The sequence below is a fragment of the Lissotriton vulgaris genome, chromosome 8 (genome assembly GCF_964263255.1).
Source record: "Lissotriton vulgaris chromosome 8, aLisVul1.2, whole genome shotgun sequence".
In the NCBI taxonomy this organism is placed as follows: domain Eukaryota; kingdom Metazoa; phylum Chordata; class Amphibia; order Caudata; family Salamandridae; genus Lissotriton; species Lissotriton vulgaris.
The window spans coordinates 219,997,682-220,141,860 of record NC_141696.1 but is presented as its reverse complement, the minus strand read 5'-3'; the positions used below and the strand labels follow the sequence as shown (position 1 = coordinate 220,141,860).

General features: G+C 46.4%; 1 protein-coding gene across 1 annotated transcript; it reads right to left on the bottom strand.

Moving 5' to 3' along the window:
• Positions 1–58,223: 58,223 nt before the first annotated feature.
• On the bottom strand, positions 58,224–137,776 carry PAXBP1 (PAX3 and PAX7 binding protein 1). The gene is made up of 10 exons (XM_086933990.1): positions 136,539–137,776; positions 136,305–136,420; positions 133,578–133,777; positions 131,933–132,077; positions 129,335–129,456; positions 95,004–95,080; positions 93,995–94,061; positions 81,598–81,744; positions 78,634–78,788; positions 58,224–58,891 (listed from the first exon to the last, which is right to left on the bottom strand). The coding sequence occupies exons 1-10, from the start codon at positions 136,628–136,630 to the stop codon at positions 58,774–58,776; spliced, it is 1,239 nt and encodes a 412-aa protein (XP_086790116.1). The 5' UTR covers positions 136,631–137,776; the 3' UTR covers positions 58,224–58,773.
• Between the last annotated feature and the right edge of the window lie 6,403 nt (positions 137,777–144,179).

Genomic DNA, 144,179 nt, shown 5'->3' with positions numbered 1-144,179 from the left:
TAGTTACTTTATTCTTGCTTATATTAGAGATAAAACGTCTGAATGGCCATCACTCCATCTCTCATGGTGGGGTAGACTGGACTCCATTAAAATGACTATACCTCCTAAAAATTTGTATACCCTTGCTATGCTCCCTACACAGTTTCCGATAAAATTTTACAAAGATGTTGACAGACTTTTATCCAAATTTTTATGGAATAATAAATCATCTCGTATTAGTTATAAAAAATTAAAAGTACCTAAATGTAATGCTGGTTTTGGTTTACCTGACTTACACCTATATCATAAGGCATTTATACTGAAACAAAGCTCTGCATGGCTTCTTCCTACCCCCGTAATTCATCCTCCTATTTGGTATTGTATAGAGAAATCTATTATTAACCCATTTCCATTTCTTACCCTACTTACTATGTCTAATAAATCTACAGTTTTGCGTCATTCAGTTATTATAAAATCTTCTAAACTAATTCTTAATGATTTAGATGCTAATTTTGCATCTCCTATTGGTAATACTGTGGCTTTGTCATTATGGCATAATAATGATGTTAAATTGAATAGAAATACACATTTTTCGAATTCATGGATTAATGCTGGTATTTACTAACATGCAGGTACATGCATCAAACTCGGCATTTGCGATTCCTTAATTGCGATTTTTAAGGAATCGCAATTAAGGAATTGCAAATGCCTATGCATCAAGAAATCGCTAAATAAATTGCGATTTCTTAGAATTCCTTAATTGCGATTAGCATTTTGCGAATCGCAATTAAGGAATCCCTTCCCATTCATTCCTATGGGCCTAGAGGCCCATAGGAATGAATGGGAAGACAATCTCAATTTGCGATTCGCAATTAGCTAATCGCAAATTGAGATTGCGATTTCAAGGTTGCAGGGGTGTCCAAAGGACACCCTGTTGCACCCCTGAAATAAAACAATGCACATATGTTGTGTACACACATGCCCTAAGGGCATGTGTCTGCACAACATGAAAGTTAAAAAAATGCAAAAAATTGCATTTTTCTAACATTTCGCAAAATTACCATGAGGTCCAACCTCATGGTAATTTTTTCTCTCTAATTGCGAATTCGCAATTTTTTTTAGTTTCATGCATTGCTTTTGAGGAATCGCAAATTTGCGATTCCTTAAAAGCAATCGCACTTGAAAAAATCGCTAAAATAGCGATTTATTCACTTTTGAGTTGATGCATCCCAAATAGTGGTTTGGGAATCGCAAACGGCCGAATTTTGCGATTCGCACCGTTTGCGATTCCCAAATCGCTTGATGCATGTGCCTGTTAGAGACTTATATTGTATTAGAACATTAAAATGTTGGGAGCTCCATTGCAGACAATGGGGTGCTCCCTGCTTCTACGGGCCGGTAAAGGCCCGCAGAGCAACATTCCAATGTTCTACAAAGGCTTCTCGAAGCTCGAGGGGATTTATATCGCCTCGAGCTTCGAGAACCCTTTGTTTAATTTGTTAGAACATTCTGCCCTCTAGTGGCAGAATGTTCTAATAGCCTTAAAGCCCTTCGTAGCAGGGCTATACCGGCAATTAAAGTCCCGCTGTCTCGTTAAAGGCATGAGCCGAACCAGCGGGCCTTTAATAGCCGGTATAGCCCGCTACGACTGGCTATAAGGCTATACTAATGCCTTTGTTCCTTTTGATGGTCTGCAATCCAAATTTCAGCTCTCTAATTCTGATGTTGTTACGTATGAATCTTTGTGTAATTCAATGTTAGACTCCTTTCCTCATGGTATTCCTTCTATTGTCTCTAAGAATTTACAAATTTATATTCAAGCTGTGTCTTCATCCTCACATACAGTTTCTATTTTGTATAAGAAAATGGCTGACTCAATAGGCAATAATTTACATGTAATTTCGACATTTTGGAATAGTGAACTTTCTCTTTCTCTATCTAATGACACTTGGAAAATTATTTGGCTTAATAGTATTTCGGGATGGCTTCCTGTATCGCTTTATCAGACCAACTCTTACATCTTATTTAATTGTTTATGGACTCCTCTACGGTTTATTCCGTGCTAAATTGCTACAATCTGATGTGTGTTGGCACTGTAAATTGCATACTGGTTCATTACAACATATGTTACAACATATGTTATTTGATTGCCCTTTCATTTCTAAATTTTGGACTGATGTTTGGGGTATTATAATACAGATTCTACCTATTCAGGATGTCCTTTCTTACAAATTACAAATCTGTAAATCATTTGGTTTTATGCATAATCTCACTGATTTAGAAGGAAATTGCTTACTTTTTTTAATCTTTTTTAATCTCAGCTGCTTTCAGTCCATGCTTGGTGGTCATGGGTTGTTTTTACAAGAAGAGGTGCACAATTATCTCTTTCCGGGATTAATCATAATTCCCATTATTATCATTTGTTTTGGTCACCTATAGATACTTATTTGTAATTATAAATGTATTTCTTAATCTACTCTGCATTATAGTGTTACAATTTTGCATTATTTCTATGTTAACGGTAACTATTATATATTTAAGATGATCTAATCTGTGCTTCCACTCCCTCTTCCCCTTCCCCTCTCTCCTTTTTCTTTTCTCCTTTCATCCTATTGTTGAATATAGAAATTCTTGCTACCTTTGTATAATAAACTGATACTTTTTTAATTTGTATTGCTCTTCTTTTCATAAGGTTTTTTCGATTATGTTCACTATGTTTTTGTGCTGTCTATTTTTGTCATTTATTTTGAAACTCAATAAAATTATTTTGAACGTAAAAAAGAAGTCTGAAATGATTCCAAGAGTCCTCTCCAAGATTAGCGCATGTGCGCTGCACTAGGCGAGACCTAACAAACATTGGTGCAACACCTGCATTTGTGTATGTAGAAATATGTTCTTGAGATAGAAGGATGACAAAAATTCCTTGTGTTGAATTAGTGAAGAATTTGTTATTATTAACCAATTTTTCTTGCGTTGAGTCCCAGGTCTGCCTTTATTTCTTCCCTGTGGTGTAAACTGCTTCCCCTAATTTTCATATTTTAATAAAATATATTTTCCTTTTTTATTCTTCCCCAACTTTTATATCCTCAGCAGATTTTACAACCAACCAGTGTGGCCTCTGTGTGTCCCTTGTGTAAATGTGGCAAGTAACGCGGCTTCTGATGTTAGTCTCTGAGGCGTTGCCCTTCTGATCTTCCCCAGGTGTCACACTGTTCCTGCAGTCACTTAAACCATGTTATGCATTCCTCCACATCGGCCTCTGGTGAGCTCAGGCAGGGAGATCCCATGTGGTGAACACATTGCCCAAAAATCCCTGCAGTGGACTCGTCGTGGGTACTACATACAACGCTTCACGGGCTCCCACGGTTGATCAGGACTCGACCATAGGGGCTGTTAGTGTCGAGGCCAATAATATTGACATACTGACCCACACTGTTAGACCTGTCTGCCCTAGGGTGGTTTCCCCCTACATTTTTTTCCCTTTTTTGCCTCGTTATTACCGCCATTTTTGTTGGACATAGGACTCTGGGCGCCTTACCGCTGCTAAACAGTGCTGAGGTGCAGGTGCTCTCTCCTAAAAGCATGGTTGCCACAGGCCCCTGCTACTGCGGGGAGGCCACTGTCCTGTCTGCGCACTAGTAGTTGGAAAAAGCCCCGATGTGAAGTGAGCAGCGAGCTGACTGGAGGGTGGGGGGGGGGGGGGGGGTGAGGGGGGTATCCTGCGCAGACTGGGCCCGGCGCCACATTGCTGCCTACAATTTCCCCGCAATGATTGGACTGGTGAGTCGTGGGAGCTGAGTTCCACGCTTACAGAAAGACTCACGCACGTCTGCAGTGGGGATAGCCCCAGGAGCTCCTGGAACCGGAGTACATCGTAAGAATAGCCAGGCAGGAGTAGCCACGATGCTTATAATGTCTTCTACTGTAATGGTTGCCATGAAATGGTATTGAACCCCTGCATGAGAACTAATGCTTAGATCAAATTGATGATACAGGAATTGTGTGCCTTACATACAGATTGACCTGTACTGTTTCCAAACATGACCAGAAGTTAGATGAAGATACTTGTTTTCCTACATAAAATTGGAGTGGTGTCCTCTTGATTGTGTGTGCTTTACTGTGTCAGTGTGGATGCGTGGTGCACAACTACTTTACACATTGCCTCGTGCATGCCTACCTGCCTCACGCCAAGCTACCTCGTCGGAATTGGTGGTCCCCACTTGGACTGGGGTGCAGACTCTGGCCAACTGGAGACCCCGGTTCTAACACACACTATCCAGCACAAACCTATTGCAAACACAAACATACATAGGGTAGTATATTTGTACTGTTCTACTCCACATCTCTTCCCTTGATGATAAGTCGGTAGTCGATATTGGGGCGTCGATGTAAGGGCAGGTTCATCTTATAACTGTGATATTGTCAAAGGCTTCAACTGGCATTGATGAAAAATGTGACATATGATTGTTTTGCTGAGCTGTTATTACAATGTTAAGTTGTGTTATGTGTACAAATCTCAGAAACCTTTTTTAAAATGTGTATACTGTCCTTCCCCACCTCCCTTCATGAGGAAGGTTTTGTCGAGAGACTTGGCAAGTACTGGGAGGCAGTGCTGGGGTTCCACCAGGGTGTTTGTGCATTGGAGGTCAGAGGCTTGTGGAAGTCTCCCATGCAGTCCTTCATAACCATGGTACTTGGGAAGGGAGCTGGTTGGAGGAACTGGATCACCCCTTCACTGAATCAACCTCAGTCACTGAACCACGGTATAATGACCTGTGGAGCAAAGATTGGGGTACCTTTACCATAGGAATGCCCAACTCATCCCAACATCTCCAACATTTAGCTGATTTTAGGAAGCTGTCGTGTAGATCGAGTAAAATGCATCTTGTGTTCCACCAGTATTAGTAGGCGATCAGCTTGTTATCATAGTTAATTACTTTCCTGTCATTTCTATAATTGATAGCTTGCAATATTTCTCCTTACATTGAAGTCGGTAATTCCCACGAGGAAAATAAAAATAGATGCATAGAAATGATTGGTTTGCTAACCACTCAGGACTTCATTCCATTCCGTTGTTTTGGCTGATATTGCTTTTAACTACTGGCACAAAATATAGGCAAGGAGGCATTGACACTGGCCTGAGCTGCAGGGCCCTGTCCTTACTGCAGGGAACTCAAGCTTCAGCGCCTCGTCACCTGTATGTACTTTATTAATCTGCTGGTATAATTACATGTTCTAAACATTCATGGACCCCAAGAGGTCCACAGGTAAAGAACCGCTGACCTAAATTGTCAAATTTATTTTAACGTCCACAAGAGAATATCAATTTTGTTATATGCCTGGAATGCTTAAAGTGCTGCAGTAGAGCCCAGGCATTTCTCTGACCTATAAACTATTGGAGTATGAACAGAAGCTACGAGAAATAAAGTTACAACCACCTGTTAGCTTCTTGCCAGTGGCTCACATATATGTCCTGCTAGGGGCTTTCACAGATCCCCGTCTTAACCACAAGAGGGCAGTGTCTGCTTGCAGTGGACGAGCCTTATCAGCAGCCGCATCGCCCTAGATAGCAAGGGGCGAGGAACCCTCTCGTATTCGACAAAAGCTGCAAACATTAGCATGTCTATCCCTACAAGCTTGTCGTGACCTTCTTTAAACATGCAGGGCCGCTCTTAAGACTGTCTTTCCGTGTAAAGGTCAACGGTCGAGGTGTCAACACAAAACTCGATTTCATGGTAAAAACACCACCTGAATGTGAAATGAAAGAAAACTGTGTAGTGAGCGCACTAGTTTATGCACGTCACGTAGACGTGACGTGCGGCGGCCATTTTGGGTGCGGTGCGCGCGCAGCTTCATTAGCGCGCCGCATACCGAAGAGACAGCAGCGCCGGCCGGCGCTCTCCAGTTTATGCTGTATGATTGATAAATAAGTTTGCAGCACCTCCTTGGCACCAGCGTGATTATTACAAGGGGCAACTTTACAGTGGCGACGAGGTCGGGACTCGACCAGCAGGTCCACGCAAAGAAAATAAATCGGACCCACCACGTGGGCAGGAGCAGAGGAGGCAGCTCGCCGCCCACCCGGGGAGGGCAGAGATCCACCCCATTACAGCCCAACTACCCCGAACAGCACAGGGGACATGGCAGGACACCCTGAAGGTACGGCGAACCTGGAGAGCGTGGCAGTGCCACAGCTACCCACACAGGCGGCAAAGAGGTCGGGAAGGGGACATAGACACCCCATATCAGCCAGAGCAAGCGCGCAAATTCCCAAGTAACTGCGTCAGGGAGGAACAGAGCTGGCTACCAAAGAGGAGAAGTTGGGGACTAGCACGGAGAGTCCCCAGGCGCAAACCAGCACAGCTATAAAGGACAGCACCCCAGGTAGCCCCACCAGCAAAGAAGACAAAGCAAGTGTAACCAGGGAAGTGAAAATGAGCACACCGGCAGGGTATGCAATCGCACCAGTACAATTCCTACCAAAACCAGGGGACCCACTGATGAAGTGGGAGGACTGGAAGGAGTATATTGACAACTTCATAGGGGTCCTGGAGGATGAGAACGAGGAGAAGTTCACCCCACAGAGGAAGAAACGCATACTGCTACTAAACTTGGGACCGGAAGGACTCCGGATTTACAAGAGCCTGGTGCCCAAGCAGAGAGACAGTACCGACGATGACGTGTATGCCCACGCAGTTGAAGATCTGGATGAACGTTATCGACCCACAATCTGCGTGTCAGTGGACAGATTCAATTTCCAGCAGAGGAAACAACGAGCTGGAGAGTCCATAGAAGAATACGTAGCGGCCTTGAGGAAGCTCGCGACCATGTGCAGGTATGCACTTTGGGAGGACGAGTTTATCAAGGATCAGATTGTAATGCACACAACCAGCACGAACGTGCAGGACAAGTTATGGGCCAGTGGAGACACCACACTCAAAGACGTAATGGTCATCGTGAAAAGAGCAGAGCTCGCACGGAGGTGCGCCGACGCGATCAAGAAAGACACGGCAAACCCCACCATGGTGAACAGGATACAGGAGGAGTAATATCGCAGAGACCAGAGAGGCAAGAATCCTGTACCCAAGGGAGCCAACAGATGGCAGGGAAACCCCGGACCACAAGGGAAGCAAGCAAGTAACGACAGCAAGAAAACTTGCTATAGGTGCGGAAGTTGGTCCCATGAAGCACACGACAGAAGATGTCCGGCGTTCCGGGCCAAGTGCCTGCACTGTGGCATCATTGGCCACTATGAGAAAGTGTGCCGGAAGAAGTTATCCAAGGGTGTAGTGAAGTGTGTCGACCAAGGCGAAGAAGATCAGGAGGGGGCTGCTGAGGAAGATGTAGTCACTGTCTTATGCATATACAACCAGGTATTATGCGTAGAAGGGAAGAGGACTACCAAACCCATACTGGAAATGTCAATGGGCGGAATAACCATCAGCGTAGTAGCAGACACAGGCTCCCCCTACACCATAGTTCAGCGGGCCGTGTGGGAAGAAATGTTCAGACCGAAGTTAGGCCCAGAGTTGGAGAAACTGGACATTCGACCGGTCACGTACAACGGCGATCGCATCCCAATGGTGGGTTTCCGACGCTTGAAGTTTGAATTCAGAGGCCGTTCAGCGCCGTGCAAACTGTACATAGCAGAGAGGGGGCCCTCCGTTTTGGGTTGGCTAGACCAGGGCGATCTTGGAATCAAATTGGACCCAGGAGGGAAGGAACAAATACTACTCACAGAACCGGAAGTGTGGCCCGATCTGAATAAATGGAAGGAGAACTACCCAAAGGTGTTTGGAGGCACAGTAGGAAGGATGGAGAAATTCCAACACAAGATTGTGCTCAAGGAAGGGGCCACCCCCGTAGCCCACAAGGTGAGGAACGTGCCCATAGCGGTAAGAGAGGCAGTCCAGATAGAACTCCAAGAGTTGGAGAGGAAATGAATAATTGAACCCATCACCTGCGCTGAATGGCTTGCGCCCTTAGTGGTAGTCATGAAACCCAATGGTAAAGTCAGGCTGTGTGTGGACCTGAGAGAACTGAATAAGAACATTGTTGGAGAAAAATTTCCCCTCCCAAGGATTGAAGAAATGCTGGCTAAGACCAGGGGAATAAGGTGGTACTCCACAATCGACTTGACTTCTGCCTACCACCAAATAGCACTACATCCGGACAGCAAACGTCTTACATCCTTCATCACACCGTTTGGGTGCTACCAATTCTGCTGCATGCCGTTCGGGCTGGCCTCGGCGGCTGCAGTTTTTCAGAAAATGATGCACCAGTTGTTCAGAGACATCAAAGGTGTCCAGTATTTCCAGGACGACATTCTGGTGATGGGACGCAACAGACTGGACCACGACCAGAAGCTCGGAAGGGTGTTACAGACATTGGAAAGCAAGGGCCTCACTGCTGAGTGGACCAAGTGCCGATTGGGCCTAGAGTCAGTAACGTATCTGGGCCATGAAATTGGAGTGCGGGGCATCACACCCAAGGCGGAAAACGTAAAGGCAATCGCTGAAGCGCCGCCCCCCAAGAACAAGGAAGAGGTCAGGTCGTTCTTGGGGATGGCGGAGTACTACAGCAAGTTTGTGGTACACTTTGCCTCGAAGACTCATCATATGAGATTGCTGACCAGGGAGAGCACCGTGTTCCAGTGGACACCAGAAATTCAAGCAGAGTTCGAAACAATCAAGAGGGATGTCACAGAAGCTGTACCGCTTAAAGGATATGACCCACAGGGCGCCACGGTGCTCACGACCGACGCCAGCGACAAGGGCCTGGGTGCTGTACTCATGCAGGACCGCGGACGAGGAGAAATGGAGACGATCAGCTTCGCATCCAGGGCACTGACGGATACTGAGAGCAAATACAGTGTGATTGAAAAGGAGATGCTGGCGGTGGTGTGGGCCATGACGCGATTCCGGCAATTCCTATGGGGTACCCGATTCCTACTCAAGACAGACCATAAGCCGTTGGTAAAAGTATTAACGTCGAGCGGACATGTCAGTGCCACTCCCAGGATATCCAAAATGACCTTGAAGCTGCTTGAGTTCAGGTACGACGTGGAGTACATTCCGGGGAATCGGAACCGAGTAGCCGATTACTTGAGTAGAGCGGCTGCCATGGAGCCAGGTGAGGAAGACCCTACAGGAAAGGGGGAACTGGTTGCTCTCGTAGAAGACCAGGAGAAATTGATCAGCCACCAGGAATGGGCAGAGGCATACGAGGAGGACAGCAATATGAAGGAAGTGAAGAGACATCGTACAAGGCTGGCCAGACAAAAGACACGTGAGAGAAAGTATGAAACCATATTACGAAGTAAGGGAAGAACTGTCAATAGGAGACAATGGGGTGTTCACATACAGAGGAGACAAGGTGATCCCCCCAAGGAACCTCATAACCAAGCTATTGGACATGCTACATGAGGGCCACTTAGGCATAGGAAAACTGAAATTGAGGACCAAACAAAACTACTGGTGGCCAGGCATGGACATGAGGGCGGAAAGGCACGTCAGAGAGTGTTCACAGTGCCAGGGCGCGGACAAGACACTCAAACCCCTACGTCCCGCGTTAGGAAGGTTCGATCCCCCTTCGAACCCGTGGGAAGAACTGTCTATTGACATATTGGGACCGGTTCTAGGCGACCAAGGCCCTCAGAAGTATGTGTGCGTCCTCATGGACCGATACTCCAAATGGCCGGAGGTAAGGGTGGATGAAACCATGGACACGGAGAACATTTTAAGGTTTCTGTCGGAGACCTTCACTAGGGAAGGAATCCCTAAGTCCATTCTGAGTGACAATGGCCCCCAGTTCAGGTCGGAAAAATGGAACATATTTATGCAAAGGAACGGCATCACCATCAAACACACAGCGATCTACCATCCTGCCGGTAACGGCTTAGTGGAGCGGTTCAATAGAGTAGTGATGGGAGCCATACAAGCCGCGATTTCCAACAACAAAGATTGGGAGAAAGCACTAGAGAACATGGTATGGGCCCTACAGGATCACACCCACGAGCACAGGGTACAGCCCGTTCCAGATATTGAGAGGGCGTGAACCCGTCACGCATGATAACAGGATTTGGAAGGAGAAAGTCATCACCAGTGAGTGGTCTCCCGCAGTGGTGCGAGCCAACCTGGAAAAAGCACAAGCCATCTACACCCATCATTACAACAAACGAAGGAATGTCAAGGGAACGGATCTGGAGAAGGGAGAGTGGGTAAGAGTAAAATTAGCCACTCTACAGAAGAAAGGAGACAGCAAATATAGCAAACCCATGCAAGTCAGGGAGGTGTACGACCGAGCAGCACTGCTGAGTGATGGTAACGTGTGGTCCCAGGACCGCATGGCTAGATGCAATAAGGTATTGCAATGGGGGCACACCGGAACGGAATGGGAGGACATTGTGAAGTCGAACACGGAGAAAGGACAATGCAAAAGTGAGCAGCAAGGCGGAGTAAGGGAGAAAGCAGGACGAGAGGAGGAAGAAAGTGCAAGCGAGAGTCGAGGGACCGACATGGAATGGCCGGAGAGAAGTATGGAGGAGCACGGGGTTATGGAGGAAAGAATGGAAGGCCCTGAGATGCAGAACCAAGGGACCCTGGAGAATCCCACCAGGATGACGAGGAGCGGAAGGCCGGTGGTAAGGCCCTCCAGATTTCGAGATTTCAAAGTGGACATTGAACTGTAAGTGACTCCTCATTGTTTGGTAAAAAGGGGAGATATGTAGTGAGCGCACTAGTTTATGCACATCACGTAGACGTGACGTTCGGCGGCCATTTTGGGTGCGGTGCGCGCGCAGCTTCATTAGTGCGCCGCATACCGAAGAGACAGCAGCGCCGGCCAGCGCTCTCCAGTTTATGCTGTATGATTGATAAATAAATAAGTTTGCAGCACCTCCTTGGCACCAGCGTGATTATTACAAGGGGCAACTTTACAAACTGTTCATACTATTTGCCTCGTTTCTTTGCTGCGAATGGACATTTTACTTTGGACAGTTTGAGCTCACAAAACTAAAATGAGTAACTTTTGTTGTCAGAAGCCTACGGCAGCGATTTGGGGACTATAAAAGGCCTTTTGGTTGGTCATGAAAGTCTGGTAAATCCCTACTGCGGATACTTGGCCTTAAAGTGGCAGATGTTTCGAACTATATATATTTTTTTTCTGGGTGTGTAAAAAAATTTTTTTTTGTGTGGAGAAATCCTTCCCTCTAAAAATATGGGAGTGTTCGGGCCACAATTTGTTTCGGCGCTTTATTTACCATTAGTGGGTGAAGTTCTTTTAATGAAAAAAAAACATGGCCGCAAAAGTTAAAGCAACTGCGCTAATTACACAAGGAATGTCAGGAATGCAGCTGAAGAAGCTAGGAAAATTAGCCATGTGTAGTGTGTAAGTTGCCCCCAGTAATCACGCTGCAGTCGCTGTAAATTTAAAGCCTTTATTAACATTTATGCTCCCTATAGAGCGCCGAGCCTGTCCTGCTCGTACCGACTCCTTCGCGCCAATGGAGCGCGGGTGCGCGCGCAGCCAAACATGGCCGCCGGCACGTCACGTCTGGGCGTGACGTGCAACCACTAGACTGCGTCTCTACATATCTCCCCTTTTTTTATCAACACAACAATTCTTTACTTACAGTCCACTGTTCATATCATAGTCCCTGAATCTGGCTGGCCTGATCACAGCTCTACCCCTTTGAGTCAGTCTTACCGGGGTCTTGGGGGTGCCTTCTTCACTCCTTCCTTTACTCACTGGCGCGGCGGGGCCTCTTTCCTTCTCGCTCAAACTTCCTCCCGCCGTCTGCTCCTGATCACCCCTTCCATTAGCTTCAGGCTCTGTCTCTGACTGGCCTTGCAGGCCAATTTCCTGTCCTTCGTCTCCTAGGTCCATCTCACCGTGGGCCCAGTTCAAAACCTTGTTGCATCTCGCCATGCGGTCCTGCGACCATACATTTCCATCGCTTAGTAGGGCCGCTCTGCCCATAACTTCCTGTACCTGCATGGGCTCGCTATATTTGCTTTCTCCTTTTTTCTGCAATGTGGGCAACTTTACTCGTACCCATTCTCCCTTTTCTAATCCGGTGTTCTTCACGTTTCTCCTATTGTCATAGTGTTTGGTGTAGATTGCTTGTGCCTTTTCCAGGTTCGCTCTCACCACTGCCGGGGACCACTCGCTTGTTATCGTTTTCTCCTTCCACACTCTGTTGTCTTGAGTGAATGGTTCACGTCCTCTCAGTATCTGGAAGGGACTGTATCCTGTGCTCGTTGGGGTGATTCTGTATGCCCACACCATGTGCCATATTTCCACTTCCCAATCCTTGTTGTCTGATATTGCCGCTTGTACCGCCCCCATCACCACTCTGTTAAAACGCTCTACTAGTCCGTTCCCAGCGGGGTGGTATATGGATGTGTGTCTCGCCAGGATGCCATTCCTTTGCATGAAGTTGTTCCATTTCTCTGATCGGAATTGGGGCCCATTGTCACTGAGAATGGCCTTTGGAATACCTTCCCTTACAAAAGTATCTGCCAGGAACTTTATGACAGTCTCTGCATCCATGGTTTCTTCTATTTTCAGTTCCGGCCACTTCGAGTACCTGTCCACCAAGACACATATGTACTTCTGGACCCCTCGGATGTCCAGAATCGGGCTCAATATGTCCACTGACAGCTCTTCCCATGGGTTTTTTGGGTGATCAAATGTTCCCATTGCAGGGCGCAAAGGTTTGAGAACTTTGTCGGCGCCTTGGCATCGAGTGCAGCTTCTGACGTGCCTCTCAGCTCTCAGATCCATTCCTGGCCACCAGTAGTCTTGCCTGGCCCTCAGTCTCAGTTTGCTTATACCTAGGTGTCCGTCGTGGAGCCGGTCCAAGAGTTTACCAATGATGTTAGCCGGGGGAATCACCTTTTCCCCCCTGTGCACGAATATCCCTCCATCGTCCATCGACAGCTCTTCTCTTATTTCAAAGTAGGGTCTCAGGTCTCCATTGATCCACCTCTTGTCGGGTCATCCTTGGGTGATGTGTGCTTTTACTTCCTTTAGGGACTGATCGTCCTCGTACGCTTGTTTCCACTCTTGGAGGCTGATGGTGGTCTCTTGGTCTGCTGTGAGCGCCACCCATTCTTCTGTTCCTGTCTTGTCCTCCTTACTCGATTCCATGGCTGCCGCCCTGCTCAAATAGTCTGCCACTCTGTTCTTGCTTCCGGGGATGTATTCCACATCATACCTAAATTCCAGGAGTTTCAGTGACATCTTGGAGATCCGGGGCGTTGCCTCTGCGTGTCCACTCGACGTCAGCACCTTCAGTAAGGGCTTGTGGTCTGTTCTTAGTTGGAACCTGGTGCCCCATAGGAACTGCCTGAACCTGGTGGTGGCCCACACCACCGCCAACATCTCCTTTTCTATCACGCTGTACTTCTTTTCCATGTCGCTCAGCGTGCGTGATGCGAAACTAATCGTATCCAACTGTCCTTGTCCTCGGTCCTGCATGAGGACGGCGCCTAGCCCTTTGTCGCTGGCGTCCGTGGTTAGCACTTTCTTCCCTTGCGGGTCGTATCCTTGGAGTGGGATGGCTTCCACTATCTCCTTCTTGACTGCCTCGAACTCTCCTTGTGCCTCTTCCGACCAGTGAAACTCTGTGTTTTCTCGCGTCAGTTGCCTCATATGGTGAGTTTTGGAGGCGAAGTGCTGGACGAATTTGCCGTAGTATTCAGCCATGCCGATGAAAGACCTGACTTCGTCTTTAATGGTCGGTGGGGGCGCTTCACATATCGCTTTCATGTTGTCTGCCTTTGGGGTCACTCCCCGCACTCCGATCTCGTGCCCCAGATATGTCACTGACTCCATCCCTATCCGGTACTTGGACCACTCCGCCGTGAGGCCTTTCCGTTCTAGGATCTGCAGCACCTCCACAAGCTTCACATCGTGGTCGTGTCTGTCCCGCCCCATCTCCAAGATGTCGTCCTGGAAGTATTGGACTCCCGTGGTTTTCTGGAAGAGTTGATGCATCAATTTTTGAAATACTGCTGCCGCGGAGGCCAGCCCAAATGGCATGCGGCGGAATTGATAGCATCCGAATGGGGTGATGAACGACGTGAGGCGGCGGCTTTCCCTGTGCAGTGCAATCTGGTGGTATGCGGAGGTCAGGTCAATGGTGGAGTACCATTTGACGCCCCTGGTGCTAGCTAGCATCTCCTCTATCCTGGGAAGGGGGAATCTTTCTACAACAATGTTCTTGTTTAACTTGCGCAGGTCGACGCACAGCCTGACCTTGCCGCTAGGTTTCTTAACCACTACCAAGGGCGCGAGCCACTCGGCACACGTGATGGGCTCGATGATTCCCTTCTTTTCCAGGTCCTGGAGTTCCTCCCGTACTGCATTGCGCACTGCTAATGGAACGGTTCTTGCTTTATGGGCAACTGGTACTGCGTTTTCCTTCAGAATGATCTTGTGCGCAAATTTTTCCAGTTTTCCCACTGTCCCACCAAATACCTTGGGGAATTCATTCTTCCATTTGTCTGTGTCCGGCCAGGTTTCGGGTTCCGTCAGCAGTATTTGTTCTTTGCCTCCCGGGTCCAGCTTGATCCCGAGGTCTCCTTGGTCTAGCCATCCCAGAACTGAGGGACCTTTCTCCGACACGTAGAGTTTGCAGAAGGCGGATCGGCTGCGGAATTCAAAGTTTAGCGGCCTGAACCCCGCCATGGGGATGCGGTCCCCATTGTAGGTGACAGGGCAGATGTCGAGCTTTTCTAGTTCTGGGCCTAGGTGTGGTGCAAATTTGTCTTCCCATACGGCTCTCTGGACGATGGTGTAAGGTGATCCGGTGTCTGCCACCACGCTGATTGTGATGCCTCCTATCGTCATTTCCAGGACGTGCTTCATTGTTCTCTTGCCGTTTATGCTTAGGACTTGCCCATTTACGCTCATCATTTGATCGTATATACAAAGTACCGTGACAACCTCCTCTTCCTCTGCTGTTTCTTCATGGTCCTCGTGGTTTTGGCCTACGTATTTTACCATGCTCTTGGAGGCCTTTTTTCTGCAAACCTTCTCGAAGTGTCCAATGATGCCACAGTACAAGCATTTGGCGCGAAATGCTGGGCATTTCCTGTCGTGTGCCTCGTGCGACCAGCTTCCGCATCTGTAGCATGACTTCTTGTTGCCTCCTCCTTGCTTCCCTTGGTGACTTGCTTTGCCGTACCCCTTGCCTTGCCCCTTGTCCGTTGTCTTCTTATTCTGGAATTCTCTGCGGGGCTCTTCTGCATCAATCCTATTCACCATGGTGCTAGGCGCGGCCTCTTTCTTCGTCGCATCTGCGCACCTTCTTGCTAACTCTGCCCTTTTGACGATGACCACTACGTCTTTTAGGGTGGTGTCTCCGCTGGCCCATAGTTTGTCTTGCAAGGACGTGCACGTGGTGTGCATAATCACCTGGTCCTTGATGAACTCTTCCTCCCAGTTGTGGTATTTGCACGTGGCCGCGAGGCGTCTCAGTGCCGCCACATACTCCTCTATCGTCTCTCCCTGGCGCTGCTTCCTTTGTTGGAAGTTGAACCTATCCACCGACACGCACACTGCCGGCCTGAAGTGTTTATTGAGGTCATCTATTGCATGTGCGTATACATCGTCGTCTGTGCTTGCCCTTTGCTTTGGTACCAGGCTTTTATATACGCGCAGCCCTTCGGGGCCTAAGTTCAACAGTAGGATGCGTTTCTTTCTCGAGGGTTTAAAAACTTCTTAATTTTCGTCTTCTAAGACTCCAATGAAATTGTCAATGTATTCCCTCCAGTCCTCCCATTTCATCAATGGTTCTCCCGGTCTGGGTAGGAACTGCACCGGCGCTGTCGCGTATCCTGCCTGCGCACTCATCCTCTCGCTCTTGACCTGGGGTTGCGCACTTGTTTGGCCTCTGGGGCTCCCTGGTGTGCGGTCTTGCTCTTCTTTGCTGATGTGGGTCTGGGGACTCCCTGCGTCAGCCCCCTCGCGCTTTGGTGAGGTATCCAGCGCGCTCCTCTAGGCTTCAAGTTTGTGCTTGGTCCTGGCGCGCTTTTCTTGCCACCCCGGGGTCTGTCCCTTCCTGTGGTGGCCTTCCTGTGCCTTAGGGTGTTCTAGTGCTCTGCCGCGCTCTATAGGGTACCTGCTCAGTAAGCGTCGTCTTCCTCGGCCCTCTGGTTCTCTGGGCGCTGTGGTTCTGCTGTGGTTCTGCTGTGGTTCTGCTGTGGTTCTGTTTGGCATGTGCTGCACTTGCCCACCGGTGTCTTGCTGTTTCCCTCGGTGTCCAAAAACTCATTCTCCCCAACCCTAAAAATAGCATTGCCACCCAAAAGCCTATACCCACCCTAAAAATACCCTTGCCACCCAAAAACCCACACCCACCCTAAACCCTAAAAATAACCTTGCCACCCAAAAACCCATGCCCACCCTAAAAATACCCTTCACACATAAAAACCCATAACCACCCTAAACCGACCCTTCCCACCCAAAAACATATACTCACCTTAAACCTAAACTTTCCCTTACCACCCAAAAACCTATACCCATCTTAAACCCTAAAAATGCCCTTCCGGTTCAAAAACTCAAACCCCCTTAAACCAAAAAAAATTCCTTCCCACCCAAAAACTCATACCCCCCAAACCCTAAAAATGCCCTTGCCACCCAAAATTCCATACCCACCATAAAAATACCCTTGCCACCCAAAAACCCATACCCACCCTAAAAATACCCTTGCAATCGAAATACCCATCCCTAAAAATACCCTTGCAATCCAAATAGCCATCCCTAAAAATACCCTTGCCACCCAAATACGTATACCCACACGAAATGCTAAAAAAAATACTGTTCCACCCAAAAGCCCATACCCACCTTAAACCCTAGAAGGAGTAGTTTCTTACCTGTAACTCCAGTTCTGTAGTAGGGGTATCTCTGTTACAGTCATAATCTGTGAATAGTCCCGCACATGCGCTTGGCCCCCGGAGCAATCAAAATAGTCTCTTAAGTTGTCCTCGTCTGCAGTCCTGCATAGACACTAAAGAGAAAATCAAAGACAAATAATGCAGGCTGAAATTAACAAGGCTACACTGGCCAGCACTTCATCTGAAGTGAAAAAGGATAGTCAAATAATATTGAAATTTACACATTTTGCTAAGTTTCACACATAGAGAAACTCCCCTTCACAAAAATCCTTTGTCATGATAGAGAGGAAGGGTTGGACAGACAAGCACCATAGGCTGTCATTATGTGTCTGGAAAAGGGATACCGTGCCTTTAAGGAACCCTCCAGAGACCCTCGGTATCCCATGATGCACAGCCAAAGGCAGGTTACTTTCAGTTCTTTTTGAAGATGTATAATGCCAGGCCTGTAGCATTCAGGATATCATTGTTTCATCCACCGGGGAGGAGAGCGGGTCGCTTATGACTATAACAGAGATACCCCTACTACAGAACTGGAGTTACAGGTAAGAAACTACTCCTTCTGTAGTAGGGTATCACTGTGTATAGTCATAATCTGTGAATAGAATGGCAAGCCCATCCCAAACAAACCAACCCAGCGGTGGAAGAAACAGACAAAACCACTACTATGCAAATACATTTCTCAGCGAAGCCTGCCCAACCTGAGCCTCTGCTCTGGCATCAGAGTCCAGGAAGTAGTGTTTAGCAAATGTATGGACCGACTTCCAAGTGGCAGCCCTGCAGATCTCTGCAATGGGAACATTACGTAGCAAGTAGCAAAGCAGTTGTAGCCGCCTTGCCCCTGGTTGAGCGAGCGAATTAGTTACTTACCTGTAATCCTAGTTATCTTCCAGGGGTATCCTCATCAAAGTCATAAGCATTAGAATATTCCCGCCCATGCGCTGGACCCTGGAAACACTATATTATATGTGCCCCACATATATATATATATATATATATATATATATATATATATATATATATATATATATATCCTTGTTATCGCCTCCAGCACACAGGAATCGTTTCTCCCAAGAGACGAAGCGTACCAAAGGTCGTGCTAAATATTGTTATTTGTATTTTCCGCCCAACACCACCGCCATGACGCGTTTCGGTCCCTCTCGGACCTTGATCACATGACACATCACATGGGCAGATCTACACCTTTTAAAGTGACAGTGCAGCTGCTAGTACAATAAATATGGATGACAGACTACGTTCCTGCTTAAATGCAATTGTAACTGTAAAATACAGTACATTGAAAGTGCAACACTTACAAACTCCTGTGCAATTCTAACTGTGAAATACAGTACATTGAGAGTGCAAAAACCGCAAGTTCATGTGCAAACTACGACCGTAATAAATATTCACAATAAATAAATATTTACAATACCGGGTAAAATGCATCAATAAATATTCATGTTCAATATTTATGATAAAAACCTCCCATTATTAAAATCAACCGGTTAAAAAGGAATTTTCTAAAATATTTACATGATTTAAAAAAATCTATGCATAAAAATTCCTATACGGCTGCATCAATAATGAGTGTTCAAAACCCGGGGTCTTGAGTCACGTCCGTGACTAGTACATGAAAGAATGGCAATAACCCATGCAGGAACGTCAAGAGTCAATACATGTAAATATAGCCCAAGTGGGCATACTCAAAATCATCCACAATCGATAGTGCTACTAAAATTGTGTATCCCCACCCGAAACCTAAAATTTCTAAGTGCAAAACAGTGAAAGTTTAAAATACTTTGAATATATATATATATATATATATATATATATATATATATATATATATATATATATATATATATATATATATATATATATATATAAATAGGCAATTGCAGCCTACTAAACACCAGAGCTGAATCATGCTGTAAAGAATTTCCACCATACATGAAAAAACATGCATTAGAAACATGAGAAACAACAACAGAGATTGTTTTAGAACTGTTTTAATGCTCAGAAAGCAGTAGAAATTCTTATAAAACACTGAAAGCATAGGAAGCTCCCAGGCTACATTGCAAATTCCCAGTCTAAAAAGACTGAAAAGCTAACCTGCAGCTGTATGCAATAAACTGACACGTGCCTTTAAGGCACCCATGACCCCCAGCTTCCCATCATGCGTCAGGGGTGACAGTTAGGTCAGTTGTTCTTTGCGGAGACTGAAAAAAACATGAAACAATTAGGTTAACAATATCTCCAAGTTAAAGTAGTCCTTTGCCCGGGGAGGCGGGAGGGTTGCTTATGACTTTGATGAGGATACCCCTGGAAGAGAACTAGGATTACAGGTAAGTAACTAATCTTTCTCTTCCAGGGGATCCTCATCAATAGCCATAAGCATTAGAATAGAATAGGGAGCCTCACCTCATCTCCCTAGCCTAGACAAAACTAAGCTCGAACAGGCCGCAGGCTACCCAAATAGATTTTCTCAAAGAGGCCTGCCCTACTTGAGTATCGGTCCTGGAATCAGATTCTAGACAGATCTCCAGGTTGCAGCCTTGCAAATCTCTGACATAGGGACATCATGTAGGAAAAGCTACTGTGGCCGCTTTCTCCCTAGTAGAGTGTGCCTTAGGTGTCAACAGTAAGGGCTTGTCTACTAGCTGATAAGCCAATTTGATACAGGAGACGATCCATCTGGAGATGGATTGTTTGGCAGCTGGAAAACCCGTTCTCATGGAACCATAATTGACAAAAAGCTGATCCGTCTTCCTAATACTCTTAGTGTTTTCCAAATAAAACTTAAGCACTCTTTTGAGATCCAAAGAATGCAGCGACCGCTCAGCCGGGGTCGTAAGGTTCGGAAAAGAAAGAGGATGGAAGAGAAATAGACTGATTAATATGAAAACCAGACACAACCTTTGGTAAGAAAGATGGATGTGTTCTTAATACTACTTTGTTGTGGTGGAAAACAGTGTAAGGCTCTTTTGTACACAACGCTTGGATTTCGCTTACTCTGCCCGCTAATGTGATAGCAACTAAGAAAGCAGCCTTCCAAGATAAATGTTGTAACGTTGCTTTGTGGATGGGCTCAAAAGGAGCTCCCAAAAACTTGGATAATACTAGGTTTAACTCCTAGGGAGGAGAAGGATTTCGAACAGGGGGGTAGACTTTCTTTAACCCCTGGAGGAAGTCCTTGACCACTTGTATCTGGAAGAAAGACTTTTGGCTCGCCGATTTCCTATACGCCACAATGGCTGACAAGTGCACTCTAATGGAAGCATACTTCAAACCGGATGTTGCTAAGGAAAGCAGGTATGGAAGAATAACATTCTCCTGCCCTTTAGTAGGGTCAAGATGATGCTCCCTACACCAAATATAAAACCTCTTCCACTTGAACGCATATGACGCTCTTGTGGAGGGCCTCTTAGCTTCCTGTAAAATGCGCATACAATCAGGAGGCAAATTCAGATGTCCATACTGCATGACTTCAGGAGCCATGCCGTCAAGTTCAGAGAGGGGAGGTTGGGATGTAGAATCCTCCCGCCCATCTCGCTCAACAGGTCCGGCCTGCAAGGTAGACGTATGTGTGGACACACAGACAGATGAAGAAGATCCGGGTACCACCACTGCCGTGGCCAGTCCGGAGCTATTAGGATCATCTCCATGTCCGATCTGAGGAGCTTGGAAACCACCTTCGGAATCAGAGACAAGGGAGGAAATGCGTAGGCAAATGTCCCTGACCAATCCATCAAGAGTGCATTCCCCTGCGTCCCTGGGCGGTGGAATCTGGACGCGAAGGCGTGGCATTTTCTGTTTTCGTCGTCTGTAAACAAGTCTATAGTTGGACGACCCCAACAATGAAAAGGTTCTACCACTGCCTCGTTGTTTAGCACCCAGTCTGGTTGATCTTCGAAGTGCCTGCTGAGTGCGCCTGCCTTGATGTTTAGCTCGCCTGGAAGGTGCCCTGCTACCAGCGAGAGGTTCCGATCGAGAAGCCAGTATCAGATCGACTGGAACTCCGGAGAGAGGGCGTGATCGCGTGCCGCCTTGTTTGTTCAGGTAGAACATGGTGGTCGTATTGTCTGTCTGCACCAAGACCGAGTTGGCTTTGATTGCAGGGAGAAAGGCTTTGAGAGCGAGATGCACCGCTCGGCGCTCCAGCATGTTGATGTGGTAGGTCTGTTCTTGAGCCGACCACCGACTTTGTATTTGAAGGCACCCCATGTGTGCCCCCCAGCCTTGAAGAGACGCGTACGTCACTATTGACTGTGTCGGGAGCGGTTGGTGAAAGGTCGAGTCCACCACTTGATGGAAATCTTCGCTGCCTGGGAAAGACTGATCCAGTCTTCCCAGTGTCCTGTTGATTGGTCCCACTGGTCCTCCAGAGACTGTTGCAAAGGATGCATCCTCAGCCTGGCGTGTGGTATGAGCAAGATGCAGGACGTCATGGAACCCAGCAGGGAGGCTACCTGACTGACCATTGGACTTCGGGTCTCGAGCAGAATCCTGCACTTCCGTTGCATTGAAAAAAGTCTCTCCTCCGAAGGAAACGCTCTTCCCAAGCTTGTGTCCAGAATGGGGCCTAGGTAGTGGATGGACTGGGTTGGCTGTTGGACTGACTTTTCCATGTTGACATGGAGGGCAAGATTGCGCAATTGTTGTAGGCAAAGGTGGAAGACGCTCTCTATTTGTAGAGGAAATGGACCTTTTATGAGCCAGTCGTCTAGGTACGGATAGACGAAGTGCCCCTTTTTGCGAAGAAAGGCTGCCACCACTGCCATGCATTTGGTGAAGACTCGCGGTGCTGATTTGAGCCCGAAGGGTAGCACCTTGTACTGGTAGTGTTTGTTGCCGACCACAAACCTCAGGTACTTGCGATGATGTAGTGCAATTGGAATTTGAAAGTATGCATCCTGCAGATCCACCGAACACATCCAATCGCCTTCCTGCAGATGTGGACATATTTGGTGAAGAGCCAACATGCAGAACTTCTCTTTGACTTTGACCTTGTTTAGCAGACGAAGGTCTAGGATGGGATGAAACTTGTTCTCCTGTTCCTTTTTGGGGACAAGAAAATATCTGGAGTAGACTCCCTTTCCTCTTTGCGAGGGAGATACTTCTTCTATAGCTTGGTTTTGAAGAAGAACCTTCACCTCTCTCCGGAGCAGATCTAACTGGTGGGGACGAGATTTCTTTGGAGGAATGTTCTTTGGGGGCGCACGGAAACGAAGTGTGTATCCATTGCGCAGTATATTCAGCACCCAACGATCTTTTGTGATGCTGCACCACTCTGCCAGATGTTGTGAAGCGCTTCCTCCCACTGGAGTGGGTAACGGCGCCAGAGGAAGCCACTGCTCATGACTTCCCCCCTCTCGTTGATGTAGAGGATTGTTGTTGTTGACCTCCTCTACCTCGGTTGGATTTTCCCCCTTAAAATTGGGTCTTGCCTTGATTCTTGTTTTGGGACCACTAAGGGGTTTGAACCCTCTGTTTAGCCCCTTTGCCCTTGTTGGTCTTAAAACGGCGCTTGAACTCCTTTTTCTTTTCCAAACCGACTGCTTTGACTGTTTCTTGCTCGGCTTTCATTCTACTCATCTCTTCGTCAGTGTGTTCACCGAAGAGAGAGGAACCAGAAAAAGGAAGGTTTAAGATGCGTGGTTGTGCATCGGGCTTGAGGCCTGTCAGGCGCAACCAAGACGACCTTCTGGCGCAAATTCCATGGGCATACGAATGCGCCGCAAGGGCTGCGCCATCCGCAGCCGTGCTAATCATCTGGTTCGCCACCAGACAGCCTTCTGTCATTGTCTCTTCAAAGTCCTTCTAGTCTTCTTTCGTCAGTTTGGACTTGAAACGCTCCATGGAGTCCCATAAGGCTCTATCATATCTACCCAACAGTGCGGCTGCACTGGAGACCTTCAGTGTAGAAGCGGCAAAGTTGCAGACCTTACGACCCCACGAGTCCTGTGATCTGCTGTCTTTATCTGGAGGGACTGAGGAGGTAGCAGTGACCGAGTGTGTTTTTCGTGCTGCTGCTACTATCACTGAGTCTGCAGGGGGGTCAGTCTTGACAAAGACCGGGTCAGAGATAGCTGGCTTGTACTTTTTCTGGATGCGAGCCAGCACCGCTTTATGGTCGCTGGAGCCAGGAATATGTCTTTGACAGGGTCCATAATCCCTGGAACCAATGGCAGTAAAGGACGTGAAGCAGACTTCTGGTGAAGTGTCTCAAAAATCACTGTCGTAGTGACTTGTGGAATAGACAGTTCAATGTTGAGCTTCTGAGCTCCTCTTTGCAGGACATAATGGAAAGTGTTGATGTCATCAACCGGTGAGACCCTAGAGATAGGGCTATCCGAAAGTGTGGGAGAATAATCCCTCTTGGAAGATTGGGTAGAGGAAGTAGATTGTGTCCTCCTACTCCTGCGATGAGCACTGTGCCTCCTATCGCATGGTCTTCCTGAACGTTCCTTCCTTCTGGGGGAACGAGATCTAGTAGGCCTCCTCACAGGCGATCTTTCATCTTGAACTCTGCGCCTGGGAGGGCTGCGTCTGTCCACTTCTTCAACTAGTCTCTGAAGAGGAGACCTGTGTGCGGAACTGGCGTATTCTTGCATCAGCCTCGTATCCCCTGAATCTCGCCAATGATCCAATGGCAGATTCCATCTAGGGGACAACCTCACGTCTGCCGACGAAGGGTCTCGCAAAGGTGACTTGCGGGCAGGGCTTCTAGACTTTGAGGCAGCTTGCCCAGATGAATGCGAGGATGAGTGGCGGGAGGCTGATTCCGTCACTAGAATCACTGATTCCCCTCTGGATCTCCCTGAAGCGGAGTTCCTCGACGTCGACCCAGCCCGCTCTTGATGTCTCGACATCAGATGTTCTGACATCGAATGTCTCGACGGCGAGCGGTGCGAGGCTCGGTGATGTGTCGACGTTGAGCGGCGATGTGAAGCCGACGACGGAGCCCTCGACGCCGAACGCAGTTGGGGCGACGGCGGAGCAGTCAATCTCGACGTCTAGTGTCTATGCGACGACGGCGGAGGGGTATTGGTCACCCTCGATGCCGAACGCCTACGAGACATCGACGGAGATCTCCTTCTAGACGCCGATCGATGTCTGGTTGCCGACGGTGGAGGATTCTGGGCTTTCTGCGACAACAGAGGTGAACCTCTCCTCGACGCCAAACGCTGTGACGACGACGGGTCTCTGCTCCTCGACGCCTATCGTCGCTGGGTTGACTACGGCGGAGGGGTCTTGATCCTGGACGCCGATCGTCGCTGGGTTGAAGACGGCGGAGGGGTCTTGGTCCTCGACGCCGATCGCCGGCGAGTTGACGATGGCCTGGAATTCTAGACGTCCACGACGTACCTGAATCTCTTCTTCGCGACGGCGAGGGGGTTTCTGCTCCTCGACGCCGATCGTCGCCAGGTTGACGACGGCGGAGGGGTCACACTTCTCGACGCCAATCGTCGCCAGGTTGACGACGGCGGAGGTGTGACGGTCCTCGACGCCTATCGTCGCCGGGTTGACGACGGCGGAGGGGTCTTGATCCTCGACGCCGATCGTCGCCGGGTTGACGACGGTGGAGGGGTCTTGGTCCCCGATCGTCGCCGAGTTGATGATGGCGGAGGGCCTGGAATTCTAGACGTCGACGACGTATCTGAATCTCTTCTCGACGGCGAGCCCGCCGTCGAAGGTCGTTTTTTAGTTAAATGACCCACCAGTAGTTCTTTCCTCAGCGCCGAGCCCGACGCTGAAGCTGAAGGGTGTGAAGACTTGTCCTTTGAAGGTGTTCTAGCCCTCTTGGAGCCCTTCTTTACCGGAGACCTTCCTCTGGATAACCTTTGGGCTAGGCCATAGATGCGAATCCTCTCCCTGTCCTTCAGAGTTCTTCCTGACAGGGTTTTGCAGTGAGGACAGGTTCTTTGGGTCATGTTCCTCAGGCAGACAAAGAATACAGACTTCATGGCTGTCTGTCTTGGCCTTCTTGTTGCCACAAGAAGGGCAGTTGTCAAAAAGTGAAGGCATTTCAAAGTAGAAAATACCCACCACACTGTCAATAAAAGACAGATTCTTACTTGACAAGGTGTAAAATGTCAAAGTAAGTCAAAAAACTGTGAAAAGTAAATTTCTGTCAGAAAAACAGAAATGAGTGGAGCTGTGTTGCCAGGATCCTTCCTGAAAGAGCCGGAAAGAACAACTGACCTGTCACCCCTGAGGCATAATGGGAAGCTGGGGGTCAAGGGTGCCTTAAAGGCACGGTGTCAGTTTATTGCATACAGCTGCAGGTTAGCTTTTCAGTCTTTTTAGACTGGGGATTTGCAATGCAGCCAGGGAGCTTCCTATGCTTTCAGTGTTTTATAAGAATTTCTACTGCTTTCTGAGCATTAAAACAGTTCTAAAACAATCTTTGTTGTTGTTTCTCATGTTTCAAATGCATGTTTTTTCATGTATGGTGGAAATTCTTTACAGCATGATTCAGCTCTGGTGTTCAGTAGGCTGCAATTGCCTATTTGTATGTATGTATATATATATATATATATATATATGAATATATATGGTTATATATATGTGGGGCACATATAATATAGTGTTTCCGGGGTCCAGCGCATGGGTGGGAATATTCTAATGCTTATGACTATTGATGAGGATCCCCTGGAAGAGAACTTAGGCTTACTGCCTAGAGTCTTGTTAGCCTTCTGGTAACACAGCTGGATTCAGGACACAATCCATCTAGAGATGGACTGTTTAGAGGTGGCAAGACCAGTCCTGACCGATCCGTAATTAACAAATAACTGATCCGATCTACGAATCTTCTTGGTCTTATCTAAGTAGAATTTCAACACCCTTCTCACATCAAGGGAATGAAGGGACTTTTCCGCCGGAGAGGAAGGATGTTGAAAACCGTTGGTAAAGTGATTGTCCGATTCACATAAAAAATCAGAGATCACCTTAGGGAGAAACTTTGGGTGAGTCCTCATGACACCCTTAGATGCATGAAACACAGTATAGGGCTCTTGACAACACAGGGCCTGGATCTCACTCACCCTGCGAGCCGATGTTATAGCCACAAGGCAAGCTGCCTTCCAGGATAGAAGCTGTAGAGACGTCTCATGAATAGGCTCAAAAGGCTCCTTCATCAATCTAGACAGCACACCATTAAGCTCCAACGGGGGCGAAGGACCCCTAATGTGAGGAAACACCTTCTTCAAACCTTCCAGAAAATCTTTGATAACTGGGATTTGGAAAAAGGAAGTTTGTGAAGGGCATTTCCTATATGCAGTTAAAGCTGCGAGGTGAACCTTAATAGAATGAAAATTAAGGCCAGATTGAGCCAAATGCAGCAAGTATGGAAGGAGGTCATTCTCCTTGCAGGATGTGGGATCAGCATCCTTAGAAGCGCACCACACGCAGAACCTCTTCTACTTGTATGCGTAGGAAGTCCTCGTAGACGGTCCCTTTGCCTCCTTTAGTATTTCCATGCAGTTCTGAGGCAGATTTAAATGTCCGTACTTCACTAGCTCAGGAGCCATGCTGCCAAATTCAACGACAAGAGGTTGGGATGCACCATCTGCCCTCCGAAGTTCGTGAGAAGGTCCGACCGACACGGAAGTCAAAGATGCGTCAGGAGAGACCGGTGTAGGAGGTCGGTGAACCACCACTGCCGAGGCTATTCCGGAGCAATGAGGATCATCCTGGGACTAGATTGGGACAGCTTGATCAGCACTGCTGGGCTCAGGGGAATGGGTGAAAAAGCGTAGAGAAAGCTTTTCGACCAGTTGATCCACAGTGCATTCCCCAGTGTTCCCGGCTAGTAAAACCTGGAGGCGAAGTTTCGGCATTTGCTGTTTTCTGCGGTGGCAAACAGATCTATTTCTGGAGTGCCCCATCCTGCAAAGATGTCGCTTAACACCTCATCATTTCAGACCCATTCATGGTTTTCTTGAACGAGCCTGCTGATCGCGTCTGCCTGAGCATTCTGCACACCTGGCAGATGGGTCGCCGTTATCGTCAGTCCCCTGCCAGCAGCCAGTTCCAGATTGCTTGCTCTTCCTGAGACCGTGTGCGCGATCTTGAGCCCCCCCCGGCTTGTTGAGATAATTTATTTATTTATTTATTTATTTTTAAGATTTTTATTGCGCAAACAAATACCCTGGGGTGTCTCGGCGCATGTGTGAGCTAGCAGGACCATAATAATAGAGTTCACTGGTCAAACAGCCATGTCTTTACGAGCCTCCGGAAGCTCATCAGGTTAGGGGCATTTTTGATATTTAATGGAAGAAGGTTCCAGAGTTTTGGTGTGGCCACTAAAAAGCGACGGTCTCCCCAAGTTGCCGTTCTAGTGCGAGGTACAGGAAGAAGGCAAGTGTTGGCAGATCTCAACAGTCTTTTGGGGGTGTACAGCTGGAGTGCCTCAGTCAGGAATTTAGGTCCTGTGCCATGCACTGCCTTGTAGGCAATGCAGAGGGCCTTGAACTTAATACGGCTCTCTACTCTGAGCCAATGAAGCTGGCGGATGGCAAGGGTAGTAGGCTGGCGGCGAGGGATGTTTAAAAGAGTCCTGGCAGCCGCATTCTGTACCGACTGTAACTTCGACAGCACAGATTTCTGGGTGTTGAGGAAGAGGGCATTTCCATAATCCATTTTGGAGAATACCAGAGTGGTAACTAAAGTCTTCCCGGCAGAGGAGGGGAGATAAGGCAGCAATTTCTTTATTTTCTTTAGCGTGAAGAAGGCAGAGGAGACAACCTTGTTAACATGAAGGTTGAAAGTTAGTTTGCTATCGAAGATGACTCCCAAGTTCCTCGCTTTTACCACTGGGACAGGTGGGGAGCCCAGTTGTTTGGGCCACCAGATGGAAGACCATTCTGGGGCGAGGTTGCCAAAGGTCATAACCTCGGTTTTATCCGAGTTGAGCCTTAGGCAGTTGGAGGACATCCACGTACTGACAGCAATCATTGCTTCCTGAAAATTGGCTGCCACTGCTGTGCCGTTCTTGTGGATCGCCAGCACCAGTTGGGTATCGTCTGCGTAGGAAGTTAATCGCACCCCATAGGCCTTTATTACCCTCGCTAAGTCCGCTACGTAGATGTTGAATAACGTGGGACTTAGCGAGGAGCCCTGTGGTACTCCACATGGTAGTGCAGAGACGGGAGAGTAGAAATTACCCAACTTGACTGTCTGGGTGCGGTCGGCGAGAAAAGATGAAATAAGGTCTCTAGCCGAACCGTCAATCCCCAGAGCTGTGACACGGTCGACCAAAATAGCATGGTCGACCGTGTCAAATGCAGCGGATAGATCCAGAAGAATTAAGATGGCCGTTCCTCCCTGATCCATGATGGTTCTGATTTCATCAGAAGCTTTTATTAAAGCGGTCTCCGTCCCGTATCCCTTCCTGAAGCCAAACTGCGTTTCGTCTAAGAGTTGGTATGTTTCGACGAACTCTGAGAGCTGTATATTCATCAGAGCTTCGCAAATTTTGTCCGGGAAGGGAAGACAGGCAATTGGTCTATAGCTGACCGGGGCGGAGGGATCCAGGGAGGGCTTCTTTAGAAGAGGCTTAATCACTGCCTTCTTCCACGGGGCTGGATAACATCCGGTTTGAAAGGCAGTGTTGCAGATTTCCATGAGAGGGTGGGAAATCACCTCACTTAAATTAGCCATCACTGAGGGAGGGCATGGGTCCAGAGGAGATCCAGACTTGGTGATGGAAATGAGTCTGCTAATTTGATCTTCACAGGTGTCAGCAAAAGAAGAAAGATGGTCATGGTTATTATGGGGAAGTTCCTTATTGCTGGCAGTGGATCTAGCCCCTGAATCTCCACCAAAGGATGCATAGATATCTGCCACTTTAGTAGTAAAGAAGGTGGACAGTGTGTTACAGAGCAGTTGGGAGGGTTCTATTCCGAGACCCGATGGAGGTGTAGATAAGGAGTTGACCACTGAGAACAGTTCTCTGGCCGAATTCCTGGCATTGTTTATTTGGGTCGAGAAAAAAGTCATTTTCCGAGTAGTGATGGCCTTTTTATATATGGTTAAGGCATCTTTGTAAGATTGCTTAGCAATAGGGCAATAGGATTTCCTCCAGTGTCTTTCTAAATTCCGACAATGTTGTCGGTGCAGTCTAAGCTCTTCTGTGTACCATGCCGCCGAAGGCGACCTTCTGTTAGGTTGGATGGACTTTTCTGGAGCGACCTGATCAGCAGCATTCCTGATCCAGTCTTGGAAATCAGAGGCTGAGGGGACAGGATTGGACCCTATAGTAGGGGAGGATAATGTCAAGATATTTGCCATTTGAGGGATGTCAGCATTCTTCCAGGCACGAATTGCTGCCCTGGTGGGTGGTCTAGAAGCGGGGAGGTTGACTGGGCGAGTATCAATACCAAATATAATGGCCCTGTGGTCAGTCCAGGTAAGAGGTAAGGTGTCTAGTATTGTAATAAGAGAGTTGTTCGTGAACACGCCGTCTAGAGTATGTCCCGCCTGGTGAGTAGGTCCGTTTACCAATTGTTGGAGTCCTAGAGTAAGGAAGTCAGCAGTGAGTTGGGCCGTGTCATGATTTCCCTGTTCTTCCAAAGGGAAATTAAAATCTCCCAATACTGTGTAATCAGCAGAGCTTATTGTGTAGTCGTTTAGCTCAGAGAGGGACCCAAGAAAGGGGTTCCGAGGTCCAGGAGGTCGGTAGAGCAAAATGCCTTTAAAAGTTTGTTTGCAGTTAATGTTGATTGCAAAAGTTGCAGCTTCACAGTAGGTGGATGAGATGGGGTCAAGCGTGGTATAATACTGATTCTTATGAATTATAGCGAGTCCTCCACCTCTTCCTATTTGTCTGTCATGTCTCACAACGCTATAACCATCCGGGGTAGCCTGACAAAAGTCAGGTCCCGAGCCCGCATCTCCCCAAGTTTCGGTGGCAAAAAGAAAGTCAAGGTCGTGATTAATTATAAACTCACTAATATCTAGACTATGACAGGGGAGAGAGCGTGTGTTAATTAATGCCGCTCGACATCCCTGAAAAGGGGCGAAGGGCGGACAAGAGAGGGCATCAGGAACTAATGAATTGGGTAAAAGTGGGGATGTTAATTGAAAATTACACCCCGGACACGGGGCGGGATTAATACTCACATCGGTTGGGGGAGGTAAGGGGATACAGTGGTGACTAAGGAGGGCCGGATTGAGCGATCTAAGTTGGTCCGCGGAGTAGCGCACAGAAAGGCCAGGGGTCATGTTGTTGTTGTGTTGTCCGTCTGTACAAGCAGGGAACTGGTCCGAAAGGACAACTGGAAGGCTTTCAGCACCTGATGAACCGCTCTGAGTTCCCAAAAATTGATGTGATACGTGGATTCGGTCTGAGACCACATGCCTTGTATCTGAAGGTGGTCCTAATGCGCTCCCCAGCCCTGGAGGGACGCATCTGTCACAATGGTCTGAGTCGGTATCCCCGTGTTAGCCTTTTGTCCTGTGTTGCCTTTTGCCTTCTGCCTCCTGTGCTGCCCTTCCTTTGTGTTGCCGTTTTTCCTTTTTTTCCTTTAGCTTCTGCACTAGCCTTGCCTCCACTGCCCCCTGCGCCCCCCCCTGCTCACCGCCCCCTTCCTTGTGTTCCGCTCCCTGCCGCCGAGCCGCCCCAGTCCCCCATCCCGCCACAGACCTCCGTCGACCCCGCCCCCCTCCTGCCCATTGGCCGCCCCGCTCCCGCCACCCAGCTGACCCTCCCTCCCGGCTCCTTCTTATGACGCCCCCAGAGCGACCGCGCAGCAGACGCGCGCAGCGGGAGCACCGATTGAGCACCGAAGGTGCGCCAAAGGTAAGCCCGTCTGCGCCCGTCCGTGCCTGGACCGCGCCCAGTGCCAGGACCCCTGGTCCCCGCAATCACCAGCCCACCCGCCAGACCTACCACGCCACCGAACTCAACGCCGGCCAAACCCCGGGTCGCTACCAAGCCACCCAGAGACGCACCCACGGACCCTTCTGCTGCCACTCCTGCAAGTTCACCTGCATCCGGACCTGCACTACACCAGCACAGAGTACCAAGACGAGCAACAGCAGCAGCCACCTGAAGTGCATCCTGCTCAACACCCGCTCCGTCCACAGACACGCCGTCGAGCTCTGGAACCTGCTCGACACCACAGCCCCAGACGTCGCCTTCCTCACGGAAACCTGGATGAACGCCTCCTCAGCGGCCGACATCGCCATCGCCATCCCAGACGGCTACAAGATCATCCGGAGGGACCGCATCAACCAGACTGGAGGAGGCCTCGCCATCATCCACAGGAACACCATCCGCATCACGACCAACACCGACGACACCCTCGCACTCGCCGAGCACCTGCACTTCCAGATCCACACCAACCCCAAGACCACCCTCAGAGGCACCCTCATCTACAGACCCCCGGGACCACGCACACAATTCAGCGAGGACATCGCCGACTTAGTCAGCCCGCACGCCCTCCCCTCCGCGGACTACATCCTCCTCGGGGACCTCAACTTCCACCTGGAGAACAACAACGACCGCAACACCACCACCCTGCTGGACAACCTCGCTAACCTCGGACTCAAGCAACTGGTGACCACCCCCACCCACTACGCCGGACACACACTCGACCCCGTCTTCTCCTCCAGCAAGGACATTGCCTTCAGCCACGCCACCGGACTCCACTGGACCGACCACAGCTGTGTCCACTTCAGCTTCAGAAGGACCACGATCCACCACCACCAGCAACAGGTCGCACGCAGAAGTTGGAACAAGATCACAGCCGACCAGCTCGCGACTTCCCTGAGCAAGAACCCACCCACCAGCACAACGAACCCCAGCCAAGCGGCCACCAACCTCACGAAGTGGATCAGCAACTGCGCAGACGACCTCGCCCCTCTGAAGACCCCGCCGAGCAGACCCGGCAGGAAGAAAGCCCCATGGTTTAACGACGAACTCAAGAGCTCCAAGAAGAACTGCAGAGCACTCAAGAGAGCCTGGCGCAGAGACCCAACACCGGACAACAGGACTGCCCTCAAGCTCGCCACCCGAAAACACCACTAACTGATCCACGCCATCAAGAAAACTGCATTCAAGGAACGACTGGACAACAACGCACACAACAGCAAGGAACTCTTCAACATCGTTAAAGAGCTCTCCAACCCCAACGCCGGAAACAATGACATCACCCCTTCGCAAGACCTCTGCAACTCCCTCACCTCCTACTTCCACAACAAGATCGCGGACATACACAACAGCTTCAGCACTCAACCGACGCACGCCACGACCGAACCACCGCCCCCCACCACCACCACCCTCCATTCCTGGACCCCGGTCAGCACCGAAGACACCGTCCGCACGATGAACTCCATCCACTCCAGATCTCCGACCGACCCCTGCTCTCACCACGTCTTCAACAAGGCCGACGCTGTCATCGCACCCCACCTGCGGGACATCATCAACACCTCCTTCGACACCGCCACCTTCCCGGAGAGCTGGAAGCACGCCGAACTCAGCGCTCTACTAAAGAAGCCATCAGCTGACCCCACTGACTACCGCCCCATCTCGCTGCTCCCGTTTCCTGCAAAAGTCATCGAGAAGACCATCAACAAGCAGCTGGCCGCCTTCCTCGAGACGAACGGATCCATCGACCTCTCGCAGTCTGGCTTCCGGGCCAACCACAGCACCGAGACCGCCCTGATCGCAGCAACCGATGACATCCGAGCCCTGCTCGACAACGGAGAAACAGCGGCCCTCATCCTCCTAGACCTCTCCGCGGCCTTCGACACTGTCTGCCACCGTACCCTAGTACAGCGCCTCAGCAACGTCGGAATCCAGGAGAAGGTACTGGAATGGATCATCTCCTTCCTCACCAGAAGGACACAGAGAGTCCGCCTCCCCCCGTTCAGATCAGAAGCCACCGAAGTCATCTGCGGCGTTCCTCAAGGCTCCTCGCTCAGCCCAACCCTCTACAACGTTTACATGAGCCCCCTCGCAGCCATCGCACGCCAGCACAACCTCAACATCATCTCCTACGCCGACGACACCCAGCTGATCCTCTCCCTCACCAACGACCCCGCCACCGCCAGAGCCAACCTTCACGAAGGGATGAAAGACGGAGCCGAATGGATGAAGAACAGCCGCCTGAAACTGAACTCGGACAAGACGGAAGTCCTCATCCTGGGATCTTCACCCTCCGCTTGGGACGACTCCTGGTGGCCCTCCGCCCTAGGCAGCGCACCCAAACCAACATACCACGCACGCAACCTGGGCTTCATCCTGGACTCCTCCCTCTCCATGACCAGACAAGTCAACGCCGTCTCCTCGTCGTGCTTCAACATCCTGCGCATGCTACGTAAGATCTTCCGGTGGATCCCCACCGAGACAAGGAAGACGGTCACCCAGGCCCTCGTCACCAGCCGCTTGGACTACGGCAACTCCCTCTACGCCGGAACCACCGCCAAACTCCAGAAGAGGCTCCAGCGGATCCAGAACGCCTAAGCACGACTCATCCTGGACATCCCCCGTCGCAACCACATCTCCAGACACCTGAGAGACCTGCACTGGCTCCCGGTCAACAAGAGAATCACCTTCCGTCTCCTCACCCACGCACACAAAGCCCTACACAACCAAGGCCCAGGATACCTCAACAACCGCCTCAACTTCTACGCTCCCAAACGACAGCTTCGATCGACCGGCCACGCCCTCGCCGCCGTCCCCCGCATCCGTAGAGCCACCACAGGGGGAAGGTCCTTCTCCTACCTCGCCGCCAAGACTTGGAACTCCCTCCCGACCCACCTCCGCCTGACCCAGGACCACCTCGCCTTCAGGAAGCAGCTCAAGACCTGGCTGTTCGAGCAGTAGCGGACCCCCCACCCTAGCGCCTTGAGACCCTCCGGGTGAGTAGTGCGCTATATAAATACTTTGATTGATTGATTGATTGATTTGAGGAACGGAATCCCTTTGAGGGGATTCACTGGTGAACAAACTAAGAACATAACAGGATGTCCCCACAATTAAGCAAAAAGTGGGCAGTAGCTCCAAAGATAAATAGAAATCACCCACAGATCAGTTCATATACCATTTATTTGTCATCATTATGTTTTTTAACAAGAGAAATAGAAAAATTCATTTTTACAAAATATAACAAAATGAAAACATTCATATACAGACTACAATACACAACAATAGGCAATAAAACAACAGTATGTACAAATCACAAATATAACATGAAAAATACCACCACTTCAGGGATTGTAGAGCATGTTGAGACAGTCGGATCCGGTCCTCACAGCTCCCTCGTTTCTGGTCCCACAGACACTCCAGACATTCCTGCAGCGGCCTCATGTGGAGGCGTGCATGTGGAGTGAGAAAGATACAAAAGGCCATCGACCCCAGGAGAGAGGACACCGTCCTCACCGTCGCAGATGGAACGGACATGAGAGTCTGAGCCTTCCGAAGGATCGATAAGCGTCGCTCCTCCAAAGGATACACGCTTGCCTTGAGAGTATCAATGGAGGCTCCCAAGTACTGCACACTGAACAGGAGTCGGAACCGATTTGGATATGTTGATGTGCAGACCCAGTTGGTTCAACAGAACAGCCGTCCTGTTGAAATGTAGTTGCGCTTCCTGGAACGTGGATGCTTTGATCAGCCAGTCGTCCAGGAACGGATAAACAAACACCTTGTTCTTCCTCAGGTGCGCTGCAACCACCGCCATGCACTTTGAAAACGTCCTGGGCGTAGACTTCAGACCGAACTGAAGTACTGTATCCTGACAGTGGTTAGTGCTGACTAAGAACCGCAGGAACTTCCGATGCTTCTTAGCAATAGGGACATAGAAGTATGTGTCCTGCAGATCTACGGCGTAAAGCCAGTCTCCTAGATGTAGCCGAGGATAAATCTGGTGCAGGGATAGCATGCAGAACTTTTCTCCGCAAATCCATTTGTTTTCTTGCCGCAATTCCAGAATGGGCCTGAACTAGCTTTTGTCCTTTTTTCGCACAAGAAAGAACCTGGAGTATAGACCCTTTCCCGTTTGAGATGGAGGAACAGGCTCTACCGCCCTTTTTGTTAACAAGGTATCGGCCTCCCCTTGGAGTTTGCGTAGCAGGTATTGTGAGCGAACTGGTGGAATAGCTCGAGGAGGGTTGACAAAACGTAGACTGTATCCATTGCAAACAATATTCAGCACCCACTTGTCCAGAGTTATTTTTCTCCACTCTGCCAGGAAGGTCTGAATGCTTCCCCCCCACCGGAGTGGGTAACAGAAGATGGGGAAGTAATCCCTCTGGGCTTAGATCCAGCCAGGACTTGTTCCCTGATGTGGACTGTTGGTTGCCTCTGCCCCTTTGACGTCTATGAAAGGGCTGCCGCTGAAACTGCTGTTGCTGCTGCTGGCCAGCCAGACGACCCTCCCCGCGTTGGAACCGCTGGGAAGAATAGCGTTTTTGGTAGGGGCGGAAAGCCTTACGTTGCTCTTTAGGCTTCTCAAAGCCCACAGCCTTGAGCGTCTCAACCTCCGCCTTCATGCGAGCCATTTCCTCGTCTGCATGGGCACCAAAGAGTGTGGAACCCGAAAAGGGCAGGTTAGCAATCCGTTGCTGTGCCTCCGGTTTCAGGGAGGTAAGCTGCAACCAGGAGTGTCACCGCAGATTCACACCGTGACAGTATCCATGGGCTGCCAGGAGAGAGGTGTCCGCAGCACACTGATGATCTGATTTGACACCATGTCCTAATTAAGAACCTCCTCAAAGTCTTCGTGCTGGTCCCTAGGGAGGAGTTCAACAAACTGTTGGAGAGACTCCCATAAGGAGTGGTCATATAGGTCCAGAGAGCAGTCTAGCTTGCTGCTTTCATGGAATTGGCTGCTGTGCTGCAGACCTTCCTCCCTGCGGAATCCAGCCTGCAGCTTTCTTTGTCTGGTGGAAGAGTGGACGACGGAGCCATAGAGTGCTGCTTCTTAGCCGCCACCACTATGACCGAAACCGGAGGAGGAGGATTCGTTCAAAGGAATGCGGGATCCGAGTCAGGGGGCCTGTACTTCTTTTGAAGTCTCGATGGAGCAGACTTCACAGAGGCAGGCGTCCGGAACAATTCCCTAGCCGGTTCCTCCAAACCGGGCAATAAAGGGAGCAGCAGACGAGAGAGGTGCCTCCATTGTAGCGTCTCGAAGATTACCGAGGCAGGTACAGCCAGTGTGATCCCCAGTTTCGCCGCTCCCCTTAACAGCACGTCTTGAAAGGTGGCAATGTCATCGACTGGTTAATGTTAATGTTAACAGAAATTTATAAAGCGCAGGATCACCAAAGGTTTCATGGCGCTAATCATGCATAATGTTGCTACGCAAAGACCTGTTTAGAAGGCTAGCCCAAACAACCCTTTTTTTAGGGCCTTTCTAAATCCCAGTAGAGTATCATAGCTCCTGATTGTCAATGGGAGGGAGTTCCAAAATGTAGGAGCAAGATAAGCAAACCTACAACCTCCCTGACGATTGAGTTTGATAACCGGGACGTCAGAAGATGTAGGTGGGCTGATTAACAGGTGAAACCCTCGTAGGTGGAGAGTCTGACAAGGTCGGCGAGTACCTTCCACCACTAGAGGAATCCGTGACCCTAGTGTACCTGGACCGTGACCTCTCGCAGCGGTGACTATGTCACGATCTAGTAGAAGATCTATGGTGGCTGCAAGGGTGATGCCTCGTCCGGGAGCGAGATCTCGGCCTTCTGGCCACTGCCGGAATCACCGGCACAGGCGGCAGAGGTTGAGGAGTAGGATGTGGTAGCAGAGGCGGAGGCGGTGGAGGAGGAGGAGGAGGCGAGGCGTGGAGTCCGTGGAGGCGACAGACAAGGAACCACAGGCTGGGCTAATTCCGGAGACCTAGATGGTGAATAGGTCCTGAAGTATTCAGAGTCTGAGGTACGAATTACTTGCCTCTTCTTAAGAGCAGGCCTCGAAGAGGGTGCACTGGAGGCAGTATCCCCTGATGGAGAACGCCGGTGCCGCCGTGACCTAGGGCTGTCCGAAGTGGAAATACTGATCACAGAGGGCAACAGGCTTCTCGACGACTACCTCCTTCTAGACATTGACTTCCTAGACGTCTACTTCCTTCTCGACGTCGACTTGCTCCTTGACGGCGCCGATCTCCTTCTCGACGTCGACCTGCGCATCGACGTTAACTGCGAGCAGCGGTATTGCCTCAACGGCGTGCGTCTGTGAAGTCCTCGACGTCTACCTCGTACGAGGTCTCGACGTCCTTCCCCAACGCTGGTCGTCGATGTCGTTTAGACACAGAGCCCTGGGTCGAAGGGGAGCATATTGTCGTCATACCTTTCGACGTCGTAATCATAGACGTCGATGGGGACCGGTGACGTTTCTGGGCCTTCTTGTGACTGGGGAGCCCCCCAGAGGCCGATGCATGGGCAGAGGAAGAGGAAAGATTCCCTCCATGCCCAGAAGTCCCACCTGCATCCTGATGTCTTCTCTGCTCCAGGCCTTGAAGACGGCTCTTCTCCCTGTCACGAAGGGTCCTCTTGGAGAATGACTTACAGATGACCAGGAGTCAGGAACATGAGAAGATGGAAGACAGAGTATGCAGACTCTGTGAGAGTCTGACTTGGCCTTCTTCCTGCCACACTCAGGGCACTTGTCAAATAAAGATGGCATTTTGACAAAAAATAAGTGGCTTAGCTGCCCAAAAAAGACAGCAATTGGAAGATAAAGGCCCCAGATGTCTGGTGAAACACTAAAACCTAACAAAAAACTCGAAAAATTGAAGAAATACCATTAAAGGTAGAGCTCAATGCTCCAGGGTCCTGCTAGCAGGAGCCGGAAAAAAGAATTGAATGTAACTAGCCTTTGGCTGTGAATCATGGGATACCGAGGGTCTCTGGAGGGTTCCTTAAATGCACTGTATCCCTTTTCCAGACACATAATGACAGCCTATGGGGCTTGTCTGTCCAACCCTTCCTCTCTATCATGACAAAGGATTTTTGTGAAGGGGAGTTTCTCTATGTGTGAAACTTAGCAAAATGTGTAAATTTCAATATTATTTGGCTATCCTTTTTCACTTCAGGATGTAAATGTAAATGTGGGTGTACTTGTAAAGCGCACTGCGACTCCATGGAGTATCCTGGCGCTGAAGACCGCTGGCAAACCCGTCCTGGTTTTCCCTGTGAGATGAAGTGCTTGCCAGTGTAGCCTTGTTAATTTCAGGCTGCATTATTTGTCTTTTAAGTGCCCATGCAGGACTGCAGAAGAGGACAACTTAAGAGACTATTTCGATTGCTTCAGGGTCCACGCACATGGGCGGGACTATACAGATTATGACTATACACAGAGATCCTCTGCTACAGAAATACCTTTGCCACCCAAAAACACACACCCACCTTACACCCTAAAAATACCCTTGCCACCTAAAAACCCATAACCACCCTAAAAATAACCTTGCCACACAAAAACCCACACCCACCCTAAACCTTAAAAATACCATTCAGTTGTTTCAGGTCTGGGTGTCTGATTTCTCCATGGTTCTGTGTTAACAGGGAGAGTGTGAGCTGTGACTTTTGATGTGGAACCAGAGAGAGAGATCCAGCAGTGTGGTGAACCACGGTTGGCGTGCCCATGTGGGAGCTACCAGGAAGAGTTTGAGAGACTGTGGTCTGAGCTTGCGCACTACTAATGGAATCAGTGGGAGAGGCGGAAAAGCATATGCAAATCTGCCCGACCAGTTCATCCATATCGCATTGCCCTTGGACAATGGGTGTGGAAACCTGTTGGCGAAGGTTGGGCATTTTGTATTTTCGTGGGTGGCAAACAGATCTATGTGTGGATGACCCCACCTCTGGAAGAATGGCTGAAGAACTTGTGGATGTAGTTCCCATTCGTGAATCTGTTGTGACTGCCGACTGAACAGATCTGCTATCTGATTGTGAACTCCTGGAAGGTGTTCTGCCAGCAGATGTATATTTTGAGGAATGGCCCACCTCCAAATGTTCTGTGCGAGCTGGGACAGTTGTAGAGAGTTTTCTACAGAGAGGGAGTGGTCCACAGGAGAATCCAAGTCCATATCAGTTTTCACATAGTTTTAGTGATGGCAACACACTCAAAAAAACTCTGGACCTCTTGAGTTTTTGAACAATAAAGTTTTGAAGGGGGTAATGAGTGTGTTTGGTGTCAAGTCTTAGTGTCCTTAGGCTCAATCCTTGCTTGTATAATCAGAGTCAGAAGTCCTTATTTTGTAGAAAAGTTGCTCTTTATCTGCAGACTGTCGACGTAGCACTCCAGGGATTTTACCCTTACAAATTGAAAAACCGGATTCTATTTTGGAAATTTTTCACAAACGATGAAGAACTGTAAAGAACAAAAAATATTGTAAATAGCCTTGAAAAAGCCCTGGCGCAAATCGCCAAAGGGGCGAAACACGTGTCGGCTGTTCATGTTTTTATCTAAACAAATAAAGAGCAACTTTTCTACAAAATAAGGACTTCTGACTCTGATTATACAAGCAAGGATTGAGCCTAAGGACACTAAGACTTGACACCAAACACACTCATTACCCCCTTCAAAACTGTTGTAGAGAGTGTCCCCCCCCCCCCCCCCCTGTTTTTGTATATAGTACATGGCTGTCATATTGTCCATCCGGATTAAGACAGCTTTGTTTTGTACTTGTAGTTGAAAAGTCTTGAGTGCTAAGAATATGGCTAGCAGCTCTAGATGGTTGATATGGAACAGTTTTTGTTGATTGTTCCATTGACCATGAGTTGTATGATGTAAGAGATGGGCTCCCCATCCTCTGAGAGATGCGTCTATTGTGAGCACTAACTGTGGAACAGGTTCGAGGAACGGCCGCCCCTTTGTCAAGTTTTAGGTGTTCCACCACTGCAGAGAGCGATGCATGCGGCTGTCCACCAACACCAGGTCTGTTAGTTGACCTTGAGCCTGGGTCCACTGTTGTGCCAGGCACTCTTGTAACAGGCGCATTTGCAATCTTGCGTGTGGTACTATGAAGATGCAAGATGCCATCATGACTATTAGTCTCATGAACACTCTGGCTTGCAGAGATTGTTGTTGTTGGAAGACTGTGACTAAGGCTTGAATGCTCTGTATCTTTGCTGGACTGGGATACGCTAGAGCTGTAGATGTGTTTATTGTAGCCCCTAGATACTGGTGTACATGAGAAGGCTGCAGGTGCGACTTGGTGTAGTTGATCGTGAACCCCAAGTTGTGCAACGTTTGAATTGTTTGATGTGTGTGTTGGACACATTGATTGAATGACTTGGCTTTTATGAGCCAGTCGTTTAGATAAGGGAAGACATGTATTTGCTGCCTTCTGAGATGTGCTGCTACTACTGCTAAGCACTTTGTGAACACGCGTGGTGCTGTTGTTAACCCAAATTGAAGGACTTCGAACTGAAAGTGTTGTCCTTGTATTACAAACCTTAGGTACTTCCTGTGAACAGGGTGTATAGGAATGTGAAAGTAGGCATCCTTTAGGTCTAGTGTTGAAGAAGGAGTAGTTTCTGTCCTGTAACTCCAGTTCTGTAGTAGGGGTATCTCTGTTATAGTCATAATCTAGTGAATAGTCCCGCCCATGTGCGTGGACCCCGGCAATCAAAAATAATCTCTTAAGTTGTCAAAATAATGCAGAAACTGCAAAGACACTTAAGAGAGAATTTAAAGACAAGTAATGCAGCCTATATCCACAGGCTACACTGTCCAGTACTTCAACTAGAAATTCCACCAAAAATCACCACACACAGCCCAGCCTGCTAGTTTCTACCATAGAGAAACCTGCCTCCCCCAGTCAAAGACTCAGGAATGATAGAGAGGAAGGTAGGGACAGACAAGCCCCATAGGCTGCCATTATGTGGCTTAAATAGGATACTGTGCCTTTAAGAGAACCTTCCAGACTTCTCCCAGTATCCCAGAATGCATAGCAGGTCCAACTTACTTTCAGTTCTTTTTGAAGGCGTATAAAACGCCAGACCTGCAGCATTGTTTACATGAAGAATTCTCCACCGGGGAGGAGGGAGGGCGCTTATGACTATAACAGAGATACCCCTACTACAGAACTGGAGTTACAGGACAGAAACTACTCCTTCTGTAGTAGGGGATCTCTGTGTATAGTCATAATCTAGTGAATAGAATGGCAAGCCCATCCCCACAATTAAGCGGCGGTGGAGAGTACATACATAATGCCACTAAAGTGCGAACAAATTCCGCAGCGAAGCCTGTCCAACCTGAGCGTCTGCCCTGGCGTCAGTGTCCAGGCAGTAATGCTTAGCAAAGGTATGAACCGACTTCCAAGTGGCTGCCTTGCAGATTTCAGCAATCGGCACGTTACGGAGCAGAGCCGTCGTGGCAGCTTTGCCCCTGGTGGAATGAGCCTTAGGCTTACCTCCTAAGGTCTTATTAGCCTTCTGATAACACAACTGTATGCAGGACACAATCCACCTAGAGATGGACTGCTTAGAGGTCGCAAGACCCGTCCTGACCGATCCATAATTGATAAACAACTGGTCAGACCTACGAATATCTTTGGTTTTATCCAGATAAAATTTCAACACCCTCCTAACATCCAGAGAATGGAGAGACCTCTCCGCTGGGGACGAAGGGTTCTGAAAGAACGTAGGTAAAGTTATAGTCTGGTTGACATGAAAGTCAGAAATAACCTTGGGAAGAAATTTAGGGTGAGTACGCATAACAACCTTAGCAGCATGAAATACAGTATAAGGTTCATTACAACACAACGCCTGAATTTCACTCACCCTGCGGGCCGATGTAATGGCCACGAGGAACGCCGCCTTCCAGGACAGGTGCTGCAACGAAGCCTTATGAATAGGTTCAAAAGGTTCCTTCATCAACCTGGACAGCACCACATTCAATTCCCATGAAGGCGAGGGAAGCCTGACAGGAGGGAATACTTTCTTCAATCCTTCCAGAAAATCTTTGATCACGGGGATCTGGAAAAAGGAAGTCTGTGAAGGGCATTTCCTGTAGGCAGTCAATGCAGCCAGATGAACCCTAATGGAATGCACATTAAGGCCAGACTGCGCCAAATGTAAAAGGTAAGGAAGGATGACATCCTCCTTACAGGTCGTAGGATCATGGTTCTTAGACTGGCACCAGACACAAAACCTCTTCCACTTGTAAGCATATGAAGTCCTAGTGGAAGGTCTCTTGGACTCCTTCAGAATGTCCATGCAATCATCGGGCAGATTAAGATGGCCATACTGCACTATCTCAGGAGCCATGCCGCCAAACTCAAAGACGAGAGGTTGGGGTGTAACATCCGTCCCCCGAACTTCGTGAGAAGGTCCGGCCTGCACGGCAACCGAATGTGAGGAAGGAGAGACCGGTGAAGTAGGTCCGTGAACCACCACTGCCTGGGCCACTCCGGGGCGATGAGTATCATCCGAGCCCTGGACCGGGCCAGCTTGATGAGCACCGCCGGAATCAGGGGAATGGGAGGAAAGGCGTACAGAAAATTGTTCGTCCAGTCGATCCATAACGCATTCCCCAGCGTCCCTTGCTGGAAGTACCTGGAGGCGAAGTCTCTGCACTTGCTGTTTTCGGCGGTGGCGAACAAATCTACATCTGGAGTTCCCCACCTTGCGAAGACTTCTCCTAGTACTTCGTCGTTTATGACCCATTCGTGGTTTTCCTGAAGCAGTCTGCTCAGTGCGTCTGCCTGAACATTCTGCACACCTGGTAGATGGGTGGCCGTTATTGTCAGTCCTCTGGCCAGGAGCCAGTGCCAGATCGTCTGCGCCTCCTGTGACAGAGTGCGCGATCTCGACCCCCCCTGCTTGTTGAGGTAATACATCGTGGTGGTATTGTCCGTCTGTACAAGCAGAGAGTTGGTCCGGAAGGACGGAAGAAAGGCCTTCAGCGCCAAGTGAACAGCTCTGAGTTCCAGGAAATTGATGTGATACGTGGCCTCCATCGGGGACCACGTGCCTTGAATCTGTAGAGTCCCGGAGTGCGCTCCCCATCCCAGAAGAGACGCATCCGTCACGACAGTCTGCGTGGGAATGTCCTTGTGAAAGGGAACCCCTCTGAGGAGATTCTCCGCCGAACACCACCACTTCAGGGACTGAAGAGCATGCAGCGATAGGCGAATCTTGTTGTCCCAAGATCCTTTCCTCTGATCCCACTGGTCCTCCAAGCACTCCTGCAACGGTCTCATGTGCAGCCGTGCGTGTGGCGTCAGGAAGATACAAGAGGCCATCGATCCCAGTAGAGAAGACACCGTCCTCACTGTTGTAGATGGAGTCGTCATAAGAGCCTGAGCCTTCCGAAGGAGTGATAATCGTCGCTCTTCCGAAGGAGACACGCTTGCTGACAGCGTATTGATGGAGGCTCCCAAGTACTGTATGCATTGGACCGGAGTCGGGACAGACTTGGCCATGTTGATGTGCAACCCCAGCTTGTTCAAGAGAACGCACGTCTTCTGGAAGTGCGCTCGCGCTTCCGAGAAGGAGGATGCCTTGATCAGGCAATCGTCCAAGTAAGGGTACACGAACACCTTGTTCTTCCTCAGGTGTGCCGCTACCACCGCCATGCACTTCGAGAATGTCCTTGGCGCAGACTTCAGTCCGAATGGGAGTACTGTGTATTGATAGTGATTGGTGCCGACTTGGAACCGCAGGAACTTCCTGTGTTTGTGTGCAATGGGCACATGGAAGTAAGCATCCTGTAGGTCTATAGCGCAAAGCCAGTCTCCCTGTTGCAACTGAGGGTAGATCTGGTGCAACGACAGCATGCAGAACTTTTCTCTGCGAATCCACTTGTTTGCCTGTCGCAAATCCAGAATGGGCCTGAACTCGTTCTTGTCCTTCTTGCGAACCAGAAAGAACCGGGAGTACAGACCTCTTCCTCTCTGAGACAGAGGTACGTCTTCTATCGCCCTTTTCCTTAACAGGACATCCGCTTCCGCCTGAAGCTCGCGCAGCTGAAACTGCGAGCTGACCGGGGGAATCGCTGGAGGAGGGCTGGTGAACCGAAGACTGTATCCATTGCAAACAATATTCAGCACCCACTTGTCCTGAGTAATTTTTCTCCACTCTGCCAGAAAAAGTTGGATGCTTCCCCCTACCGGAGTGGGTAACGGATCCGGGGGAAGTAAGTTCCTAGGGCCTAGACCCCGCCTGGCCCTTGGGCGCCGGAGCCGACTGCTGGCCTCCTCTGCCCCTCTGCCGCTTCTGGAACGGCTTACGGAACGGCTGCTGCTGTTGCGAGTGCCCCGAAGCCTGTCCCCGTCCTCGGCCTTGTCCTCCGAACCGCCGTTGGAAAGGGCGGTACTGCTTCTTGGTCTCCTTGGGCTTCTCCAGGCCCACAGCCGTCAGCGTTTCGGCCTCCGCCTTCATGCGGGCCATTTCATCATCTGCGTGCTTCCCGAAGAGGGTCTCCCCGGAAAACGGCAGATTGGCCACCCTCTGCTGCGCGTCCGGTTTCAGGGACGTCAGCCGGAGCCAAGCGTGGCGCCGTTGGTTGATCCCGTGGCAGAACCCGTGAGCAGCCAACAGGGAAGAGTCCGCAGCCGCGCTGATTATCTGGTTGGCCACCAGCATCCCCTCACTCAGAACTTCCATGAAGTCTTCACGCTGCTCCCGAGGTAAATGCTCCGCAAAGCGCTCGAGGGAGTCCCAGAGGGAGCGGTCATAACGCCCCAACAGAGCCGTGGCACTCGCCGCTTTCATGGATGTCGCGGAAGTCCCACAGATTTTTCGCCCCGCCGAGTCCATCCACCTAGACTCCTTGTCCGGGGGAACCGTGGAGGTCGGAGTGGTGGCATGCTGCTTGCAGGCCGCCGTGACGATGACAGAGTCAGGCGGAGGCTCCGCTCTCAAAAAGGCCGGATCCGAGTCGGGGGCCCGGTACTTCTTTAGTAGTCTGGACGGGGCCGCCCTCGTCACCGCCGGGGTGAGAAACAGCGCCATAGCCGGTTCTTCCAGGCCCAGCACCAAGGGCAGGAGGGGACGAGACATGTGCCTCTGATGTAGAGTCTCGAAAATTACGGACGTCTTCGGAGTAGGCACTGTCAGTGTAATGCCTAGCTTCGCCGCGCCCCTCAACAGGACGTCCTGAAAGGCAACCAGGTCATCTATCGGGGACACTCTGGTGTCCGGCGACCCCGATAGAGTAGGTGAATAGTCCCCGGTCCCAGATGATCTCGTGCGAGAGCGAGATTCGCGCCTCCTATGGCGGTGTCTCGACCTCGTGGAAGATCTGCGCCTAGAGCGAGAACGAGACCTGCCAGCTCTAGGGCGCTCCTTCGGTTTGCGAGGAGGGGTCTTCCGTGGTTCCTCACGGGGTCTCTTCGGATCCTCCCGGGGCATCGGTTTTGGGGTCCCCTTGGGAGGAGCAGGCAGGGACGGCAGTGAGGTGGACCTCGGCGGAGGAACCACCGGCTGCGGGGTGGCCCCATGCGGAGGGACCGGAGGTGGAGCAGCATCCCCCGAAGGAAGTGGTGGTATGGGCGGAGGGTCCTCCTTAGGTACGGGTGGAGGAGTAGGAGTCCTGGGTCGAGACGGAGTGTACACTTCCGAGTACACCGAGCCCGGTGACCCTTTAGGGGACGGGAGCGGAGACCCTTTAGGGGACGGGAGCGGAGACCCATCCCCATCCGCAGGCGACCGCTTCCTCTTGCGTCCACTGGAAGCTGCGTGACTCCTGGGGCTAGAGCCCCCTCTGTGTCGTTTTGGAGAGGGTGACCTACTCCTCGACGCTGACCGCTGTCTGCTGGACGCAGAACGACGCTTCTCCGGCGTCGAATGGCGCTTCCTGGACTCCGGCGTCGAACGTCGTCCCCTCGACGTCGACCCTCTCATCCTCGGCGTCGAACGTCGACTCCTCGACGTCGATCTCCTCTTGCGCGACCTCTCGCGTCGCCCTCTCGACGTCGGGCGGTCCGCCCTCGACGCCGACCGCCGTCGTCTTGATGTCCTCGACGTCGAGGAGCCCCTCGACGTCGACCGGCGGCGCCGCCTCGACGACGATCGATGGTGTCGCCTCGACGACGACCGACGGTGTTGCCTCGACGGAGAGCGTCGGTGCCGCTTCGACGGCGAGCGTCGATACACGTCCCTGCGCCTTCGGCGTCGGTATGAAGACCTCGACGTCGACGAAGACGATGACGTCGACGGCGGCTTCGATGTCGGCTTCTCCTTCGCCGTCGAGCCGTCACGCCGTCTCGACCCAGAGCCCCGGGGAGACGGGGAGCACGCCGTCGTCATCCCTCTCGACGACGTCGTCGAAGCCCTCGACGTCGATGGAGAATGGGATCGTTGGCTGGACTTCCTGCCCCCGGGGAGCCCCCCAGGGGCCTCAGCCGAGGCAGAGGGATCCCTCCCAGGCTGCCCAGACCCACCTGCAGCACGTTGACGCCTACCCTCCAGGCCAGCCAGCCTGATCTTCAATCTGTCCCTGAGGGTCCTAGCAGAAAGTTGCTGGCAGATAACACACTCCTCAGGGCCATGATCTTCTGGAAGGCACACGATGCAGACATCATGGGGGTCGCTTTTGGCCTTCTTCCTCTCACATGCTGGGCACTTAACAAAAAGGCCAGGCATTTCGGAGCCCCAAAACGCCTAAAAAACAGCACAAAAGTGAGAAGAGAACACCAAGCAGTAACTGCAACACTTTTAAAAGTCAAAAAGTGCAAAAACGAATTCAATAAACCCTTGATAAAGGGAGAGCTCAATGCCAGGGTCCTGTAAGCAGGAGCCGGAAAAAAGAACTGAAAGTAAGTTGGACCTGCTATGCATTCTGGGATACTGGGAGAAGTCTGGAAGGTTCTCTTAAAGGCACAGTATCCTATTTAAGCCACATAATGGCAGCCTATGGGGCTTGTCTGTCCCTACCTTCCTCTCTATCATTCCTGAGTCTTTGACTGGGGGAGGCAGGTTTCTCTATGGTAGAAACTAGCAGGCTGGGCTGTGTGTGGTGATTTTTGGTGGAATTTCTAGTTGAAGTACTGGACAGTGTAGCCTGTGGATATAGGCTGCATTATTTGTCTTTAAATTCTCTCTTAAGTGTCTTTGCAGTTTCTGCATTATTTTGACAACTTAAGAGATTATTTTTGATTGCCGGGGTCCACGCACATGGGCGGGACTATTCACTAGATTATGACTATACACAGAGATCCCCTACTACAGAACAAGTTACTTACCTTCGGTAACGCTTTTTCTAGTGGATACAGTATCTGCCTGTGGATGCCTCACCTTATGAATATCCCCCTACGTTAGCAACGTTCAGAAAATTATTTTGTAGCACGCCGGCGTGGACGACGTCCTAGGAGCACGGCATCACGCGCGACTACGACTGACGTCACGTACTCCTTATTAGGCCTACGTTGGCGTGATGACATCAGTTCCGCCCTTTTTTCCGTGCCTTCTAGGCACCCGGACGGACCAATGACAGTAGATATATACAGTGTACACAGCACATACTATCCAAAATAACACACAGTGTGTAGATAATGTATGAAAAACAAAATATATATACATATACATTTAAATAATGTCATGAAATCAGGTATAGTAGAGTGGACAACGGGGAGACGGGTGGGCATGTGAGGAATCGACAGGCAGATACTATATTCCCCAGATAAAGCGTTACCGAAGGTAAGTAACTTGTTCTTCTGTGGATACATCTGCCAGTGGATTCCTCACCTTGTGAATAGAGTCCCACAGCAGTCCCCACTCCAGGAGGAGGGGGTCCACTCTCCTATACCAGAAAATCCTGGAGGACAGAACGCGCAAAGTGGCCGTCCCTACTCACTTCGGAATCTAAGCAGTAATGCTTCGCGAAAGTGTGGAGGGAAGCCCATGTCGCTGCTCTACAAATGTCCTCTACAGGTACACCCCTAGACAAAGCAGATGTAGAAGACTTTGCTCTAGTGTAATGAGCTCTTATACCCTCTGGAGGGTCTTTACCCGCCAGAGAGTAGCAGATCTTGATGCATAGTATAATCCATCTTGAAAGGGTGCGCTTGTGCACAGCTCTTCCTTTTCTGCAGCCAGCAAAACCAACAAAGAGCTGGTCATCCACTCCATAGTCTCTTGTTCTATCAAGATAAAAGCTCACTGCTCTCTTAGGGCCCAGGCGGTGAAGTCTCTCCTCCTCCTTGGAAGGGTGAGGGGGAGGATAGAAGGTAGGGAAGGTAATAGACTGTCCTAGATGGAAGGGAGTTACCACCTTAGGCAGAAAAGCAGCCCTGGTCCCAAGAACCATTTGTTCAGCATGAATGGTCAAGAACGGGGGCTTTGAACTAAGAGCTTGAAGCTCACTTACCCTCCTTGCCGAGGTAATTGCAACCAGGAAGACCGTCTTAAAAGATAAAAGTCTCAAGGGACACTTGTGCAAAGGTTCGAAAGGAGATCCCATCAGAAATGTAAGCACAAGATTCAAGTCCCATTGAGGCACAATAAAGGGAGTAGGAGGAAATTTGTTTGTAAGACACTTAAAAAACCTTAGAACTACAGGAGATTTAAATAGACGGCTGATCGGTCAGGCAGAGAAATGACAAACAAGCCGAAAGATAACCTTTAACTGTAGCTAAAGCAAACCCTTGCTGTGCTAGGAAAAGAGCAAATTGAAGTATGTCAGATAAATGTGCCCTCAAAGGGTCAATGGACTTCACCCCACACCAAGTCACAAATTTAGACCATCTGTATGAATAGATTGACTTGGTGGAGTCACGCCTGGCCGATAGAATGACATCCACCACATCATGTGGGAGAGAAAAGGAATTCAGGTTGCCACGTTCAATCTCCAGACATGAAGGTGTAAGGTCTGGAGGTGGGGGTGTAAAACCTGACCCTCCATCTGAGAGAGGAGATCTGCCCTGAGAGGGAGACGGAGCGGCGGGCACGAGGAGAGGTGGAGTAGATCTGTGTAACACACCCTTCTTGGCCAATCCGGGGCGATCAAAATAACTTGGGCCCGGTCTTGGCGAATCTTCCTCAGAACCGAAGGAATCAAGGGTATGGGAGGAAACGCGTAAAGGAGCTGTGAGTCCCAACTCAACTGAAACGCGTCTCACAAGGCTCCCTGCATCGGATACTGGAGACTGCAGAATGACTGGTAGTGAGCATTCTCGTGAGTGGCAAACAGGTCCACCTGAGGAGTTTCCCACGTCCGAAAGACGTGACGAACTACCTCTGGATGAAGCCTCCACTCGTGATCGGCGGAGAACTGCCGACTGAGACTGTCTGCACGCACATTCAGAACTCCGGCCAGATGATTTGCCATCCAACAAATCTGATGGTCCAGAAACGCAGAGCCTCTCTGCAGAGACACTGCGACCCTACTCCTCCCTGCTTGTTGACATACCGCATCGCAGTGGTGTTGTCCGTCAGGACCTGAACCGACCGACCGCGAGGGGAGGAAGGCCTTGAGTGCCAGACGTATCGCCCGCAATTCCAGAAGGTTGATGTGAAGCAACCTTCCCTCTGGAGACCAAAGACCCTTGATCTCCAGATCCCCCAGATGATGCATCTGTTATCACTGTGGCCACCGATGGAGGTAGTTGAAAGGGCTTTCCTTGGGACAGATTGCCCTCCACACTCCACCAAGACAGATCTGCTGCAGTTTCTCTGGAGATCCTGATCGACTCCCTGAGATCTCCGTTGTGTTGATACCACTGCCTGCGGAGGCACCACTGGAGTGCCCTCATATGCCAGCGTGCATGGTTGACCAGCAGAATGCAGGAAGTCATCAGACCGAGCAGACGAAGGACCTTCAAGACTGGAACGACTGCTCCATTGTGAAATAAAGGAATCATTTCCTGTATGTCGCGAATCCGTTGTGGAGGAGGGAATGCCCGACATACAGTTGTATCCAGTACCGCACCAATGAACAGGTTGCTCTGGGAGAGCACCAGGTGAGATTTGGGTACATTTATCGAAAAACCCAACCTGTACAACAACGGAGTTGTGACTTGCAGATGATGGAGCACTTTCTCTGGAGATTCCTCCTTGATCAGCCAATCGTCCAGATAAGGGAAGCCTGGAATCTCTGATCTTCTGAGATGTGCTGCCACCACAGCCATCACCTTGGTAAAGACTCGAGGCGCAGAAGTAAGACCAAATGGAAGGACTACAAACTGGTAATGTTGCGATCCCACCATAAAACGGCGATACTTCCTGTGCGACTTCAGGTTTGGGATGTGAAAATATGCATCCTGCAAGTCTATCGATACCATCCAGTCTTCTTCCCCAGCGCTTGAAGAACCTGCGCAAGTGTGAGCATCTTGAAGTTCTCCTGCTTCAGATAAAGGTTCAAGATCCTGAGATCCAGGATTGGACGAAGTCTGCCATCCTTCTTGGGGGATCAGGAAATACCGGGAGTAGCATCCCTGACCCCTTTCTTGCTCCGGAACCTCCTCTATTGCACCCTTTCTCAACAATGCCAGGACTTCCTCCTGCAGAAGTAGCAGGTGGTCCTCCGGGCAAAAACCTTGGCAAGGAGGGTAATTCAGAGGGAATTCCCGAAAGGGAATTGCATACCCATTCTCTACGAGATTGAGAACCCAAAAGGTCCGACGTGACCGATTCCCAATCCCATAGAAAATAGGCAAGCCGACCCTATACAGGACCCGCATGATCCGGAATGGCGAATCTAGGGCTGCTTTCCTGTAGTAGGAGGGGGGTGGGTAGAGGAAGAGAAGGAGGAGACCTGACGTCCTCGAGGACAACCCATTTGTTTTCCTCTGTAAGATATATACAACAGATTTTGTTGCTGCTGCCGTTGCTGTGATTGCTTGTAGGGACGAAAAGAAGATCTTCCAAAGTCCCTATATCTTTTGCCCATAGATCCTCTAGTTTGCAAATCTAAAGATCTGGCTGTAGCTCTGCTGTCCTTGAACCTCTCCAATGCAGCATCAGCTTTCTTCCCAAAAAGGCCTGAGCCATCAAAGGGCAAATCCATTAAAGCAGCCGGACCATCCGCAGGGAACTCGGAAGTCTTCAGCCAGGCAGCTCTTCTGGTGGCAATCGAAGACCCCATGAGTCTAGCCACTGAATCCGCTGAGTCCATACCACTTTGTATGACCTGCCGAGCAGCAGCCCAAGTGTTAGAAATCACCTCATTAAAAAAAATTTGTGTCCTCCTCAGGAAGCTTAGGAGACAGCTGTTTAACAGTATCCATTAAAGCGTGGATATATCGACCCAGCAAACAAGTGGCATTTGTAGATTTTAGGGCCATACTGGCTGACGAAAACACTTTGTTAGCATTTTGGTCCTGCTTTTTGGAATCCTCATCACCAGGTATCTGGGGAAAAGCACCTGCAGATCTTTTAGAGCAGGCAGCTTGTACTACCAAACTCTCTGGTAAGGGATGAGTAGATACAAATTCAGGGTCGCCAGGAGCCACTCTATTACGCCTTGCAACAGCCTTAGAAACTGCAGGAGCTGTAAGTGGTCTATTGCATACCTCCAAGATGTGATCAGTCAGAGCCTCAGTAAAAGGAAGTAAAGGCTCAACAGCAGATGAAGGTGAATGGAGGACTTCAGTTAGAATGTTCGACTTATACTCAACAGATGGCAAAGTCAAATTTAACATCTGCAGCCTTTTTAATTACCACATGGTAGGGAGCCACATCTTTTGAAGGAGCATCAGATACTGTGGCAAACTCCCAATCAGGAAACAGTTCTAGACCACTTGCATCCTGTAGATCGTCAAAATAATCCTCCTGATCTTGAAGCTCACCTTCTTCAATTTCAGCTTCCCCATAACCTCTCCTCCAAAAGGCGATGTGCTTTGCGCCTCGACCACTCTATTCGTAGGATCCGGTATCGACTCCGAAGGAGCCGGCGACGAATGTGGAGCTGGAGTCGAACGAGGAGCTGGAGCTGGCGTCGAACGAGTAGCTGGAGCCGGCGTCGAACTTAGATTTGGATCTCGAAGTCGTTCCGGAGCCGGTGAAGCCGTAAGCGGCGTCGATGACTTCGGCAGCGCCGAAAGATGCCAAGGTGGAGCTGGCATAAACAGCGCCGGAGCATAGGCTTGGGGAACCCCCAAATTGTATGCCAACGGACCCATGGGACCAGCCGGTGCTCCAGAGGGGTACACGTCTCTCGCATAAACACCATACATGGCGTTTAAAAAATGCGAAGGGTCCTGTCCTGGACCCGGAAAAGGAGGGTACGAACCCACCGGCTGCTCCTGAGGAGGCTTCACCGGAATAGACTCCTCTTGATACTCTTGTTCCTCGGGTTGGTTTACCAGCGTCGTCAACCTTGAGCAACAGGAACTTCCTCCTCTTTTTCCTCATGTCCCGAAGACTGAGATTGATCCGGAGACTGATTCAACATCGGAGCCGGTGAATGTTCCCGAAACTCCAAAGGCGAGGCCTCACCTCCATGACTTCGAACTGGAGAGGGTGATCTAATGTCCTTACGAAGTTACTATCAACTCAACAGAAGATCCCTCGAAACCGTTAGCGTCAACGACGCGGAAAAAAGGGAACTGATGTCATCACGCTGATGTAGGCCTAATAAGGAGTCAGTGACGTCAGTCGGAGTCGCGCGCGATGCCGTGCTCTTATGACGTTGTCCACGCCGGCGTGCTACAAAAGAATTTTCGGAACGTTGCCGACACAGGGGGGATATTCGCAAGGTGAGGTATCCACTGGCAGATATATCCATCAGAAAGGAAATCGCCTTGTTGCAGTAGTGGGAGCATTTGTTGCAGAGTGATCATATGAAAATGATCTAATTGTATGTACTGATTGAGGGGCCTGAGGTCGAGAATTGGTCTTAGTGTCCCGTCCTATTTGGGAATTAGAAAATACAGCGAGTAAACCCCTGTTCTTCTAAAGGAACTAATTGAATGGCATCCTTTTGTAAAAGTGACAGAACTTCTTGTTGGAGCAGAGTCAGGTGGTTTGTAGACATGGGACGCTGCCTGGGAGGTATGTGTGGAGTGGTTGCTGTAAGTTCTAGGCAGTAGCCATGTTGGATAATCTGACTCACCCACTTGTCTGTTGTGATGGAGTTCCAGACAGGCAGGAACTGTGTTAATGTGCCCCTACTGGAGTGGAATGCTGTTGGGGGAGCAGAGGGAAGTCACTGTCTTGTGGCGGAAGAGGATGTTTGTGTGTGAGATTTGAAAGATGTTGTGGTTTCTGCTCCAGTTTGTTTGGAGCCCCCTCTGGAGAAAGAGCGACGAAAGGAACCTCTAGCTGGTGTGGACTGTAAAGCCCCCATAGACTTGGCGGTGTCCGTATATTTCTTCATCTTTTCGAGTGCAGTGTCCACTTCTGGGCCAAATAATTGGTTGGTTTAAAATGGTAGTTTGCACTTCCTGTTTAAACCCGGAAATGCTTAGCCACGCATGTCTCCTAAGTATGACACTGGTATTCACAGCTCTAGATGCGGTGTCTGCAGCATCTAGTGCACATTTTATTGAGGAATTTGAAATTAACTTGCCTTCCTGTATGAGGTCAGTTGCCTGGGCTTTATACTGATCTGGTAGATGCTCAAGTAGTTTTTCTAATTGATCATAATGAGCCCTATCGTAACAACAGAGGAGGGCTTGTGTATTAACTATACGCCATATGTTAGTGGCTTGTGCAGCTATTCTTTTACCTGACGCATCAATTACTTTGGATTCTTTGTCAGGTGGGCATGCTTCGCCAGAAGTTTGAGAATTTTCCCTTTTCCTAGCATTGGACACAAACTAAAGAATCTAATGTTAGGTGTCCTTTAATGTAGACTGCATCTGTGGGTGCAGGCCTATATTTTTTCTCAATTCTGGGGTTCAAATTTCTAGTGCGTACCGGGTCTTTAAATACCTCCGGAGCATGTTTGATGACCCCTTTAATCATGGGAAGAATTTGAACAGACTGTTGAGACTGTTCAAAGGTATCTAAGAGAAAATCCTCCTCAGTCTCATCAGAATGCATGGTGACTTTGTGGTAAGCAGCAGCTCTGTTTATTAAATGACCAAAACCAATGTTATCCTCTGGAGGGGAAGGTTTTGAAGGGTATAAGTGCGGGTCAGGAATGTCAGGCGCATTTTGTGGGTTTGGCAAGTCTCATATAACGTCATCCACGTGGTATGGGAAAGGTTCATCTGTATCATCCCCTCCACCCAGACTATATTCATCATCATCATGTTGAGGTGAATGTGATGATAAAAGTGGAGAATGTGCTGGAGAGATTTGAGGGGATATGTGAGGAGGAACAGGAGGAGGAGGTATAGGAAAGGAAAAGTGCATAGGGGATTTCGCACAGTTTTTTTTTCTTGGTAGGAACCACAGGTGTGGGCGGTGCATCTGCTGGTCTCTTCTTGTGAGGTAGCTTCTATATGGCCTGTTTTTGGGTCGATGTAGATTTTCTTTTTTCGAGGATCTGGCAAGAAAAGTTCCTCCTCATGTACAACCTTCTTGGGCGTCGGTTTTTTCGGTTCTAGCCGAGGTTGTATTGTGTTTTTAGCTTTGGGGGGTGTTGAAACGTCCTTTGGCGTAGTTTTTGGTGCCGAAGGTTTGTTTTCGGCTTGGTAGGCAGGTAGGCAGGTTCGAGGGTTCGGGCACATCGGAATCGGGCCTTGCGGGCTTCGGCACTGAAGGTGTTTTCGGTGTGGGAGCTGGTGTCGTCTGCTTCGAGGCGCCGGACGAGGGCTTCACACTTTTAGGTTTAGAAGTGGACGGCTTCGGAGCCAGTACTTCTTTCGGTTTCGGTGCTGATAATTCTTTAGGCTTTGGTGCAGAGAGGTCTTTCTGTTTCAGTTCCGAGCCATCCTTGGTTTCAGTGCCGAGCTAGCTTTGGGTTTTGGTGCCGATGGAAGAGGTGGAATCGGCACGTGCGGCTTGCTCGGTGCCGAGACACTAGAAGGCTTAGTAGTTTTCTTCGGAGCCGGGCTCGAAGGCGGGGCTTTTGAAGCAGGTGTTCGGTCTCGACTGGGCTCAGCGGGCGGAGTGCTGACCTTTGCCTTCGGTTTGGGAACTGAATGTGGTGCAGGGGCAGTAGTACTCACCCGCTGACCCGATGGAATGGAGTCATCTGAGTCGTCTGCCTCTGATACGGTCTGGAGATCAGGCGAATCTTCTTCAGGAACGAGCTGGACCTCTTCATCGAAGATATCTTCCGGTTCCGGAGCTGATCTCCTCATTTCGTGTTGACGGGCCCTCCAATCTTAGATGGTTTTCTTTGATCGGAAGGATGCACAAGCTGTGCAGGTCGATTCCTCGTGTTCTGGCGATAGACAGAGGTTGCAGACCTCGTGGTGATCGCTATGTGTCCATGAGGTGTAGGCCGCACGGCGACGATAGGCCCAACGGCCCACGTCGATGACAGGAATGGAATCGATGGCATCAAAACTATTGTAGTCTATGTCGAAAGTAGTTTTTTGAAGTTTGAGGAAGTTTTGCGTTTCGATGTGCTTGAAAAAGTGTTTTTCTAGACGGAGCGGTGAAACTTTCATCCAAACCCAGTGGCAGAAAAAAACAATCTAAGGATGGAGCCGATGCCCATGCGCAGTATTGCCCAAGGGAGGAGTCACCTATCTTGTGACTACAAAGACTTCTTCCAAGACAACAACCTGCAATCATCCGAGCCCAACACCAGGTGGCGATCTAATGCTAAGTTTACAATCTGCAGCTCATATGCCTCGAATATATATATATATATATATATATATATATATATATATATATATATATATATATATAAATTATAAACTTACCTGCCTAATACTTACAGTTTCATTGTGAAGGCATGCGTGGTAAAAGCATAGTCCTAAAGATCTGCATGGTAAAGTCATGCGTGGTTCTGGCTGTGTTGTAAAGGCTGTTTCCCAGTTTAAAAAGATGTGTTGAATACATGATATGCTGCAGTGCCATCAGAGGACGATGTCCAAAAGGGGAAGGCTCCAAGACAGAGTCGTCCTGAGATTTAAAGTTGCAGTTTCCCTATGGGTAATCACCCTCATGTGGTGGATGTGACTGGCCATAGAGGTATTGTAGGCCTATAGTGTTCGGAGTCTGAGATTATGTGAGGCGCCCACTGTGGTGGAGGCGACCTATGCAGTGACTGAGGTAGGTATGGCCTAGAGCTGGGATGTGATGGTCAAGGCTGTGGTGGGGGAGACCCTGGAGTTGCCCCAGTAATTTGGGCCTTTTAGGTATGGGTTATCCCACCTTTTACTTAGAAAATGCCTCCTCTTCTGTAAGGGAATGCGGTCTGACTGCTGTGTTGCTACAGGGCAAGTGAGACCTTTTTGGAACTGCATATATGTAGTCTCCTCTGTTTCACATCTGGGATCACAGCAGCTCTTATGGGTACAAGCACGCCTGGAGTTGACAGCTTTTTAAATGCAGACCTAAGTGTCAATTTCGGAGCAGGGGGGCAGGCTCGCTGCCCGACTGGTGTCTCTGCGGCTTGAGGCCTTTTGGAAAGAAGGTAACGCTTGGCATGGAGGCATCTCCAGAGCCAGGTGCCAGAGCCTCTTTGCCTAAGGTTCAGGGCTCGATGCCCAACTACCTTGGGAGTGGTGCTTCGCCTTGGAATTTGGGTGTTTGATGCCAAACCATGGAGCCAGTCCTCTGGTGTAGGTGGTGATTTGGGGGTGCTCCGGGTGTATTAGCCTTCAGTGCAGCATGTGCCCCCAACTATACTTCCTCCTTCACAAAACAACATCCCAAAAAGCTGGTTCTAGGATGGTTCGGCGCCTGTCCTGGTGCAAATCTGGAGGTTTTCTTCCCTGTGAGCCACATTTCTAGCGTACTTCTGGGCACTGACACTGCATCCAGTGACATTTCGTCTTGTACCAAATTGTCTTTTCATCTTGACACCTGGCAGGCCTTTATATCAAGAGGCAGGTTGAGTTTACCACAGTCATTTGCATTGTAATTCAGCAGAACTGGAAGGATTTGTTCTGCATCACCCCCTTTCCCACAGTCCTTTTCATATGACTAGATGTACTGCAGATCCTACCAATCTAGGTTGAATCCGAACTTTGATCCACCATGGAAAAACATTACAAAAACGAAAGCTTGAGTGCTGGTTCTGGGTATCGAGGGCATTTAAACTACAAACTATGCATTTCTCCTTTAGGAACAGTCTATCAGACATGGTGGTGTATAATCTTTAATGATCAGCTTTCAGTGCAACAATTTACAGCTGAAACCAATGTGACCCATTGCTCTGGTTTCTGCTGCACTTCTATGTCCTGACAAGGATCAAGGCACTGTTTTGATTTTTCTTAGCCTACAAAAACTCCAAGCCACAGCTGGCGCCCTGTTGTGGCAAAGACAGTTCTGTGCCTTAGGAAGAAGATAGCTACTGTTTGGATTTTGTCTTAGCCTATTAAACAAATCCAAATAGAGTCTGGCTCTCTGATGGGGTATAACACTGGGAATCTGTTCCCCAGCAACGAGCCAGAAGTTGCCTAGATATTTTCTTAAAGTAACAAAAAAACACAAAGCATAAGTGATTCTATGCTTGGGCACATCGGTGTTAGGATTTTTTCTTAGCCTAAGAAAAAATCCAAACCATGTCTTGTTCTTTTCTGACATATTTGAATGCGTCTGTGAAGCATCAAGTAAGTCGATCATGTTTGGATTTTTCCTTGGTCTAAGAAAAAAACAAAACAGATTCCTTGCTGGGACCCAGTACTCTGTCTGTGATCCAGAAATAAGCCAGACACGGTTTTGATTTTTTCTTACGTTAAGGCAAAAATCCAAGCAGGATCTGGCTCCTTGCTGGGGCACAGACCCACAGCTCCTTCTCTCAGAAGTATATTCTGAGGAAGGAGTCTCTCAGGATGTCATCTGGATATGAAGGAGCTGTGTGAAATAAAAAGGAAATAGGGAAGGGACTAAGAACAATCCCAGTCCCTTCCAACCAGTGAATCCAGAGTCACTTCTCTCGGTAGGTGGGGAGGTAAGAAACTGGGGCACTCCTGCCTCCTCGCCGACCTGCCTTCCTCCTTAAACAGAAAAATTGGATCAAATTAGTGGGCATAGCTAGATAGAAGCCAGGGTAATCCCTTATAGGTCCATCCATATGATGAGCGACATTACTAGTGGCGTCACATGCTTATTATTGAGGCAGGCTAGAAAGGAGTATTGGGCCATGTCATTCAAGAGTTTTACAGCACCCAGATCGAGCACTGGCAAACTCCCTGCGAGCGCCATCAGGAGTTTGTTCTTTTCTTTGTCCCTCAAAATGGGGGACAAATAGGTGCCGACCCAGGGGATGTAAAAAAGAAAAAAAAAAAAAAAAAAAAAAAAGAAAAAAAGAATTCATATAAAGGTCAATCCCACCTTTTGGGTCATTTTGTATATACAATTTGAGCAAAGATGAAACAGTGAATACAGGGAACGATATTTAGAACACTTTACAAACTGAGGGACAGAAAGAGGTTTTATGGAAACAGTGCCATAGTTTATTTTCATTTCTTTTGGAAACATTTTATAGTTTACACTTTCAAACATTAAATTATATAATCAGTAATAAAATATTTCCAAATGCTGGCGGTGGCACACCATTTCCCAGCGGATTCCCACTTCAAACCCCCTTAAAAACCAGGAGGAACGTTGTTCATTAAGCAGCCAAACACGTATGTGTGCAAGTGAATACACACATACATAAATACAGTTTTCAGCCAAAAACTATGTACATTCATATACATGTTTATATACATTAAGTACAAATGTGTTTTGTAAATATATACAAATTTGTAAACAAATTAATGAGGCAGTCTAGAAGGAATCCTTAATTTCTAGAAGACAAACCTCATACATGTTCTGATAAAATAAGCAACTAAACTGCATTTATTTAAGGACACGAACACTCACCATTAAAACAGACAATATTATTTTACAGTGTAACAAAAATTTACATATGTACAATAAATGCACAGAATTTTGGAAATGGACACATTTTTAGAGGACGCTGATCAGTATGCTGTAGTTATTTTAATTCAATCAACGTTTTTAACTCCTTTATATTGTAATCAGCTGCAAGAGCTACTGCGTGGTTCAAAGCATGGACAGTTGCCAGAAGTTTCACGATTTGTTTTATTTGATCCCTAAATAAAAAAAGACAAGAGATTAGGAGAACACTCAGTATAAAAGAAAGCAAGTATGAAGACATGATTAAGGTTTCAAATTTTGAAAGTGTCAGATACCAAATGTATTTTAAATATTAATTGTTATGACTATTTGATCAGATACTAATATTAGTTTTATCAATATACCAAATATGTTGGCTTTAGGTGTTTTATGGATGAAGTACCTCATGGTTTCCCACATAATCCAGAGCTGCCTTGCCTTATCTTCTCAAACCCCTATAAAGTTTTATATGAAGTAGTCCTATACAATTTTAGATCCTTTTTCAATTGAAAGTGAACGAAAGATCTTCATCCACAATATGTGGTTGTGTGTATAGTTAGGACCAAAGTTACCACAGGAACAGCGTTTTTTGTTTTGCCAATCACTTTGGTGCCGCTTGACAAATCTTCACGAAATCTTCAAAAAGTCCCCTTTTTGGCTCAACTGCTGTGTTGAAAGTTTTGTGATGATCAGCAAAGTGGGGCCCAAGAAAAAAGGGTTTCCCCCATGTTATATCTATGGAGATTTTTCATTTTTTGAACATGACTACAACCTTAACAGCTGAACGGTATTACAACAAATTTGGTAGAAAGCTAGATGTTGGTCCAGAAAAGTGTGCTTTTTGTGATTTCTGGGAGCCCAAATTCCGATTGAAACCCTACTGAAAATTGATTGGCTGCCAACACTTCAACCAGGAAGTGTTGGCAGCCATATGGGACTCGGTTAAACAGAGTCCCACAGAACATGTAAAAAAAAAATCAAATGGAAAAGTGGCAGGGTAGAAACATCCTGCCTACCCCCACACCCCCATATTCTCGCCCAAGTGCAGGGTCCCCGGAATAATAAAAATTATATATGAAAAACATATATATATATATATATATATATATATATATATATATATATATATATATATATATATATATATATATATATATATATATATACAGCTATATATCATTTTTTCTCATAACAATGCAGACCGTATATAGGAGGCTAAACAATTCTATCATAAAATAAATACTTGTGCAAACACATAATGAAAATATGAACCACAGGAGGGCAAGTATCACTTGAGCTCTTTTTAATGAGTACAACTCATGAAAACTTCAAAAAGAGCAGGCATGGTTAGCCTACAGACTGCATTGTAAGCCAATAGCACAGATAATTAAAGCAATTGTACAAAAACTGACACCGTGCCTTTAAGGCAGCCATGACCCCTAGCTTCCCAACATGTCTAAGGGTGACAGGTCAGTTGTTCTTTGCAGAGCACAAAGATTAGGACACAAAGTTAAAGCTTAACCAAACAAGAAAAAGCAGTCTCATTTGCCTGGGGAGGAGGATGGGTTGCTTATGAATTTGATGAGGATACCCCTAGAAGAGAACTAGGATTACAGGTAAGTAACTTATCCTTCTCTTCCAGGGGCTCCTCATCAATAGTCAAAAGCACTGAATAGAATAGCAAGCCCATCTTCCACCTGTGGGCAAATGAGACAGGATGACCCAACAGACACCCATAATTATCAGTGTTTGAACAAATTTCTCAAGGAGGTTTGGCCTACTTGGGTGTCTGCTCTGGTATCTGAATCAAGACAGTAGTGTCTTGTAAATGTATGCACAGATCTCCAAGTAGCTGCTTTACAGATCTCAGAAATTGTCACATTATCGAGGAAAGCAGTTGTAGCCACTTTTCCTCTAGTGGAGTCTTGGGTGTAGCCCCAAGAGGCTTCTGTCCTAACTGGTAAGCCAATTTGATACATGAAACTATCCATCTGGAGTGAACGCTTGGAGGCTGGAAAACCTGTTCTGATTGAAACATAATTAATGAATAGTTGATTAGATTTTCTTATCGATTTGGACCTGTCCAAATAGAACTTTAAAACCCTCTTCAAGTCTAACGATTGGAGTGGCCTCTTAGCTGGAGTAGAGGGATTAGGAAAAACAGTCGGTAGTGAAATGGTTTGGTTGACATGGAAATCTGACACCACCTTCGGAAGGAAGGAGGGGTGGGATCGTAAAACTACTCTATTTAGATGGAACACCGTGTATGGCTCTTTTGAGCAGAGCGCTTGTATCTTGCTCGCCCTGCGAGCTGAGGTAATCGCCACTAGGAAAGCTACCTTCCACATAAGGTGTTGCAGGGTTGCTTTGTGGATAGGCTCAAATGGGGGACCCATCAATTTAGATAGAACCAAGTTCAACTCCCAGGGAGGAGAAGGATGCCAGGGAGGAGAAGGATGCCAAACAGGCGGGTTGACCTTCTTTAGACCTTGTAAAAAATCCTTCACTACCTGTAGCTGAAAATAGGACGGTTGAGACGGAGAACGCCTGAATGCCGTAATGGCAGCCAGGTGCACCTTAATGGAAGTGAATCTGAGGCCTGCCTTGGCTAAATGAAGTAGATATGGTAAAATCACTTCAACCTGCCCTTTGGTGGGATTACAATTATTTTGTACACACCATAAGAATTTTTTTTCCATTTACAAGCATAGGAGTGCCTTGTGGAAGGCCTTCTAGCTTCTTTCAAGATGGGCATGCAGTTGTGAGGAAGGTCTAAATGACCATACTGGAGGACCTCAGGAGACATGCTGCCAAGTTCAGTGAGGGAAGGCTGGGTTGATGAATGCTCCTGTTCATCTTGGACAGCAAGTCCGGTCTGCACGGCAGTCTCCTGTGTGGGCATTCTGACAGGTGCAGAAGGTCCGGGTACCACCATTGACTAGGCCAGTCCGGAGCAATCAGAATCATTCGCTTGTGTGAGAGTTTGGTCACCACTTTCGTGATGAGTGCAAGAGGCGGGAAGGCGTACACAAATGCCCCTGACCAGCTGATCAAAGGGCATTCCCCTTCGAGCCTGGTCAGTAGTACCTTGAAGCGAAGTCACTGCATTTTTTGTGTCGTCCGCGAACAGATCGATGCTTGGACGACCTCATTCTTGGAAAATGTCAGACAACTTCGTCATTTAGAACCCAGTCCTGCTGGTACTCGAAGTGCTGACAGAGAGTCTGTGTGTGAATTCTTCTCTCCCAGTACATGTATTGCTGTAATCAATAGATTTCTCGCCAATAAGGCTTGAGCTTCCAGCGATGGAGTCCTTGATCGAGTTCCTCCCTGTTTGTTCAGGTAGTATATGGTGGCGGTATTGTCAGTCTCTACTAGAATTAAATTGGTCCGAATCGAAGGGAGGAAAGCCTTGAGAGCCAGACGCACAGCCCTCAACTCCAGCATGTTGATGTGGTACAACTGCTCTTTTGTTGACCATCGACCTGGACTCTGGAGGGACCCCATGTGAACGCCCCAACCCTGGGGGGAGGCATCCGTGATCACGGATTGGGAGGGAGGAGCCTGATGGAATGGAACTCCTACCAGAAGATTCTCCGGTCTCATCCAGCATGGTAATGATGCTCTGGCTGCGTGCGACAGTTGTATCCTGTATTCCCACCAAGCCGTTCTTTGATCCCACTTGTTCTCCAGATCCTGTTGTAAGGGACACATTCTCAACCTGGCATTGAATACCAGAAAGATGGAGGATGCCATTGGTCCTAGAAGAAATGTAACCTAACGGACCGAAGGCAAGTTGTTGCGTAGGATCTGCTTGCCGTTCAGTGTGATCAATAACAGTCTCTCTTCCGAAGGAAACACTTTTCCTATTGCGGAGGCTATTGTTGCCCCCAGATAGTGAATTCTTTGCATGGGCTGCTGAGTCGATTTTTTGAAGTTTACGTGGAGATCCAGCTGCTGGGAAAGGTCTAGACATTGTTGAAAATGGTTCCTTGCGCTCTGGGGGTCCTTTCAGAAGCCAGTCGTCGAGCTAGGGATACACAAAGATGCCCCTGCGTTGTAGAGCGGCTGCCACTATTGCCATGCACTTCGTGAACTATCGGGGAGCTGATTTCAACCTGAAGGGCAGCACCTTGAACTGATAATGGAGTACCCCACTAGAAAACACAGGAACTTCCTGTGATAAGGATTGATTGGGACATGAAAGTATGCATCTTGCAGGTCCAGCGAGCACATCCAATCTCCCTGCTGTAGATGTGGATATATTTGATGAAGAGCCAACATGCAAAACTTTTCTGATGGACTTTTGAGTGTTCGAAGGTCTAGAATAGGCCTGTATTCTGACTTTCGACCCTTCTTCACTAGGAAGTATCTTGAGTATACTCGACCTCGTTGCGCTGTAGGAACCTTCTCGATGGCGGACTTTCTTAGAATGATAGATACTTCCTGCTACAATATTTCTATCTGGTGGCATGTTGTTTTCGCTGGTGGGATCGAGGGAGGCAGATGTCGAAAACGTAGAGAGTACCCATTCTGCAGCGTAGTTAATACCCATTGGTCTCTTGTAATACTTTGCCACTCCTTTAGATGATTGACACTACTTCCCCCTACTGGAGTGGAAAACCGTGATGGAGGAAGCAGACACTCAATTGTTTAGTTGGTGTTTTTGCTGAGGTAGTCGACTGACGAGGAGTTCCACTTCCTCTGGGGGTACGACGACCCTGGTAATGGGACTTCCATTGACCCTGCTGTTACCTCTCCCAATGAGGGGTTTGAACCCTCCGACGGAAATGCCACTGATCGTATAATCTGTAACAGGCCCAGAACTCTTTCTTCTTCTCAAGTCCAACCGCCTTCAGGGTATCGAGTTCTGACTTCATCTTTGACATCTCATCAGTGTGGGTGCCAAACAAGGATGAGCCTGTAAAAGCGGGATTGAGAATCTAGGACTTGCGCCTCCGGTTAAATGCAGTAAGATGGACCCAGGATGATCTTCTAGTGCTGATTCCATGTGCATAGGAGAGCACAGACAGTGTTGCTCCATCAGCTGCAGCGCTGATCACTTGGTTTGCCACCAAGCTGTCTTCCTGCACAATTTCCTCAAAATATCTGTGGTCTTCCCTTGGCAGCTTCTTTGTGAACCTCTGAAGGGAGTCCCACAAAGATCTGTCATAGCGCCCCAACAGGGCCGAAGCACTGGAGACCATCACGGAGGCTGACGTGCCACAGACCTTTCTCCCTCATGCATCCTGTGTTCTGCTCTCCTTATCCAGGAGGCTACTGAGTGTGTTTTCTTAGCCGCTGCTATAACAGAATCTGGTGGAGGACCAGATCTGAGAAATAAAGGATCTTCTTCAGGAAGCCTGTATTTCTTCGCGATTCTCGCTGGCGCGGCCTTGAGTCACTGGTGTCAGAAAAATGTCCATTACAGGCTGGAGCAGACCCGGGACCAGAGGTAGCAATAGTTTGGCTGCTGATCTCAGATGCAAAGTCTCAAATATAGCTGAGGACGAGCTTTGCTGAGCAGGCCTAGCGATATTTAATTTGTTTGCCCCTGGATAGAACATCATGAAAAGTAACGACGTCATCCACCGGAGAGATTCTCGACAGTGGGCTGTTTGTCTGAGTCGGGGAGTAGTCCCTCTTCGAGGAATGGGTGGAAGAGGGTGAACTTGTTGGAAACCTGTATATTCTCCTTTGTTCTCGAGATCTGGATCTTCTTCTTGAAGAGCGAGCAGGTGTATGATTGCGATCTCTACCCCTCGATGGAGTAGTAGGAGAGAGATCCGCTGCTTGCACGAGACGGGTTAGAGGAGACCTGTGCAAAGGGCTGGAATTGTCCTTAACACCTCTCGACTGTGCTCCGTCCGCTTTCTGCCAGTTATGCAGAGGCAACAACCATCTGGGAGATGTACTGATGGAGATTTTCATCTCATCTCGCACAGGAGCCTCATGTGAACGTGAGCGATGTGCAGATGGAGATTTCCGCTTCTCTGTTCTTGCAGGATCCTCAGCTGGACGGGGTCGTACAGGTGAAGAGGCCTGGCTATGTGACGGCAAAATGACCACCGGTAATCTGGAGGAAGAGAAAGAACGTCTTGATACCGCGCGGTGAGATTCTGCCCTCTGTGATGGTGATGTAGAAAAGCTCACTGAGCGTGAGCTCGTAGCAGATTTGTGTTTCAACGTCAAACGTCCGAGTTTGGACGCCGAAGGAGTCAATTGTCTCGACATCAACGGAGATCTGTCTCAACGTCGAACGCCTTTGTAGTATTGTCGATGGAGACAAAAATATGTCGAGTGGAAAGGTAGAAAGAATTAAAAAGTTTAAATAATTTTGACAAAAAAGTCAAAAAGGACAGACCGGGTCCTGACTGAAGGAGCCAGAAAGAACAACTGACCTAACTGTCACCCCTGAGGCATGATGGGAATCTAGTGGTCATGGCTGCCTTAAAGGCACGGTGCCAGTTTTTGTACAATTGTTTTTATTTTCAATGCTATTGGCTTACAAGGCAGCCTGTAGGCTAACGATGCCTGCTTTTTTTTTTTGCAGTTTTCATGTGTTGTACTAATTAAAAAGAGTTCAAGCGATACTTGCCCTCCTGTGGTTCATTTATTCATTATGTGTTTGCACAAGTATTAATTTCATGATTGCATTGTTTAGCCTCCTAGATAGGGGCTGCACTGAAAAAAAAAGTATATACTTTATTTATTTTTACAAGAAAACGCCGCACTCAGGAACTTTAGATTTTCTTCACGATTTATTCAAACAGAGCCCGGTCTGCACACCGGGCTCGGTTTGAATAATATTGTGAAGAAAATCTAAAGTTCCTGAGTGCGGCGTTTTCTTGTAAAATTGATGCCTAGCTCCTGGCTGAGCTGAACACTCGCACCCACTGCTGTGCTGCTCTGGAAAATCACAGCCACATTGCTAAAAAAAAAAAAATATATATATATATATATATATATATATATATATATATATATCTATATATATATCTATATCTATATATATATATATATATATATTTATTTTATTTTGAAAGTTTTATATAGCGCGAACAAGATCTTTGCAGATATCAGAGCGCTTTACAGACTAAGGGTACAACATGTGAGTAAGTAACAATTGGGGTGGGGAAAGTACATGCGGGAGCATAGTCAGACAGATACATCAATAGTGATACAAGTAAAAATAAGTGGTAGCGTAAACAATCAGGTAAGTCAATAACACGAGTCATACAAAAATGCAAAAAGATCAGTAGAACTGGATGGTACAGCGTCTGTAAAAATCATCCCCAATAATAATTCAAGTGCATTTAGCCATGAGGATAGCTTTTACTTCTTTCTTAAAAAGTATGGTAGAGGAGATGAGCCTGGTTTCAGGGGGGAGTGAATTCCAGATCCTGGGTGCCATTCCTGAGAAGGAGCGTTTATAGGTTTTTTCCTTGCGGAATCTTTGGGGCTTTAGCAAAAGATTGTTTGTGCCTCTAGTGTTTCTGGTATCATATAAAGACAACAGTGGTCCCTAGCAGGGAGACAAATAAATGAAAATAAATATAGACTCAGTCAGTTCTATATTAGTGAAGACATACCCAGCCGGGCAGAGGTCTTCAAGGTATATATTTAAATCAAAACATACAAAACAAAATAACACCTTCAGCAATTCACGTGTGTGGGGCACAAGCCTGTACCCAACCACGACCAACCACAGACAAAGACATACAAAAAGGGCTTACAAGGCAAAAATCAACAGTCTCTGTAAAATTCCAATTTTTGGACAGAGAATTACTTATTGGTACCATTACATAGTTTTCAATTCAAAATGCCACAGGTATATGGTACACAGTGGGTCGACGACGTTTCGGACCCCCTTGTTAAATAATGGGGTCCATCATCAGGACAAAGCAATGGTTGCCTTTTAGGTTATTAGCCTCTTTAGCCTATGGGGGGAAAAAGGAGGACAAAAGGTACATTAAGTTAACTCACACGCATAATGGAGGTGACATTGTGCCGTGGTGATAGACCTGGTGAAATCAGCGAGTGACTTAATTCAGTTTTACAGGCATGTGACCGAGTGCGGTCGCTGATGGTGATTCAGTAGTGCTTAACTGTGAGTGGTTCAAGGAGCCAAGAGTGACATCAAGGTCAAAGAAGAGAGGCGACGCAGTGCTACTTGAGAATTTTAAATAGAAAAGGAAATCAAAGTGGTGGTTGGTGCTAAGGTGCATTCAATTGCAGATGATCAGATGGGGAGACGGCGCAGTGGGTTGGATTCTGAGTCATTCGCAATGAAAAAAATTGAAATTAAAACCGGCGTTTGAGTGCAGGATCGGCGCAGTGATGTGAAACGCAGTCATTAAGATAACAGTATTTTCACAGTGCAACATGGGAAACCGTGTTCGGGTGAAAGAACGTTACAGTGATGTGAATAGTGGTCATGAATACAACATTGATTATTCCGAACGGAGGGTTGCTCACCAGGCCAGCGGTCCGCAATCTCATATAAGAGCGCGAGGGCGGTTGACTAGAGCAGGAACAGTTAAATAACTTGGTCCAGGAATTTACTACGGGGGGAAGTGGATTAAAATCGGTTAGAGCAGGGGACAGCCTTGTAATTATAGTGGGCGGTCATAGAAAGGAGTGGCTTACCGGTATTTTCAAAAATAGAACTTATGAGGGTCCAGAGGCGGGGAGGGGATTAGCAGCTCGTGTCCGCTTGTACCTGTTTGAAAGATATAGTATAAGAGCGGGAATCTAAGGAGAAAAAGTGCGAGGCATATTCAAGTAAAACCCGAGTGGGGCTTACCTTAGAAACCGGATAATACCGGGAGCGCCGTGTCGCGCTGGGGTCCTGGAACCAGGGGGCCTGCCGGTAAAGGAAAGGATTGTCAGAGGGAGGCATTTGGGCAGGGTGGAGAAGGGCGAGCGAGGGGGTTGTATGGGGCTTACCGGATCAGTCGGCAAAACTTGGGTTCCTGGTTCGGCGAGTCATGTGAGCACACCAGTTTTAATTGTGCTCAGCCATTGGTGGACAAGGGGCCATAGGCATAAAGGAAGGACAATGCTAGCGGCCATTTTGGGTGAGGGAAAGTTAAAATTGCCGAGATGTAGAACCACCAAGAAAAAAAGGGGGTACGGCGCAGTGACATGTGTGAAAGTAGCAGTTGTGACATTTACACAAGCAATAAAAAAGTTTTTGGAGTACATTAATTATACATAAGAACATCTGTAAAGGCCAAAATGTTTTTAAGTTCGGGGTTTTAGAGTGTTCATGATCAGATTAGTGAAGTCCAGTCCTCTTGCTGGTTAAGACCAGAACTCAAGCTATCTGTCTTAATTATCCACTTCAATTCCTCTTTATTTAGAAGGAGACTCAAATCCCCTCCTCTTGGTGGTAATGTCACTTGGTTAATAATGTTTTGTATGTTTTGATTTAAATATATACCTTGAAGACCTCTGCCCGGCTGGGTATGTCTTCACTAATATAGAACTGACTGAGTCTATATTTATTTTCATTTATTTGTCTCCCTGCTAGGGACCACTGTTGTCTTTATATGATTAAGCTCCCCGAGGTCCCTCGCTGATACCAATTGGGGTCCCCTTGTTGTTCAAAATAGATCTAGTGTTTCTGGAGCCTCCAGAAATCGTCAGCTTCTGAGCGAGGTATCCGGGTGAGCTCAGGTGGACAGCCTTGTGCGTCATGCAAGCGATTTTCAGATGTATTCTGGCTTCAAAAGGCAGCTAGTTCAGGGATTTCAGGTCAGGGGAAATGTGTGAGTGTTTTGTTGATCCAGTGATGAGATATATATATATATATATATATATATATATATATATATATATATATATATATATATATATCAAGCAAGTGTAACCTCCCAGGCTCCGACCACAGCGACCCAGGAAATCACGCAGATCCAGTAGTTTACTTCAAGCACAGATTTTATTCAGAAGCTGAACCAAGCAATCTGACGCGTTTCGGGCATCCGCCCTTGCTCACATGTTTTATTATCCCCGGGTCCCTGCACATGGGTGGGAATATTCAGTGCTTATGACTATTGATGAAGATCCCCTGGAAGAGGACTGCCCTTTCCAGTTCCTCTCATGGAAAGTTGTGTTCCTCATTGCTATCACATCACTGAGGAGAGTTGGTGAGCTACAGGCATTAACAATAGAAGAACCTTTCTTTCAGCTACATAAAGATAGGATAGTTCTCCTTACCAACCCAAAATCGCTTCTCGAAAATTACCTACAATACTCAATTCCAATGGTGGAAAATAGAATTTGAAAACGGTGATTACACATTTGGGCATTGTGGCTTCACGGATGGCATGAGTAAGTACCACTGACACTGCCTTCAGTCTACTTCAAAAGGAAAATGCTACTTACAAGTATGCATCTGTTCTTGGCATGTAGAGCTGCAGATTTGTATACTTTTGCATAGATCGCCATCTGGTGTTGGGCTCGGATGTTTGCACCTTGTTTTTGTCTTGGAAGTAGTCTTTGTAGTCAAGAGGCAGGTGACTCCTCCTTAGGTCGACAGTGTGCAAGGGCTTCAACTCCATCCCCAGATTGTTTTTGGCACGCAGGGTTACAATGGAGTAGTAAGAAGTAGAAAGATGTCCATGTGTAATGTATCTAATTAAGATAATACTGGAACAGATAGAGGTATCTGGGGAGGCGGGTGGGCGTATGCAAATCGGCAGCTCTACATGTCAAGAACAGATGCATACTGGTAAGTAGCATTTTCCGTTCGAGGCATATGAGCTGCAGATTGTATACTTTTGCATAGACTATATAGCAGTTACCTCCTTAGCGGTGGCTACCTGTACCTGTTGCAGTAGTTTGAAACAGTGTCTTTAATACAGCCTGGCCCACACTAGCTTGTTGTTTTGCCTGCACGTCTACACAATAGTTTTTTGGAAAGGTGTGTGGTGTAACCCAAGTTGCTGCTTTGCATATGTCATCAAGGGGCATATGTCAGCCCAAGAATGACATAGAAGCCCCTAGTTTGCTTGTAGAATGAGCTCTAGGGGGAATGGTTAATGTGTGTTTAGCTTTGATGTAGCATATTTGTATGCATTTATTAATCCACATTGCAATCCCAGCTTTGGATATGGGATTACCTTTATGAGGTGGAGAGAAAGCCACGAAGAAGTGTTTGGTTTTCATAAAGGATGTTGTTCTCTCAATGTAGTAGAGTATTGCTCTTTTAACATCGAAGGTGTGTAGAGCTTGTTCTGCCACCTAGTCTGGTTGAGGGAAGAACACAGGAAGTTCAACAGACTGGTTTAGATGGAAGGCAGATATTACTTTGGGTAGAAATGTTGGGTTAGTCCTAAGAACCACTTTGTTATGATGGATTTGTAAAAATGGTTATTGTATGGTTAATGCTTGGAGTTCACAAACTCTTCTGAGAGATGTTATAGCAATTAAAAAGGCCACTTTCCATGTGAGGTACTGTAGTTGGCATCTGTGGAGAGGCTCAAAAGGGGGACCCATGAGTCTGGTAAGGACCACGTTTAGGTTCCTCACCGGAGAAGGTGGAACTCTTTGTGGAATTAATAAGTGTTGTCTGTTTTGTAGATAGGCTGCTATGGCAGCTAGATGTAGCCTAATAGATGTATATGCTAGGTTACATTTTTGTAGATGCAAGAGGTAACAGATGATGTTGTGAATGGAAGCATCTAGTGGGTTTATTTTGTTGTGTGTACAATAAATGACACATCATTTCGCTGCATAGCATGCCGTGGTGGTAGGACGTCTAGCCTCTTTAATAACGTTCATAAAGTCTGGCGGAAGGTTAAGTTAGCCATACACTAAAATCTCAGGTGTCAGATCGCAAGATTGAGTTGATTGAGATCTGGATGCCTTATCTCTCCACGGTTCTGAGTTGAGAAACCTGGGTGAGAGCCATAGTTTTGATGAGGAACTACTGATAGTTCCAATAGGGTTGTGAACCACAGCTGTCTTGCCCATCTTGGAGCAATGAGGATCACTGAGGGAATGCTGTTTGAGTTTCCAAACCACTAACGGAATGAGTGGGAAAAGCGTAAACAAATTTGCCTGACCAGTTCATCCTTAGCGCATTGCCTTTGGACAATGGGTGTGGATACCTGGACACGAAGTTTGGGCATTTTGATGTGTGGCGAATAGATCTATTTCTGGGTGTCCCCACATATGAAAGAATGGATGAAGAACTTGAGGTTGAAGTTCCCATTCGTGGATCGGTTGTGTTTGACGGCTGAGTAGATCTGCGATCGGATTGTGTACAACTGGTAGGTGTTCTGCAAGAAGATGTATCTTTTGCGGAACGGCCCATCTCAATATGCTTTGAGCTAGGTGTGAAAGCTGCAGTGTGTGTCCCACCCTTGCTTCTGTATGTAATACATGGCTGCCATGTTGTCTGTACGGACCAGGACAGTTTTTCCTAGGAGGTGTATTTGAAACGATTTCAACGCTAGGAAAATTGCTAATAATTCCGGGTAGTTGATGTGGAATTGCTTTTGTTGGGGGGTCCAGATTACCTGAATGGTATGGGCTTGAAGATGAGCTCCCTAGCTGGTGAGCAATGCGTCTGTTAGCACTGCCTGTGGGACCGGGTCGAGGAACAACTGCCCTTTGGAAAGGTTTTGAGTGTTCCACCACCATAGAGGGCGATGGGTGCGGTCGTCTACCAACACCAGATCTGTCAGCTGACCTTGAGCCTGTTTCCACGGACATGCCAAACACTCCTGTAGGGGACACATCTGAAGTCTTGCATAAGGGAACGAGGAGAATGCAAGAGGCCATTGTCACTAATAATTGCTTGAACACTCACGCTGGTAGTGAGTGTTGAGGCTGAAATCTTTGGACTAGAGCTTTGACAGTGCTTTCCCTGACTGGATTGGGATATTCCAGAGCTCTGGAGGTGTTTAGTGTAGCCCCTAAGTATTGTTGTATGTTGGATGGTTGGAGATGGGATTTGACGAGGTTTACTGTGAATCCCCAACTGTGAAGTAGTTGAGTTGTGCTGCGTGTATGTTGGACACCGCTGTTGTGTGATTTTGCTTTTATGAGCAAGACTTCCAGATAAGGGAAGACATGAATGTGCGGTCTTCTTAAATGGCTGCCACCACTGCGAGGCATTTGGTAAAGACTCTGGGTGGTGACTCCGAATGGGAGAACTTTGAATTGGTAGTGTTGACCATCTACCACAAACCTGAGATTATTTCTGTGAGCGGGATGAATGGAAATATGGAAATAGGCGTCCTTTATTTCTAGATTGGAGAGAAAGTCGCCTTGCTGAAGTAGTGGAAGCACTTGTTAGAGAGTGACCATGTGGAAGTGGTCTGATTGGAAGTAACAGTTTAGTGTTCTGAGGTCTAGTATAGGCCTAAGAGAGCCGTCCTTTTTTGGGGATTAGAAAATAGAGGGAGTAGACCGCTGTGCCTTGATGAGACACGGGGAATGGTTCTATTGCATGTTTTTGTAATAGTGCAAGAACCACTCGTTTGATGACATTGGACGCTGTCTGGGAGGAATGTTTGGAGGGTTAGAAGTGAGTTCCAGGCAATAACCATACTGGATAATTTGTCTTACCCACTTGTCTGTCTGTTGTGATAGAATTTCAGACAGGCAGGAACTGTGAGAGACGTCCCCCGACAGGAGTGGGATGATCGGGGGAAGTGCAGGAATGTCAATGCTTGGTATTAGAGGATGTGTGTGTGTTATTACCCCTGCCTCTGCCCTTGTTGTTACCCCTGTAACCACTCCTAGAGTATCCTTTGGAAAAGGAGCTCTGATTGGGGCTCTTGTAGGAGGAGGATGGGTGTTCTGGTGTATTTGTTTTTGAGCCTGCTCTGTGAAAGGAGCGTCGAAAGGAGCCTCTAGTAGAAATTGACTGCAAGGCTCCCACAGGCTTAGCAGTCTGTGTCCCCTTTTTCATCTTTTCTAAAGATGTGTCCACTGCAGGCCCAAAGAGGTGTTGTGGTCAAAGGGCTATTAAGGATACTGTTTTGCAATTCTTGTTTAAAGCCAGATATCCTGAGCCAGGTATGTCTGCGTAGTAAAACACTAGTATTTACTGTGCGGGACGCTGTGTTTGCCTCGTTTAGCGCACACTTGATGGATGTGTTTGAGAGTAGTTTGCCTTCCTGTATGAGCGCATTGGCCTTGTCCTTATATTGTTGAGGTAGGTGTTGAATGAGCTTTTCCAGCTCATCATAGTGAGCCCCGTCGTATCTTGCCAAGAGGGCTTGTGTGTTGGCTATCTTCCAACAGTTTTCAGCTTGAGACGCCATACGTATGCCTGATGAGTAATAATTTAGACCCCTAAGAATTTGCCCTTTTGCGGGCATTAGCTACGACCAGGGAATTTAAAGGGAGTTGACCCTTAATGTATATGGGGTCACTGGGAACTGCCTTGTATATTTCCTCTATTCTGGGGTTAAGAACCCTAGCCCTAACCTGGTCTTTAAACACTTCTGGAACGTGTTTCAGTAGACCTTTCAACACTGGGAGAGCATGTGACAATTTTTGTGGCTGATCAAAGGTCTCTAAAAGAAAATCCTCTTCTACAGGGTCTGAGTGTAAATTTACCCCATGGTATGTTGCGGCTCTATGGTTTTGAGGGATAGAGATCTGGGTCACTGTGTAAATCAGGATCGGTATTATAGTCATGCCATGGATCTGGATCCTGTGGTGGATCATCAGTATCATCAATATCTAATGGGACTATATTGTCATCCCCTTGCCCATCCCTATGCCCATCCTCACTATCCTTTGGTTGTGGTAGTGGGAAAGTGCGTTCTGGAGAGTGTACTGGAGAAATCAGTAAATTAGGGTTAATTGGTGGAGGAGAAGGTGAAGAAGTATTCGTGCCCATGTGTATCTTCTTTGGAGGAACCGGCAAATGTTCTGGTTTCCTCTTTGTAGGTGATGTAGTAACAATATGACCAGTCTTTGGGTGTATAAAGATGGTTGTCTGTTTTGGATCTGGGGCAAAAAGTTCTTCGGATCCGATGCTTTTCTTTGGCGCCAAGGCTCTTTCTTTAGAAACAGTCTTTGGCTATTTAGGAACAGTGTCCGGTTTAGAAGCTATTTCTGGCTCCGAAACCTGCGGTGCGAATTGTTTTGGCTCCAGAGGTTTTTGTTTTGGAGGTTTAGCTGTGGAAGGTTTCTCCTCCAATGGCTTCGGCTCCGAGGACTTCGGTGTCAAAGTCTTATCTGGTTGCTTCGGTGCCGACGGATCCTTTAACTGTTTTGTGCCGAATAATTTTCTGGTGCTGACGGAGGGGGGCGCGGCTCGAGGGTGAGCCGGAAGGATTGTCTTGGTCTTTCGTAGCCGTGCCTGAGGGCGGGGCGTCAATGTCGGAGCCGGAAGGATTGTCTTGGTCTTTCGTAGCCGTGCCTGAGGGCGGGGCGTCAAATTTTTGTTCGGTGTGGACATGGGCCCTGAGACGAAGGTGTTACTGGAGCCTTTGGTATGGCTTGGGTGGGGCAGGGGTCACGGTACTCACGGCCAGTTGAGCTGGGGTGACTGTCTTCTGCGTCAGAGTCATCTGCTTCATGGACCAAGAGCGGTTTCTCTTGTTCTTGTTTCGGAAGGCTGTCGGGGCCTTGATAAAGATGTCCGGAATGGAGCAGTTTCCTCTGGTCATCTCGTGATGTCGAGCACGACGGTCACAAATGGTCTTCTTGGACTTGAAAGATAGGCAAGTCTCACAGTTATCCTCTCTGTGTTCTGGAGAGAGGCACAGATTACAGACGGAGTGTAGATCCGAGTGTGGGAATTTAGCACCACACTGTGGACATTTCTTGAAGGGAGTTCAATCTATGGACTTCAGTCGTCACCGGCGCAGGGCCTGCGTCAACGTTTTTCTGAAGTTTTTTTCGAGTGTCGAGGGTGCACGTCGAAAGGAACGCGATCAAGACAATACTGTAGAGTACTAGTGATTGCGTGTCGAAGGGGTGGGGGTGGTTGTTCGATAACGACATCGACCTGGAGCGCAGCAAGTCACATCTGAACCCAATGGCGGAAAAAAATAATCTGGGGATTGAGTCGGTGCCCATGCGCACTGCCGACCTAAGGAGGAGTCACTTGCCTCGTCACTACAAAAACTTCTTCCAAGTCAAAAACAAGGTGCAAACATCCGAGCCCAACACCAGATGGCGATCTATGCAAAAGTATACAATCTGCACCTCATATGCCTCGAACATCAAGTTTATATTTCTCAACAAGTTTTCTCAGACCCAATCAGCAGATTGCAGAAGTGTAATATGTGAATCAAGAATAGTTTAGAACTGGTAGGACTAATACTTTTTATGAACTGGAGTCGATGCTGCTCTGTAAGAAAGGCTGTTTCCCAAAAATAATATCATATGGGAGATTCAGCTGCTTTTAAGTTGCTTTTGGGACAAAACACAAGCTTGAAAATGGAAAACTGTGGTACAGACAACACAGTTCAAAGATAACGAGGATTATTAAGGATAAGTTAAGAGAAAACAGTAAAAAAATGCTGGCCCAGAAAGTGAGCTTTGCACAACCACAGAAGTGACAGAAATAGACTCCATGGTACATTGACAGGTAGAAAGGAAGAAAAGAACAGGTGACAGTGGACAGACATATGGGGACCCGGCAAAGTCTGGTGTAAATAACAATGCCTGGGAGCAGCAGTTTTGAGACCCCCCCCCCCCCACATAGATGGCAAGGTGCTGGTTATTTGGGAACATTAGCACCAGAATGAGAAAACACTCAAATTAGCCAACACATCCAGTCTTAATATATTTTATGAGTTAAATATTAAATAAAAAAATATATACATTGTGTGTGGTTTAATATATGATGTTGGCAAAGAAGGAAAATGTTCACAATAACAAATACAACAAAAGGCAAAAATTCTGTTGTGAGTATGTATAGGAATGACCACAGGCATTAAGCGGCAGGGGAGTACCAAACTATGCGTCAAGAAAAGACAAATTATCCAGCACATTTTGCCAGTATTTTTTTTTGAAAACCTTTATTGGAAAATCCGGAGATACATGCGCAAGCCCACAACCATCCTGGCCGGCTGCAAAGACAGTCAATAAAAACAGGAGAGTAGCATGCGATAGGTCAATATACAAGCAGGATACTTCAAAGTACATTATAAGAACTGCGGGGTGTGCGACATAGGATATGAGGTTTTCTTTTTTAAATTTAGAAGAGGAGAGAGGGCTGCAACAGCAAGGACTGCACACCTTACATAAAAGACAAAGAAGAAGCAGGGGGGATATACCCCAGTGACAATCGGTGGTGGGCTATAAGTAAAGCAACTCTACCATCAAAGCAACCACAGCGCAAGAACCTAGACAATAGCAACGATACAGAAGGCAACTTTACTAAGTCCGATCCCCGAAAGCCCACCCCTAAAAAGGCGAGGGATAGAGAAATCTTGAGATGTCAATAATAGAGAAAGAATATAGGTGTGAGACCCAGTGACAGTCAGCCCCACTAAAGAGGAAGACCCTCCCAAAGCCGGAAAAGAGCGATAGGGACCATAGAACAAAACAAACTAAAACAACAAACCCCCCCCGCACCCCTGTAATGGCTACGGCCTAACCCACTAACAGCGTGCCGGTCGCCCCGGAACTGCCCCACAGTAGGGAAATTATAAAGAGTGGAGGAGGAGAGGAGCAAACCCGCTCCCGGGCACCCGGTGCCCCCTCGCCGGCAAGTGAAACATATCAGCACCACGGGTAAACATTGAGCAATGTATACACAGTAGGGAAAACTACGAGCGGAGCGTGGGAGATAACACACCGAAAACAGGATTAATCACAAAGCGGTACAGTTCGCATTCCCAAAGCATTCAAACCCACTGTAGTGACGACGTCATGAAAGCAATACCCCTTGCAACCAAAATCACAAGCAAGAATTAAAGCCAGCCTATAGCAGTCCCCCGGCCCTTCTCGTACGTAAAATTATTTGAGCACATTACATGAACCAAGCAGCAAGAATCAGGTCAAAATAACACATCCAGGAACAGAGTCAACGCAGCGCAGCATCAAGGAGGACAACGCGTCAAGCAGCCCACACAATATCAGCACAAAGGACGATGACCCAGAGGGGGGATAATTATCCTTGTCCAGTCTTGCTTAAAGTACCAGAATAAGCGACAGTACCAATCTCCAGCAAGTGCGGCGTGCAAAACCAGTCAGTGAAACAGACCTTCCAAACTCCATGCCACGAAGCAACACAGGAGAGCCCCAGTCCAATGTTAAAGTACAGCAGGAACAGCGCCAGAATATCAATCAACAGGTCGTTGGGGAAGGATATTGTAGCCAGATCCAAACTAGCATGTCCAAAACGCCCGGTGCATCCAACAGTACACATATGGAAAGTCCCAAGACGCCGTGTTTCCGACCATCCAGCTGCGGTGAAAGGCGCCATCTTGAAGCCTCCTGGCGCTGAAGACGGCGTCTCAATGTACACGAGCGGGCCAGCCGATATCATGGGCTCCACCGCTAGGATAATGGTATCCAACTTGCCCCCCAACAATAGGGCGCCCTGCACCAAGGTTTCACGAAGGGCAGCCAAAGAAGCCAGCAATGCGTCGAGGCGCAAACCAGTTCTGTGTACCCCGTGTGTTGTGGTCTCCTTCACCATAGTAGCACGGGTAAGATCAGGGCCGGTGTGGGGCCGGGGCGCAGGCTGGAAGGCGGCGAACAATGTAGCCCCACCGGCAGGGTCACCGAGAGCAAGCAAAAGGCACCGCTGAAATTAGTGCAGGTGAAGGGCGGCTCGTAAGAAATTAGGGAGCCTCCCGCCAAAAGCGGGATGTTTAGGAGAATACCTTTAGGCGGAGAGCGAGTGGATACAATGTTGCACTGTCCGGTTACGCGGGGGCCCAGGGAGAGTCCCGGTCTTCGCTTGCTGTCAGGAGAATCGCCGCCGCACGCTCCTTCAGAGCTGAGCGGTCCCTCCAGGTCAGCGGCGGCCGTTGTTGTTTACTCGGGGTCCAGCCTCGCAAGATGGCCGAGTCCCCGGTCTTAGAGCTGCTGCGGGCCGCTGGAATCGCCGACGTTTTCTCGCCTCCAGAAGCAGGCACGGACCTCGGGGTTGCACCCCCGACGATCGGGTGCTTTCACGTCCCCGTACCCTCCGTCTTGCCGCGGTGGTTCACGCAGGATGTAGTCTCGGCAGGAGACGATGATCGGAGCCGAGGGACTAGGCGGCCATTGCGGTCGCCGGCTTGGCTCCTCCCCCCCATTTTGCCAGTATTAACAGATTTTTACAGATGGTGATACTGTCTGGGCTAATAGTCCACATCATGATTACCAGTTAACAACCAAATATAGAAAAAAGCAACTGCAAGATTACCAGTTAGCCTTTGTGAAGGCCCTTCCTCTGCGTGCGAACACGAGTAGTCTTGTTTTTAATAACTTTGATCCGTTTGAGCTACACGCATTTTGTTTTGATAAATTTTGCTGATTATACAGCAGATGATGGAACATGTTGCAAATCCATAATTATACGAAAATAAGACAGCTGCAGAGCTACATTATTCCAGCAGCCCTGTGTATAGGTCCCTCCAGTGGCAAAGCATGTCAAATAATCTTGAGAATGCTCAATGGTTTGACAATAGGCTTTTAAAAGAATAATAAAATACAACATTAAACATCGAGAACCTCTTCCTGACAAAGCAGTGATATAACAGACTCTGAAAAAACTTTCCAAATTCACAATAAACTTTAAAATGTGCTGTCAGTAACACTTTCAGAAATTTGGGTTTGCCAATTGGGTTAGATGATAAGACTGCAAAGTACTTCTGGTGAGAAAATCTGGGCAACTGACAGCATAGTAGTGATCAAGCTGGCAATCTTTATATATATATTTTGTAAAAATCATCTGAGAACCCTTTATTAATATACAAGTTGTATAAAGAACATTCAGACTAGCATTTTAAAAATGTCTTACCTTGCACTTCTTTTCTCTATATCTGAACAGCCAATGCAACCTCTGTAAACTACTCCAGCCAAATGCACTAAGTACCGGCAGAAATTTTCTAATTGAGGAATAGTCTTCTCTCCTTTCAGTTGAGTAAACCATTGTTTTGGAAAACAATCTACCACCTGAAAACATGATAGAATGTTTATGTTAAAGCTAATAGAAAATGTTTGGTTGAATACTTTTTAAATTTTTTTAGTGGTGGTGGTTGGGGGGGGGGGGGATCCAGCAAATGCAGACAACCCAACAATTTCCTTTCAAGAGATCTTCAATGTATAGAAACATTAATCAACTACAACAAGACGTGATCAAATATACTATTGTTGTATTAAATGAATTATCAGACACTGACCAGTGAACAGGCATTACTAATAATTTATAGAGTGACATTAATGCTATTTAAGCCAAAAGCGATGCAAGATTACTTGTACATAGGATGAATGTATCTGTATTTTTTCATCTTGCTGCTCTAAAAATAACATAACTTGTAATTCTAGTCCTGTATTGTAGGTATCTTCACTGAATTCATAAACAGGATATTTACCCTAGGAAAACGCATTCATATCTTGAATATGACGTGATAGCTATCATTTTCCTAAATGCAGGCTCTACCACCATAGACTGAAAAGGCCAGTTCTTTAGAATGGTTCTCGGGAAATAACCATATTCAGACAATATACAAGGCAACCTTGTTAACATCTAGAGAAAGTGGTCTTAAATATATAATTTGATATTAAAAACCCATATATGACAGAGATAAAGATGAAGGAAAAGGGCCTGTCAAGTTAAAAGTGCACAAAGTTGAAAAATATGCTGCTCCTTAAGGGGTCAGCTGGTTCCAACTCCCACTATTCACTGTTCAAGCAGCCTCCTAGCTTCATTTCTTTTTTACTGACTAATGTCGAAATATAAAATAACAGAATAATCATTTGCCGCTAAAATAACTGACATTTACTTCCGCTTTCTAGGACATTCACTGACCATCAGACACTGATGTGAATAGCAAACTTCACCCAAAACCTGCAGTTGTTCAATCCATGGCAAAATAGAGAATTTTGTATGCCTCAATGGCAAACAGAACTTCATCTGAAGAGATTTTACAGAGCAGCTTGGCCAACTAAAGTGTGAACTCTTGAATCCTGATCTAAACAGTACTGGTTAGCGGAAGTGTGGGTAGACTTCCACATAGCAGTCTTACACATCTGTTACTGGGACATCCCTTAACCAAGCTACTGTAGCCTCCTTTTTGTGTAGAATAAGCTACTGTTTTAACAGGAAGGGGTTTGTTGGCTAAATGATAACAAAAGGAAACACATAAGACTATCCCCATCCGGCAGCAGACTGGTTGGAGGAAGCCATGCCAATACAGCGAGGTCCATAACTGGCAGGAAGTTGGTCAACTGGACATCAGAGTTTGATCTTCTCCAGATAAAATCTTCTAACTCATCTGAGAAAAAGAGAATGGAGGGATTTTGCTGCCAGAGAGAACCGATTATTAAAGAAAGGCAGATGAAGTAGCCACTAAGAAAGCTACTTCCCAAGTAAGGTGTTCAAATGAGCCCAATATATATGGACTTTTACCGATAATCCATCAATATAGAAAGGGCCAAATTTAGCTCCCTCAGGGGAGAAGGCTGCTGTCTCGGATAATCTTCTTTTAGACCCTCTAAAAAAGACTTGGCACAGGGAATTGTGCAGGTCTTTTTCTGTATGCCGTGACAGCAGCCAAACCTGGTACAAACATATTTTATTATTAGCCATACACACAATCACACACACTACTGCATATGTGCAAGGTATAAATAGTGACATAATAGCCTTGACTTTATTAGAATGTGGTTAAAATAAACATTGATAATATGAGTATTCCCTTGGCCAAGGAAATCTGCTGAGGGGGGCAGGCAGGCTGGAACAGATGCAGCATTTAGGTATGTCAGGAATAGGACTCCCTTTACATGACATACAGATCCATATCTGAGGTATTGTAGCCTCCGATGGACAGTTGTTCTAAGCATGTTCACTTTATTGACTGCAGTAAAGAATCAAACAATGAGGTGGATCGGCTACAAACATTACTTAATTAAATCAATGTTTAATACTTTTGACTATAAAACATGGAATGGAAGAGCATTTATAGAGCGCATGGCTACCCGGAAGCATCCCAGCGCTAGTAACTGACACAGGGCACCAAGAAGGGCCAAGAAAAGAGCATGTCTTTAATTGCTTCCGGAAAGCCTGGTGGTCCGGATTGAGCGTAGGTGGAGAGGCAAGGAATTCCAGAGTTTGGAGGCATTATAGGAAAAAAGCCTGCCACCACTCCTGGACCTCTTGATCCTAGGGATCTCTGCCAAGTGCAGATCATCTGATCGAAGATTCTGGTTGGCTTTATATCATGGTGGAGATCATAGGTTGGCCGAGTCCCTCCCTTGCTTTATGTACAAGGCACAAGGCCTTGAACCTAATCTGTTCCTGAACCGGGAGCCAGTGGAGGAAGCGGAGGGCCGGTTTGGCTGACAGCCTATTGGAGGCTCCCGTCAACAGTCTTGCTGCACTGTTTTGTACGGATTGAAGTTGTCTGACTGCGGAGATGGGAGCGCCCAGGCACAGGGCGTTCCCATAATCCAATCTGGAGAGTATTAATGATTGGACCAGTACTTTCTTAGCTGCAAAGGGAAGGAGGGGAAGGACCTTTTGGGCCATTCTAAGTAGGCCGTAGCAGAGAGCTGCTGTTTTCCTGGCTTGGGTCCTAAGATTGATTCCTAGCCAGATTATGGGGAATAACAAGATTTATGAACATAAGTTCTAATACTGTAGTTTAACTCATTTGAAGATTTGATGAGTTAAAGAGAGAACTGGATCAGAACTTTATTATTACTGTACTTAAATATTTTTACAAAAATAACTGAATTTCCAATTCTATTGAGTTCCACTTACACTCTGGGCTTTTTTGATGCTTTCTTCTCCATTCTCCAAGTTTTGAAAAGCCAACAGGATGTATCTATTCAACAAACCGTCAACTGCCAGCTCCTGCAAAGCTCTGCTTGAAAGAATTCCATTCCACTGGAGAAAATTTCGTAGTAACTGAAGAAAATAAATGTGATCTTTTAAAAACAGGATTTAGAGAGGATACAATTGTCAAAGAACTGTATGCTATTTGTTCTATATTTGGTTTGAGCCTCACATAAGCACACAATGAAAATGTTTATATCATTATATATACAACTAAAGGTAACATTTGCTAAAAACAGACAGACTACACATTTTCAAAGTCTCTTTTTCTTTGAAGGTTGCAAGTGACTACTGCCAAGGGCCAACAGACTAGCACTTGACATAAAAAAGAAGTTACTTACTTTAGGTAACACTCTTTCTGGAAGATACTTTAGCTAAACGAAGAATCCTCACCTTCTGAATATTTCCCAGGAATCAAACTGGGTTGGGATTTTTTTTTTTAGCACAACCCTATTGATACCGTCCTGCTCCAGAAATTAATTGTGGAGCCCATATAGGTGCTACTCCTGCGCACGGACGTCAGTTACTTTTGAGGCTGTACTCACCCAGAGAGACAGAGCTCCAATAGTAAATTGGCTTTGACCAGTTGCAAATTCCTAGACTTAGGATCTTATTAATGTTTAAAGTCCAATTCATAGAACAGGGAGGATTGGTGAGGAATCCGTGGTTAGACAGTCTCTCTCAGAAACAGCGTTACCGAAGGAAAGTAAACTGTTCTTCTGACAGACTTACAAATGTAGATTCCTCACCTCTAGAACAGATAGTAAAGCAGTACCTATTTGGAGGTGGATCTGTGGATGGACTCAAAACAAAAAATCCTGTAGGACCGAGCAGGCAAAATGTCCATCTCAGCAGGCCTGGGTATCTAGACATTAGCGCTTTATGAACTCATAGTTTTTTTAAAAGCTTTCAGAGTCTTATACAGAACAAACTTGCCTTTAGGTATCAGAGAGCATTAAATGAGCACCAATTGCGTGACAGACTGACACATTCACTTTTGTTGGGCATGGGGAGATTAAGTGTTTTGCCCAGAATCACAGGATGTTGAGTGTCCTATGCAGAGACTTAAACCCAGGTCCCCAGCTTCGATGTCGACCGCTCTAGCCTTTTGGGGTGGAGGCGAAGGAGTCTCTCCACCTCCTTCGAGGAGTATGACACAGCAAAAAATGCAGAAAGGTAGATGGTTTGACTAACATGGAACGGAGTCTGAATTTTTGGTCAAGTCCAGAGAACCAGTTTGTCTGGAAAGGTGGTGGTGTACGGTGGATTGATGCTGAGCACCTGCAGTTCACTCACTCGCTGCGCTGATGTAATGGCAACGGTGAAGCAGGGGAGGGAGAGGGAGAGCATTACATTTGTGATGGTCAAATTTAAGGTCCCAATGTGGCATGGCAAAAAAAGAGGGTAGAAACAAGTGTTTTGGACCTTTGAAAAAACGCATTACAACAAGTGATATAAATAATTAGAGCTGGTCTGGCAACCGTAACAAAGCTGGAAGGGATTCTTAAACTGTGCTTAAAGCCTTGCCTGGCGATAGACAATACAAACAGAACAGCAGATAACTTGGCCTGGAGGGGGTCAAGCTGGCGTGTGCCACCTCAAAACACATACGTCTCAACAGGTGTAAAAAAAAAAAGAAAATTGTCAAGGAATGACTGGTTACCTAGATGACATCCATTACCTACAGAGAAAGGGTAAAGGTGGCCAGCTCAATCTCCAAGCATGAAGGAGGAGATTGCAAAGGTCCAAGTGCAGAATCCTGCTGTGATAACAGGCAGCCTGATTGGAGAAAGGATGCTCAAGCCCTTGTTGCTCCTGAAGTAGGACTGGACCTGGTGTTCTGTTATGTTATGTTAAAAATGGACTTGTAGAGCGCACAGCTACTCTGCAGAGTATGCCTGTGCTGAGACAAAAAGATAGAGGCTAGAGGGGGAAACAGCAATCCCGGGGTAGGTGGCCATTATACTGCTTGTTGGAACAGCCAGGTTTTCAATTTTTTTCTTAAAGCTAGTATGTTTGTGGACTTCTAAGCGGGAGAGGCAGCTTGTTGCAGAATCTAGCCACTTGCACATGGAACAAGCGACTGCCACGGCTCTGAGACACTTTGGAGTGACCATAAGGTGTTGGTGTGCTGACCTAAGGGATCTATCAGGTACGTAGTATGAGACTCTTCGGCGGATGTAATGCGCCCCCATGCCATGCAGAGCTTTGAAAGCCAGGACCAGAGCTTTGAATAGTATTCTGCATCAGACAGGCCGCAAATGCAGATTCTTCAGGTGGTGGGAGATCCGCTCTCTAGGACGAGACTCAGAACTGCCCTGGCTGCCGCATTCTGCACGACTTGTAGTCTATTGAGTAAAAACTCCGGAAGGCAAAGGTAGAGGACGTTGGCATAGTCCAATCTGGAGGTGATAAGGGTCTGAACGATCGTCTTTCTGTGCGAGGTCGGTAATAGGAATAGAAACCTACGGAGCATTTTCAAGAGATCGAAGCACATGCCTGCTACCAACTGTACTTGAGGTGTCATAGATGGTGCGTCGCCCATTTACATACCCAGGCATTCTCTTCCTACATTAAGTCTGAGACCTTACAGAACACCACCCCCCTCAATGCTTTCATCATGAGCATGATTCTTCTTCCTTAGTGCCAAACAGATCTTCTGGCCTGAAGAAGTTAGGGGTCTCATGGGAGCTTGGCACACCCAACAGCACTCTCTTCTCGCAGCATAATACCGGGGCAGGCATCACAGGAAGCCTTGTGTTTCAGCGTCACACGGGCTGCACATGTCGTGTTGGTCCAACAAAGGTTGCTAGGTTCTGGGGTAGAATGTTGTTGGGGCTTTGTAAGTTGGGGGAACCCGTGGAACGGAGGAGTTCCTGCGTGCCCCTCCTGTGAAGCTCCTTTCTTACGTATAAACGTATTTTGCAAAATACCTACTATTTACTGTAGTTCTTGCTACTGTATTGTTGGTGACGACTTGAGCTGCCCAGGGTACCCTGCCGCTTACCCCGTCTGAGTAGCCTAGCACCGCTGCATCTTATTGCGGAGGCCATTTTTGTTGATGCTCTTTCTGTAAATCCTCATCAGAGGACTCAGTTAGTACTGCGGCTGGCGGAGCGGTCGGCTCAACATTTGCAAAGAGCGGGCCCTCATGACTGTTAAAGTCTCTGTGAGTACTGCGGCTGGCAGACCGGTGGGCTCAATGGTTGCAGGCCTTCATTACTCCGCGGTACTTGAGCAGAAATTAACATCTAGAGCGCTCTGTGTAATATTTCATGTACGCCTTCTTGTGATTACAGCGCTTATGGTGCAACACCATTTTAATTTGGCATAACAGGGTACACTGCTGTGTTTCCCAGCAATTGCACAATTTTGGTCTTTCTCCGTAGCGACTCTCTCAGTAGCGGTATTTTCCTGCTTAGCTACACCATATCAGTGCTGTGACATACACCAAACACATGCTACTCCACAAGTTTGGATTTTCGGCGGAGCAGCACTTTCCTATTTTGCAGCACCATATCAGAGCTGTCAACCACCAAGAACATTTACAGATCTAGCAAGTATTTGTGTGGAACACTAAAGCCATTCTATCATGATCTGCATGGGTAGTGGAGGCGATTTTATTCTACCATGCTGATCTGTTTGTATTAGACTTATTTGCGTATGGATTTCTACAAGTCTACATCATTGATATACTGGTGCAAGGAATGCTCGTTATATTGTTTGACCTGGGAGGCATTTACAACTTTGTCTTTGCTGAAACATGTAATTACATTATGTCATGTACTCAACGAGTCAGTGCAACAGCATCTTGGGTCAGTGCGCACGAATGACTGTAATTTACATTACACAGGTCTTTGTTTTTTATTATCAACATTAAAGGGGCAAACCAGCCACGGTGTAAGAAAGTGCCTCCTTTGACAGGGTTATCCCTCCACTTTTTGCCTGGGAAATGATGTGGTTTTTATTGTAGTGCATAGGGTCCCTGCCAACGAGGTCCCCTGTGCCAGTGCTTCTTTCTTAAAACTGTTCCACGAATGGCCCTTCATGCCCCCTGCAAGTCCCCAGTAAATGGTGCCAGGGTACCTAGGTCATTGGGACCTCTCACCTAGGCCAAGCAGACTGTCACTGCAGTATGCAAGCCCTGGTGCAGACAAAAATGACAGTCGACATGGCACACTCTCCGTGTGCCATGCCAACCAGCACTGCCTATGGTGTAAGTACATCATCCATCTAGCCGACTGTACAATATCTAAGCACCTGCCCTATATCTCAGGTGTGGGCATATCAGCATGAGCAGATATGCCCCTAAAATATTCAGGTCTATTTCCTAATATTGTAGAGAGCCCCAGGTCTCGAAGGGATGGTGGCTGGCCTTTGCCCTGCATGCTGGCGTTGGCCATCCTTTGCCTCGCTCTTACTTGAAGAGTCTTCGGCGTGAAGGCGGAGCAGGCGTTGCAGTCCTTGCTCTCATGGTCGACCGGTAGGCAGAGGTTGCAAACCGGGTGCTGGTCCCTCTGCGCGCACTTGTGGTGGCAGTTACGGCAGAATTTGAATGGTGTGTTGTCCATCTCCTGCGTTCAGGGGTCCCCCTGAGCGTGCATTCTCTGATGGACGTCGAAGTTCTGGAAGTTCTCCTGTTCCTTCGTCGTCCCCCACTGGCCCCATCTCCCCTGTAACACTCCTAAATCTAGTATTTAGATGGCTCCCCAGACCCTGAAATCAGATCTACAATAACCTAAGAAGACTGGACACCAAAGAGCCGCATGAGCAAAAAAGGACAAGTGACTGACTGCTCCAGCCCTGCCGGCCTGTCTGCTGCCTTTCGCCTCTGCTAAAAAAAAGAGCTTGTCCTACAAGGGGGGACTGCCGCCAGGTGTTGGAACAATTTGTCTCGTTGTTCTCCCACACGCCTGGAATTACACATCTGTGTAGCCATGATGTGGACACAGGGGACAGTCCGCCTGTAAAAACCAAGTCTTACCAGCTGTCCGAGAAAGTTAAGAAAAGCATCCAAGGTGAGGTGGCCAACATGCTGGAGCTGGGGGTGATCGAACCTTCCAGCAGCCCTTGGGCAAATGTCTTACTCGCTTCTGTGTCAGGCCTAAGGCTGCTCGCCCACATTGCCACAAATAGAGCACTTTAGGTTAACATTGTGCCCTGTACACGTCTGGAGGAATCTCTGGACTCTGGGCACTGTATAACCACTTAGTGATAGCGCAGTACTGAGGCAGCCTCCTACATACCCCTATACAGTGTATACATAGGATAACATTACTGAGTTTGATACTCATGCCTCAAATCGGACAGCTGTATTTTCTGTGTTTCTGAAAATCACTAATTCAATAAGTACTTACTATATCTCGTAGATCTTGGTATCTAATTATTTGAAAGATCGATGTTATTTTTCTAAATTGGTGTTAGCTTTCCTTAATTGAGTGTGCCTCATTTATTGACTGTGTGTGCAAGGAATGTATGTATGGCATTTATATAGCGCACTACTTACCCGGAGGGTCCCAAGGCGCTTCGACCGCTGCGAAACCCTTCCTGGCTTCCCTGAGAGATGGTCCCTTAATGGGTATCTCCAGGGTGAGACCAGGCATCCCCGGCGGTCTGGTGGGGCCGTTAGTGAAGATGAGGCAAGCTAATGCCCAGAGTTGCCGAGTGTGAACGCTGATAAGAGTGGGCACCGAGGCGAGAGAATTATCGAGTCCGCTGACCCTGCCTCACACTCTCCTCTGATAAGCCTAAGGCTTCTCGACCACAGTACCACAAATAGAGTACCTAGAGATTGTTAAAGCAAGCCTCTGTACACTAGTAAGGGAAACCTAGACTCTGCACTGTGTACCTCATATTGGTACACTATACAGAGAGCCAGTTTCCTACAATTATGTACTGATTTTGAGTCGAGTGACAGGTGTCTGAGCACCAATCTGAAGCAGAAAGACTTTAGCTAAGCTTACATAAACTGAAAAAATGAATTACGAATATCATTTTTGAGAATGTACATCTATGCTGCAAACAGTATAAATGCTGTCAAGTTGTTACGTGTTGTGCTGATCCAAGAGTGAAACATATAGTTTACAGTCAGTGTAGTTTGGCAGCTTGAAGAATTTTCTGGATTCACAGTTCACATGCTGTGCATTATTCCGCCGTCTAGTGGTTGGGTCTGGAATTGTTTTTGCCCCATTTTTTGTTGGTGGGCGTCGATGTACCACCATTTGGTGTCCCATTGCGACGTCACTGTGCTTCCTCTGGAAGCTCCCACCTTTGGTCGCCATCTTCAGATTCTTTTTTCCCCCCATTTCTCCCTTCTCATCTTCATTGGTTGACGAGGGAGGGTTCACTTGTTAATCCAGAAAATTCTCAAGCTGCAAAACTACACTGACAGGTAAGAAACTATACGTTTTGCAGCATGAATCTTTTCTGGATTCACATGTTGTGCATAGATGTTGGAGCAGCCTGTTACATGAGGCTGCTTGGTTGAAGATGAGCGTTGAAATGAGAATAGATGTTGTAAGATCCTTAGTCCTACTTGGGCATCTGTGTTCACTTGCATGCCCACACAGTAGTGTTTTGTGAACATGTGCACTGAAGACCATGTTACTGCCATAGAAATGTCTTGATGTGGTGTGTTTTCTAGAAAAGCGATAACTACCCCTTTCTTCCTTGCCGAATGAGCCCTTTGTTATGTCTCATCTGCTTCCTTGTGGCTCAACAGTATTGTATGTGCTTTCCATCTTGCAATTGCTTTCTTGGTTACTGGTCTCCCTAGAAAATGGAAAACGGTTTGCAAGTGATACAAAGTTGTTTTATTTTCCTCTTATTCTTTTGTTCTTTCAATGTAATACATTACTGTCCTTCTAGCGTCACGGGTGTGTTATGTCCTTTCTGCATGCATTTTTGGTTTCTGGAAGAAAGTTGCTATCTGCATGGTTTGATTCGCATGGAACGGTGAGATCACTTTTGGCATGAATTGTGGATCAGTTCTCACAACAATTCTGTCGTTATGTATTTGGAAAAAGGGTTCCTGTAACGTTAGTACCCGTAGCTCACTCTACGTAGTGATATTATCGCTACCAAACATTTTGTTTTTAGCGTGAGCATTAGAAGTGTGACCTTGTGTAATGGTTCAAATGGTGCCTTCATTAGTTGAGTGTGTACAATATTTAAATTTAAGTGGGTGCAGCTACCCCTTTTTGGGGTGGGGGCGATTTTTTTGGCTGCTTCTAAGAATCTTTTGACCACTGTTGAAGTGAAGAAGCTTCTTCCTGGGTGGCCCTTTGTATATGCTACTATTGCTGCTAGGTGAACGTTTATGATGTGTAGGGTAGCTTACAATTCAGCAAATGTGTTAAGTACCTTAGCACAGTTTTATCCTTTGTCTTCTTTTTGAGAAGCCCTTCCTTGAGACACCATAGAGAGTATTGTTTCCACTTTGCCATATAACACTTGCTAGTGGTTGGCCTTCTTGGCTCCCTTAGGATTGCCGCGGTGTTCTTCGGTAACTTCAGGTGCCCAAACTCCAAGTCCTCAGGAGCCATGCTGCCAGGCTTAAGGCTTCTGGTTCCTTCTTGCATTGTTAGCAAGTCTTGTCTCCTTGGAAATTTGTGAATTGATCCCTGTGATATTTCCATTATTTCCGAGAACCAGGTATGTCTTGCCCACTGTGGAGCAATAAGTATCATCTTCATCATCATGCTAGTTCTACATTTGCTGATCACCTTGTGAAGTAGTGGTATCGAGGGAAAAGCGTATGCATATATATCCCTAAACAGTCTATCCATAGCGCAATCACTATGGACTGTTGGTAGTGCTGCCTCGATGCGAAGCATTGCCATTTTGCATCTGTGGAGTTGCAATGAGGTCGATATCTGGAGTTTCCCATTTCTGAAATAAATTTCCTGAGTTCAGACGTATTCAGTTCCCATTCATGATGTTCATGAAGCTTGCCTGCTCAGTCTGTCCGATTTTACAAAGTCCTTCCCCGGTAGGTGAATTGCCACAATGTTCATTTGGAGTTCCCCCTTGTTTGTTTATGTAGAACATGGTGGCTGTGTTGTCTGTGTGTATTGGTAGTGTTTTCCCCAGAGCTCTCTCTGAAAGGCTTTTAAGGCTAGGAACACGGTCTTTAATTCCAGGATGCTGATGTGCTGTATTGCATCCTACTCCTTCTACATTCCCCTTACTTTGTTCATGTGTGCTCCCCATCCCATCCGGGAGGAATCTGTAGTTATGGTTACAGTTGGAGTTGGTTGTGTAAAATATCTCCCTTGTGTTATGTTTGCTCTGTTCCACCATACTAGCTCTTCCTGTATCCTTTATGTGACAACCACTAGATCTTTCCAACTCCTTTTAGCCTGTGACCACTGTACCTGAAGCCATTCCTGGAATGATCTCATGTGTAGTCATAGTTCTGGTATCAAGTGGATGCAGGAAGCCGTCATCCCTAGCTGCAGTAACTGTTTGTTTGATTTTAATTGTTGCTTTGTCTTCTTTGCGGGCATACTCCATGGTCTTTCTGGGTTGTGAATTGTGTCTGATGTTATGTCACTTGGTCAGAGGCAGAGCTCCCCCCCCCTTGTGACTGGCCTCTTCCACAAGAGCGTACTTGAAAGTACTGTCTTCCTTGCTGGTATTTCCAGCTTTGTTGCTGTCCCTGCTGCTGCGATTGGTTTTCTCCTTGGTAGGTTTGCTGGTAGGTTTGATGCGAGGTTGTGGGGTGTAGATTCACCTTACCCGCTGGCCTTCTTGAGGGGGAGGTTCTGCAACGCATGCCCCCTCTGAACTGTAGAGCCCCTATTGACCTTGCTGTCTCGTTGACCACGCTTCCAAATAGCTGTTTCCCATTGAATGGTGCATTAAGGATATTGTTTTTGCACTTCTGGCTTTAACCCTGAGATGCGTAGCCATGCATGTCTTCTCTTTGTGATATTGATCATCATCATTTGCCTGCTTGATGTCTGTGCGGAATCCTAAATATGTTGCCTTTTCTTGGTATTGTTCTGGTAGGTGCTTTAGCAGGTCTCCTACCTCCGAGTGCGGATATGCGAGGATGTTGAGCAGAGAATTTGAATTTCAATGCGCCATTGGTTCGCCGCTCTCCTCGTGACCTTTCTGCCCATAAGGTCATTTCTTCTGCTTTCATTATCTCGGGAAGGTCCGCTTGTACTTGTGTCATTTGCACTCTTCCTGGCTGTGGATATTATGATGGAATCTGCAGCACTGACCCCTTGAAGTAATTTGGGTCCTTGGAAGAGTGCTTGTATTTTTTCTCTACACTAGGTGTAATTGCTTTTTAAGTGGCAGGCTCGTTCAAATCTTCCTTCCCCTGGTCTAGCACAATTGGTAACATAGGGAGGAATTGGTTCCTAGATTTTGTAGGCTGTAGTGTTTTTAACAAAAAGCATGATTGAGGTTTTTTCTCCTCAAGTTGGAATCCATATGTATCTGCTGCCTTTTTAATGGCTTGGTTATACATATGATTATCGTCTAGTGGAGAAGGCCTCAAAGGTTAGCTGTCAACAGCCTCTTCTGGCGAATCTGTGTCAAAGTCTTGCCATTGTACCTCGTGGAACTACAAGCTTTCTGACCCTATGTAAGTTGGTTCTTCCTCTGCCTCGAAAAATAACTCCTCTTCCTGTTCCTTCTGAGGTTCAGGAGTTAAGGGAGGCTCTATGCTATTAACTCTTTTATCGAGTGTTGTCGAGTTTTTGGGGCAGTATTTTAAATAGTTTCAGGCTTTCATCGAATTCCTTCTTTCGTTGTAAAATATTTGCCATTTCGACTTCGTGCCTTTCCCTCTTCTCTTCAAAGCGTGTATTTCGGAATCAGTGAACTTTGACTTTTCTTTTGTGGATGGCGCCGGTGGCAGCCCAAGTCTTTCGGATTTTGACCTGTCTTGCTTCAACGTCGATGCGTCCATTCCTTGACTGTCTTTTGACGCCTTGGATCTTTCAAGGGTCTCTCTTGCTACAGAGTCCTTCGCAAAGGGTATGTTTATCTCCGGGACGTGGCTGCAGTCGTCGAATGCTTGGAAACCAAGGCTCCCTTCAAGGCCCTTGAGTCTGTTTCTTCAAAGAAAACTGCTCTCTTACCTCTCTAGAAGACTTATTTTCATCCACCACTTGGAAGTCCGTCTCATTCTCTCCTTCCAAGACATTCTCCTCCTCCTCGCTTGAGAGGCCCAGGTCTTGTAGCGATAGTGCTGCACTCTGGCCCTGCATGTTGTAGATGGCTCTTCTCTACTTCTCCCTCGCCCTAAGGGTCTTTAAGGTGAATGCTGAACACGCGCTGCCATCCTCACTTTGGTGGTCTACCGGTAAGCAGAGGTTGCAGACTGGATGTTGTTCCTTCTGGGTGAACTTGTGATGGCAGTTCTGGCAGAACTTGAACACAATTTTTTCCATCAGCACGCATAGGAAGCCCCCTGCACGCGCACTGTTCTCCGATAGTCAACGAGGTTGTTCCTTCCCCTCTTGGTGTCCTCCCGTACGTTGATCGGATGTCTTGTCGATTGTTCTTGATTTTTCCAGTTTTTTTAGTCGATTCTTCCCTTTAAAGCTTGGAGCTCCTTCCGTATGGTTCTAGGCCCCAACAGCGGAAAAAAAGGATCTGAAGATGGTGACCAAAGCTGGGAGCTTCTGGCGGAAGCACGGCGACGTCACAAGGGACACCAAATGGTAGTACATCGATGCCCACCAACAGGAAAGAAAGACAATAGGTATCACATTTACGCATGTTTGAGCTATTGGCATTGTAAATAGCAATGCCTTTTATTTATGTTTTGGTTTTTAAAACATAAATAAAATGCATGGTCATTTACAATGCCAAATAGCTTAAATTCTCGCAAATGCGAGACCTATTGCATTCCAAATGCTTAAAGGCATCGCTGAGTTGCCCCTTTCTGTCCCCAATGACAAATGAAGAGCTCCTCGATTTCTAAGAATTAAATAAACAAGCCGGTGGTCACAACTGCATAGGAGAGACCCTCCTGCAGTAAGAGATACTCATTAAAGAAAATAGTGCTTACAGACTAAAGACGACGTACGGTGTAACAGCCAAAGTAAAAGGCCAGTCCCCATGGGAGGTTACAAATGAAGACAAGGGGGTACTAAGGAGGGACTAAAAAGCCTCCTGGTGAATCAGTAGCCAGCATTTACAAAGCAAAATTAGACAAGCCAACAACAAATATGGACGGTACCTAGGCGAGACCTAAAAAAGGGACAAATACAACAATTCCGGACTCAACCACTAGATGGCGGAATAATGCACAGCATGTGAATTCAGAAAAGATTCACACAGCAAAACATGGCATGGATCAACTTGAAATCATTGCTGCAACTGCCTGGCCCAGGTTTTGTTATGTAAGGAGCACGGGTAAGAGTGGTAATGATAACATTGACATTTTAATCTTAAACTAAACAGACAGTCATATTATACCCAATACATAATTTAATTTTGAGAGCAAATTATGACATATGACAACCAGCCTCAGAACCATTTGTTTAGTGCCATATGTTTACTTTTTCTCCTTGTGCAGTGCTTTTCCCACATCTACAGATCTGCTAGCATCTGGAAACTCAGGAGGTGAACATGAAGCTTGTTTGTACAGGGTCAAAGTAGTGGAGTTGGGCGGTGTCTGAAAAGTGTGTCACAGGGATGTGCTGGCTTAGAGTCTAAATTGCTACTTGGCAATGTAAGCCGCATTAAGCCACTCCTAACTTTCATGCCAAGAGCACTTTGCGATGTGGGATTAGCAATATCAGACTTTAAATTATAGGTATACATTTTTTTTTAATTTAAAGTCCTTGGAAAAAAGTGATACGAGCTAAAAAGCTAAATTACCACAACAGAATATGCCATTTGCTAGATCCACGTGAGTCTTTAAGGAGGGGAAGTAAAGTTCATACTCTGGTTTGAATAAAAAATAAAAAACCTAAAGACTTGAAAGGACGTAGTTAGGTATAGAACTACTGGAGAGGTTGCTAGGAGAGATATTGAAGGGGTACGAAGAGTGCATGGTGGATTACTGTACTCCGACACCAATGGGAGGTATTGAAGAACAATGAATAGTGTACGGTGATTAAGCGTTATTTAAAGTGTCACACATAAGATATAAAAAGGTCACATACATAAGCACACCTCATACTGGAAGTATCACACATAAGCCCAGTGAAAACTTGGCAGCCCTTCTTCAAGTAAATTCAGAGTCATGTATGCACACAGGATATTTTCAATATTTTGGCACACCATATGTTGTTCTCCCACAACACATTTCAAAATCAACCGTACTTCACTATAAAAAGTAGCTTTATTTTACCTTAACAGAGGACCAAAACTGGCGATGGAAAAACAAACATGGTGCAGAATTCTTATTTTCAAGCACACTGTAATATAACACAAAATAGGTAAAAATCTGAAACCACATATTTGGTTTATTACACATTTAAACATTATATTAGCAGTATTTCAAACTTAGGTTTCCCGCTTTCAATCATTGATCGGAGAGACTTGCTTCTTAAATGCAGATAACACATTTTACAGTTGGAAATAGCCAAATGTTGGGGCACTTTAATTGTGGATTTTAAATCTTGCACTACACACCCATTCCATGGGTCAAAAGTTTCCTTTGAATGTATTTCTTTAAAGAATGGAGCTTAAAGAAACCCATTATAAGAAAAAACTTTTCAAAAATCCAATCAGAAGGTACAGATTAACTAAGTATAACTAGAAATAACATGTCAAAGGAGTTCAATGCAAGCATATTCACGAAGGACTGCAACATGTTAACAAAATTACTTCAGTTACACTACATACTTTGCTATGAGCTATCACTTCTGAAATGGATTGTATGGCTGAATTTTAAACAGGTGACGAAAAATAGAACTGCATAGAAATCATGGTAACAATGAAGTGACAACCATCATTTTACATTTTATGGTCAGACAATAACGGTCTGCCTTTTGCAGTTTAAACCTTAACAAAAAGCCTGTTTTTTCTGCAATTATATGTAGGGTTTAAAAGCATGCTTTTTCCACTGGTCCAAGAGACTGAAATGATCTATCGTCAGTTGAGGTTGAAGCATAGCTCGTATCTGCCTGACTTTTACTACGCCAAAGATTGAAAATCTGAAGATTTTTCTTTAGACTTAAGCAGGCTAACAAACCATAAACTGCTAGGCAAGGACAGCCATTAAGAAAGGACTTTCCATAATTCAATGCCTCAATGAGAAACAGTAAAAACAAAGGGGACTTGAACTTTAGAGGATTATATTGTATTATCAAGATTTGCACTATGAATGGCATTATGGGTACTCTTGCAAGACTTACTTTTTGGGATACAGTGGCATAAACACATCGTCATCCAATGTTCTTCGCATTCTCATCAAAAGAGCCTTTAGCAACGCCTGAAAGTAAATATACAGTATAGCTCAAGTGACAAAATATTTTTAAAAATCCACCTAAAAATAACTTAATCAAGGCTTTATTAAACAATCAGTGATACCCTTAACAATATTCAGGTGTTTTCTCCGACAGGAAAAGAAGCCTGAAGGCGGCAGCAGCAGAAGTCTATCCAGGATCAAAGTGCTTGTGTGAGAGGATATAGGTATGCAGCTTGTGGATACATACACAAAAGCTGTTTCTGCACTCACAGATCAGAGAAGTGCATGTTGGCATCCTAGTTCAAACAATGGCAATCTGACGAGTCACTGAAATGTCAATTCATATGAATAATCAAAGCAGATCCGGAAAGATATTTCAGAAGGACAAGGGCGTGCCTCTTTACATAAAAGAAATAACAAGCATCCCTGCGATCTATAAGTATGAGAGACGCTACGGCCACCAACCTGCTCAACCTCTTCCGGCCTAACACAAGTAGATGCTTCTCCAGTTAAAAGGGTTGGTACCAGGCCAGCTGCTGCTTCTCTCTTCTTGGCTTTTGCGGCTCCCCTGTGTCCTTTATCTTCTTAGGTCATCAGGATCGGTTTAACTGGTGCCAGGGACGCCCCAAAATTCTGAATTTAGGAGTGTAAGGGAAGTGTGGGGTAGGAGATTATGGGGTCACTACGCACCCTAAATGACCACTCCCTGTGGGAAGTGTGAATAACCGTGGCCCAGAATTCCTAGGTATGCCATCACAAAGATGGCTACTTCTGAAAAATCATGTCCACCTCACAGTAACCCACCATAGGGGTGGTATTAGCCTGGAGTTCGCACGTCTACCTGACTAGGTAATTTCCCCACCTGTCCAGGTGCCATGGGGGCTCTGGATAAGGGGGGGGGGGGGGGGGGGGCAGGGAATTTCTCTACTTTGAGGGGAGCCAGATTTGTGTTCCAAAGGAGGCAGCTTCTTTAAAGCTCACAGGACCAAGGAGGCTAATCGAATATGCTACTTACCAGTATGCATCTGTTCTTGGCATGTAGGGCTGCTGACATTCATATCTGTGCATAGATCGCCGCCTAGTGTTGGGTCCGCATGATTGCACATTGTTGTCCTGGAAGAGTCTTCGAAGTATCACGAGATAGGCGGCTCCTCCCCTGGACTACAGTGCGCATGGGCATCCTCAGATTGTTTTTCGCCATTGTGGCAGAGATGGAGTGCAATACAGTGAGTGATGTCCATGCTACAGAGTAATTCTGAATGCTACATCTTCTACAGGCGCCGGGGAGGAGGGTGGGCGATATGAATGTCAGCAGCCCTACATGCCAAGAACAGATGCATACTGGTAAGTAGCATATTCGGTTCGAGGCATGTGGGCTGCTGAATTCATATCTGTGCATAGATTATATAGCAGTCCCTCCTGTTAGCGGCGGCTGCCCGTGCCAGCTGCAGCAGTCTGAAAAAGAGTTTTGAGAACAGCCTGTCCTACAGCTGCCTGCTGTTTAGAATGCACATCTACGCAGTAGTGTTTCGTAAATGTATGTGTGGTGGACCATGTGGCTGCCTTACATATCTCTTCTAAAGGAATATTCCCCAGGAAAGCCATGGACGCTCCTAATTTACGTGTGGAGTGTGCTCTCGTGGAATGGTTAGTGTGCGTTTAGCCTTAGCATAGCAAATTTGTATACGCTTAACGATCCACCTGGCTATCCCTGCTTTGGAAATGGGGTTGCCTTTGTGTTGTGGGGAAAATGCAACAAAAAGCTGTTTTGTTTTTCTGAAGTCCTTTGTTCTGTCTATATAGTACATAAGAGCCCTTTTGACATCTAATGTGTGTAGGGATCTCTCTGCAACATTTTCTGGATTAGGAAAGAAAACTGGCAGTTCTATGGTCTGGTTCATGTGGAACTGCGAAATCACCTTAGGCATGAATGTAGGGTTGGTGCGTAGTACAACCGTTTTTGCGTGGACCTGTATGAACGGCTCTTGAATGGTTAGGGCCTGGAGTTCACTAACTCTTCGTAGTGAGGTAATGGCTACTAGGAAAGCCACTTTCCAGGTTAGAAACTGAATCTCACAAGAGTGTAGAGGTTCAAAAGGTGGTCCCATCAGTCTGGTGAGGACCACATTGAGGTTCCAGACTGGTGAAGGCGGGTGTCTGGGAGGGATAACTCTTGAGTCCTTCCAGAAAAGTCTTAATTGCAGGCACTCTGAATAGTGAGAGGTGCTGCCTGTTTTGAAGATAAGCTGCTATTGCTGATAAATGTATACGAATGGAACTGTACGCCAGATTACACCTGTATAAGTGCAACAAGTAACAGATAATGTTTTGAATAGATGCATCCAGTGGGTTAATGTCATTATTGTTACAATATATGACAAACCTTTTCCATTTAGCCGCATAGCATGCTCTGGTTGTGGGCCGTCTTGCCTCCTTGATGATATTCATACATTCTGGCGGCAAGTTGAGGTAGCCAAATTCTAAGACTTCAGGAGCCAGTTCGCCAGGTTGAGCTGTTGCGGATCTGGATGCTGAATGTCGCCATGGCTCTGCGTCAAAAGCCTGGGTGTGAGGTGCAGCCTTTGATGCAGTACCACGGATAGTTCTAGAAACGTGGTGTACCATGGTTGGCGTGCCCACATTGGAGCAACCAGGATGAGTGTCATCGAGTGTTGCCTCGGTTTTCGTGCCACTAGCGGTATTAGAGGTGCTGGGGGGAAAGCGTACGCAAATTTGCCTGACCAGTTCATCCATATTGCATTGCCCTGCGACTGTGGGAACCTGCTGGTGAAGCTTTGGCATTTTGCGTTTTCCCTTGTGGCGAACAGGTCTATCTGTGGATGACCCCACTGCTGGAAGTACGGTTGGAGTACTGATTGATGTATCTCCCACTCGTGCATCTGGTGGCTGCGTCTGCGGAGCAGATCCGCCATCTGGTTGTCCTTGCCCGGGAGGTGTTCCGCCATGAGGAAGATGTTCCTCTGAATGGCCCACTTCCACATGCTCTGAGCCAGATGAGACAACTGTCGAGAGTGTGTTCCTCCCTGCTTTTGTATGTAGTACATGGCAGTCATGTTGTCCGTCCGGATCAACACGACTTTGCTGCACAAGTGTACTTTGAAAGCCTTCATTGCCATGAAAATTGCCATCAATTCCAGAAGGTTGATGTGCATCCTCTTTTGCTGTGCTGTCCATAGTCCCTGCACCGTGTAATGGAGTACATGAGCTCCCTATCCTTGGAGAGATATTGTCAGTATTATTTGTGGTACAGGCTCTTGGAACAGTCGGCCCGTGCAAAGGTTTCGTGGGTTCCACCAATGCAGGGAGTTGTATGCCCTACTGCTCACCAACACTAGGTCTTTCCATTGTCCTTGAGCATGATTCCACTGACGTGCCAAGCACTCCTGAAGCGGGCGCATATGTAGTCTCGCGTGCGGGACTATGAAGATACAGGAGGCCATCATGCCTATCAACTGTATGAACACTTGCTGGAAGTGAGTGTTGGGGTCTGAACTTCTGTATCAGCAATTGCATGCTGTTTATCCTCGCTGAATTTGGCTGAGCTTTGGCTGCCAGAGTGTTTATTGTCGCGCCCAGGTACTGTCGCAGGTGGGCGGGCTGAAGATGTGACTTTGGATAATTCCGCGAGAATCCCAGACTGTGAAGAAGATGAATGGTGTGGGACATGTGGCTGGCACACAGCTGGGCCGTCTTTGCTTGAATAAGCCAGTCGTCCAAATAAGGGTAGACATGTATGTGCTGTCTCCTTAGGTGTGCTGCTACAGTCGCCAGGCACTTTGTGAACACCCTGGGTGCCGCTGTTACTCCGAAAGGGAGGACTTTGAACTGATAATGTTGATTTTGAATAGTGAACCTGAGATACTGTCTGTGTGATGGGTGTATGGGTATATGGAAATAAGTAGAAGTATAAGTATAAACCATTTTGTAACGCGCTCTGTTACTGGAGAGTATCCTGGCGCGGGGGAAAACAAAAAGGCAAAGAACAAAACATCGAGGGATCCTCCTAGACTGCACTCTTTAATAGGTGAGTTTTCAGGTGCTTTTTGAAGGCAGCCACTGTCGGCGTGGAGCGCAGATGGAGAGGGAGTGCATTCCAGGCCCGAGCCACCACAACAGACAGCGACTGGCCGCCCAGTCTGGCACATTTAAAACGGGGAAGGGACAGTTTAAACAAAGAAGCGGATCTCAGGGTGCGTGCCGGGATGTACCTTATGAATCTCTTTCTCAAGTACGAGGGGCCTTGGTCATGAATTGCCCGAAACGCCAACACCAAAGATTTGAACAAAATGCGTTGTGCTACAGGAAGCCAGTGAAGTGCATCTTTTAGATCTAGAGTCACGAGGAAGTCTCCCTGACTTAGTAATGGTAGAACCTGCTGTAAGCATATGAAAATGCTCTGACAGAATGTAGCTGTTTAGAGGCCTAAGGTCCAGTATGGGTCTTAGAGACCCGTCCTTTTTGGGCATTAAGAAGTACAGATAGCACACCCCTGAGCCTTGGTCTTCTACAGGCACGAGCTCTATGGCCCCTTTTTGCAGCATGCTGACGACCTCCTGCTGAAATAAGTGTAAGTGCTCTGCGGACATAGGACGGTGTCTTGGTGGTATGTTGGGTGGAGTGGATGTTAACTCCAGGCAATACCCGTACTGGACAATGTCTCTCACCCACCCGTCTGTGGTGATGGATTTCCAGACTGGCAGGAACTGTTGTAGTCTCCCCCCCAACAGGTGTTAAGTGGTCGGGGGGGCAGTGACAGGGCGTCACTGTTTGGTATTGGCAGAGGATCTGGAACTGTTGTTTCCTCTTCCTCTGCCCTTGATGTTGTTTCCACGATATCCACCCCTGTTGTTTTTATTGTAGGTGGACTGTGTACCTCCTTTACTGTATTGTGTCTGCTGTGTGGATTGGCCTCTTGAAGGTCCTCTAGTATTTGAGCGACGAAAGGAGCCACCCCGAAACTGCTGGGACTGCAGAGCCCCCATAGACTTTGCAGTCTCGTGTCTTTTTTAATTTTTTCAAGGGTGGTGTCAAAATAAGTAGTCCGGGTTAACTGGCTGATTGAGGATAGAAGTTTGTATTTCTGGCTTGAATCCAGAGATTCTTAACCAGGCATGTCTCCTTAACATGACGCTAGTGTTAATGGCCCTGGCTGTAGTGTCAGCTGCGTCTAGCGCGCACTTGATGGAAGCATTGGTTATAAGCTTTCCTTCTTGGATTAGTAGTTCTGCACCCTCCTTGTACTGATCTGGTAGGTGTTGCAACAGTGTCTCAAGGGTATCATAATAGGACCTGTCATATCTGGCTAAGAGTGCCTGAGTGTTGGCAATGCGCCAGATGTTGGCTGCCTGCGCTGCCACCCTTTTTCCTGAAGTTTCCAGTACTTTCAACTCCTTGTCAGGAGGAGGAGAATCACCTGTAGTCTGGGAGTTTGCCCTTTTACGTGCATTAGAAACAACCAATGAGTCCAATGGCAACTGTCCTCTTATATAAGTAGGGTCCACAGGTGTCTATATTTCTTTTCAATTCTTGGGTTTAATACCCTGGCCCTGGTGGTTTCCTTAAAAATGTCACCAGCATGCTTAAGGACCCCTTTTATCATGGGCAGGGTCTTTATTTTATTTATTTTATTTTGAAAGTTTTATATAGCGCGAACCAGATCTTTGCAGATATCAGAGCGCTTTACAGTGCATACAAAACAGGCCATTAGATATGGCGAAATTGTAGGTAATCAGTGGGGTGGGGAAGGCATAGGAGTGAGCATAGTAAAACAGTTACATCAATAATGCAAGGGGTACAAATAAGTGAAAGCATAGATCATCAGGTAAATCAAAAACACAAGTAAAACAAATAATCGAAGGGATCTAACAGATAATACCGACTGGTGCAGCGACTTTGAAAACCGACGTCAATAGCTCAGGTGTATTTAGCCATGAGGATAGCTTTTACTTCTTTCTTAAAGAGTGTGATGGATGATATGAGCCTGGTTTCAGGAGGGAGTGAGTTCCAGATCCTGGGTGCCATTCCTGAGAAGGAGCGTTTATAAGTTTTTTCCTTCCGTAATCTTCGAGGTTTTAGCAGAAGTTTGTTTGTGCCTCTAGTGTTTCTAGTGCCGCCAGAGATTGTCAGCTTCTGGGTGAGGTATCCGGGTGAGCTTAGGTGTACAGCCTTGTGTGTCATGCAGACGATTTTCAGATGTATTCTGGCTTCAAAAGGCAGCCAGTTCAGGGATTTCAAGTCAGGGGAGATATGTGACCCAGTGATGAGCCACGCTGCAGCGTTTAGAGAAGCTCTTAGGGGTGCAGTAGAAGTTAGAGGGAGACCGCAGAGAGCGATGCTGCCGTATTCTATTCGGGGAATGACTAGTGCTTGTACTGCAGTTTGGAAGTCTTTGGCAGGGAGGAAGGGTTTAAGTCTCCTCAGGGTATTGATTTGGTAGTTCGCTCCCTTAGTTGCCATGCCGATATGTTGCTGCATGTTGAGATTGGTGTCGAGTGTTATGCCTAAAGATTTTGCTGAGTCCACGATGGTGGGTTGGACATTGAGTGCAGTTAGGTGTTTAAGCCAAAGTTGAGTGGAAGAGATCTTCGCGGGAGGTGAGATCAGAAGGAACTCTGTTTTCAGAGCATTGAGTTTGAGATGATTATCGGCAAGCCAAGATGGTGTGCTTCTGATCGTTGAGTTCAGGAGTACAATGTCTTTGGGGGATTGTAATTTGAGATATAGTTGGGTGTCATCGGCGTACATGTGAAAGAGTACATTGGATGCTTGTAGCAAGGTGGTGAGAGGTTCCATAACTAGGTTGAACAAAGTTGGGGATAGGGAGGATCCTTGGGGGACGCCCAACGATACCGGTATTGGCGCGGACATCTTGTTGTTGCTCTTGAATTTCTGCGACCTGTTGTGAAGGAAGGAAGTGAACCACTTGAGAACAGCCCCAGATAGACCCATTCTTGTGTTTAAAAGTTCGAGTAAATTCTCATGTTTGACGGGGTCGAATGCTGAAGAGAGATCAAGAAGGATGAGGAGGCAGGTATCATTTTGATCTAGGATTTGAAGGGCGTCGTCTATTATGTGAGTCATAGCAGTTTCTGTACTGTGTCCTGCTCGGAAGCCTGATTGATGAGGGTTGAGGAGATCAAACTGATCAATGTGTTTGGTCAATTGTAGTTGTGCGCATTTTTCCAGGAGTTTGGCGAGAGTGGGAATATTGGTAATAGGACGGTAATTGTTTAGATCCGATGGGTCGGCTGTAGGTTTCTTTAGTAAAGGTGTGACTTGTCCAACTTTGAGGGAGTCAGGGATGATTCCTTGTTGAAGTGAGCTGTTGATAATTTTAGTCCAGAGTGGAAGGAGCAAAGGGGTGAAGTCTTTGACAGCGTTAGCAGGGAGGGGGTCCGTGAGGTGATTGGAAGGTTTCAAGGTGCTGAGCAGTTTGCCAATTTCCTCTTCAGAGTAGGTGTCAAAGGATGACCATGTAGCATTGTTTTTTGGATCATTGGGTGTTATGCAGTGGGGTTTGGAGTAGAGGTTTGCGTCAATGAGTCTTGACTGTTCTTTCTGAAGTGGAAAAGGTGTCGACCAGAAAGTCTTCCTCCACCTGGTCAGCATGTAGTTGCACGTCATGGTTACTTGCCGCTCTTTCAATAAGGGCATTAAAGGCAGTAGTGTCCTCAGTGGGAGATGTTTTTACACTGTATACCTGTGTATCAGGGGCAGTGTGCAGATCTTTTGGGTCAGCTGGGTCAGCCCATGGTTGGTTTTGATCATCGGGATCAGTGTCCACATGATAAATGTCATCTTTATTTTCATCATCCCCTGCGCATCTACATCTGAGTATGTAGGTGAAAAAGTCCGAGGTTCTGGACCATAGGATTGGAGAGGTTCCACAAGAACTGGCGATGTTGTTAAATCCCTCTTCTTTTTTAAGGGAATCCTATATGACTCCATGGGTGTCTCTGGTATGATCTTCCTTTTATATATGGACAGTCTACCAGTTTCCGAGTCGATGAACTGCTTCGACTCCTGTTCTTCAGGCTCCTCTGTAGCCTCCACTACCATCAACACTTTTTTGATGGCTCCGATACCTTTCTTCGGTTCGAACATCTTCGGACACACCGTTGGTGGCAACCCGAATTTGATCAGTGTCGATGCGGGCTGAACGTTTCCGACCAGCTTTGGCGTTGGGGCCTTCTTCGGCCCGACTGCTGTAGCCTTATCTTTGATGCGTTGGAGTGACTCCGACACCTCTTTGGCTATGAATGGGCTCGGTTGCGTCGACTCGACAGGGTCCTTGGAGCCAGTCTTTGTCTTGTCCGCAGGCCTCGACCGAGGATCGAACCCTTCTTTTGGTCCGGGCCTTTTGTGCGTGTCGACTCCCTTCGGTGTCGGCTTTGTCGGTTCGACAGCCTTGACTTTGGCCTTTGGTGCCCCAACCGTCAGCTCGATGATCTTCTTGAGCTTCTTCGTATTGACGGCCTTTTTCTGTTTCTTCGGCTCCGAGGGGTTTGAGGCCTTGGAGCCGACCAGAGTTAGCTTCACTTCGGTTTTGGCAGTGATGCTTTTGGTTTCGATGCCTTATTATCGACCGATGGCGGTTTCGAAACCGATGGCTCTTTATATATGTTCGAAGCCGGGCCTTTATGCGGGGCTGTTGAACGAGTCTGTAGATCTCGGGTAAGGCCTTGTGGCGATCCCTCGACCTGAGCCTTAGGGAGCGCTTCATCGTCGGCCCCCGTATAACCGGTTGGGCCTAGCTCCTCGCCTGAGCTATCTTCTACGGCCCCAAGGGCCTCTGCACCGTCTCCTACCTCCTCGACGACGTTTTCGTCTTCTTCTAACACCTCTTCGTCTTCGGCGTCATACTCTGAGTCATGGCCCGAAGCCGGATCAGAGTGTTCTTCTTGATCCTCCAGATCAACGACCTCTTCGTCTTAGGTCCCGAAGATGTTTTCTGGAACAGGCGCTGATTTCTGCGACTCCAATCGAGCCGCGCGTCGAATCCGAAGACTTTTCTTCGACCTGAACCGGGCACAGGCCATACAGTTGGCTTCGTTGTGATCCGGGGACAGGCACTTGTTGCACACCTGTGGACATCGATGTGCGGGTACTTTGCATTACAAAGTGGACACCTTTTAAATGGGCTTCTTTCCATCGTAGATCGAAGATCGGCTCGATATTGGAAGAAAAACCGTCTGATTCCTCAATGTCCTCTCGAAGCAAAGGGATCGGTACCGAACGAAACAATACCGACGCTGTAGAAAGCCTTTTGGCTTCGTAGAAAGTTTTCCTAACTTGAGCTAAGATAGTAACATCCGAACCCAATGGCGGAAAAAAACAATCTGAGGATGGAGAGGATGCCCATGCGCACTGTAGTCCAGGGGAGGAGCCACCTATCTCGTGATACTTCGAAGACTCTTCCAGGACAACAATGTGCAATCATCCGGACCCAACACTAGGCGGCGATCTATGCACAGATATGAATTCAGCAGCCCACATGCCTCGAACACTGTGTCATACTGTGGGAAGGGGTGTTCTACCCTCCTCTCATACAGGCTTTTGTTCTGGGTCTCCTGCGAGCAAAGGCTTTCACCCAAGGAGGTCAGAACAGCGTCTCGGGTGGCAGGCTGGTAAAAACCAGTCAGCAAGCACTGCAGAGGCAGGTAGGTTTTCAGTGGGGCACCTCTAAGGTGCCATCTGAGTGCATGTCTTGATAGATCCAACACTGGCATCAGTGTGGGTTTACCAATATGAGATGTTGGATACCAAACATACCTATTTTCAGTGATGCCTTCATGTAGCTGGGGGAATTCGTTTTCACCAGTGTCCAGCACGTTTTAAAATGGCTTCCCTGTCCACTTACACTGGCAGTAATAAGACTGACCAGCACTGCGGCACATCTGCTCATGCAGGTGTGCCCTCATGTAATATTCAGCACACTGCCTTAGGGCTGTTGGGGTGACTTAGAAATAAGACATGCAGTGGCAGGGGACATGGCACACATGATTGTGTGACATGTCGTATTTTCACTTTTGTTTTGCACCAAGACATGCAGCCTGCAATGGCAGTCTTGCATGTGCTTGTTCATGGGTACCTTACGGTGGCACAATTTGTGCTGCAGCCCTTAGCAGCCCTTTTAAGTACCTCAGGCCTTGGGCACCAGTTTTTGCCAATTGGGGGAACAATAGTACAGTTTTGGATAGGAGCTCTGGCACTGGGGACCTGGTTGCAGGAACCCAGTGCACTTTGTCGAGATCACATCATTTACCAGGCAAAAAGTGGGAGTGACCATGTCAAAAAGGGGCACTTTCCTAAATCTGCCCTAACTAAGCTCCAACATGGATGAAAACCGTTTCTCAATATTATCAAGGCGCCCACCTTTCGAGGTGCAGTGATTGGCACCAACGGGTTTTTAGATCCGCACTGAGCTGCTTGTGTAATGACTTAATCAGACTGTGGGTGGCCAGTCAAACATACAGGAGCATCCACTGTAGTTTAATATTTTGTATCTAGTGGCTGGAGTACTCATGACTTTAAAGCTCTCTTCTCAAATGTAGCTCACAATAGGCATGGCTCGCACATCCCTTCTAAAGAACAAGTTACTTACCTTCGGTAACGCTTTTTCTGGTGGATACAGTATCTGCCTGTGGATTCCTCACCTTGTGAATATCCCCTTGCGTCAGCAACATACGGAAATTCTTTTTGTAGCTTCGCGCCGACGTCACAGAAGCACGGCATCGCGCGCGGCTCCATAATAGGCCCACGTCGGCGTGATGACATCAGTTCCACCCTTTTTTCCGTGCCTTCGAGGCACGGAAAAAAGGGCGGAACACAGTAGAAATATATACACAGTACACAATGGTTAAGATAACACACATAGTGTGAAGATAATGAAGCTAATCAAGTAGAACAACACACTACTTTTGAAAGCAACACATATGCATTAAAACATTGCCAATAACTTAAGTATAGAAGAGTGGACAACGGGGAGGCGGGTGGGCCAGTGAGGAATCCACAGGCAGATACTGTATCCACCAGAAAAAGAGTTACCGAAGTAAGGATAAGTTACTTACCTGTAATCCTAGTTCTCTTCCAGGGGTATACTCATCAAAGTCATAAGCAGTGAATTATATATATATATATATATAACGAGCAAGGAGCGCACCTGCGCTTTCAGCAGTCACACATAGCGCGCCGTGCCTTCCAGCTCTCAGTCACCTCGTGCCCTGGAATCCCCGCTTCTCCTTTCATATTTACATCCATCATGCGCCCTACGCGTTTCGAGGCCAAACGCCTCTTCTTCTTGGGGCTGACGGAGAAAACAGGCAGTGTGTACACCTTTGGAGAATCCAACTTTATTTCGTTTGGACACTAACGCCCTAAGTGGGCGTGGCTAAAGCATCTTACACAACCAGGGTTGCTGGTTGTTGTAGTCCAAGGCGCAAATGTCAACAAACCCTTCAGTGGGTATTCCTGATTTCTAGCAGATTGCAATGTCATTTAATCCCTTGAGTAGGGGGAGAGTGTAGTGATTCAGGAACAGTCATTCAAGTCGGAGCGCTATACCTCTCATAGCGAAGCTGCGTGCAACGCTCAGGCCTCCCTGTGCTGTGTGTCCCATTCGTTCCAGCCAGGGATGGTGCTCTGCTGCACGGCCAGGGGCAGCCGTGTGTATACAAAACGAGCAAGGAGCGCACCTGCGCTTTCAGCAGTCACACATAGCGCGCCGTGCCTTCCAGCTCTCAGTCACCTCGTGCCCTGGAATCCCCGCTTCTCCTTTCATATTTACATCCATCAAGCGCCCTACGCGTTTCGAGGCCAAACGCCTCTTCTTCTTGGGGCTGACGCAGAAAACAGGCAGTGTTTGCACCTTTGGAGATTCCAACTTTATTTCGTTTGGACACTAATGCCCTAAGTGGGCGTGTCTAAAGCATCTTGCACAACCAGGGTTGCTGGTTGTTGTAGTCCAAGGCGCAAATGTCAACAAACCCTTCAGTGGGTATTCCTGATTTCTAGCGGATTGCAATGTCATTTAATCCCTTGAGTAGGGGGAGTGTGTAGGGATTCAGGAACAGTCATTCAAGTCGGAGCGCTATACCTCTCATAGCGAAGCTGCGTGCAACGCTCAGGCCTCCCTGTGCTGTGTGTCCCATTCGTTCCAGCCAGGGATGGTGCTCTGCTGCACGGCCAGGGGCAGCCGTGTGTATACAAAACGAGCAAGGAGCGCACCTGCGCTTTCAGCAGTCACACATAGCGCGCCGTGCCTTCCAGTTCTCAGTCACCTCGTGCCCTGGAATCCCCGCTTCTCCTTTCATATTTACATCCATCATGCGCCCTACGCGTTTCGAGGCCAAACGCCTCTTCTTCTTGGGGCTGACGCAGAAAACAGGCAGTGTATATACACAGTACACAATGGTCAAGATAACACACATAGTGTGAAGATAATGAAGCTAATCAAGTAGAACAACACACTACGTTTGAAAGCAACACATATGCATTAAAACATTGCCAATAACTTAGGTATAGAAGAGTGGACAACGGGGAGGCGGGTGGGCCAGTGAGGAATCCACAGGCAGATACTGTATCCACCAGAAAAAGAGTTACCGAAGTAAGGATAAGTTACTTACCTGTAATCCTAGTTCTCTTCCAGGGGTATACTCATCAAAGTCATAAGCAGTGAAATTATATTATATATATATATATATATATATATATATATATATATATATATCGATTCAAAGGTGCCCCAAAGCATGGGAGACGCGACTCCGAGAGGATAAGAAAAACATTTCTTTTATTCAGCACAAACACGCCAACAACTCTTGTCTTTTGAAGTCCCTTGACGCGTTTCGCTGCACCTGCAGCTTTTTCAAAAGGGGAGGGGCACAGGCAGGGATACAGTTCAATTATTTAACTTTCATTACCCACTTGAATGCTGGGATTTGAAGTTCAAAATTTTTCCCTTTAGGTAGGGTCCGTTTCCTTGCTACATTTCTTTCTCAGCCCCAATATTTTCAAAGTTCTTAACCCTCCAGTGGGTTCAAGGGCTGGTTGCGTGTTTCAATAACGCCATCCTCTCGCCGACCGGCTATGAAGGGTCAAAGCCTCGCAGACCCGGTTCCAGGTTCCAGGCGGTGCTTCTCCCGCGGCACGGAGCCTGCCGCTGTTAATCGATTCAAAGGTGCCCCAAAGCATGGGAGACGCGACTCCGAGAGGATAAGAAAAACATTTCTTTTATTCAGCACAAACACGCCAACAACTCTTGTCTTTTGAAGTCCCTTGACGCGTTTCGCTGCACCTGCAGCTTTTTCAAAAGGGGAGGGGCACAGGCAGGGATACAGTTCAATTATTTAACTTTCATTACCCACTTGAATGCTGGGATTTGAAGTTCAAAATGTTTCCCTTTAGGTAGGGTCCGTTTCCTTGCTACATTTCTTTCTCAGCCCCAATATTTTCAAAGTTCTTAACCCTCCAGTGGGTTCATAGCCGGTCGGCGAGAGGATGGCGTTATTGAAACACGCAACCAGCCCTTGAACCCACTGGAGGGTTAAGAACTTTGAAAATATTGGGGCTGAGAAAGAAATGTAGCAAGGAAACGGACCCTACCTAAAGGGAAAAATTAGGAGTAAGGGATGCATAGTCGAGCAGGAAGGAGAACCTGTGAATCGGACAAGTTTTTCTGTACTTTTTGCTTTTGTTATTTTTACAATATGCACGTATTGCAGTAGTACTTGTATCCATCAGTTAGCCTTTACTATTATAATTTGACAGCAAAACACCCCATGTTGCCTTCACCAAGGTAGTCATTCTACGATCCATCCTCCATGAATTATTAACATGCACCCTCATAAGTTTAAACTTTACTGAGGGGTACTTTTTTTGTTGATTTTTAGCTCTTTATTACAGATGCTGTTAAAATTCGACAAAGACTGCATTGGTGCAATTTTGCATTAACATTTGCTCAGACGTTTGGACTACCGTTTTTGCACTGTTATTTCACAGTCAAATGTTGCGCCTGCCGGGCTTTGCAAATGTTAGATTTAAAGTTGCACCTATGCACTCTGAGCCTTCCGCCATCTTGCACTTTAACCATATAACCTCCTTTGTGGTGGTAGCAGGTTAAAGTACCGTATGCATACACAGCACTCTAACGTGACTTAATAGGTGCCATGTCAGTCCGTGCACGCACACACTGACTGCATTTAGTCAAAATAATCCTGACTCTGGAGTGATGCACTTTTGGCTCAACAATGAAAGAAACTACGTGGGTATTCCAACTCATTAGACAATTGTCATTAGATATTATTTCTGAGTGACTGCTGCAGCGTTGATACCACTCGGAATGTATGCTCCCGCCGTGGTTTGCCTCATTATATGCTCTTCTGCTCGCTAATTAATTCACGCTTGGCGGTCAGATAGGCGAGTGTTTCTGGTGCAGGCCGGCCTCTGCGTATATTCACCAAATGTTTAATAACTTGCTTGCTGTGGTCACGTAGCCTTCTATTTGAGATGACTAGAGGTAAACTTCTAGAAGTGTCACAGTGTGGCTAAGTGTTGCTTACTATGTAGCCCATTTCTAACCTTCCTGTTTTGGTTCGTAAGGAATTTGTGTTGCAGTGAGATTAAGGCATTTGTGTAGGATCACACAGTTGTCGAGTGGCGAAGCCAGGAGGTAGAAATTCAATCATCCCCATTTCCAGTCAACTATTTGCGGAGGAACTCAACCATTTATGGTTTCAATTTTAATATGGAAGCCTCCTTTCTATTATACAATATTTATATGTTTTTTATATTTTGTTTATTATTTTGCTGGAAACATAATCGGTTTATGCTAGACCCCTTGTTACCTCCGTAAGCATTTGTGTAAAATATTTTCAAATAAAGGCAGCTGTTGCATGGCTGCATCCTCCAAGCCTTGAGAATTCGGCGATCAAAATAATATCCTTTTCACAATTTTTATAATTCCTTTAAAGTGTCTGTGCTCTGCGGTCGTGAGTTACAAGCTTATGACAACCGTATTTTTGTCTTCTCATGGTTTAATCTTTGAGACTACTGTGTATTTAATTACACGTTTTCACTTTTTGAACGTGTATTTCTTTATAATTAAAATGCACATTTCACTACTGTTTCCAGTGTGTTCTTGTTTTTCTTTGCGGCACTTTTGTAATCTGTTTTATTCCCACTCTCCAATTCGTCATTTTCTTTTTAAAGTGGTTTATCGTTTCAGCGGAGCTTTTATTAAAAGATGCAGTGGCTTCCAAGACCTCAGACTATATTTAATATATTGTTTTATCGGATATGTCTGCACGAAACAGTTTCCTTTTGTACACTTTTCCTTGTGTTTGTTGGTGGGGAGATAGTTTAGCAGGTTCTGCGTTCCATGTGGAGAACTAACGCCGCATGCATTTTGCACATTGACAGTAAAGCTCGCCCTGCTCCGTTTTTCAGTCCTGAGGCTTGCTTAATACACACAACTCTGTAAGAGGTGCTCTAACACAGGGTAAGCAGGCCAGCCTGTGGCCGTTGAGCAGCATGAAGTGGGAGTTCCCCGCAATGTGTAAGGTATACACGGCCACCTCCTACACAATAAAACAGACTCTTAACTGTAGACGTTGTAGAACCCAGGATAATGGGCTGCATGGCCAAACACTAAAAAGGTCCCAAAGGCGAGACCTATTGGCTATGCCAATGCTTGTTGTTAGAAGCCCCAGGGGTACCAAACACCAAAGGCTCTATAGTTATGCTTCTACCTCGTGCTCCTCTCTCCACCATACACTTCCTGACCTTTTTTTAAACTTATTTTTTATTTGTTTTCTGGTACAATATAGCCTATATTGTACTAGAAAACGAATACAATTGTCAATTTGAATAAATGTGGAAAAATACTAGCTGTAGCGTCGTCTTTTGCTTGTGGCAAAAATAAATGCGGACAAATACAGAAAAAATGCCCAAAAAATAAATATGGATAAATACAGACTGAAAAGGTAAAAAAATAAATACCATAAAACCGGGAGCCCTAATAATAAATAACTAAGCAGTCCTATAAATCCCAACTAAAAAAGAGGCAAACAGCCAGAAAATAACGTAGCCATACTTGTATAGTAACACATTACTTTAGAAAACTTGTAATAGAGACCATACACCCAAATGGCTTCATACAAGAATTTCTTTATTTTCCAGAACAAGGGAAAAAAAACAAGTTTTTGAAGGCAGTTTGGCCCATAGACTGCATAGGAATTACTGTCCTGGGACAGAAAAGAAAACTGGCACCTCGCCTTTAAGACTTCTAAGAATCTCGGTACTTTGCCTTTAAGAACCTCAGAGAGCCCTATGCTCCCAGCATGCACCAAAGGTGACAGTTAGGTCAGTACTTTAGGTCTCGCAGAGAGACCTATTGGGGTGAAACCAGAAAGTTAAACCAGGCGGATTGCAAGTGCGGATTTCCAACAGTTCACGTGAAATCACGTGACCACAAGCACGCGCATTTCCCCACATCAAAGCCTCAGCCTCCCTCCCACAGGCTTCCCCAGCGCACTTGCCATAATTGCATCAGACCCGACCTTACCATTTGCTCCTGTGCTTCCCCGCCCACTGCTTCACACTTGCCTTGAAGGCAATCTGCTTCTCCGCTCTTTAAAGGCTCTGCTCCTCACCCCCTCCCGCTCTGCTCCCTCTAACGTGACTCGCATTTCTCCTCCCCCGCATTTCTCTTCCCCCCTTCCCACAGCGATTCACTTGTTCTTTCTTGCCTGTTTCCCACCAACATCATGTTCTCGGCCCTTGTCGACACCCAAGCCTGCCGTGATCTGAGCTCTGCTGTGACACATTCTTTTTATGGTCCTGGCTTTGAAAAGATAAATAAGGCATAAAATAATCTAACATCGAAGAGCATCAGAGGAGCCATGTCATTCGACGTAAACTGCAGCCAAGGCACAGTTGTGCTCCGTAATAGAATAGCCCCCCCCACCCATGTCCTCCCTGATACATTAAGCAGCCCTGCCCCTACCTTTGTTGGCCTGGCTGTGCTTTCACTTATACTCTTTTCTTTTAGGACTGCTGCCCTGGGGCAGTGACAGATGTCCCTCTGAGACAGAGGCGTAGTTTCATCTTCAGAGCCTGCCTGTGCTGCTCTGTCCCACTCCGTATCACTTGGGTTCAGGCCTGAGCAGGAATGCACCCGCAACAGCTGGAAAGGATCCCATGCCAAGTGTGATACAAGAACGTATCTGGCCATGTGCAAGCTGCCCCTTGCTTCTGCCGCCTTGCTTCTGAGGGGTGCACTGACCTTTAAGAGAAAATAGTTTGCGAGTTGTCACTGGATTGTTGACTTCACCACCTGGCTGGCCTTTTAACATGCTTCCGGGTCACAGCTAAATGGCTTCATGCCTCAGCTTGCATTGTAACTTTCTTGATCTCTGCTGCTATTTGTCCCTGTTTACTTAGGTCCCTCCTGTTATCCGTGGTCACTTTGCTCCGGTCCCCTTCCCGCGGTAGTTTGTGTTGCCTTTCCAGACCACCCCACCTCCCATTATCCGTGTTCAATTTCTTCCAACCCTCCCATTTTTGTGTTGTCTTTACTCCTGTACCCCTCATATTTTCAGTGTTTTCTTTACTCCCGCCCCTCACGCTATCTGTGTTGTCTTTACTCCCTCTTCCTCCCGTTGTCTTTTTTGTGTTTACTCTTGCCCTCTTCCGTTGTCCGTATTGCCTTTACTCCTGCCTCCGCTCCTGTTGCCTGTGTTGTCTTTTCTCCTGCCCCTCCTGTTCTCTGTTATCTTTTCTACCGTTTTCCTGGTGTAAAATGCTCGTCATCTAAATCTACATCATTTATAAAGCTCTTTAAACACCCTGGGCATATACTGGAATTGCAAGCCGGCCTCTGCTGCAGGTTCTCCTGAAGGTTGGTATCCTGGGAGTGAGTGAGCTCTGGTAGAATCTGGAGCTGGCCTTTGTCTGACTAGGGATCCTGACATAACCGATTGATTCTATTTTCACTGTGGAGGGTCAAAGTCCACCTGACTCCCCATATGAAGCCTGGGTCCGGGGTGATCCCCTGGGGCGGCCTGCAGCTAGTTGGCATACTTGCTACAGAACTGGGCGCAGCAGATTTTTCAATTACATAATGTCTTTAAATCGAGAATAATTTCAAGACCAGCTGTGCCTCGCTCCACTCTGCCACCTGGAAACAAAACCCGTCAAGATCTTGGAGCCTCCCACACTGTCAACTCGCTGCCCCCACACAATACCCTAACGAATACATTCATATATATGCTAGGCCAATACAGCTCCCACGCCAGCACTGGCTGCAGTCAGGTAATATGTTGGCAGTGTTTCTGTCCAGACCTAGGCTGGTCGCATGTTGGTATTGTTGCTCTTAACAGTATGTATGATTACAACATTCCTACTTGTATTTTGGTAATGTGTTTTTGGCTTTACCCCTCACCACACTGTGAACAGTTACACACAGGTAAGGTTTTCTCTGCAGTATGTTTCCAAAACACGCAGGACTGATTTTATGAGGGTGGCCTCTCGTTGCGGGGCTCATGGTTGCAGCTGAACTGATATACAATAGAAGGGGGTTCCCCATGGCAATAGGCGATGTAGGCAGGAAGGGAGGGGATCAATAGAGCAATTAGAAAAGAACACCCTGCCAAAATAGATGATAATGGGTCCTTTACAGGATCCGATTCTGGTAAGAGGGGAGCAATATTCAAAGAATATCAATAACCAAGACAGCAAATAGATGACAATCAGTTCATTTTTTTATATAGAAAATAGATGGTTTTTTAATTATTATTATTTGTTCTGATGCGATCAGTCATTTTTAGGAAACAATAAACAGCTAGCAAATTCTAGAATTCATAAAAACCATCAGTGAAATTCAACATTTCATGTGGGGACACATTTTTTTTCCACAGGATTAGGTCTTCCAACCACTCCAGGGTATTTAAAGGGGCTCAACAGACACTCACATCTTACAGGGGTCATTCATACTGATACAGGTTCAACCACTTCACACAGTTAAATCTCGTTTTGCCTGCAACAAAAAAGTTGGGCTTATGGTTGCATGGACGGGGGTGCAACTTAGGAAGGGCAGGTTGGGTGGAATATTGTTGCCGTTCTAGATGGTAGCGCCAACGCGCGTTTCGGTGTGAGGCACCTTCGTCAGGGCTGGCAGAGATGGAGGGGAGAGGGGAACACACAAAGCTGTTGCTAGCAAGGGACCAGAGGTCTAGTGCACACTTTTATTCTTGAAGGTCCTAATATCTTGAGTATCCGTGGTTCGGGAGGTTAGAAGGTTTTACTGATAGGGTCACGGAAGGGTGGGCCACGTCTAACAATTAGAACTCAATCGAGTTTGAGTTCCGGTCTATGTATTTCCTGCGATGTGGAGAAGCAGTGTAGGGAGATTCCTGATAGATACCAAGCGCTGGGGGCCGCGTCTGGGATGGATGTAGAAATGCAGTGTAGGAAGATTCCTGATAAATACCAATCGCTGGGAGCTGCGTCTGGGATGGAAGGAAATTTATTTATTTATTTATTATTTATTTCTTACACTTATAATGCGCGCAGATACCCACAAAGGGTTTCCCGGCGCCATGGCTACGAGAAAAAGATACTGAAAGGCAAAATACTGTCACAGATCAACAACCATTGGTAAACACAATTATTTATTAAACAGCCAGGTTTTGACTTTTTTCTTGAAACTGGCAAAATTTTCCTCTTTGCGCAAAGCTAAAGGGAGAGAGTTCCAAAGAGCTGGTCCCAGGTGGGAGAAAGATTTACCTCCCATTCGGGCCAATTTGAATCTGGGAACCACGAAAGTTGCTCCATTTAAGGAACGAAGATTCCGTACAGGAACATGGGGCCTGACCAAATTCTGCAGGTACCGTGGTGCGGTTCCTGCCCTGATCTTGAACATAATGGTCAAGGCCTTAAACCGGACCCGGTTTTCAACTTTCAACCAGTGTAGATCTCTAAGGTGCTTCGAAATCCTTTCTGTCCTAGGGATCTTACATAACAGCCTGGCTGCGGAGTTCTGGACCAATTGTAGTCGTCTGACTACGGCTAAATTGGAGCCCAGATAGAGAATGTTACCGTAGTCAAGCCTAGATGTTATTAGCGCGTTGACTACGGTCTTCTGGGTATCCACAGGAAGCATCCAGATAATCAGCCATTTAATGATGGTAAAACAAGTGCCAGCCACTTTGTTGGCCTGCTGCTTCATGGACAGAGAATCATCGATACACACCCCAAGATTTCTAACCTGGGTAGCCGGACTAGGGAAAACACCCATAGATGGCGGCCAATGTCTATCTTGCCACAGCTCACGATTTTTCCCCAGGAGAAGAATCTCTGTCTTCACCCCATTAAGCTTCAGCTGGTTAGTTGATATCCAGCTGAAGACCTCCTGGAGACCAAGTTTCAGGACTGAAGGGGATGAAGACTCTGAATTAGTAAGGGAAAAAATAATCTGTGAGTCATCCGCGTAGGTCATGAGTTCCAGACCTACTCGCTCTGCTAGATCAGCGAGGGGGCGGAGGTAAAGGTTAAAGAATAGTGGGCTTAAAATTGAGCCCTGGGGCACGCCATGAGGTGACCGAAAAATGTCCGACTGTGCGTGTGAGGACGAGATCTGGAAAGTCCGGTCGCTCAGATAGGATCTGATCCAGCCCAATGCGGTCCCTCCGACACCATCCACGCTCAGCCTGGCAAGCAGTCTGTTATGCGAGATGGTGTCGAAGGCCGCGCTCAAATCAAGCAGGACGAGAGCCACCGTTTGCCCGTCGTCTAATAGTGCCCTGATTTTCTCCGTAACTCCCAGGAGGGCGGATTCAGTTGAATGACCTGCCCTAAAGCCCGATTGGGAGAAATGGAGCAGGTTGTTACTCTCCGCGTGCGATGATAGTGCCCCATGGATATGCTTCTCCAAAATTTTCGAGAAGGCAGGTAGCAAAGATATCGGCCGATAGTTTGCAAGGACCTCTGGATCAGCAGATGGCTTTTTCAGCAGAGGGCTGACCATAGCGTGCTTCCAGGACGCCGGAACAGTTGCCAAACGGATGGAGGCATTAAGTGTCTCGGCAATAGTTCCTAGAGCACCATCATCCAATTGGCACATGATATTAATAGGAAGGGGATCACACGGAGAACCTGATTTAATAGAGGTGGCCAGAGATTTTAAGGTGTCCCCAGAAATACATGGCCAGGCATCCAGCCGATTTCCTGGAGGGCTATCTAAGGGAAGAACTTCCCTATCCACCCCCACCGAGGGATTTATATTTGCTATAATGGTGTCGATCTTTTCCACAAAATATGTGGCAAGGTCTTGGCATTTTTTCGAGGTGAGGGGGCGTGCAACCGCCGAGGAATTTGCTCTGGCTAAGTTTTTCACTGTGTTGAAGAGGGTCCGAGCTTTGTTAGCAGCCATGTCGATGGTCTTAGTTACATAAAGAGCCTTAGCTCTAGAGCAGGCCCCATGATAGAGGTTTCTGGCCTTACGGTAAAGTTCCTTTGACTGAGAATCATAATGCTTGCGCCATTTTCTCTCGAGACCCTTGCACTTAGTTTTTTCAAGTTTTAGTTCTTCCGTGTACCAGGGGGCCGGAGGCCGATGGACATTCCCTGTACACCTGGTAACGGGCAGGCAGAAAGTGGAGTGCGCGATGCTGCTACCGTCTTTCGTTTTCTTTCAGTGAGCCCTGCATGCTCATACGAGTCTCTCAGTACAGGAAGTATCAAGGCGCTCCCAGACGGCAGGGGTCAATCGTCTCAGGTTCCTATCAGAGGGATGTGGAGTCCGGAATCGAGAGTCGATTTCGACGTTTTTTTTTACAGAATTTTGAAATTTGACCTGGCTCATCGTTCTTGAACTCTGCTTTCATGATGTGCCCCTTGCCTTATCTTGTCTTATCTTATCCGTGCTCGGATCAAAGGGGGATGTCATATAGTTACCGCTTACCAATATACCGTGTTAAGTTAAGCTTATTAAATGTTTAAACGCCATTTTACCTTTTGCCGCTTCTGCACACGACACATAATTGTTGTTTTAGCTTTCAACCTAGAAGAGCGTTATGATTTATACGAGAATAATATATGTTGTTACACTGATATCAGCCTTGCTTGGCGAGCTGTGTCTGTACAGTGAGTGCTGAAACCTTCAAGGATATCTCAACACAGTAGTTGTTATGAGCACTGATCTTCGCACGTTCCTAGACATAACATACATGCAGCTGCAGCCAAGTTCTGGCTTTAGGCGCGTTTTATATTGCCTGGTACAAGGGCACAAAAAAACACTTGATGGTGCTTCGCATGCAGAGAGCTGGTGGAAGGTGATGTGATCCTCTGCCACTGAGAGATTGAGGTATGGGTCGCCCTGCTTAAGCCCAGAGAGACCTTCTTAGATATACTATAATATGCTAGTTAGGGAGGGTGAGAATTAGTGTTGTTAACTCCTATTCATTTCAACATTTTAGCATGTTGTCACCTTTTGCATTTTATGGACTAGTAACTATGCTGATAACTTTGCTTCTTATAATATGTTTGCTTGTATTATCTAAGATACTGTGTTTGAGAACCCTGCATTAGTCAATAAATATTTCAAATATGCACGAGTCCTCATTTACTCCACGTTCTGGTTTGAAATGATTGTATAACAAAAGAGTGTCTATGTGTTCCAAGTGACCTGAGGTATTCTAAGATCATGTTCTGGTTTGTCTAAACAGTGGGAGTTTGGTATGACCAATGAGACACTGTAGCTAGCTCGGTAAGGGGATTTTGGGTACTAAGGTGAGTTTTGGGCCATCCTAATTCACTGAGGTTCCAAATCTCTATGCACAGTTCTGTAGGAGAATGGAATCCCTGCTACAAGACCAAACGGAAGGACCGCAAACTGGTAATGTTGCAAACGCACCCGTGAAACAGAGATACTTCCTGTGCGACTTTAGGATAGGGATGTGAAAATACGCATCCTGCAAGTCTATTGACACCATCCAGTCTTCTTCCATCAGCGCTTGAAGAACCTGCGCAAGGGTGAGCATCTTGAACTTCTGCTTCAGAAAAAGGTTCAAGATCCTGAGATCCAGGATTGGACAAAGTCTGCCATCCTTCTTGGGGATCAGGAAATAACGGGAGTAGAATCCCTGACCCCTTTCCTGCTCTGGAACCACCTCTATCGCACCTTTTTTCAGTAGTGTTAGGAGTTCCTCTTGCAAGAGAAGTAGGTGGTCTTCCGAGCAAGCAAAAACCCTGGCAAGGAGGAGAATTCGGAGGGAACTCCCGAAAGGGAAGTGCATACCTATTCTCCAAAAGATTGAGAACCCACAGGTCCGATGTAACAGATTCCCAATCCCGTAGAAAGTAGGTAAGCCGACCCCCTACAGGACCCGCATGATCCGGAATGGCGGATCTAGGGCTGCTTTGCTGATGATGGAGGGGGGTCGGAAGAGGAGGAGACTTGGCGTCCTAGAGGACAAGCTCTTTGCTTGCCCCTGTAGTATTTATACAGCGGATTTTGCTGTTGCTGCTGCTGTCGAGTTTGATGGTAGGGTCGAAAGGAGGAACGTCCAAAACCCCTATATCTTTTACTCGCAGTGCCCCTGGTCTGCAACCCCAAAGATCTGGCAGTAGCCCTACTGTCGTAAATCTTTCTAAAGCTGCATCAGCCTTTTTGCCAAAAAGACCAGAACGATCAGAGGGCAAATCCAATAAGGCTGCTTGAACGTCCGCAGAACGTCTGCTCTTCCAGAGGCAATAGAAGTCCCCATAAACCTAGCTACTGAGACGGCAGTGTCCAGTCCGCTTTGTATAACTTGACGGGCAGTAGCTTGTGTGTCAGCTAACACCTCATTAAAATCCTTTCTGTCCTCCTCCGGAATCTTAGGAGTCAACTGCTTTACAGAGTTCATTAATGCATGTATGTATCTCCCCAAAAGGCATGTGGCATTAGTTGACTTAAGAGCCATACTCGCCGATGAGAATATTTTCTTCGCAGTTTGATCTTGTTTCTTAGACTCCTTGTCTCCAGGCACTTGAGGGAAAGTACCAACAGACTTCTTTGAACAGGCTGCCTGTAGAACAGGCTGCTTGTATCACCATACTTTCGGGCAAAGGGTGCGATGATAAAAAAACTGGGTCACCAGGCGCCACTCTATGCCTCCTCGCAACCCCTTAGCAACTGCAAGAGCTGTGAGAGGCCTGTTCCAAATCTCCAATATAGGTTCTGTCAAAGCCTCATTAAAAGGAAGTAATGGTTCCACAACAGAAGATGGGGAATAGAGGACTTCTGTCAAAATATTATAGTCAAAATATTATATTTGAATTCAGCAGTATGCAGGCTTAAATTCAAAAGATCTGCAGCCTTCTTGATGACCACATGGTATGGTGCAACGTCTTTTGAAGGGGCATCTGAAACAGAAGATAGCTCCCAATCAGGCGAAAGCTCCAAACCACTATTCTCCCTCGAGTCATCAAAATAATCCTCTTGAAGCTCACCTTCGACTTCAGCTTCAGCCTCTCTATGCCTGCGCTCTTCAATAAGGCACTGAGCTTCATGCCTCGATCTCTCCTTCAAGAGCGTCGTTGTCGGATCCACGATCGACTCTGACGGAGCCGGCGTCGAGATTGGATCCGGGAGCACAGGCCGTGTTCTCGAGGTCGGACCGGCGCCGGAAACGACGGTATCGGCGTTGAAGACCTCGGCAGCACCGAGAAATGCCAAAGCGGAGTCGGCACCGGCATAAATGGCATAAATGGAGCTGGAGCATAAGAATCGGGAACTCCCAGATTATATGCCAATGGACCCATGGGACCTGACGGTGCACCATAGGGGTACAAAGCTCTTGAGTAGACGCCATACATCGCGTTCAAAAACTGTGTAGGGTCTTGACCTGGAGCTGGAAAGGGCGGGTAAAGACCCACGGGATGCTCTCGTGGAGGCTCCGGATGCGCCTCCTCTTCTACAGGTGGAGGAACCGGAGTCATCGAACCCTCTGGTAAAGGAGCCTCTTCTTCCTCTCGAGCTGGAGATGGCGCCGGAGAGGGATTAGATACCGGAACCGGTGAATGCTCCGACGACTCCAAGGGCGTAGCCTCACCTTCCGGACCCAGAATCTCTGGTGAAGGAGATACTTCATCTTTCTATGTCTCCTCCTATGTGACTTCGGTCTCGAATCAGAGTCTTTTCCAGAATGATGACGAGATCCATGCATTTTCTTCTTATGCTTCTTTTCTGCTCAACTAGAAACATTCCCAGATGACGACTTCGAAGGCGACGCCGAGAGGGGCCTCAATCTCGACCTCGTACGCCTCGACCGCGACCTTGAAGTCTTCTTTTAATTTTTACCCTTTAATTTGGCCACCAGAAGTTTCGCCTCTCTATCACGAAGGGCTTTCGGGTTCATCTTCTTGCAGGAAGAACACCCCTGCACATCATAGTCCAAACTCAGGCACCAAATACAGTCTTCGTGCGGGTCCGTAATCAACATCTTTCCGCACTCCCCGCACAGCTTGAAGCCGGTCTTCTTTGTAGACATCTTCGACAAGAGACAAAGAAGACACCAGACAGATAACAACAGTAACAAAGTTACCAACAGCTACAAAGGATCCCTCGAAAACAGTTAGCGTCGACAACGCGGAAAAAAGGGAACTGATGTCATCCGCCGACGTCGGCCTATTATGGAGTCAGTGACGTCCACGTCGGCGCAAAGCTACAAAAAGAATTTCCGTATGTTGCTGACGCAAGGGGATATTCACAAGGTGAGGAATCCACTGGCAGATGTATCCATCAGAATGGCTCATTAAAATCATAAAGAAAGCAATCCGTCTGCTTAATTGGCACGTGTAGGTCGATTCTCTTTGCCGTCCTCCTGAGCAAGTTGTGAAAACCCTCAATGTCCTCAGGTGGAGCACCTACTTGAGTTGGTGATGGGGATGATGGTGTAGGTATTATACAATCATCCTATTTTGCATGGGCATCGCAAAGCTCACTTTCCTGTCATTATTGGAAGTTGCAGGGTCTTGGAGAAAGGCTGCTTGTGGATTGTGTCTTATTGCTGCAGGCAGCAATAATGGCATTTGCTGCGGAGAAGAAGGCTGTATAGGTGGAGATTTTGCAGGTTGAGAGACAGGTGCTGTGACTGTAGAATTTGCAGAAAAACACCGTCTGTAGTATGCGAGCAAACAATTCAAGTTAGTAACCAGTGAGGAAGGCAGACATACCATCTCCTCCTGGTATTGTTGATGGTATTGTTTCTGAGCAGCGTAAAAGGTCTGTTCAACATACTGCTCTTCCTTGTAATCATATTCCTGTCACTTGACTGAGTTTGGATGGACTACGTGCAATCCCAAAGGTCCCATCGTCATCCAAGTCCTCATCTACCAGTAGATGGGCTAGGAGCAATGGTGTCACCTTATAAGGAGAGGTGTTTTCAGTCATGTGCCTTATTGTTTCACTTTTTTTCTCTTTTCTCTCGTTGGCGGTGTCAGCGACGAGCGTTTAAGCATTGACAAAGCAAAAGGGGATTCCACATACGGGATGGGCGTAGTCAGATACCGCTGAAGTAATGGTAATTTTCAGCTTCAACTGTCTGGAGAGTAGGGTCATCCAACAGTCCAAATGCGAGTGTGTCCCCTTGAAGGAGGGGCTGAATGAATCTGTTCATTGGGGCTGGAGGCAGCTATTGTGGATGTTGACACTTCCTGTAAATACACTTGCATTTTCCCTCCCACTGGCAGCCTACCGTTCCCAATCACTTTCTATCCCTGAGCCGCTTGTTATTCCTACTTTGAGCACCGTCTTTTTTTGTGCATGAACAGTCCTGCCGTGCTTTAACTCCCTCCCCCTCCCTCACCAAAGAGCACGTATTTTTGTATCCTTTATTTTCAGTCCATGCCACTCTTTCATAAGAAAATGCCAGCACCCTGCCATCTTACTCAAATATTACCGTCTTGTTCACACACTGGTGTGTTTCTGGCTGTCTGCCTACGCGACTGTCACTCCCCCCCCCCCCCCCCTACACCCCCCCCTTAGCCTGTTGCCAGCCCCTGAAGTCCAGCCAAGCTCCTGCTTATTCGCTTCAAGATTGGGCCATTTGTCCTGTACTGATCGGAGATGCCGTGCCCCCTCCCCCACCACACACACAACGTTCAGCGACCTACACAGCGCTTGTTGTGAAGTGCCCTTTAAAGAACGACTTTCAATCGGTCAATTAAATTACACTTTGTAATCGACCTCCCAAGGATGAAACGAAGATTAGCCCGGTCAGTGATGGCAGTAAGCTCTTGACTCGCTACCTGGAAGCGTTGCTACAAAATTTGCTTTATAGAGGGGTGTAAGGCTTCGGTGAACAATCTATCTGCGTTTCTTTTGTGTGGAGGAGATGTCAAACTAGTCCACATAAAGCTGGGTTAGAGTGTCAACTTGACCCGCGTCATCTTCAGAGCGCCTGGATTGAGCGAGGCTGTCAGCAAGGTGCAAGAGCGTAGCTGGCTTCGGGGGTAATTTCTCGATAGCACACACGCCTCCCGTCATCCTGACATGAGGTATTTGCTGGCACCATAGGGTCTCTTGGATCACATTCCAAGCTCGTACTCTAGCCTCACGAGTCCAATCACTTGACGATGTCCCGGCTCTCCCCATACCCTCAAGCCCACTTTCCTTTCTTCAGTTCACATACTTTGCTTGTTCTCTCTTGTGCCCAGTCACTGTGCTTCACACTTTGCTTAGCCACTTACCCTTATGTTCTTCGCTCATCGTGCCTATTTGTTTATCCGGCACTCTGTCCTAACAGTTACCCTTATGTTTTTCACTTTCTGCCTATCATCTGCCCCATACTTTGTCCTTACATTTATTCTAATATAAGTGCTCGTGATTAACTAGAGCTCTTAACAGAACGCAGCGCAAGGACAACTCTCCTATAAATATAGTCTATGGTTGCTCCATGTTGTTAGGATATCAGGTTTCTAGTACAGGGCTTATATCCGGTGTGTCAGTTCAATTTCTATATCCGGCATGCTAGTCCAGCTGGTACAATAAAAAAAAAAAACACATGACAACTCCCAGAATGTATAAAGTTGTCAGTCAAAAACCTAGGTCGTAAAAAGATGTTCTAATGAAACAGAGCAAAGAGTCCCTCTGACGTAGTTTGAGTTTTTCGGTGGCACATTGTTACTCTTTTGAACACCTTACTTCCTTTACTACAAGAGTAGAGTAACAATCAAATTTGCCTTGTGGACTAATTCGCTTTTATATTATAACTTTAAACAATTTGAACAATTTTAAGGTTTAGCAGAGTACATTGCTAATTTGGCATTGAATTGGGGGCGACGTATTTTTAGGCTCATCACAGAAGCACTACACTCTTCTGCTGCCCCCCTGCTCGGTCGCTTTCCCAGTGGTGTTGCCAATGTATTATAGGCTTTTTACGCTTTTATTGCCACAACAGTGCGTATTCTGTTCCCTTTGCCACGCACTTTCCTTGCCACTTGTCCTCAAACTTTAATCACCGTCCCTGCCTCTCTACCTAGCGCTTTCTCGTGCCACTTATTCTCATGTTTTTAAGCTCGCCCTACCTGTCCCTTTGTCCTGCACTATTTGCTGCCACCTAGCAGTATATTCTGAACAGCCCATGCCCTTCCCTCTGCCTTCACTCTATCCTGCCACCTATCTCATTTTTTTGCCTCCCCATGGCTTTCTTATTATCACGCAATATGTACTGCCATCTATCCTCATGTTTTGGGCTCTACGTGCCTGTCCCTTTTTCGCACCGTTCGCTTCACATTCTGTCCTGCCGCCTATGCCCGATTTTTTTTTCTTTATTAGCTGTACTTTTCCCTCTGCCACTGCACTCTATCCTGATACCTTTCCTTATGTTCTCACTAATGTCTTTCCTTTTGTGTCGGCGTGCACATAGGGCAAAACATATGCTTGTGATCTGCCTCTAGTTCCCATATAACAAACTCATGCCATGCAGCGCTGTTTACGTCTGCGAGAAACATTTCTTTTCTAATCTATCACACCATCTATTGTGTGTTCTAAATTGGCAGCTAAAACATGCTTGTTTTGGTTTCGATACCTCAAGCTGCGCCTTTACCCCTTCCTTAAAGCTTCAATGACAAATACAAACAGCCAGACTAAAAGGCGCCTTTAGCACATCTAGCAGTGACATTTCCTGTTTGACAATATCACAACACTTGTGGAACGTTGAACATCAATGCCACAAATATCAACAAATAATATTACAATGCATTCTATTATAGTCACAAAGTTACAATTACAATTTTGTCAGTCGCCATTACCCTACACAGCAGCACAAGCCTTATGCTAATACGCAAATGTATCTGTTATTTTGCCTTTAAAAACTGGTTATTTCTTCAACCCTTTGCACAAGGTAAACACCTGTTTTAAGCACTTTTAACACTAATTTCCAGGAACATTTATAACACATACTACTCAAATTATAGTTCGCCTGATGCTTCTAGCCTCGTTTCACCCTCCCCATCTCCAGCCTAGCCGTGCCTGTCTCTTTACCCTGCAGTTTGCCCTGCCACTTATCCTTATGTTTTTGACTCAATCTGCCTGTTCCTGTGCCAAGCACTCTGTCCTGCCACCTAACCTCATGTTCCCTCACTGTGCCTGTTCCTCTGCCCTGCACTCTATCTTGCCACCTATCCTTATGTTAGGTTCTTCAATCGTCGTGCTTTTCATCTGCCCCGCACTCCGTCGTAACAGTTGTTCTTACTTTTTTCAATTAGCGTCCCTGTCACTGTGTCCTGCACTCTCTCCTACCACTTTTCTTCATGCTTTTCACTTCGCTTTTACTCTGCTTTGTCCTCTATCCTCGCAGTTACACTTATTTTCTACACTCACTCTGCGTGTCCCTCTGCCTTGCACTCTGTCCTGCTACCTTCTTAAAGAGGCTGAGGGCCTACAAAACAGCTCTGCACATGCCGCACTTGTGCTCAACTTACAACTGAGTCACAGTGAAATCATACTGAGCCTTAGGCCTCATGCTTAGGGGGCGCACTGGGACGCTAACACTTCATGAGCTCACTTAAAACATTACCAAGATAGCTCCCGCAAAGGCCCCTTTCTGTAAATGTTGTGGATCGCAAAATACAACGATGGGTGTACTGGTGGCCTTCAGTCCTTTCCTTCAATGCCTACAACGCGAGTGAAGAGAGGGGGTATAAAGTGCTCTTGAGTAACTAAAAATGTAAACAGGACGCATCGCAAAAACAACTTGCCTATAAATATAATCTAGGGTTGCTACCTTGCTTGCGACTTACTCTATGCTGTTAGGACATCATGTTTCTACTACGGGCTTGTTGTCCGGTGTGTCTGTTCTATTACATTATCTGAAATACTAGTCCAGCTGGTTATTGCCTCATTTTTTTTCCCACCTTTTATTGCTATTTGTGTTATATTGTTCTTTACAGCCTAATTATCTATAAATGTAGCGCTATTGGGTCAGTTTTCTTATTTGCTTTATTTGTTAATGCACACGACAAAGACAAATGCTTGTAACTAAGACAAATTCCAAACATAGACGTGCATGAGTGAATCGAAAATGGTAATATTTCAAAGTGCACTTAACACGCAACCTGGTTTTGTTTGCTTGTATTCAGATAAAAGTCCAAGGTAATATTAGCAGTGTACTCCCACTTTGGATTAAAAGCCTTCCACAACAATAGCACTCTCCTTAATCACAGCATTAATCATGGCCACCACAGCATCACTCAGGGCCACCACAGCATCACTAAAGGCCAAAAACAGCATCACTAAAGGCCAAAAACTGCACCACTCAGGGCCAAAAACTGCACCACTCAGGGCCAAAAACTGCACCACTCAGGGCCAAAAACTGCACCACTCAGGGCCAAAAACTGCACCACTCAGGGCCAAAAACTGCACCACTCAAGGCCAAAAACTGCACCACTCAGGGCCATAAAAACATCACTCAGCACCAGCACAAGCACAGCATCACTCAGCACCAGCACAAGCACAGCATCACTCAGCACCAGCACAAGCACAGCATCACTCAGCATCAGCACTAGCACAGCATCACTCAGCACCAGCACAGCAGCACCAGCACAGCATCACTCAGCACCAACACAAGCACAGCATCACTCAGCACCAGCACCAGCACCAGCACAGCATCACTCAGCACCAGCACAAGCACAGCATCACTCAGCACCAGCACAGCATCACTCAGCACCAGCACCAGCACAAGCACCACTCAGCACAGCATCAATCAGCACCAGCACAAGCACAGCATCACTCAGCACCAGCACAAGCACAGCATCACTCAGCACCACCACAGCAGCAACAAAGCATCACTCAGTACCACAACAATATCACTCGACACAAACAAAGCGTCACTCCGCGCAGCCACCGCGTCACTCCGCGCAGCCACCGCGTCACTCCGCGTCACTCAGCGCAGCCACAGCAGCACTCAACGCCACAGCAGCACTCAACGCCACAGCACCACTCAACGCCACAGCACCACTCAACGCCACAGCACCACTCAACGCACCAGCACCACTCAACGCACCAGCACCACTCAACGCACCAGCACCACTCAACGCACCAGCACCACTCAGCATCACTGAATGCCTCAGCACCACTGAATGCCTCAGCACCACTGAATGCCACAGCACCACTGAATGCCACAGCACCAATCAACGCCACAGCACCAATCAACGCCACAGCACCACTCAACGCCACAGCATCACTCAACGCCACAGCATCACTGAACGCCACAGCACCACTGAATGCCACAGCATCACTCAGCACCACTGGATGCCACTGCACCACTCAGCATCACTGGATGCCACTGCATCACTCAGCACCACTGAAGGCCACAGCCTCACTCAGCACCACTGAAGGCCACAGCATCACTCAGCTACACCATTCAACAACAACTGGTTCTAATATGTTCTCTCAATGTTTCAAGCTTTATTACAAATGCCACAAAAAGATGTTCTTGGATTTTCCTCACAATAAAATACACTGAACATAATATTCCCAAAAGTTATTTACATAAGTTTAAGCTATTGCCATTATAAATTACAATCACTTTTATTTAAGTATTAATTATTACAAAAAATAAAAGCCATTGTTATTTGTAATATTAATACATCTAAGTCATGTAAATACAACACATATTGCATTACAAATGCTATAGGTGTCACGTTTGCGAAAGTTAAAACTAATGCCATTGTAAATGACAAAGCTATTAATTTCGCTATTTTCAAAACCAAAACATAAATAAAAAATGTGTCATTTACAATACCAATACCTCAAACTTTTCTAATGCGAGACCTATTGCTTTGCAAATGTTGGTTTCTCCTGTCGCCTTTCATGAGGAGATTTTGAAGGACTGAGTCCTCTGTAAGACCCATGAATGGTCTTTTTTTTAGGCTTCCTTAGGGTGCTCTAGAGAGGAGTAAGAATGGGATGACCTCTCATGTGATAGTTTGGTGGATGATGATGAATCCCCACTGTCATCACTAGAGACTGGCTCTTTCCTCGTTTTTAACTTTTGTAGCCATATCAGCAGACGCCCACATGATACTTCAGTCCTGATGAGGGTCATCTGAATGAAGCAGATTCTTAGCAAATGTACCACAGGCCTTGGAAAGGCTCTTTTTTCCTTGTCTGACGAGTAAAAATTAATACAGACCAAAGGCGATGTAAAAGTGTAATATGTAGATATCTTGAAGCACTAACAGGTTTTAAATCCTTGAAAAAAGTGTATAACACAGATAACAGAAAAGAGCTCAGGGGACACGGCCTAACACGACGTGAAGCAAATCTGAGGGAATGGAGCTCCTCACAGGGGTGTTTTTAGATGGTAGGGCAACTTAATTAGTTGTAACCTAACTTTGGTCTCTTTTTTAAAACTATTATAATAAGTTACAAACCGAAAGGGCCTAGGACATATCAGGTCTATGTTTAACATTGAGTAGCTAATTCTAGTTTACCATGAGACTCCCATCCCGACGATGGGGAATGATTTAAGCATGTGAATCTATGAAAGTTCCAATACTGGATTACAATACACATTTTTGCCTGGGTGAAGCAGGAACATTGGTAAAGAGAGGGTACAACAGCCACATAAATAAATGTCATGGTGATAATGTTTGAAGATAATGGGGCAGGGGTAGGGTAGATTACCCTGCTCTGCTTAAAACTAATAGTTCATGTTAAAGCTGGATTGGGATTCAGTCAGTGACTGGAGGAGATGCAGGGAGGTGGTGAGGAAGAAGTGAAGCATCTGTTTATGGTGTTAATATAATTCCTTTGCCTGGTAATACAACTATCTGTGAAGGGTATTCAACAAGATAGACTCCCTCATAAAAGTTTTTCCATTCTTTATTTTGTTTCAGACAAGAATATTTGCTAATTTGTGTTTTGGGTAAATGTTTGATGGCTATGACACAGCAATACTTGTGTAGTTGGGGGTCATTAAGCGGATGTTAAAGGTCACAATGTGTAAGGCAGGACTAAGGGACTTAGGTGGAGGAGGCACTAGGATACTTTTTTTGGGCATATGGCTGGTGTCTTTGGTACTAGTGCGCCGATTTATCAGACTTCCATAGCAAAGCATGCGTCTCTGTAGGGATGCATTTCATGCCTTTTTGCAATGTTTAAAGCTCAATTCTCTTCAGGTGCAATAACAGACGTTCCTAAATTTCTAAAAGACGTTGAGCGAATAGTGGGCAATTATTCTACCTAGCATATTTTTCTAGCTGGAATTCTTCTTTAACTATTATTACTGCTATTACTGTGTCGATTTACTTGGAGCTTCCAATTTTAGCAAATCCCTGAAATCTTTAAAACAGAGTACTGCTGAAGTCTGAAAACGTTGGAAAGAAACAGAAAATCTGCTTGGAGTTCCTTTTGAAGCCAGGGTTTAAATCAAAAATAAACCCATGCTGAAGAGTGAAATTTGTATTAGTAAGTTATCCTTCTAAGTTAGCTTTAATTTTTTAAGTTGGAAATTATAAGTATTTAAGAAAAATAATTCTGTATAAGTCATACAATGCTTTTAAGGGACATATTTCAAAGGCGTAACGCATAGTTCAAAGTTAGACTGTCTGACTTTAAATGTACAGGAATACCATAGGTACAACAACTTAATTTATGCTATCCCAATTGCTCATGTTTCCCGATAAAATTGGATTCAACTATCTAACAGCTTGGTAAAGACAAGTAAACCATAATAATTTGGAACGGAATGACTTATAAGAAACAAATGTTACCTGTGTATTCTTGTTTTCGGCATTCACAACAGAAGGATATCCATTTACTAGCCGCTGAATAATAGCTACTAATCTGGACGTCTGCTTTGATGAAAAAGGGTCCCACACATTTTCAGCTAAACCTATTGAAATATAATGAATCAACAAATTTTCATTTGTGTTTGCAAGTATAAACACAAAGGACTTTTAATAATTTTGCGAACGCGCATTTAAAGACTATCTGTCGCAAGATTAAAGAGTTGAATCTCAAGCTCACCTAAATACGAGTGTGTTATGGAAAACTAAAAAAGACCAACTAGAATGGATAACTCATGTTACAAATATGTACCTCAACTTTGGATACTTCTGCACTTCAGGAAACTGACAAAAACGCCAACCCAAACATATGATTAAGGCCCCAGTTCTCTTCATAGTGACCCCTGTAATAAATACTTCTTTAATCTGTCAACCAAAAATTGTACAGCTCAGCAGAAAAAAGGGCAGAGGCACACATGCACCCCCTCTGATGCAGCAATGTCGACAGCTCTTCACCATTTTGAAGCTCTGGAATTTGGAGATCTGCTGCTGACTTACAGCTGGGCTGGAGACCTCAAACAAACACTGTAAAAATGTTGAGCCCTTGCTCAGTGCAGAACGCGATATTGTGGATTCAGGGCACCTGAGTGACACTGGGAGTTTTAACGTATTAATGACCACTTGTAAGAAAATGGGGTTCTGTTGCAGTACCCCCCACTTTGTGCCTGGTATCTGGTGCAACTTTGAATGGTACCTGCTAATTCGGTCCCCCAGCACCAGTGTTTTTCCCTTAAACAGTTCCACAATTAGTAACTTTAGCCTGCTGCAAGTCCCTAGTAAATGGTATGCTTGGTACCTAGGGCATGGGAACTTAAGAGGGTGCCCTGCCCTGGGATCCCCTCCCCTGCAGCTTGCAAGCCTTGGTGCAGTGAAAACGGACAAAGTCGACATGGCACACAGCCTGTGTGCCATGCCAACAAGCACTGCCTAAAGTATAGGTAAGTCATCCCTCTAGCAGCCCCTACAACCCTAAGGCAAGGTGCACTATTTCACAGGGGTGGACATATCTGCATGAGGAGATATGTTCCTACAATATTTAAGTCTCTTCTTAGATATTGTAAGTGCCAGGGCAGTCATGGGGAGCACATGGGCTGGCATCTCGACAACTCAAGTCCCCCCGCATCATGATGGCTTTCCTGTACCCAGGAGTGCTTGGTATCAACAAACTCCTTTTAATACACCAACACAGATGCCAGTGATGGATTTATTAAACCATGCACTCAGGGCAGCTCAGAGGTGCCCCCTGAAAACCTATCAACCCTGGTGGGGTCTCCGACTGGCTTTAGGCAGCGTGCCACCACCAGACATATTTCTAGACTCCAGGGGTGAGAGCCTCTGCTCTCTGTAACCAGAAACAAAGCACATCCTGGGCGGAAGTATCACACCTCTTCCCCCATGATGGGCACAGTGCTCGGGAGGGAAACTTCAAAGGCCTGCACCCTTTACAATGAGACCCCAGCCTCTGCAGCTAGCAGCAGTTGGCAACCCCCAGTTCCACCCCCTACTTTTAAGCGGGAGAACCGGAGGGAAAACACCAACTCCACCCCTGGGGTGCTGAGGGTGAAGAAAAGCACCTTCTTGAAGATGGTGGGACTTATCCAATTAGGGCTAGAGCTAAGCCCCGCTCCCACAGGAGGGAGGCATAATAGTTTTTTTAAATTAATTTATTTATTGAACTTTTTGCAAGAAACAAAATATACATTCACTTCTTATAATGAAAAGAAAAGAAGAAAAAAAAGGAAAATAAAGATACACGTCCCGTACAGTGCACAAAATACCACTGAATAATATAGAGGGGGGTAAGAGGGGAATTTAACTTTCCTTGTACCGAGCATCATCGTTACAACAGTGGCGTCCCCCCAAGGGAACATATACTAGTTAAATAAGCAATCACAGCACAGTTGCATCTCAGGGGTCAACGGCATCGCCACTATAATGATACAGCAGATAAATTGTAAATTATATACACACAACTTTAGTCTGTCTGTTCTCCAACAGCGGAACAAATGGCTTCCTGCTATTGAGCGAAAAGGCCCCAAAAACTTAAGGGACGGGAAGAAGGTGGGAGCAGGTCGTTGTACACATCTGACTGGGTGTTGGGTCTTTCCCACTCGGCCAGTGTGGGTAAAGGCCCTCGCATCCACCTCATTGCCAGCCTACGTTTGGCCAAGAGAAGACCCATGGCACCCAACTTATGGGAGGCATAATAGTTGGTGTAGCCACCCCAGTTAAGGAACCCATTGGTCCCTACATGCTACTTCCCTGTAACACCCCATAATCTAGAATTTAGGTGTCTCCCACAGACCTGATGCCATTTCCTGCCAACCTCAGAAGAGAGGACGAAGACGACGCTGTGCAGAGAAGACTCAAGACGCCCACTAACTTTGCCTCAGCCCTACCGGCTGTTGCCACAATCAGCATTAATAATCTGTACCAGTACTGAAAGACCGCACCAAACAACATTTCCATATTTTAGGGGCAGTTTGTTAGAAGACAGAGAGGCACTATTAAAACATACTGTACCTGCCAGTTTAGGAAGTATCAATTTTTCAACCAAGTTTGGCAAGAGAGCAATATCTACATCCTCTTTGTCTTGCTCAGATTCTTCACATCCATAGAACAGCAATGATTCAAACCACAGCATCTTCTCAAAGTCACAGCACCTAGCCTGCAAAAATGCCAACACAATTTTGTATACGCAAAACGAGTAGAAAAACCTAGTTTATTTATCCAACACATGATAAAATAGCATAACTGTACCCCACAAACTCTAGGAATGTGGGCTAGATTAACTGAAATTAAAGCAAACTATTTCTGCACCACGTTTTGAATAAGAGTGGGCACAGTTTCAAACTTCACTCTCGAAGTGAGCAAAAGCCACAGCATGTCAAGTTACCCATCTTTTATTGCAGATTGCTACATAAAAAAAGATTTTACAAACATTTTTTTACAACTGCATTCACATGTTAAACAAGTTTCTTTGCACAAAACATGGAATTTGTTTGTTGTTTTGTGGAGACTTAGCAAACTTTTAGTCAACCAAAACTGAAGTAAAAAAAAAAAAATCTGAATGGCCACAACCCTTGTTTCGAAGTGGTTCAGCAAAATTCCCACATATGTAGGATGGGCTTGACTGTTCACCCAAACAACAGGATTTGAAATTCCCTGATGTAGTGTAATGTCTAAATAAAGTCAACCGATCCTCTTTTGGATTTTGAGAAGCGATGGAGCTCCTTTGTGGGCCTAAAAGTGACAGCTCAATTTTCATTTTGAGATTCCATGGCTACAAAAACTACAGTTTTATTCTTTCCCTCTAAATAAAAAGGGTTTGAGATTATTGTTTTTCCCTATGAATTTTTAAAGTAATTTTGATTTTTCCAATGGGATTTTCAAAATCGGAAGTAAAGGATGCCCAATAAAGAATATCTTAGGAGGAGTATAAGCTACATGGTTGCAAACTCTCAGATGTGGACTGCAAAAATAAAGGCAATACAAAACACTATCCTACCAATGCATCAATTAGCACCTAAATCCACTATTAAGCACTAACTACAAACATTCTAGGACTTCAGTTATAATGGCAATTTTGCAAGGGTCCATGATATAAAGAAAATTAGATCGGTTGGTTTAATTGTTTTAACAGATCTGTACAGTCCTTGGATATGCAGTCAACATTCTTGGGTCTAACTGTTGTAGTCTATATCTTAGCAGAGGGACTATGTTTTTATTTTTTATTTTCACATGGGCAGCCCATTCTCACTTGTGTACCCTTCATAGCAAACTTAACCAATTCATGGACTAGGATGAGAGACGATAGAACCTATTCAGCAGTCTCTGAAGAAGCAAGTCCTCAATAAGAACCTTAGTGTGATGGGTTAACTCTGGTCTGTCCACAAATATAAGTGAGGTGCCAGGCTGATAAAGTGTACTGTGAAGGCTGGTGGCTTTACATGGCTGTACACTATTTACTGTGCAGTCTCAGATTTCTGTTTCTGCTCAAATTTAAGATTTATTTACTTGTTCTTTTTATTTTCAGTTTCAGTTTTTATAAGTACACGTTAAAGGATCCCGCTAGGCTCATGTGAATAATCTAGATCAGATAAAGGTTAATTGGCAATCATTTATGCTGATCCAAAGTAGTAAATATAGGACAACATTAGTTTCTCACCTCTAATGGCATCCACGTTAGAAGCTGTAGTCTTATTAAAGGGTTTAAAAGCTTAGGTAAACAAAGACCTATATAGGCTTCTTTGTAGGACACATAGTAAAGGGAGCGCCATGTTTCAAACTGAGATTTGATGTAGTCGATTGAGTAGAAATTGTCCAGGACATCTTCAAATACTTTACTCGACTCCTTTAAGATACGCTCTAAAAGAAACAAACAAACAAAAATATATGCGCATTAATACAATTTGAAAACAGAACACATAGCAACAAATGAATGTAAGCAAATGATGTGCCCACAGAGGTGCCATGTATTGTGTACCTAATTAAATTTCACCTATATATTAATATGGGACCACAGGGAGCTCTACATTTTGTATGAAATGTATTGGTCCAATAAAATGCACTACAAGCTGCAAGGGGGTGTTACTTTGCTCTTCGTGGATTTTAGGTACTATTTTTTTTATTGCATTTAAAAATATTTACATGGTGGCCTAATGAATAAAAGTGTAAATTAAGAAATTATGTGGTATTGAAGAACACCAAGACTGTACTAGTAAGGTCAAAGAAGCACAAGTGCCACTTCAGTTTGTCTTTGGTCCAACATACCAAGCCTTCCCTAAGAACCTTACTTACAGTCAGCCTCTTCAAATAGATTGCAGCTTCCTTGCAAATAATATTTTTGGGAACAAAGCTACACGAGGCAACTGAGGCTAGAGAGGGTACGCATCTGTTGCGAAGTGTTCTTTACTTAAATGAAAAAACTTTGAAAAATGCAAAGAAACTACTCATAGGTCAACGGATGCCTTTGAAGCATGCCTATGAGGCAAATTCTCCTCTGAGAGTTCCCAAAGGAATTGACAGTTCTTGTCCGCTTGAAATAAAACAGCTCACCTCTTGCAAAAACCACCCATGGAGCTTGTGCCTGAAAGGACTACAGAAGACAATATGGATATTGGTCTTCTGGTTAATGTGGTAGGCATAGCACGTTTGTGAATAAGATCAGGCATTTCAAGTAACTTTTGTGAGGATCGGAAAGTTCGTATTTATTAGTATAATATTCATGGTGTTGGAAGAATCTGTTTTTTTTGTCCTTCAGAAGTAATAAGTCCACAACTATCTCCTTACTAGGAACCAAGTACCCCATTGTACCAATTTACTCTCATGATTGTGAAGAGCGGTTCAATGGAAGCTCAAGGGATGTGGTGTCAGCCAGTAACCCCAATAACTCCAGCTCGCAGGAATGCAGCAAAAAAAACACTCCCTAAATTGTCCAGTTAGTGCTTTTTCTTTTAAACAGGAAAAGTACTTTTGTTACAGACAACACTAATTGCTACGCATTAACTAACAAATTTGTACAAACGGAGATAGAAATTCCTCTGAGGACACCTCATATGTTACACCTGTAGTGGGTCTTGGACCTTATAACCACAATATCTCCCCACCTGCACTAGAAGCGATATCACAATATAAGGGGGTGAGAGGTATGAATAAGGCTTGTCTACTGGCTTTGTCAGGGTGTTACCATATTATTAAAAGCAGAAAATGTGGTATTTAAGTTTAACATATGGGAACAATGTCAGCAGCCTAGCATAGCATCTAAAACCCCCTAGCTGGCAGGTGCCTGGCGATCTTTATATTCCAGGGAGCTGGGTGCAAAGAAGAACAATCTGGTAGAATGGGATAAGATGTATTCTTGCACATAGTTCCACAGAGTGCTAATCTGTGTACAATTTTTTTATCCTTCATATGCAGTGGATATATCACATGCAGTTGACATTGCAAAGGATGATCCCACATACACTGGGCGCATGCAAGAGACAAAGTGGGAGTGTTAGGGTACCTTTATATGTGGATGTTCTTTAGTGACTGAGCACAACCAACTTTTTTTTTTTTTTAAACAACTGTAAAGGCTTCCCATTTTGGTAACAGAAGAAATCTTATTCTAGTAGCCTGGCGAGCTTTGGAGATGAACCAATATCAGAGGTTACAGTTTAGCAATACCGACCACTGAAGTATGAATCTCTTTGTGCTGCACTTTACTTTACTATAGCCAAATCATTGGGCTCAGGGAGAACAGAGGATACTCTTTTATAGTGCTTTGGAAAAGGATATTATCCTACTCACTTGGGAAAAGTGCATGAGCCCATCCTACTTCTATAGCCTTTGCTTATTTGGAGATTGAAGTCCACATCCGTTTTCACTACCCTTTTTAAGACACAAAGACGTTCAGATTCCTGGGACATGGACTCTGTACATAATAGTGAAATTTCTGAAAGAAGTTCATTACAAATCAAAAAAGTATGCTGGCTCCAGAGTAAAGAGTCAATGGCCAACTGGAAAGTGTAATACAGGTGCAATTCCTAGAATAAAGAAGTTGCTGCTTTAACTAACACCTACATAGCATGCACGTGCCGAAGTTTTATGCTACAAAGAGGATTATTTCAGGAAAAAAGAATGCACCGTAATTAAAAGTTAATAAAATCTGAGCTGCCCTTTCTTTTAAGAAACATAACATGGAAGATGCAGTTGCAATTGGCAGGCGAAAGATTGAAAAAGCGCAGAGGTACATATCAAAGGGCAGGGGAGCAAAGAAGGCGTATTGATCTTAATTAATATTACTTTGACATGTTTCTGATACAATCTAGTAAGGTGGAAATTTAGAGCACCATACATTAGAAGTAGAATCTGACAAACTGATTAAACAAATGTAACAAAAATGGTTTCCAACCATGTTCCAAATTGAAGTGAGTAGAATCTGTTGATGTCTCTTCATCATCAGTGGAAAAGCCTTCAAGATGGTCTGCAATCTTCCCGGCGATCTCCCTGGCTTGTCTGCGACGTGTCCTAAATAAGTGACAAATGCAGATTTATTTTACTAATAACAGATAATGAGGACCTTTATAGCAAACTGGTAATACTTTTATTATACATTTTACTTATTGCTGAAAAGTAAAGTGTGTACCTTCTAGCTTCTCTCTCAGCTACCCTACGTTGCTTGGCGTGTTCTTGAAAAAGTGTACGATCACGTCCAAAAGAATCTAGATTTGGTGCCATCAAAGCTTTACCTGCAAAAGGATATTGAATGAAAACAGAAATTAACACACTAGAGAAGACACATAAAAATAATACTTCTAATCAAGATTAAGTATGAAGGTTTATCTTTTCTCAATGCCGTGACATTCTATACATTTCTAAAATTTGGAACCAAAATAGGATCACCTCTTATAAACCGTGGCAAAAAAAAGTTGTTGCATACCCAATATTATTTTAGTTTGCCAAATTATTAATAGTCGACACTGAAATCCATATTATTTTAAGTTCAATCATTTGATTTACAAATAATTACCTGGGATTGAAACCTCCCAATAGGTTCATAGTTATTATGGAGTGGAAATTAGGAAATTGTAGCAGACAGTACTCGACACGGAAAGCCAGACTTCAACAAACTATAATTAAAACAATTTTTAAAGCCTACATTTCAGAGGCCATTCCTGATGCAAACTAGAAGAGGTCCCAACTAAAACAAATCAATATTTCATCTTATTAGAGCAAGTGAGTGTTTTTGAGTGAAACAGAAAGACACAAAAATAGAGAATATGAGAGAAAGGGAGACAAGATAGCAGACATCCTACCCATCACCTTACTAGCCTCAACAAAAATGAGTAGTTTTTTTTTTAACTCGTAGTGCCATGAAAGACTATTATGTCCTATTTCCCAACAACATATTCACATCTTTTGGGGGGCAATTCTATTCAACCTGTCAGTCTCTAGTTTTTAGTTTTGTGATCAATGCACAGTTACATTTATCTTTAATAGTAGAACATTTAAGGTCGGGGGGGATAGTACACCTACCGGGGAGGCATATGTGAACCCCCCCGCCGCCTGAGGACTCCGACTCAGATGCAAGTATTTGAACAACATATGCTGAACGACCTACTAAAATATGTCCCCGGGAGTTGGGGAGGGTCACGAAGGGGGGAGTATACGAGTGATGGTTTCTGCGAACTGTAAAGAAAAACTATGTGACTACTATAGTATTGTATTTACATGCCATGCAGAGCGTGTTGTCATTGGAATGCTCTAAAAATTGTTTCAATAAAAATTGTTTTCAAAAAATATAGTAGAACATTTATTTTAGGAGCGGTGTAAAATCTAGGAGAGTAACCTTTTGGTTCCTACAAAATACAATTTGGACAGACCAAACATCCAAACTGAAGAAAAAAGCGATTACAACAGCACGACTAATCAGGTATGAGTGATAACAATAGCTTACAGCCTAGGATTTCGCCACCCGAGTCGAAGGTTTTGTTTAGAAAACCAAACTTAACAGATCAGCTTTCAGAAGTGAAAGTAAGTGGCTTGGATGTCAGTAACAGACTGCAATCCAGTTTCTGACCATGTCCGCCCCAACAGTTCATGCAGTTGATCAACTGTTTTGGAGACAGTACCAAAATGATGCAATATAGCAAAGCTGGGCCAGCACGTAGTTTATGAAGGCTCACCGCCAAATTTAAATGAACTACTTTAATGTTTTGTTCTCCTACTGGACGAAATTCTATTTTCACAGATCTATTTATCAGCCAACTATGTCTGGTGAAATTAGTTCGGAAACTTCACCTGGGATAAGGGACCAGTTTGCTGTCCATATGCCTCTGAGAAATGCAGTGTTCTGGAGGTTATTTATTAGAACTCCAGCAAGCCAGTCATCCTTCTGAGGCAAGTGCCCAAGGTACCATAAATTTGGTAACAGTAACATTGGTCTTTAAAAGTGCTTAGAAAGGGCAGTAGTAAGATATTAAAACTAAAGAGCTACTTACCTGTAACACCACTCTTATATCATCAGGGGTATTCATTAAATTCTTAAACACTGAATATCCCCGTAAATGAGTGGGAACAAACATCCATAAAAGGAAAGGAAAAACACTCTCCAAATACAACAAAAACACAATGACGGCAAGTGAAGGAATCAAAGCATTAAAAATGGTGGCCAAAAACCATTCCTTTCCCCACATTTTAATGAGAATAAACCGACAGAAATGGTGCCAATGGCGAGCAGCCTGACATAGGAAAAAGTGTTCTTTTGCTTTCAGGTCGACCACGTAACTCCATAATCCCAGCATGCATCATGAAAGTTTGGCTAAGTTCATTTGGACCACCACCTGAAAAGATACAGGATCTTAAATCATATCGCTGCCTCCACTGCTTTGTTGCATAGCAAGAGTGAGAATAGTTTATGAATTTAATGAAGATAAGCATGGTAGAGAACTTGTGTTGCAGGTAAGCAATTTTTTCTTCATCGAAGGCTCTTTAGTAAGTCACAAGGAATGGAAATAAATGAATACGGCAAGAACACCTAGCAATGCATTACATCTCCAGCTGAATTACTTTGCGAATCTTCTGGAGAGGATGCTATGAACCAGTGTGAGGCTCCATGCCACCATGCCAGATTCAGGTAGGCTTTTAGTTGGGGAAGCTGCATGAACATAGTGTGCTTCCCAGGTACCATATGTGTTGTGAAGTAGAGTGCAACGATAGAGCTTAACCAAGATGCCAAAGGTTTATGACATTATCACATCAAAACCGCTCACATGGGTTATCTCCTGTTCCTCCGCCTTGGAAGACATCCCTGGACAAATGTTGCAAACAAAGTTGACCGCTTCAGCAATCAACTCCATAAATGCCAGAGGAGCGGAACGGTGTGCACATATTGCATTCAGTACAGTTCCTAGATTTCCGGATGGTCTGTAAACCACATCGCTGAAACTGCATGGCAGTCAGGAGGGAAAAGGTCAGTGTGCTCAATTGGTTGGACGCTACAGGTAGTGGGAAGGCTAAGTGGGTAACCTATATGTACTTATATCATTGTAGAGTCATTTAGAACTATTAGAAGTGTCTACAACAATGAAAGCATTGATGTCATATGTGATCTCATCAGAGTCGATGTAATTCTAAAGGTCAGTCAGATGTGTGGTTGTGAGCAATACAGTGTAGTGGATATTTATGGTTTGAGTAGCATACAATAACTGCCTAATTTCAATGATTCTAAGATTTACTTTGGGACCATAGTGAATTTATTTTAAATAAACATGTTAATGTCCTATGAGCAACGGTAACCACAATTTAATTTTTACAACGTTTTTTCTTCGAGTTTTGGAGGCTATTTAATGCTATGATGCATTCTGCACCCATTCTGATGTGCTATAATATACAGACCCTAGAGCAGTTTGCAGCAGGGTCTACGCACATTACCTGCCTCACCTCTGTAAAGGCCATAGTAATCTCCCATGACTTGGCCGCAAAGCAGTTTTAAGTTCTGTTCAGCATATTCTAGAAGCTTGGACTGGTTTCAGGACCCGACCTGCACCAGCCTCTGCACCACCACGCTGTGGAGGAAAGACGTGCTTTACTCAGGACATGGGCTTTACTCAGGAAACAGTGGGTGCAAGCTTGTACCAGCCCGCACACCATCACCTGTGCTGTGCTTAAGCTTTGACCCTGTGCAGACATGTCAGTGGTGAACAGAAGGTGTGGGGCCTACACCAGTCCCAATGCCACTGTGCAGGTACTACATGGTTTCTGGCCATGGACAGAAAGCTTTTGATGTAGGGCCTGGCCCCGCCATCACGGGTCCTGCTGTGCACAACTTTTGGCTCTGAACACTGAGCAACAATTTCACCTATTTTGTGCCAGTTTAACAAGCAAATACAGCGAAAATAAACAAAACTTGACCAGTCACTATTTGCGAAGGGCCTTACACTGCACGGTAACAGATGCCAGCCTGTTTAAAGTAACCTCTGAACTGCCTGAGCTAGAACTGACCTTTTTTTTTATTTGTGCAGAATATGCAGCAGATAAAGGATTATGTGGCAAAGCCATAATTATGTAGAAAGAATTGCTTTAGAACTGCTGTAAAATGGTTTTATTTTGGTACCATTGTGAAAACTGACACCATATAGAAATGGACCACTGGACAATATAAGAATTGTATTGGGCAGTGGTTTTTAGCCTGCGATCTAGGGACACCCGAGGGGTCTGCGCAGCCTAATCAGGAGGTCCAAGACTGATTAGTGTGCAATTGAACATTTTAGAAAGTTCTGTAAATGTGAAGAAATGTGAAATTGGAGGCTAAAAATCAAGTTTGTATTCTCAGATTGATTGGTGGGAGCAGTGCCGGTGCATCAACAATATAGTGAGGACAATGAGTGGCCACAATTAAATTTAGAAAATCTTCAAGTTTCCCATAATAATTAACATTTTGATATTTTTTAAATATAGGTTTGTGAATTAAATAAAATATTTAGTAATCCATTGTGCATTTTTTTGATGAATGTATTGCTGTATTTTTGGTGTGATACTTTTCGGCTCAAATCCTTGAAAATGCTTATGCGGAGGTCTCTGGTTCTCAGAAAGGATTTGGTGGGGGTCCCTGGGTTCCAGTAATTATTAACTGGGGGTCCACAGAAGTCATAGGGTTAACCATCACTGGTCTATGGGTCAATTGGGGCTTTTGTGACTGTCAAGGAGAAAGTGCAATTATTTCACATGTAAAGGATGCTTCTGTGGATAGGAATGTCTGATGTTTATATTTGCCATACAGTGGGAAAAAGAAATTTGTAGTTGAGTTGGTGAGAGTAGTATAGTGGATTATGTGGTGTGCTGTGAGACTTCACCACCTATTAATGTCACAATCTCGATCAGGTGCAGTTACGTTCTTTAATAAAACCCTTAGCTCAATACTGGGTAGCTGTGGCTCAGAGCAGTCAGGCTTAATCAAAGGAACAAGTGTAAAGCATGTAGAAGTACTCAAAAAGTAGATAAAAAAAAAGGAACAATTCACTAACAATCCAACACCAATTTATAAAAATAAGAGTATAAATTGTTTTTTAAATAGACACCCAAAGGTAAATAAATCCTGGTAGTTCACTTTTAAGAAATGCAATAAATCGCTGTAAGTGGTTTAGAGGTTCTTAGCCAGAATGCTAGAATGGCTACTTCTCTTCACTTGGACAGGACACAAAAGATTGGGGTCAGTAACAGGTACCACTGTCTGGTTCAGCAGTCTCAGGGCCCTCTAGAATTGTTATTCTTTGTTGCAGTCCAGCAATGAAATGGGATATAGGATGCTAAAGGGATGTGGCAAGTGTGCCTGGGGCCACCCGGATATAATGGGTCACCTCGGCCTCAGGACTCTATCTCCTACAGTGCACAAAGGGAGGCCAGTGCAGTTCCACTCGCCACAACAGGCTCCTGATTACAAAGGTATCAGCAGTTCCTTCGAGGTAAGTATAGCTTTATTTTTGGTGAACCAGAGTCCACTTTGATTGAGGTCACAGGCCCAACGGACTTTAGGGCACCTCAAGAGGATCAGGACTTGGCCTACCAGCACGCACTCCGATGTCCAGTGGCGGTCAGGCTTTCATTTACAGCTGGCTCTTGTGGGTTGTAGGTTTCCTTCGCATTTGGTGGTCCTGGAGCTTAACAGGAGGCTAGCCAACTAGCAGCTTGAGACATTTCTCCTGCACTGGAAAAAGGGGTTTCACTTTTATCCCATCTTCCCATTAGTCGGAAGGGGAGGACCCACTAGCCGCTGGGGCAACTGTTCACATGGAGCACCACTTCCTACTTTACATAACTTTGTGGGGGTTTGGCCCAAAAACACGAAATCCAAGAGTAACCCTCTCTGTCTGAATCGAAGATGGCTCAGGTCTCACCCCTAGTGGACACATTGCATAATGAGCCACTCCTCCTGGAAAACCAGTCAGTGAGGGCAAACCGATTTGCTCTCTTCACAGCATCTACCACCCACCCAGGGACAACTTCACCTTTTCCCAACAAATCATGGATATGATCTCAAACAATTCTGGACGGCAGCTCACCCAAATATACCTTGGTGACTTCAACCTCCACTGGAACGATTACAAGGACGCGGTGGTAAATAGTCTTAAAAACTTCCTCGATGCCCTCAACCTCACCCAAATATTCAACAGCCCGACCCACGAGAAAGGTTCTATCCTCGACCTGGTCATCTCCAAAGAGGAATCTATCCAACTCGACTCCATCCAACCCTGTGACTGGTCAGATCATCATACTGTCACATTCTTTATCAATGAAAAAGTTAAAGTTAACCCGGCTCAAGTATCCAAGCCAAACGTCTGGAAAAGAGACATGAAAAAACTCAACCCCGGCTCTCAGCCCCCTAACAGGTGCAATCTCCTACTGCCACCGACAGGCGATACGAACGTTCAAACTCTGACTGACCATTATCTCAACGCTATGACCTCCATAATTAATGAGGCTGCACCTTTGCAGCTAAAAAGAGCCTCTACTAAAATCTCCAATCCATGGTACGACGGGAGACTCAATGAAGATAGACGAGACATGCGAATGGCAGAGCGTACCTGGAGATCAGCTCCCTCGGCAATGCACCTAAAAGATCTGAAGAAAAAGAGAAACGCCTACTTCAGGAAAATAAAACGCTCAAAATCAGACTTCTTCAGCCTCCAGCTCGACCAAGCAAAAACGCGTCCGAGAAAACTGTTTGAGCTAATCAGATCACAATCCAAGGATCAACCCCAACCACTCATCACTGCGCGTGAGGCACCATCCTGTGAAGACTTTGCTGCTTTCTTTTCCCAAAAAACTGACAACATAAAGAGCGATCTCCTCATTGACGCAAGCCTCTACTCCAAACCACAGTGCCTAGCAGCCACTGAACCAAAAAATAATGCCACATGGTCAACCTTTGGCACATACTCAGAAGAAGAAATTGGCAAACTGCTCAGCACCCTGAAACCATCCAATCACCTCACGGACCCCCTTCCTGCTGCAGCAGTAAAAGACTTTACCCCCTTGCTTATCCCTCTCTGGACTAAAATTATCAACAGCTCTCTCCAACAGGGAAGCATACCTGACTCACTAAAAGTTGGTCAGGTCACACCTCTCCTAAAGAAACCTACAGCCGACCCCTCTGATCTCAACAATTACCGTCCCATTACCAATATTCCCACTCTCGACAAACTGCTGGAAAAATGCGCACAACTACAATTGGCTAAACACATTGAACAATTTGATCTCCTCAACCGGCACCAGTCAGGCTTCCGAGCAGGGCACAGTACAGAAACGGCTATGACTCACATAATTGACGACGCACTTCAAATGCTAGACCAAAACGACACCTGCCTCCTCATCCTCCTTGATCTCTCTTCAGCATTTGATACTGTTAAACATGAGAATCTACTAGAGCTTCTAAACACAAGAATGGGCTTATCTGGAACTGTTCTCAAGTGGTTCACCTCCTTTCTTCACAACAGGTCGCAGAAATTCAAGAGCAACAACCTGATGTCCTCGCCAATACCCGTAACGCTAGGTGTCCCCCAAGGATCCTCTCTATCCCCAACTCTGTTCAACCTAGTCATGGAACCGCTCACCACCTTGCTACAAGCATCCAATGTACACTTTCACATGTACGCAGATGACACCCAACTTTATCTCAAATTACAGTCCCCCAAGGACATCTTGCTCCTGAACTCAACGATCAGATGCACCCAATCCTGGCTGGCTGATAATCATCTCAAACTCAATGCTCTGAAAACAGAATTCCTTC

Coding starts and splice junctions, on each gene's coding strand:
- PAXBP1 (XM_086933990.1), bottom strand. CDS start 136,630: ATGGCACCAAATCTAGATTCTTTTGGACGTGATCGTACACTTTTTCAA. Junction 133,778..136,304: donor TCACTTCAATTTGGAACATG/GTTGGAAACCAT, acceptor TGTTTCTTTTAG/AGCGTATCTTAAAGGAGTCG. Junction 58,892..78,633: donor ATAGAGAAAAGAAGTGCAAG/GTAAGACATTTT, acceptor TTTTTTATTTAG/GGATCAAATAAAACAAATCG.